This window comes from Sminthopsis crassicaudata, chromosome X, assembly GCF_048593235.1.
Source record: "Sminthopsis crassicaudata isolate SCR6 chromosome X, ASM4859323v1, whole genome shotgun sequence".
Taxonomy (NCBI): Eukaryota; Metazoa; Chordata; class Mammalia; order Dasyuromorphia; family Dasyuridae; genus Sminthopsis; species Sminthopsis crassicaudata.
The window spans coordinates 64,338,818-64,473,003 of record NC_133623.1 but is presented as its reverse complement, the minus strand read 5'-3'; the positions used below and the strand labels follow the sequence as shown (position 1 = coordinate 64,473,003).

General features: G+C 41.7%; 1 protein-coding gene across 1 annotated transcript; it reads right to left on the bottom strand.

The window, feature by feature from the left end:
* Positions 1-12,780: 12,780 nt before the first annotated feature.
* On the bottom strand, positions 12,781-133,498 carry LOC141548663 (maestro heat-like repeat family member 5). Its single transcript, XM_074277686.1, has 30 exons — positions 133,417-133,498; positions 124,550-124,878; positions 123,208-123,353; positions 114,723-114,854; positions 93,501-93,660; positions 90,038-90,090; positions 89,806-89,913; positions 77,192-77,308; positions 72,871-72,990; positions 71,912-72,058; positions 70,717-70,839; positions 64,148-64,227; positions 63,190-63,325; positions 59,575-59,670; positions 56,987-57,091; positions 55,805-55,934; positions 55,536-55,657; positions 51,225-51,374; positions 45,636-45,790; positions 45,214-45,358; positions 42,728-42,912; positions 40,968-41,105; positions 40,325-40,439; positions 39,913-40,056; positions 39,619-39,795; positions 22,910-23,065; positions 20,055-20,177; positions 19,681-19,783; positions 18,080-18,154; positions 12,781-12,981 (listed from the first exon to the last, which is right to left on the bottom strand). The coding sequence occupies exons 1-30, from the start codon at positions 133,431-133,433 to the stop codon at positions 12,887-12,889; spliced, it is 3,882 nt and encodes a 1,293-aa protein (XP_074133787.1). The 5' UTR covers positions 133,434-133,498; the 3' UTR covers positions 12,781-12,886.
* Between the last annotated feature and the right edge of the window lie 688 nt (positions 133,499-134,186).

The window sequence follows — 134,186 nt, the reverse complement described above, 5'->3', positions numbered from 1 at the left end:
TCCTTCCTTCCTTCCTTCCTTCCTTCCTTTCTTTCTTTCTTTCTTTCTTTCTTTCTTTCTTTCTTTCTTTCTTTCTTTCTTTCTTTCTTTCTTTCTTTCTTTCTTTCTTTCTTTCTTTCTTTCTTTCTTTCTTTCTTTCTTTCTTCCTTCCTTCCTTCCTTCCTTCCTTCCTTTCTTCCTTTCTTTCTTTCTTCCTTTCTTCCTTTCTTCCTTTCTTCCTTCCTTTCTTCCTTTCTTTCTTTCTTCCTTTCTTCCCTTTCTTCCTTCCTTCCTTTCTTTCCTAAGGCAATTGGGGTTAAGTGATTTGCTCAGGGTCACACAGCTAGGAAGTATTAAATGTCTGAGATCAAATTTGAACTCAGATCCTCCGACTTCGGAGCTTGGTACTCTATCACTGTATCACCACCTAGCTACCCACTGGATTTTGTTTATTTCACTTTGTTTATGCTATAGTTGGTGGAGTGTGTGTTTTGTTTTTGTTTTTCCCATTCCCTCAGTGACGGACATCTCCTTTGTTTCAAGTTTTTTGCTACCAGGGAGTGTTACTATAAATACTCTGGGACTCATTGGACCTTTGTTTCTCTCTTTGATCTCCTTGGAGTCTATTCCCAGCAATGGAATGGCTCAGTCAAAAGGGTATGGACAGTTTCATTCCTTTTTTTTTTTTTTAACCTAATTCTAAATGGAAATCCAGAACTATCAGAGCTCTTTACAGGTCTGCCAAGAGCAGTGCACAAATGTGCCTGTCTGCCCGCAGCCCCTCCAGCAACGGCCAGCAGCTATGGCGATTGGCTCGGGGGAGGTAAAACTTGGAGTTGTTTGAATTCCCATTTCTCTTATTATCTGTGATCTGGAGAATGTTTTCGCGTGCTCATGTATAGTCTGCAAATCTTCCTTTGAAAACGGTTCCGTCTATCTTTGATCATTTGTCTTCTGGGGAACACCATTACAATTTCCTGGAGAAGAAATGATGTCCACCCTTGATTGATCCATCCCATATGGAGGGCTGGGAGGCAGAACTCCTAGGTTTTCATTCTAGAACATTGACTCACTATAGAATTAGGGGCCGTCCTCATTAGAATTTTTCATCCAAAAGTGGAAGGGGGTCCTAGGTACCTGGCCACCGGCTCCTTCCAAGTGGGCTACTTCCTTCATTGTCATTCAGTCATGTCTGACTCTCTATGCCCCAGTGGACCAAGCATACCAACATGATAGACTTTTCTTGGCAAAGATACTGGAGGACTCGCCATTTCCTTGTCCAGTGCATTGAGACAAGCAGAGGTGAAGTGACTTGTGCAGGGTCACACAATTAATATGGATGTGAGATCAGATTTGAACTCAGGTCTTCCTGACTCTAGGCCCAGGGCCCTACCCACTGAGCTACCTAGCTGCCACTAGGATGTCACCTGGCCCAATTCAAATTAAAAACATTTACTCCAAATGCCCATTTCCCTGGGAAACGGTGACACTATCTTTTTGAAAGGCGTTTGTCTACAATAACCTAGGAAGGCAGAATATGCACATATCATTACTCCATTTACAGATGAACAAAGCTCAGTGACTTGTCAAACAGACCACTGTGTGACTGGATGGACCACACTTCAAATCCAGTCCTCCTGACTCCAAATTCAGGGCCGTCATGCTGTGCCCATCGCGTGCAGACCATTGTGCTGAGCACTGGAGGACTGCAAAAGGAAACAAATATTTATTCAGTGCCCGTCAAGCACTGTAATACACTAAGTTGATCCTCACAACAACCTACCTACTTCCTAGCTCTGGGATCTTGCACGAGTCATTTAACCTCTGTCTCCCTTTGCTTACTTACTATCTGTGTGATCTTGTACAAGTCAGTTAACCTGTCTCCCTTTGCTCCACTGTAAAAGGGGGATAATATTAACACCTCCCTACCTCCCTACTTTCAGCTTTAAAATGGGGATAATAATAGCACTTCACAGCAAATTTACTTAGTAGTAGGTAACAAGATTTGCAAATACTTTGGGATTTTGTATCACTATGTTCCCAGCATCAGAGCACAAGGTTTGATACACAGTAGTTGTTTGAGTTAAGACTCATTAAGTTTTTCCTGAATTGGACTGAGCTCTGTGGGATGGGATACTTGAAGAGAGAGCAGCTTTTCTCTAAGCAGAGGTCTTCAAGCAAAGGGTGGATGAGGCCTTGAAGAGGCTATCGTGAAAGGAGGATGCTTGGTTTTTTCCACTAGTATTTTACTTTTTCCAATTACATGTAAAGCTAATTTTCACCATTTGTTTTTGCAAGATTTCGAGTTCCAAATTTTCATCCTTACTTCTCTTCCCTCTACCCTCCCCAAGACAGCACGTGTACAATCATTTTAAACATATTTCCATATTTGTCATGCTGTGAAAGAAAAATCTGGACAAGAGGGGGAAGACGAGAGAGAAGAAGCAAACAACATAAAAAGGTCTAAATGTGTGCTCTGACCTGTCTGCGGTCTCCATAGCGCTCTCTCTCTGCTTGCTCCGTCTGAGTCTATCAGAATGGTCTTGGATCACTGCATTGCTGAGAAAAGCCAGGACCATGGAATTGGTCATTGTATAATCTTGTTGCCGTGTATAATGATCTCCTGGTCCTGCTCATTTCACTCAGCATCAGTTCCTGTCAGTCTCTCCAGGCCTCCCTGAACTCATCCTGCTGGTCATTTCTTACAGAACAATAATACTCCATAATATACCATAATTTATTCAGCCATTCTCTAATTGGTGGGCATCCCCCTCAGTTTCCAGTTTCTGGCCACTACAAAAAGGGCTCCACAAACATTTTGGCACATGTGGGTCCCTTTCCTTCCTTTAAGATCTCTGGGATATAAGCCCAGTAGAAACACTGCTGGCTCAGGTGTGAGTTTCTATGTATGGGTAGGTGCTTGCGGTCCAATAGAGCAGCTACAACATGTACACAAGAATAATTTGGTTAATGTTCAGTCGTTTAGTTGAGTCGTCCATGACCCCACAGATGCCAATAGGGTTCTCCTGGCAAAGATACTGGAGTGATTTGCCAATTCTTTCTCTAATTTTACAGAAGGGGAAATGGAGGCAAACAGGGTTAAATGACTTGCCTCCAGAGTCACACAGCTAGTTAGTGCCTGAGGTCAGATTTGAATTTAGGTCTTCCTGACTCCAGGCCCAGGGCTCTGTGCATGAAGGTGCCCCGGAGCTGGTACTGCATACACATGACAAGTAATAATACTACCCTATGATACCAATATTAGACTTATATTCCAAAGATGTCCAAAAAAAGAGGAAAAGGGAAGCCGCTGGCAGAATTTGTTTTGTACAAGTGTGTCTATTTGTTACAAGGACTTTTCTTTTTGGTTTTCTTTTTCAGTGAGGGATAACATGGGGTGGAAGTAAAATAGGTCTCTTTATTGGAAAACATTACTTAAAAAAGACAGTAGCTAGCATTTAATAGCATTTTAATGTGTTGTTTGTAAATGCTTTACGGGCGTTATAATGTATCTCATCTGATTCTCATGGTGTTGTGAAATGCTATTTTCATCACCGTTTTAAAGAAGAAGACACTGAGGGCCAGAGAAATGGACTTTACCAAGGTCACTTGATTGAACTGAAACTCAGGTCTTTTTGATTCCAAGTACACTGGGCCACCTAGCTGGATAGGAAAGACAGAAAAAGCCGGGCAAAATGGAGGAGGATAGGAATTGCCTCCTGCTTTGCCTTCATCTGGGCATAGGGCCTGGAACATAGTAGGTGCTTAATGAGCGCACCCATTTGTTGGTGTTTTTTGGAGACAAATTTGAAGCTTAAAGTGGAGTGAGGGGTAGAGAGGGGAGAAGGGAAATTTGGCTGGAGCAAAAGCCCAAAACTAGGAGAGGGTAGGCTAAGGATGGGTAGAATGAGCATTAAGGTTGAGCCCTTCATCGGGCGATCATTAATACATTGAATGCCATGGTAAGGGGTCTGAACGCTGCTCCATCTTGGCTCAGTAGCCCAGCCACAAAGGGAAGGGCAACCCCTAATTGGAGAAAGGGAAAGGGCGGTTACCTGGTGCTTGACTTGAAAGCAAGACTTTGACATCCTATGGACAAGCATCCATGTCTGGGGAAGCTCCCTCCTTGCTCTGCAATCTTTCCCACCTCCTAAGAAGGGCCAGGGTCCAGGTAGTAGAACTGTCTGGCCCAGGTCAGAGTCACTTACCCCAGCTCCAGATTGTCCAGCTGGGGGTTCAGTTTGTATGGAAGCCATCTGGCCCTGAGTTGGCCAAAAAGCCCAAAGCCTGGCCCTAGGGACCCGATGATCTGGCATCCACTGACTCAGACAACCAGTCTAAACGCTCTTTTACCCCCGCATCCAGCTCCCCTGTGTTTGTACAGAGAACAACCCGATGATCCTGTTCCATCATAGGCTAGGCCCCCAGTCAACTGGTTTCCAGAGTCCTGTGGCTAGCCAAGTCTTCTTTTCTCCCCCCATTCCTATCATGAGATGAAAATGACCCTTTCTCCATTACTTTTTTTGCTGAGGCAATTGGGGTTAAGTGACCTGCCCAGGCTCACACAGCTAGGAAGTGTTTTTTTTTGTTTTGTTTTATTCATTTTTCCAACTTTTCCCCTCCCTCCCTCCACTCCCTCCCCCCGATGGCAGGTAATCCATACATTTTACATGTGTTACAATATAACCTAGATACAATATATGTGTGTAAATCCCATTTTCTTGTTGCACATTAATTATTAACAGCTAGGAAGTGTTAAGTGTCTGAGGCCAGATTATTTGAACTCAGGTCCTCCTGACTTCAGGGCTGGCGCTCTATCCATTATACCCCCGCTCTCCATTACTTTTCTCCAAAATCTTATTATCCCTGTGCAGCTGAGCCCTACCCCTCCTCAGCTGCAAATTCCCAACAAGTCCAGCTCAGTTCATTTCATCCTGTATTTGTAAACAACGGCCCATCTTATGTTAGTCAGGGTTTGGTACCATTGCTGGGGGTACCAAGACAAAAATGAGGCAGTCCCTGCCTCCTTGGATACCCTTGTACCCTCCCTCTATTGTTAACAAACTCCACTTTCAGGGGAAACCTCTTCCTCTCACCCTTCTGTCTTCTTACTGAAAAAACAAGCTTCATTGAGTCTTTCTTTTTTACACCCCATGGCTTCTCAGGAATTCTTCCCTTCTTCCCCTCAGAGATTCGTCCCTTGTAACAGAGCCCTGGTGAGTAGAATCAGTGGCTCCACTGGCCACCCCTGCCTCCTTCTGCACCAAGGAGCTTTCTGCTGATAGGCCATTGGCACGATTTCCTATAAATGCTCCCATGTTTGCCCCCATCGGGGCTCCTAAGCGTTTCAATATTGTTTTGGTCCCGGCTGGCTCCAGGTGATACTGGGGAAACATGGCTTGCCTCTCTGTTACTGGCTTCTTTTTTTTCTCCCAACCTATACAGCAGAGAGGAACTGGAGCCATTCCTCGCTGCCTACTGTTTCTTCCAGGCCTTCCCTCTGTTGCCATTGTCTGCCTACATCTACATTTCCTCCATGATCTGGTCCAGATCCTTATCACTACTGGCTTCCAAGCCCCTGCTCCTGTACTCTTTCCCAACCTCCCCTAACCTCTCATACTCAGCCCACCGATCAGTATGTCCCGGGTCATCCTGGTCTCCCAGTTTGTCAATCTCAAGACCCATAACACACTTCTTCACTTGACCTCAGCTGCTCACAGCCAAATCTGAGCTCCACGAGCATGGGCTCACTGGGGGTGCCTTCCCCTCCGCACTTCCCCTCAGCAGTGCTGAAACATCTGTCTCTAAAGGAAGGGCAGATGTTAATGTATCCCCCACTGGGGGGGTGGAGCTGGCAGACACAGGCTTTTATGCTTCTGACCCCCAAATTGCTTCCTCCAAGGTGTTAATCCAATGTAGGCTTTGCTCAGCCCTCAGCCTTCCTGACCCCTGTGTAGTGTTTGATGTTGCTCAGTTTGATGTCGTTCAGTCATTTCAGTCTTGTCTCCATTTGGGGTTTTCCTGGCAGAGATACTGGAGCCATCTGTCATGTCCTTCTTCAGCTCATTTTACAGATGAGGAAACTGAGGCAAACAGGGTAAAATGACTACCCCAGAGATAGACAACTAGTAAATATCTGAGACTGCATATGAAGATGAGTCTTCCTGACTCCAGGTCTGATGCTCTATCACAGCAGCACCTCCCAGCTGCTCTTGTTGCTGACTACTGTCCCTCTAACCTATTAGCCTTGAAATGGACCTTTTCCTGATGAAATGACCCACTCCACGGAGCTCACAGTCCTTTGTTCTGCTCCAGACACAATCTTATCTCTCAACAATTCTGAGCTTTCTTCATGGGGGGTGAGGGGGAGGGGGGTGTCTCAAACCCTTTCCCAAAAATGTGTTTTGGGTTTTCCTGTGTGCTCCCCCGACTCACACAAACTTTCCTTGGGGAACTGCAAACTCACAGGGCTGGATGGAAGAAAAGGATAAATGATAAAGGGGAGAGGAAGAGAAAGAAGATGGGATAAGGGGAGAGAAAATGGCTATGGAGGCAAGGAGCCTCCCATGGGGCATATCCTGCCAGAAAGATCTGTAGACATAGAGCTTGCCCCCTTCTCCACTATGAGAGACATGATTCTTAATAACCAGTGATCTGGGGAGATTCAGAGTTCTGCCGTATTCTAAAGTCCCGAATTCAAAAGTTCCGTCTCTGGAAGGATGAGGTTAGAGTAAGACTCCCCCCAGGTGGGAGCCATTGTGCTCTGCTCAGATCTGGGTGGGAATAAATTCTTTAGGGTTACCCAAGATGGGAGTAACTTTTTTTAAATTAGTTTTTATTTACCAGATATTTGCATGGGTAATTTTAACACATTGACAATTGCCAAACCTTTTGTTCCAATTTTTCCCCTCCTTCCCCTCCCCCGGATGCCAGGTCGACCAATACATGTTAAATATGTTAGAGTATAAATTAAATACAATATATGTACACATGTCCAAACAGTTGTTTTGCTGAACAAAAAGAATCGGACTTTGAAATAGTGTACAATCAGCCTTTGAAGGAAATCAGAAATGCAGGAGGACAAAAATAGAGGGATTGGGAATTCTATGTAGTGGTTCATAATCATCTCCCAGAGTTCTTTCGCTGGGTGTAGCTGGTTCAGTTCATTACTGCTCTATTGGAACTGGTTTTGTTCATCTCATTATTGGAGAGGGCCACGTCCATCAGAATTGATCCTCATACAGTATTGTTGTTGCTGTGTACAATGATCTCCTGGTCCTGCTCATTTCACTCAGCATCAGTTCATGTAAGTCTCTCCAGGCCTCTCTGAAATCCTCCTGCTGGACATTTCTTACAGAACAGTAATATTCCATAATATTCATATACCACAATTTATTCAGCCATTCCCCAATTGATGGTCAGCCACTCAGTTTCCACAGTTTTTGGCCACCACAAAGAGGGCTGCCACAAACATTCTTTCACATGCAGGTGCCTTTCCTTTCTTTAAGATCTCTTTGGGACAACCGTCCAGTAGTAACACTATTGGATCAAAGGGTGTGCACTGTTTGATAACTTTTTTGAGCATAGTTTCAAATTGCTCTCCAGAATGGCTGTATTCTTTCACAACTCCACCAACAGTGCATCAGCGTCCCAGTTTTCCCACATCCCCTCCAACATTCATCACCATCTTTTCCTGTCATTCTAGCCAATCTGAGAGGTGTGTAATGGTATCTCAGAGTTGTCTTAATTTGCATTTCTCTGATTATTAATGATTTGGAGCATCTTTTCCTATGACTAGAAATAGTTTCAGTTTCTTCATCCGAAAATTGTCTGTTCATATCTTTTGACTATTTATCAATTGGAGAATGGCTTGATTTCTTATAGAGTCAATTCTCTGTATATTTTGGAAATGAGGCCTTTATCTGAACCTTTGACTGTAAAAATGTTTTCGATGGGAGTATCTTTGAAGTAAGTGACATAAAGTTCATTTGAATGGCTTCAGCCCCTCATCAGAATATTCATCCTCTCATTAATAATAATTATTAATTTTCTGTAGTATTTTATTTTCCCAAATCCATGCAAAGATAGTGTTCAATATCCACCTTTGCAAAACCTTGAGTTTTCTCTTTCTCTCTTTCCTTTCCCCCCATTCCCACCTCAAAACAGTTAGCAATCTTATAGAGTTAAACATGTGCAATTCTTTTATACGTATTTCCCTATTTGTTATGCTGCACAAGAAAAATCAGATCAAAAGGGGAAAAAACCAAGCAAGTCTGTCATTAATTTTTAATTAGAGTTAATTGCTATCCTGGAACACCCCTCTTCCAATGGGCATATAAGCCGGGATCCTACTGCCATAAAGGTCTAAGAGAAAGAGATGGCCCTTTTTTTTTTTTTTTATTAGAATGCTGGCATTATTTTATATTTTTATTGGTTTTTTGTTTTGTTTTTGTGAGGCGACTGGGGTGAAGTGAGTTGTCAAAAGCCAAAAAGTGTTAAGTGTCTGAGGCTGGATTTGAACTCAGGTTCTCCAGACTCCAAGGCAGGTGCTATTCCCTGCAGTGCCATCTAGCTGCCCCAACATGCTGGCATTATTAATAAAATGATTAAATCACCCAGAAATTATGTCTCTAAAACTTTTTAATTACCACACCAATTAGTGCTGGCATCCTGAAGCATGGAGACTCCAGTTGCACATCTTGAGGCTTCCCCTTCCCTCCCCCCGCCCCCATCTGTCTCCACCAGACCCTTGATATGTTTTGATGACTTCACCCTGGGGAGCAGTAGCTGCAGATCCTGAAGGCTCCCTGACCCAGTAGACAGAGAGGACCCTGATGTTAAGACGGAGACTTTTGTGGTCCCATGGGCCCATTTCTTTTCTTTTTTTAAAAGTTAATTTTATAAGTATAATTTTTTTTGACAGTACATATGCATGGATAATTCTTTTTTTTTTTTTTTTTTTACATTATCCTTTGTATTCACTTTTCCAAATTTTCCCCTCCCCCTCCCTCCCTCTACTCCCTCCCCTAGATGACCGGCAATCCCATACATGTTCAATGTGTTACAGTATACCTAGATACAATATATGTGTGTAAAACCAAGTTTCTCATTGCATGATAAGAATTGGATTCTGAAGGTATAAGTAACCTGGGTAGAAAGACAACAGTGCAGACATTTTACACTCAATTCATGGGCCTATTTCTAAGGCATGGCTTCTTCTGCCCAAGGCCGGATGCTGGGCCGATAGCCCGGGTATGGCTCCAGAATGGGGTAGCTAGGCCTCAGAGCGCTCCATCCCCAAAGTTTGGTTTACTCTGGCCTACAGATAGAGCATTTGCTATTTAATGTACTTTCCTGATGTTTACCCTGCTTTGCTACTTGGGATAAATTGTCCTTTTCCTACCATGATGATTTTTGTCATCTGATTAATATTTGCTAGTCCGGGGGTATGTCATGTAATGACTGGTTGTTGATTCAGAGAACAACAGGGACTCACAGCAAGAACAGGAGTTAGATATGAACCCCAGATAGGTCCAGACAACTGGAGGTCACATAAAGGGGCATTAGATACATACCATGTCATTTCTCTGTTGCCATCTGTAAAACAAGGCCAGTTCTAGACCTAGGACCCTAGGTGTGATCTTGGACAAGTCACTTCTTGAGCCTCAGTTTCCTCTTCTGTAAAATGAGGAGTTCGGACTAGATGGTCCCTCCCAGCTCCACAGCTGGGGTCCCTTGTGATAATGTGGCTTAGAGTTATACCTTGTGACCCATGCTTTATGTCAGGGGTCCCTCCCAGCTCCACAGCTGGGGTCCCCTGTGATAATGTGGCTTAGAGTTATACCTTGTGACCCATGCTTTATGTCAGGGGTCCCTCCCAGCTCCACAGCTGGGGTCCCCTGTGATAATGTGGCTTAGAGTTATACCTTGTGACCCATGCTTTATGTCAGGCGTCCCTCCCAGCTCCACAGCTGGGGTCCCCTGTGATAATATGGCTTAGAGTTGTATGTTGGGATTTTGAGCCCCTCTAGACTGGGAATGCCATTATGGTAGCACCCACGTTTTCTATGCCGCATCTCCCCTGACACTCAGCATAGCCCCTCTATATGCTACAGACATGTAACATATCATTGTGGAAATGAGTAGCTACTCTGCCCCCCAGCAGCACTCGTCTGGGTAACTCACTTGTGCTAACTTGGGCTGCCCTGGGCCCCCTAACTCTAGTGTTTCCTCCCAGAGACTGGGGGGCACTTGGGGCTCTTGGACCGTGGAGAGCTTAGGCCAGATCTTGGCCCGCACTCTGAAAAAGACTCCCCGCGCTTCGCCCCTGGCGCTCGGCCCATGGACCCGGCCACCTTTGGTGGGGCCCGGACGCCCCGATTCCTTGAATGAAAGCAGGCAAGAAGAAGAGAATAGGAAGCGGCTTCTTCGCGGATGAGAGTCCCAGATGTGCTCACGATTCCTGGAATGGCCAGCCCCGGGGGCCCCCCTTCCAAGAATAACACGGGGAGATGACCGTTCGGCCCTGACCCATCCAGAGGAACTGGGCCCCGGCCCGCCTCGGAAGTCCGCATCGGGATGGGACGGCGCACAGGCCGCGGCTCGGGAAGGAAACAGTTGGATCCCAGAGATAGGTGGGGGACCGGCGGGAGAAGCCAACCTTTGGCCCCCCTCCCCGCTGCATTCTGGTGCCTAAAATACAGGCGGTCTTCCCCACCCCCAGCTGACCTACCAAAGACTCTTTGGGCGTCCTGCCAAAAGCCTTCGGCTTCTATTCCCAGGGGGTCTGTCCAGGCCCAAGGCATGCCGGGAAGAGGGCACATTGGCTTCTTGGGGGTGACCACCTTTGGCCGCAGCCCCACCCCCCAGGTGTCTGCCATCTTCTGGTCCAAAAATCTTCCCCGATGTGGGTCAGAGGGAAAGAAGGCCTCGTTTCATGGGAGAGGAGGGGGATGGTTTCCCGGCCGCTGCCAAGATCCAGCCAAGCTCTCCATCCGAGAGAATTCTTGGAAACTCCGGAGAGCCAGGAAGCTCTGTGAGGCTAGCCTAAGCCAGGGCCACCTGCTCGGGCTGCCCTCCCCTCAGCTCGCTCCGGCCTTGGCCGCAGGTTAGCCTGGGTCCCAGCGGCCAGGAGCATGGGCGCGAGCCCTCCCGCTCCCCTCCCGCTCCCCTCCCGCTCCCCTCCCCCTCCCCTCCCCCTCCCCGGGCTGCAGCGCCATCGGGAGCCAGGTTAATGGAAATCAGGCTGCGGCCAATGACAAAAGCAGGCGGGGAGGAGACGAGCGCCCATAACTCTGCTCTGGCTTGGGGCTGCCTGGAATCTGTCAGGGAAGGGGGGGAGGGCTCCGCGTCTGCTGGCTCCGAGCACACACCGGGGTCTCTGGGGGGGGGGAAGCAGGAAAAGGGGGGGCCGGGGCGCGGGGCCCAAAGCCAACGGCTATTTTGTGGGCCGAGGGAGCTTTTGCAGGCGGACGCTTTTGGAAACGACATGCTGTCGGGAGCGCTCGGCCTGGCCCGCCTGGTACCCCGGGAGCCGGGGAGGAAGCGCTCACCCCCTTCCCCTCCCGGGCCGCCCCGCCCCCACCTCCCCCGCCCGGCCCAGCCAGCCCACGGGAACAAACGGGCCGTTGAGCTGCGGCGCCGCGAGCCGCTGACCCCGGGCCTGTTTTCTTAGATATAGAAGGAGAATAACAATCCTTCCACTATCTGCCGCGGGATCGCCGCGGGGGGGCGGGGGGCAGCCGTGGGTGGTCTCCGGCGGGGGCGCTCAGGGAGCCTCTCCAGCCAGCTGCTTCCCAGCCCCCCAGCCCCGGAGCCCGCGTCCCCCCAGGGCAGCCCGGGGTCTTGCTCGGGGGCGAGGCTCCACGGAGCCTGAACCCCCCTGTTTTCCATTCCTCCTCCAACCCTGCCCGGTGCCCCGTGCCCTTCCACTCCCCGAACGCCCGTGGCCGGGCCAGGCTCCCCTGGCACATCCACGCCCCCCCCCCAGTTTAGGGGACGCGCTGTCTAGATCTCCCCGTGTCAGACGGTGCGGGCTGGACCTCAGATAGAGAGCGGCGCCTCGTCTCGGAGCCGCCAGACGAGTCTGGGGTCCCCTGCCCACACCCGGGGCCTGATCAGGTAGAACAGCGGGTGGCGGCAGACACAAGCTGGGCGGAAGGGCAGGCCCCGTCTCCGCCTCGATCTGTGGGCAAGTCTGGCCTTTTCATATGCACAGCGGCGAGGAGACCGGGCCTTACTTTGATGGATCTTCTCAGGGGGCTCCCAAAAGCTGAGTGGGGGATGCAGGCTAAGCTTTGCCCCTCCCCCCTCCCCCCCTCCACTCGCCAGTCATCTACATATCCCTCAGTGTCTCTGTCTCCCTCCTCTCCCCTTTCCTCTCTCTCTCTGTTTCCCTCCCCCCTTGTCTCTCCGCTACACACATTTTAATTTTTTTATAATTCTTTTCAAATTATATGTTTAAAATTTTTTAAAAAAATCTTTGAGTTCCCAATCCTCTCCTTGTCTCCCTTCCCTGAGACAAGCAGCAAGCAGCTCTTGATTACCCATGCTCCCTCTTAGAAGAGCAGGAAATCACAGGAGGAACTTTCTGAAGCGAGCCTGGGGCCTGGCTGGGACGCTAAAGCCAGGCTTGGCTTCTCCCCTCCTGGATGACTCCCCTAAATCAGCCTATGCCCCTCCCCGGTCCGGCCCCCGGCTTTGATCCCGGGAGGCAGGCTAGGCCGCACCCCACTGACCCCACTGAAGAAGAGAAAGAGACTGGAGGGAAGACATCAGCCTTTAATAGTTTCTAAGGGGAGGGATAGTCCAGCTGATGGGGGAGGGAAGAGGTAAAACGTTTGCTCCATGAAAGCCCCAGGGGCTCCTCCTGAGGCTGAAGCATAAGGTCAAGGTCAAAGCCCAAGGCCTACACTAGCCGAACTATCTTCTGCAGACTTCTGAAATGGGACTCTGCCACGTGGCGGATGAATTTCTCTTCATCCTCTTCTAGTTCAGCAAAGACTGAAAGACAAGCAGAAAGGGCTCAGTGAGACAGGAGCGACCCAGGACCCCCTCACTACTGAGCATCAAACCCCTCAGAGCTCAACATGGCTCTCAGGGAGGAAACTGAAGCTGAAAGAGATCAAAACTATAGAACTAGATCATGGAATCGGGGATCTCCTGCTGGGAGGGATCTCAGACACCAGCTCCAACCTCCTCCTTTTACATAGGAGGAAACTGAGGCCGGGGGGAGTGGAAGGGACTGCTTCCAGGTCACGAGGAGGATCCTAGATTTACAGGAAGGGTTCTTGACCTGGGGGCCAACATGGTTCCTTCCTAAAGGATCCACAGATAAGATTTCAAGGGGGCAAGTAGGATGATGGGAAATTGATGTGTAATGAATGTATGGCCCCACGAATGTATGTATATATTTGCACTAAGCCCTCATTGAAGTTAGTGAGGGGAAGCCCCTTATTTAAAAAGTTTATTTTGAGAATGGCGTCCTTCGGCTTATGCTTGCAGGACACGAAGGGCTTAAGAAGCGGGGAGCCTTAGAGGCGGTGTGCTCCATCCCAGGGAGTCAGCGACTTGTCTAAGGGAATGTTAGCAATGTTTGAGGCAATGTCTAAGGCAATGTTTGAACCCAGGGCCCTGACTCCAGGGTCAGTATTTTTTGCACTGTACCACAGCACTCTTCCCACTAATACATGCCCCATAACCAGTTAGAAGCACAAGCAGGATTTCAGCCCAAATCTAGAAGTCTTCACATGCAGGGCTTTACACTTGATTGAACTCAGTAATACTTTCTACCAATTTCTACATGGTCCAAAGGGGCCAGGGAGGAAAGCCAAGTCTGATTGGCCCCATTTTGCAGAAGGGAAAAGTGAGGCTTATTTTATCCCATATGTAAAGCCTGCCCAGCTGACTCTCTTAGATAGGGATAAGTGGAGCAGATTAGTGGTGTCCACCATTAGTATAACCTTACCATTTCCCTCCCTCTGTCCCCTCTGTGAGAAATGATGTTCGGACCCCTACTCTATTTCACTCAGAATCAATCAATTTGATAGAAAGATATCAAAGTTCTGAGTGGCAGATTCTAAGTTCCCTTGCTTAGCTATAGGAAGTTAGCTAACGGCCCTCTACCCTTGCTTTGCCTTGTCATGGTGACCCATCGTGGCAGAGATCACGGCTACATGGAAAGTCCCCCCAAATATTTTTGTAGCCTTGGCTAATCACTTGTTCCCGATCATCTTATGACCACTTAGGTCACTGATTGGGATGGTTTGTACCATTTCCTCCTGCCCAGGTTAAGGAAAAGCCTGTCCAAATATTCCTTGCTTCACCCAACTTGTGACCCTGCTGACATATTGCTTATTCAGGGGGATTATTCTGTATTGGGTATGGCAGTTCCACAATGGCTGGACATCTACCCCTATAAAAATTGCACCTTGGAAGAAGGTGGGATCTTAGATCATGAGGAAGATCTGAGGCCCATTTTATTAGAGGGGACCATGGACCCTTGGCTCAGACATCTGCCTCAGTCTCTCCTATCCTGCTGGGATAACTCTAATCTCCACAATGTTGGTGACCCAGATGGGACAGTGATGCAGGGACCCCAGCCTCTTTTGGCCAGCCCCTGCAAGGAACTCAAAAAGGAAGTGCACAATGGGTTGAATTTTCACTAATGACTCCTCCAGGGACACAGGTTCCTGGGAGGTTGGACACCCCTCGCTGTCTAGACCCAAATTCTCTGAGCTTGAGGTAAGTCTCTTCAAGATTGGTGAGCCTGCCTTGATTTACCCTAAATTCATTTTCACTAAGAAGAGTCCCTGATTGGGCTAAGAGGGACTACTTGAATTTGTGATTAATTTATCTACATTTATAAGCAGTGGAGCACTCATAATATTTTTATAAAATTATATGGCCATAATTGAAACTTTTAAAACAGATTATTATTTCCTTTTTTCCTTCATTTTTCTTCCTTTCATTTGATTAAGACTATAGTTCAATCCTGGTCAAGGACTGACTTGAGCACAATCATCATCTTCTTCTATAAGTGCTCAAAGGGGTACAAGCTAGCAGATTACCAATATAACTTGAAAGGAAAGATTATCAAAAGCTCCACAAGTTGGACAAGTGGCTGTCATGTAAGTTGACATCGGAGTAATTGTCTGAAATAACTTACTCTTGCTTAATTCAATCTATTATCTCAAATGTGATAAAAAAATAATATCTCTTTATGAACTAAAAAGGTTGGATGTTCTGGGAAGGAATGCCTTCCCTTCCTCAATCACTCAGGCCCAAAAGACCCGTTGTATTGTTATTTCTACTTCTAGTTCTACTTCTTCACTATAAGTTCATACACAGTGAATAGTTGGTTCAATGAAAAACATTCAAAGATAAATGAGTTTCCAACTGATCCCAAATGACATCCACTTTACTATTAAAAAATATAATTCTTCACTTTGGATGGAAGAGGATTTAGTTCTTCAAATGGCAGTGCTGTAGTTTCACGATACCCTGTCAGTAGGGCTCATCCCCAGGAATCTCACAGACAAAGATGGCCTAAGACAATTTTAGCATGCTTTTCTCCAAACAGTAAATCATTTACTATTATTCTTTTTGTTGGGGTTTTGGAAATGTAAAAATGAGAAACTAGCAATTCCATTGCTGAATCTCCATGGTCTTAATAAAATGAAAGGAAGAAAAATGGAGGAAAAAAAGAAATAATAATCTGTTTTAAAAGTGTAAATCAAAAAAAAAGTGTAAATCATGGCCATATAATTTTATAAAATTATGTCACCAAGGGACACGATTTCCAAAATTAGATTAAGAATTTTACATGTAGAATATCGTTTGAATCATCTATCGAATGGTATCGAGACAAAGATTCATTTTCCGATTTGGGCACTTACCATGTAACAATTAAAATTCTCTGAAGTTTTATGTGAATTTTGTATTTTTAATATACTAATCCTATAAGGATATAGCTCTATTTGATTAAGTTTGAGTCAAGTCTTGGCACATGAGACCCCAATCTAGAAGGAAGAAGCCCCTTTTGAGTTAATGTAAGAACATGGCCTGTTTTAGAAATGTAAAATTATACCCTGTAATTTTTATCTATATCAAGGATATGTGATCCTTATATTGGAGCACATCTGAGCAATTACAATAAAATACAGGCATAAGGTGTGAGCTAATTAACCCAAAATTTCAATCCTTCCTAAAATTAACGTGAGGACAATTGAGTATTGACAAAACAGTTTATGGGACCCAATTGTTGTTCCATCAATTATTTAGCAGGAACGTATTTAGTTTTGGTTTTAAGTAAAGAGAATGAGAATGACCTAAATGGGGAAAACCAGCTTTATTTGGATTTATTCTTACCCGCTGGAAGTTGAGTATGTCTTGAAAGGCAAACATGTCTATACATCATCTTGAAATTGATTACTCATTGCTTTTATCTATCCTATCCCAGATCTTTTTGCTACAACTGCAATTATTTTGGCAACTTTTAAATGCATTTGGTTGTGTGTCAGGGATCATCATCATTTAAAAAAGTATTCTATTAATAATTTCTTAGCAAAATCTAAGGATATCCTTCCTAGGGAAGGGATGAACAGTTAAAAGAAATTAGCTAGAGTGATAATATTTCAGTTGCTTATATAACAAGATTAGTTACATATGCCCAATACAAATTCGGGGTTGAGAATTAAAAAAAAAATTTCAGTTGTTATTTAAATTTGCCAATCTCAAATTTCAATTAAAAATTTTAAAGATAAAATTGACTAATATGAACATCATATTAGTATGTTAAGGTTTGAGCTGGCTCTCGATACCTGACCTGATCACTGTAATGGCAAATTAGAATTGTATTTAGATCTATTTTGTCAGAAATTTTAACAGAGAAGGGCACCTCTGCAAGTGATGTGAACAGGCAAAGGAAATGCACTAGAAGTTGCACTGAAGCCCCACTCGATCCAGTATTCCTAAAAGCAGAGCTCTCCAGAACACTGCATCAGAGGCCTTACGTCACCATCGTGGAGTGACCATCAAAATTGCTTGAATCTTTATCATAAACTCAGATTTCCAGAACTCATACGCACGCAGGGCAGGCAATGCTTGGATTGCCTTAAGGACTTTCAATTTTCTTATCTTGTAGGGCATGTTTTATTAGGAGGTACCTCTCCCTCATGATTCTTGGTTAATGAGAAATACCTCAGATACTCATTGTATATTTGGTATATTATGAGTTATTGTTTAATCAAATGGAACATAATCAGTACGTCATAAATTGTACCCATTTCCCTCTTCTCTAACGTTACCCTTGCGCCTCAGTAAGGGGATTGCTCCTTTCTGGTTTTGCCTCTCCCATGGAGGACTAGTCTCCATGCATTTAGATTGTAACGATCCATAGAAAGACTAGTGTCCTTCTGTGGATCAAAGGGGGGGATGAGAGAAATAATTCATTTTAGACCCCTGCTCTATTCCAATTAGTATTAATCCATTTGATAGAATCGTATCCAAGTTCTGTGAGCTGCGGATTCCCAATTCACTTGCTTAAATATAGGAAATTAGCTAAATGCCCTCCACCCTTATTTTGTCTTATCATCATGACCAAGCCCCCCATAATATTTTTGTCCCTCTGGAACAATCACTTGTTCATTAGGAGCAGATGACCATCTTATGAGCACTTAGGTCATGACTTGTACCATTTCCTCCTGCTTGAATTAAGGAGAAGCCTGTCCATCTTATATGGAGATAATTACTTCACCCAACTGGTGGCCCTGCCGACATGTTGCTTATTTTAGCTTATCCATCACACATCACTCAGTGCAATTATTCTGTATTTGGTAAAGCGATTCCAAAATGACTGGATATCTAGCCATTTAAAATTAGGGCCCTGGAAGGAGGCGTCTTCTTAAATTGTGAGGAAGATCTGAGGTCCACTTCATTAGAGGGGACCGTGGTCCCTTTAATAAAGTGCCATTGGCTCAGATCTCTGCCTCAGTATCTCTTATTGTAAGTGGGATGGCTTTAATCTCCCCACTTTGGAACCCAAGAGGATCTGTTCGGATTCGGCCTCCCCATCCCACCAAACCCCTGCAGCTTCACTTACCTTCAAATAGGAAAATCAGCCCTTGTTCATCCAGTATCTTGGATACTGCATAAGGCAACATGTTGATGGTGTGTCCTTGAAAGAGACAAAAACAATGGAGGCTTCAGGGCTGGGGGCCATCTCAAATCAGGTCCATGTTTAGGATGGGATGGGAAGGAAGGGGAGGAGAGGAATGGAAGGATGGGGATGGGAGGGGATGGGATAGGAGATGATTCAACTCAATAAACATTTATTAAGGGCCTGGGGATAGACAAAAACCGGTCCAGCCTCTCAGAGTTTAAATTCCACATAAGCAGATCAGTCTCTCCAATTGATTCTGTCAATATCTTGTCAGGACATGGTTGTCTGCCCGCCTCTCTCTTTAGACTGGGAGCTCCTTGAGGGCAGGGGTTAGGGGTTTTTTGGTCAGTTTATGAGCTTTCCTAGTATCCCTCGGAACTTTAGTAGGTGCTTAATAAATGTGTTTTGACTACTAGATGATCTGAGGAGGGAGTGAACATTAACAACTAGGGAGACAGCGGACTACCCATCCAGAAGTTCCCACATGTTCTTTGAGTAGCCAGAGCCCAAGAGAGAGTGGGTTGAATTTGAGATGGGTGAGGAGCCTCGAACATTACAGGTCTTTAAAAGAACCAGAGGATTTAGGACTGGAAGAAACTCATTTTGCCGAGAAAACCAAACCTCAGGTTGGAGAAAGGACTTGCCCAGGCTCACACAGCTAATCAGTAGCAGATCTAATTTTCTGATGACAAATCCAGTGCTTTTCCCCACTCCTCAAGAGACTAAGCCCAGCTGAACAAGTGACAGCTTAAGCTCTCAAAGTAATTTGGGATCCTCCAGAGGGTTGTGTATTTTGTCTTTCATTTTTGAGGACCAATGACATCAGGAGAGTGACTTCTTAACTTGCAACTAGCTGGATTTAAGTGAGGCAGAGCTGTGCAAGGTCAGCAGTCTCACTTTCTCTTCCAGAGGCACTGTAGCCCAGTGGTAAGACTAGGCCAGGATGACTGGAGATCCCCAGGAAGGAGGGGATAAACAAGACAACTGAGGTCCAGGGAGGGGAAGTGACTTGTTGACATTCCACGCTGTATCGATGGCAGAAATGGTCCTAGAACCCAGGTCAAACCGTCTCCATCACTGGACCCCAATATGATAATAAGCACACTGGAGTATCCAGGAACCACCAGGACCCAGCTGAAATCACCCCTACCGGGGCTTCCATCTTTCTGCCCCTCCCCTGACCTTCCCGGGGCCCCCTGCCATATGGCTATCATTGGCAGATGGAGCAAAAGGGCTGGATTTGGACTCGGAAGATGGGGGTTTCCAGCTCAGCTCTTCCATTCCCCTGGCCCCTTGGACAAGTTCATTGATTACATTCATTCTCTCTCTTCTTGCATAAATAGAGGAAGGACTAGGGGCCTCTGAAGCCATTCTCGGATCTTGGGCCTACAATGAACACTAAGAAGAGTCTGTAATAGGGAAGGGGGGCTGGTCACGGTAGCTTCTGGGCAGTGGAGCCAGCCAGGGACTGGAAAGTGACCTTGGCTCGAGCCAGAGGCAGGAAGCAGCTGAGCGAGCAGGGCCTGGTGCTGGGGCAGTACCTATGTAGAGGGCTGCAGCTGTTCGCATGGTCCATTGTTTGCTGTGGATGTATCCAAGAGCCTGGGATAGGAAAAGGTCCACTCTGGAGAACATGTTTTCCATCTAGTGAAGAGAGAAAGCTGAAGGTTATGGGGCCTGGCATACAATAGGAGCCCTGCTGCCTCTGGGCTGGCCCAAGCGCTCCAGTCCCAGCGGTACAGCCCGCCAAGTCCTGGCGCCTAAGGGACACCTGGCATGAGGCCTTAGAGGCCCTGAAGATGGGGCGTAGAGGATAGGGGGATGGAGCCCTGAGCCTTGAGCCCAGGCAGAGAGCAGAAGTCCCCGGATGAATGCCCACTCCTCCCGCTTCTGACCCCTAACTAGACCCACTTACAAAACATTTCCAGATACTGTGCAGTGCCTGCAGGCCTTCCTCCCAGGCAATTCGACGGAAGAGCTTCTCTGGTTCTTCCCAGTTTAGGAAGTTGGCACAACGGAAGAAGGCAAACTTGGCTTTCTGCAACATACAGGAAGCCAAGATCAGGGAAAGCCCCGGGTGGGCCGAGGATTGGAAGAGGGACTCAGCTAGCTCTGTCTCTGTCTCTCTGTCTGTCTCTGTCTCGTTCACTTGCTCGAGTGCTCTTTTCAGCACATCCATCTGGGCTAAGCCCAGTCATCACTATGCTAGGCGCCTCAGAGATCTCCTATGCTCCCGCGCCATCCCAGCTCCCAGGGATCACCCTGAGCTCTCTCTCCATCCTGGCCTCCAGAGCCTCCCTGAGGAAGGACAGCAGCTTGACTAGAGCACAGAGCCTCGATTGTCAAGTCAAGCAAGCTCAGGTTGGCCCTGCAGGGTGGGCCCAGATTATGGGCAGCTTTTAATTGCAGGCTAGCAGCTTGGACTTTTGCCTGCAGGCAGCTGGGTACCGCCGTAGGTTTCTAAGCAGGAGGGCAACATGAGGAAAGTCGGGTTTTAAGTAAGGTAGTATTCAGGGCAGATCAACTGGAGGAGGAGAGGAGACCAGTTGGGAAGTTTTTGCAGCAGGTCAAGGGTCAGGCACAGAGAGCCTGGCTGGGCAGCAACAGTGGCAACGCTGAAAATGTAAGATCTTGAAAGAAGCCACGGCAGAACTTGGTGAAGGGATGGATATGGTGGAGGGAGCAGAAAGCTGAGTGGAAGCTCGCTATGGTTGAGAACCCCGGTGTCCAGTACAGATGGCAAAGCCTAGAGAAGGGGTGATGGTTTGGGAAGGGAATACGACAGAGGAGCCAGCCACAGCCCCCAGTATCCACACACGTATGGTCCGAAGGCACTTGGACCCTGAGGAGTGGAGGGCAAACGAATGTCAGGACCGGCTGTTATAAGACAGCCCTGCTTGAGGAAGCAACATTTACTACGTTTGGACCTTCAAGTACAGTCATGCATTTGAACATATGAAAAGCTCGCCTCCACAGATGCCTGCACACTCTGGCCTTCGATACCTTCCCGGTAAGAAGTAAAAACTGTAACATGAGAAAGAAAAAAAGAAAAGAGGGAAAGAACCAACAAAAGAGAAGGCGAAAATGGAGGAGAAATGAGAAAAGTGTTTCCCAAACCCAATGAACCAGCTCCGGCACGGTGGAGAGGTTCTGCAATGGGCCTCAGATGTCGATGCACAGATGAACAGAGAATGAGTAAGAAGATGATCTTGAGATCTTGAAGGATCTGAGGGCCTGCCATGTGGAGGAAGAATCAAGCCTGGGCAACTCGGTCCCAGAAGGCAAGAGCCAGGGAGGGAGCACATGGGGGGAGCACATGGGCAGATGGCAGCTCGATGCACAAGAATATAGTTGCAGTACTCAGAATTAACCTCCAGCAGAAAGGGCGGCCCTGGGGACGGAAAGCTGCCCTTCGTGGAGGTTTGCCAACAAAGGCCAGAGAACAAATTGTCAGAGTGGGAATTCTCAGTCGAGTTTGGGTCAGACTGGGCAGCCTTTCAAGCCCCTTTGAACTCTGAAGTTTTGTCTGGGCCCCGCACCACATGGGGCTCCCTCGGGGCCTTGTTCTTTCTTGGGAACCTTTGGGGTTTGGTTCAGTCTGATTAGGATCGGAAATTTTCCAAGACACTAAGAAGAGAAGAACTCCAAAGAGGTAAAGCGGCAGCCTAGTTTGCAGAGTCCAGAGGCCTCATCTTGCTGCCACCAAAGGGGACTGGCTCTGGCCCAGCTGCTGCTTGCAGGAAGAAACTTTCCTCCCACTTGCGTTCTCCTTCAAGGGACAAGGAGAAGGAAACAGAGGGCAAGAAGATTGGGCTGGACAGGCGAGGGGGAGGTGGAGGGGGGATTCTGCAACCTCGAGGGCCTCATCATCCTGGCGAGGCTCCGGAGTGGCTGAGGTGGCTGCACCCGCAGTTCTAGCTCAACTTAGAGCTGGGGATGAAGGTGGAAAAAAGGGGCAAGAGAAGGGAAGGGAAGGAAGGAAGAGGGGAGAGGAAAAGGCAGGCCTTAAAAAGATCAGGAAGCAGGCCCAAAGACAAGCCAGAGAAATTCCACCTCTACTTCCCAAGTCCTTTTCCACAGGGGAAGAAGACTTGACTATGTTTGCCCCAGGGGAGGTTCTGGTGGCTGAAAAGCTAAAAGCGGTGTCGTGTATTGGTAAGCACACAGAACTCGGAGTTAGAGGGTTTGCATTTGCAATTTTGCTTGGTCAAATTATTATTGCTTTGTCTGAGTCTCAGTTTCCTCCCTTGTAAAATGAGGTGACATCTGTCCCTTCTAAATTCTGTGAGAAGAGATATGAAGGCAGGGCAAGCAGGGGCCTTCCTAGTAAGAAGGGGACCTCCCAAGAGAATGGAGGGAGAAGAGAAAGAATGATAGTGGGCGGTTTGCTGATCCTTTCCATCCATCCTCGTTGACACAGTCCATCCTTGCTTTGCCCCTATCATGGAGACCAAAGAACCAAGGAGGAGCCGTTGGAAGCCAGAGGTCCACTGGAAGGGGTCTGGATGTGGCTCTGTCTTGACATCTGCTCCCACTATGCTTAGGGAGCTAACCTAACTCTAACCTTAAGTCTATGTGCTATGTTCACATTAAACATATTATTCTAGACAAGAAAACTGAGCTTAAATGATTTGGCCAAGGTCACATGGCCAAGAAAACCCTCCCCTACACCCATGTCTCCTGGCTCTAAGCTTATCCCTCTTTCCACTATACCACACTGCCTCTGGAGAGTGGATGGCTTGGCAGTGAGGTCCAGGGTGGCCAACTCACCATCACCACATCCTCTTCTTGGTCCATAAGGTGGAAAAGCAAAGGGATGAGGCTCCGGCAGACTTGGTCTGTCAGCATGGGTGTCGCCCTGCCTGCCATGTTGCTCACCAGGCTTCCAAAAACATAGATGGCACTACCACGGACAGTTTCTCTCTCCTGGGGACCACAAGGAAAGATTGTATGATGGCGGGGCTCATCAGACAAATCAGTCAGGGACACTGAGGTACAGGGTAGTCTCAGGAGCCACTGATATTCACTGTCTGGATCCACATCCACAATGGCCATGCCATGGGTGGGTACCCCCAAGGTCTCTGCGAGGCATTCCCACTACACAGTCACTCCCCCAGATATAATCACAGTCACATCTGGATAGTGTCAGCATATCTTTCCACAGCCCTTACCCAACCAACCCACAGAGGTCAGGGCCACGTGATGGAAGGAGTCCTGGGGATCCAAAATGAGGTCTGGATCCCAGCCCACCCCCTCCTAGTTGATCCACATTGGTCCAGAGCCTAGATCTGCTTTAGAACTCCCAGTTCTTATTATCTGCTATGACTTGAGAGAACCAGAGGAGTGTAGGTCAAAGGGTGATGTACCAGGCGTGAAGCCTTTCACACCTCTTTGCCTGGTTTCTTTGGGGTTCATGTCCCTTCATTATTTTGCATATCCATCAGCCCTACATGAAGGCACAACTCATACCTAGCCAAGCCATCTGTTTACACCCACAAATCCCCCCACGTGTGCACAGTTATGCAAATAACACATACAATCATCAATGCATTTGCACGCGTGTATACTAACTAGTTGTGTGCCCTAAACCTCAGCATCTCCATCTATAAAAAGAGGAAGTTGAAGTAGATGGTTCCCCCAACCCCTGTCAATGTATTCTAAGGTCCCCCCATCTTCCCAGCTTCTACATTCTCGGTTGTAAGGGCTTTCGGGCTCTGACAATCTCCATTCTGTGTCTTGCTTTCTTTTCCAGGTCTGCCATTTTGTTTCAGTGACCTACTCATCCTGAATATCATAAACCAATCCACATACCATTGTTTGTCTCTCTGTGTGCAAACACGTAAATAACCATATTACGGCCTCTGATGTCTAAGTATACAAATAGACACATAACTTCATTCATCCATATCCCAGGGACATACCCCCACACAACCACAGCCCCACACGGAAGCACACAGAACTGGATGACCGCCAGTGATCGAATCTCTTATCCACGGACATACATAACAACCGGCCTGCACATCCTTAGCCCCCATACACACACTCACGTACAAAACCCCACCATGAGGTACCAACTTAGGGCAGCGACAAAACTAAAATTAAAACATTCACTACCCATACATGCAACAGACGGGGCACTTCACACAACATCCGCTCAGAGAGTACTAACACGCCTATGGGACGTGACACACTGAACCCAGAGGAAACTCCTATGGACACAGAGACTCTTAGGGTACAGATTCAACTCACACAGTCCCAACATAGTGGTAGTCAATCTGACATGGATGCCAGTGCAGGGGTCACTAGACAAGTCTCTAATGATCTTGACAGTCAGCCATACTAGCTCTGGTACAGAACAGAGAGGTCAATCAGTGTCCAGCACCCTAGTCACTAGATTAAGTTACTGGCACAGGTAAACACATCGAGGAGACAAGACTAGAGAGTGCTCATGAGACATGGGCCCTCCGTGTAATTACACATATTTATTGCTGCACAGGTGTAGTAATGCTGATTTTTTACTTTACTGCTACGTTCGTTTGCCTGGTTTCTTTGGGGTTCGTGTCCCTTAATTATTTTGCATATCCATCAACACTTACTGTTTAGCTATAATTTTATACAGGTCCGTTGAGAGTGTTACTCTCGCCACTAGCTAGTTTTAGCTTTGCTTTTGTTAGCTAACCATGCTTTGTTGCTTCTGATTGATTGCTGTATACTATGAATATGGATATACTTTTTAAAAAATTGTATTTATTTATTTTTTTGCAAAAATTTTATGCATAGGTAGTTTTTCATCACTGACAATTGCCAAACCTTTTGTTCCAACTTTTCCCCTCCTTCTCCTCACCCTTTCCCCCAGATGGCAGGTTGACCAATATATATTAAATATGTTAAAGTATAAGTGAAATACAATATATGTATATATGTCCAGTTATTTTGCTGTACAAAAAGAATCGGACTTTGAAACAGTGTACAATTAACCTGTGAAGGACATCAAATACACTATATTATACATGTCCAGTTATTTTGCTGTACAAAAAGAATCAGGCTTTGAAATAGTGTACAATTAGCTGTGAAGGAAATCCAAAATGCAGGTGGACAAAATTAGAGGGATTGGGAGTTCTATGTAGTGGTTCATAGTTGTCTCCCAGAGTTTATGTATATACTTTTGAATTGTGCATGGATCACGTCCCCTAGGCGTGTTGTCACTTTAGTACTCTTTCAATGCATGTTCTGCAAAGTGCCCTGTCTGTTGCATGTATGGTTAGTGAATGTTTTCATTTTAGTTTTCTTGGTACCATAAGTTGGTTCCCTGGTGTGCCAGGAAAATCTTGCTTGTTGTTTCAAAGAGCGGATGCTTGTATATACTGTATCCATATGCTTGTACAGTATATACTGTATAGTTACAATGTAGTTACAGATTTCAAGCTTGCTCCAGCTGATTTTTGCAAGGAACTGCAATAAGTTTCAGCCCAAGGGAGGAATATAACCAATGGCTTGAAGCCATTTGTAGAACATTCTCTTCATTAGTGGAGACTGATTACTTGATGTTCTGTGCCTGTGTGAGGGGCAAAGTCGGCAAGAGCTTGAGAGAGAAGAGAGACCCTGGTCTGCCAGTTTTGGAGAAAGATGCCATGTCATTACGGATTCTCTTCAGGTCCCTGAAGGGAGAGAAAGACTCTGGGAAGAAGCCAACTTTTAGGAGGATCTGGCACCTTGATCATGTCCTGATCCCCGGCTTACACTAGAGAACTTTTTCTCAGGTAGGATTTGGGATCTATCTCTCTTGCTTGTGTGGAGCAATATCACTACCAATGGGAGAGCGCATTCATTCTGTGTATTATTTGCAATATTCTTATCTGTCGTATAACTTCTCTGATTTCTGTTTTTATCAGTTTGGATAAAAGAATTTCTTTGTTATCCACTATATGTGTTCATTGTGGAACTAGAATTTGGTGGGAAGGGAATTAAATCTTAGATATTTAACCTAGGATATTCCTTTACCATTTAGGGAGTGTGATTAAGCACTTAGCTTTTTTTGTTTTTTGTTTGTTTGTTTGTTTGTTTTTTTGTTTTTTAATAGTTTTTATTTACCAGATAGATGCATGGGTAATTTTACAGCATTGACAGTTGCCAAACCTTTTGTTCCAATTTTTCCCCTCCTCCCTCCTACCCCCTCCCTCAGATGGCAGGTTGATCAATACATGTTAAATATGTTAAAGTATAAGTTAAATACAATATATGTATACATGTCCAGTTATTTTGCTGTACAAAAAGAATCAGGCTTTGAAATAGTGTACATTTAGCCTGTGAAGGAAATCCAAAATGCAGGTGGACAAAAACAGAGGGATTGGGAATTCTATGTAGTGGTTCATAGTCATCTCCCAGAGTTCTTTCGCTGGGTGCAGCTGGTTCAGTTCATAACTGCTCTATTGGAACGGATTTGGTTCATCTCATTGTTGGAGAGGGCCACGTCCATCAGAATTGAGTATGTGTGTGTGTATGTATAAAATATATTTGTGCTTAACTTGTAGCCTACTTGGAGGAGATGGGGGAAGGAAAAAGAATAAAGTAAAGAGTATACAGCAGAGTACAACAGTATTGTTGTTGAAGTATATAATGATCTCCTGGTCCTGCTCATTTCACTCAGCATCAGTTCCTGTAAGTCTCTCCAAGGCATTTAGTTTTGATCTAAAAATTTGATCTCCCCTAGACCAAAAATACCTGGAGGGGTCAGATAAAGAAAATTCTCACTGTCTCTGGCTCCAAGCTCCTACTTCCCTTCCTGGAAGTAATCAAAGTCTCCCTTGAAAAAGGATGGGTGAAAGAGATTCTAGAGAGATCTATTCATGTCTCCCCGTGAGTCACATATAGACAGAATCACGTGGACAGATATAATCTATATGGGGGACATAATATACAGCCTTTTCATGTGCATGTTCAGCCTCCCAGACACAAAAGCCACAGAAGAGATGAAAATATACACGGCCTTCTTGTCTTTGCAAAAGTGGAGAACTACAGGTATTAAACACTGAATATGCTGTCATATTTGGTTGATGGATGGATAATTTTGCTAAGTTCCCTTTTCCCCCTCTTCCTTTTTTTATTCCTAATTGCAGAAGCTGGCTCTCTTGACCAGGGAGGGGGATGTATTTGGAAATGAACGTGATGTAAAAACAGAAGATATCAATAATTTGTTTAAACTGCAGTTATTTTAAGGACAAACAAAGTATATAGACACACGCATGGTTAGCCCCTCATATATAACCCATTGAGAAGCAGACATTCCTATTCACATACCTCTACTCCACTCCCTATGTATACACACACCATCTAAATAGAGCTCCTCATTCTACATGCACACTCAGAGATTTATAGTCATTCACAGACAACCACACAAACATTCCCTTGTATAGAAAAACCCATATGACCACAGAGGCGTATTCAACCTATAAGTAGACTGAAAGCCACTGGCACCCGATTCACACTCAACTTCCTTTGTGCACACACATGTATCTGCTTACACATCTTCGGTCCCACATGTCCGTAGACCCAGAATATCACCGGTCCACATAGTTACAAGTCATCCCCTTGGCAGAAACACATGCATCCATACAATGACGCCTTCTCTCCACACTCCGTCCCCTTCCGAAACCACACAAACACTCACACTCATCCTCTATTCACAAATACAGGGATACACACACATGCACACACAATCTCTCAAGGACCACTCTGAACACAACAAGGGTCTCATATTCAGGGCAGCACTTAGAGCAACACGGGCTTACTTTTTGTCTTGTTGAGGCATCTGGGATCTTCTATTCCCCACTATTTTCCACTGTCAAATTCTGCTATAATAATACAGGTAATAATAATACAACCTTCCTTCCACCCCATCCACATGCATACACTTAACCATAGTCACTCACACTATATGCACTTTCACGCACAAACAGAAGAGCACACTTGCTCATCCATTTCAGTATCCACTCTTATCCCTCTAAGCATTCACAGTATACGTATATGAAATCTTGTATGTATACCCATAAACTCACACACAGGAACATAGGTATACTACCCCATCTTCACGTGTGCCCATAACACAGACATGCACAGTCCTATGTGTACTTGTGCATAAGCATACATACACACACTCACATTCATTAATTTCTATATAAGCATATAATGTTACAACCTCAAGCTCACATTTACACACATACCATGCACACTCAGACATATAAGCACTTCCACTCCCAGATACACTTTTATACAGCTTTATACTTATGCAACCTCATCCCCAAGATGGACACACACACAAACTCACAGGCACAAGTAAACAGTATTTCCTCCCACATACAGCTACGTATGGCCATCCAGACACTCATGGGGACATTTGCACACACAAACACACACAGACAAGCGACCTCATGCATCTTCATTTGCATCCCCAATCCTAATCCCAGCTATTCATCAACCTGTGCACCCAAAACACACCCTCAATCCCATAGCCAAAGATACAGAAACATACATGTGCACAATTACATGCAGCCATACACTCATCTGTATTGCCTGCCTGTGCGTACCCATTCCCTTATACCCAACTTTGGGCACATGCGCATACAAATACAGTGGCTGAGCTCCACATTTACACATCTCCTGTGTGTGCATGTGTACACATATACATATATACATACACACACACAATCCATATCCTCACATGTACCATGTAAGAAAGACAGTATGGTAGAAGGGATACCATTGCATCAGTGTGGTCAGTTTACCACTGAGATAATCTTGGAATCAGGAAGTCCTTGGATCAAATCCCACTTTTGACTCATATTGGCTGTCAAACCTTACGCAAGGCACTCACCCTCATAGTGCTTCGGACAACTCCAGAAGCCAGGAAACGTGTATAGAATTGTTCCTTGATGGAAAGTGGAAATTGTTACCAGGGAGCTCACCACTTTATCTTGCTGATGAAATCAGATGCCTAGTCCAAATATACATATATATTTCTATTACCAAGGTCTTTGCCCTGTGTGTGCTAAAGATCACAGTACACCCATCCACAAACACTCATTGGTAAACTCTGTGTGTGTGTGTGTGTGTGTGTGTGTGTATCCATATATATGTTTACATATGTAGATTTATCCACATACCACCACCTATATCATAAAGCACCCTTATCCTCTGTATGGAAAAATATATAGAGGCATTCAAGTATACACCTTTTCCTCCATGTACACATGTATTCAGTGGAATACAAGTATGTCTATTCACAGAATTGGATTCATCAATCAAAGTACCTACTATGTGTTAGGTATCATGCCAGTGCATATGGATGTACAAGGCACATCATATGTGTACAATTATACACACTTACACACATCCTTCTTTGAATCAACATACGCAACTCATCCAAGTACACTCATGTATATGTACATCACCACCATCACACACTTTTGGATGTATATACATCATTACAACACCACACTATCATGTGTACATACACCATTATAAACTACCCCCTACATAGAGTCTGCCTAATTCCTTCTCCCCTCCCACTTCTGAAATTCCCTTATATGGATCTTGTATTTGCTTAATTTCTACGTGTGCATCATCTCGAGTGGAATGCATACCTTTGAAAGGCTGAGTTTGTTCTGACTTTGTCTCTATATCTGAAATACCTTGTACAGTGTCTTGAAGTCTCTTAATGAAGCAAGGAGAGAAGTTTTCTTAAATAAGAGATGTAAAGAAACCGAAGAAAACAATATGATGGAAAAGATAAGACATCTGTCCAAGAAAATCAGAGATAACAAGAGAAAGTCTCATACAAGAAATGAGCATGATAAAAGAAATGGTAGGGACAGACGAGATTAAGAAGAGGTAGCAAGAATACACAAAAGAACTATATAAGAAAGATCTTAACAGCACTGATATCCACAATGGTTCTGTTACTGGTTAGATTTCCTGGAGAATGAAGTCAATTGGGTCTTAGGAAGCATTGGTGACAGAATTGTAGCTGAGCAATTTAAAATCCTAAAAGATAATTCTGTCAAACTCTATTAAAGTGCTATACTCAATATGCCAGCAAATTTAGAAAACAGTGGCTGCTGGACTGGAAAAGATCAATTTACATCTGAATCCAAGAATGTTTTTTAAATAGTTCTTTATTTTTCCACATACATGCAGAGATAGTTTTCAATATTCACCTTTACAAAACCTTGTGTTCCAAAATTTTCTCCCTCTCTCCCCTTTTCCTTCTCCCTGAAGACAGCAAGCAATCCAGTATAGGTTAAACATGTGCTATTCTTCTAAACATATTTCCATATTTGTCAGACTGTACCAGGAAAATCAGATCAAAAGTGAAAAAAACACCAGAAAGGAAAAACAAAACAAAACAAGCAAACAACAAAAAACAATAGTGAAAATACTATGTTTTGATCCACATTCGGTCTTCATTGTTCTTTCTCCGGCTGTAGATGGCAAAGAATGTTCAAATTGCCAAACAACTCATTCATTCCAAATGCCAGCAATATGTTATGCTTAAGTTTCTAGGCTTCAACAGGATACAATCCAAGAATTACTAGAACAGGCTATTTTTCAAAGAGGCACAAGAACTAGAGACCAAATTGCCAATACTTACTGGATTATGGAGAAAGCTAAGGAGTTTAGAAAAAACATCTATTTCTGCTTCATTGATTATACTAAAGACTTTGATTATATGGATCACAACAAAACGTGGCAAATCTTCCAAGAGATGGGAATACCAGATCATCTTACTTGCCTCCTGAGGAAGCTATATGCAGGCTAAGAAGCAAGTTAGAACTAAACATGGAACAACTGATTGGTTTAAGATTAGAAAAGGAGTATGACAAGGCTGTATATTGTCACCTTATTTAACTTATATCCCGAGGACATTATCTGAAATGCCAGGTTGGATAAATCAAAAGCTGGAATTAAGGTTGCCAGGAGAAATATCAACACTAATGGAAGAAAGTGAAGAATTAAACCTCTTGATGAGGGTAAAAGAAGACAGCTGGCTTGAAGTTTAACATAAAAACAACAACAAAGATTTCAACAACTGATTCCATCACTTCTTGGCAAATAGAAAGAGAAGAAATGGAAGCAGTATCAGATTTTCTCCTCTTGGGCTCAAAGATCACTGCAGACAGTGACTGCAGCCATGAAATCAAAAGATGCTTGCTCCTTAGAAGGAAAGCTACGGCAAATCTGGACAGCAGACTAAAAAGCTGAGATATCACCTACTTGACAAAGATCGATATAGTCAAAGCTATCGTTTTTCATAGCTTTCTGTTGCAGTGCATGGCTGTGAAAGTGGGCTATCAGGAAAGCTGAGTAGCACAGAATTGACACTTTTGAATTATGGTACTGGAGAAGAGTTTTGAGAGTTCGTCGGACATCAAGTTGATCACATCACTCAATACTTACATAAATGAATTCAGGCTATGTACTGTAAGATCAAATACCAAAGCTGAAACTTAAATGCTTTGGACACATAATGAAGACAGGACTCATTGGAAAAGACTCTGATGTTGGGAAAGATTGAAAACAACAGGAAAAGGGGATAGTCAAGGATAAGATAGATAGTATCAGAAACAATGAACATGAACTTGGAAAGCTGTCAAGAGATATGTGTTATGAGCCATGGGGTTACAAAGAGTCAGACAAAACCGAAGGAGCAGCAGCAATAGTTCTAAAAGTCTAAGATTTTTTGTCTCATAGACTGTTTCAAAACAGAAAAACATGGTTGTCTGCCCAGTTTCTTCTATGAAGCAATTATTTTTCTGGTCCTGATGCCAAACAAAGACAAAAGTGAAAAAAGAAAACTATAGGTCAACATTACTAATGATTATAGAGGCAAAAAATTGAATTAAATATCCACAAGTAGAATGCAGTAGGACATCAAAATAACCTTGACAAAAAAGTAGAATTCTGATGGACATGGCTCTCTTCAACAATTCAAGCCAGTTCCAATGATCCTTGTGATGAAGAGAACCATCTACATCCAGAGAGAGGACTGTGGGTTCTGAGTGTGGATCACAACATAGTATTTCCACTCTTTTTGTTGTTGTTTGCTTATATTTTGTTTTCTTTCTCATTTTCCTCCCCTTTTGATCTGATTTTTTTTGTGCAGCAAGATAATTGTATAAATATGTATACATATAGTGGATTTAACATATATTTTTTAACATGTTTAACATATAGTGGATTACTTGCTATCTAGGGAAGATGGTGGGGGGGAAGGGAACTTTGGAACACAAGGTTTTTCAAGGGTCAATGTTGAAAAATTATCCCATGCATATGTTTTGAACATAAAAAGCTTTTATCAAAACAAAGAAAGCAACCAGGGAAAGCACCCAATTTAGTAAATCATGTCAACCAGAAGAAAAGATGCAGAGAAAAAGGCTTCAATAGGTAATTTTAATAAGCCATTTTCTAGAATTAGACACATATCATTACAAAATTTACACGGGAATTAGATGAACAAGAATATCCAAGAACTATGAAAATGAAATGGGGAAAGAATGTGTGTGTGTGTGTATCATCAGCAGATTTCAAAATGTCTTAAAAAGAAACAATTATCAAAACTGGTACTGTAAAAGGAACAGAAAAACGAATGGTACAGAACAGAAAATGGAGAATAGGAAATGATAATCACTATTAGATAAAAATTCCTTGGAAAACTGGATAGCTACATGTGTTTTGAGCTGTATGTCAGAGGAATATAATACAATTAACTAATGAAATAGTGATCCAAGTGAATTTTTAATTATTTTTTCTTAAATTAAGAAAAAGGAATAATGTATTGTCTCAACTCTATAAAAGAGGGCCATTTTTATCAAAAAATAGAAGAAATCATCAGAGGCAAATTGGATTTTTGTATAAAAAGTAATAATACTAAAAACAAAAGAAATTGAGAAAACATTTTCTGATTGCGATTGAGAAAAAAATGTGTAGTGAACATATTCAGAATCTGTAAGGAACTGACGCATAGTCACAAGAATATATATATATATATATATATATATATATATATATATATATACACACACAGACACACACACATACAAGGGCAGATCATTCTCAAAGGAAGAAATAAAGACAGTTAATAACCACATGAAAGATACTCAGGTTCCTCAGTAATAAGAGAAACACAAATCAAGACTAGATGGTACCACAATGTACAAGTGTGCCAAGCCTGGAATCAAGATGACCAGAGTTCAAATTCAGCCTCAGTTACTAGCATGTGATCTTAGGCAAATCACTTAATCTCTGTTTTCTTGTTTCCTCAACTGCAAAATGAGGATAAAAATAGCAGCTATCTTCCAGGATTGTTGTGAGTTTCAAATGAGACAATGATTGTAAAGCATTTAGCACAGTGCCAATCACAATAGGCACTATATAAATATTAGTAATATCACTGTTATTATCATGACCCCCTCACATACACTAAGATGACAAAAAGAGTGAAAAATTTCAAAGTTCAATATTGAAATGGGAAAATGGGTGCTCAAATTCACAGCTGGTAGAATTGTAGACTAGTCCAAATATTTTGGAGAACAATCAACCAGGTTCTCCAAGGGGCATAAGATGCTATCATCTATTTTGCTTCGGGGATTCCATTGCTAAAATAGTAAAAGCATAAAAGGATCCATCTTACAAAAATATTCATAACTTTTTGATATGATAATAAGTAACAAAACAAAAGCAGGAATTGCCTCTATTTAGAGAATAACTTAAAATCAGATTCTTTAAGTTCTTTCCTCAGTCTTCTACATGAAAGACTTGGTAAAAAGCTTTACCGAAATCCACTTACACTGTGCTTCCAATGTTCTACCGAGCAAAAAAGGAAATGCTATTAGTCTGGTATGACTTGGTGTTGATAAGATCATGCTGATTCTTAGGTTTCACTGCTTCCATTTCTAAATACTCACAACCTAATTAATATTTGCTAAGAATTTGCTAAGAATTTCTATTCTAAGCTCCAATAATACAGCTCGAAACACATACACAAAATATACCCCATCTCAATCTATTTCCACTCATCGTACACTTCAAGACAGGAAACAGCTCCTCATGTCCACCATCACCCAGTTGCATGGACAAATGTGAATGACTGCATCCCTCCATGCCTTTAGTTCCACAATTAAGTTAAGCCGATTCTTCCTCTTCCGTGTTTCTGATATCTATCCTTTCCTCCCTATCTCCACTGCTACCAGTTTAGTTCAGAACCTAGTACACTATATCCCCCTGCCCTCCCAACCTAGTATCACAATTACAGCCCAATAGGTAGGGACGATGAGGCTCAAATAGCATAATGTATGCAAAGTAAATGTCAGTTTTATTGTTATTATTAATATTAACCGTCAATCACTAGGCTTCCTTTCTGGTAATGGCTTCATCCTGCTTACTCCAAAGGCTGTTTACAGAGTAACATAAGGGATGTGTTGGTGAGTATTTAACATCCAGATTCTGTATAAAAAATTGCTTGCACGCAGTGTAAATTTCATGTGCAGAATTAACGATTATAAAAACAACAACAACAACAACAGCAACAACAACAACAACAACAACAACAACAAAACACAGCAAATCAAGCCCTGATTGGTAGAGTTTGCAGATTTCTGAGTAGGTAATTCCAGTGCTCCTAGAGCTGGCTCCAACAACCCCCTGCCAACAGATCTTTCTACTCCCACTTATCTCCCTCTTACTACACGTCCAAGCAGTGGAGGGGAAAGATTGGAGATGGAAAGAAATTGGGATTTCAGTGGCCCAAGGTCCCATAGTGGTAACAATTCAGGGTAGGCTCCATTGGCCAACTTCCGAGTCCTTTTTACTTAGAGCAAGGGCTGTAAGACTAAAAAAAAAAAAAAAAAAAAGGCACATGGGGCGCTTTGCCCTCTTGGTCTTTGGAGTAGAGTGCAAAGGGCGCCCCCTTCCGCCCTTTTTTAGGTGTGGTAGGCCTGGACCTCCGGGGGTAGGGCCGCGTGGGATGGCGGGAGGGGGAGAACAGAGGAAGCAAAGAGACCAAGAGAGGTGTGTGTATGTGTGTTTGTGTGTGTGTGTGTGTGGGGGGGGGTCGAGGAGGCTCTACCCCGTCCTCACAGTCCCTCAGAGTTAGACATAGACAAGGTAAGGCACGCACTACGCCGGGAAGACGGAGGGATCGTGAGAACTGATCGGTCCAAGGGGCACATGCGCAGTAGCAATGAGCTAGCGCACGCCGCAGCTCAAAGCACCCCCTGGTGGCTGGCGTCCGCCATCGTCCCGACGCTCGGCCTCTCCCCATCCGGGTGCCCCTCCATTTGGAACTGCATAATCACATCTCTGGTTTGGGGGGGGGGGGGCTGGAGGGGGAAGGAAGAATAACCGTTTTTTGGTGTGCAGACACACCAAGACACTGACCCAGGCCTTAGTGTTTTTGACAGACAGGGAAAAGAGCCCTGGATTGGGAGTTAAGAAGTTCTTTTGGGAAGTGATCTGGGCTTCTGGTCACTTCAAATGGCTTCCTCTGTAAAAGGAGAGGATTAAAATGAGTGGTCAAGTCAGTTAACCGCCCAGGGCCTCAGTTTCCTCATTTGTAAAGTGGGGCGGCTCAGAGCCCTTGCCCACCCGAGCATCTTGGGAGTTTAGGACAATCTAAGGGTCTTTCTAGCTCTAAATGGATGAACTCTGGAGCAAGACAAACTGGGATTTGTTTCATTGCTCCCATTCAATAAATTAGAGGTGATCGCCAAGCCCCTTCAGGCTTCCGCTGGCCAAAGCTCCATATGAAAGTCTAGGAATGTAACCAGATTAGTAACCCAGACAAGTACCTTGTTCCCTGGGCTCAGCCTGTCTCTGGCCTTCCCTCCCCCCCCCCCCATCTTCCCATCTATATGGGGAAGGGAAGAAGCATGATATACTAAGCATTTATATAATCCCCACAAGCTGCCAAACAGTGACAAATGTTTCATTTGAACCTCACAACAACCCAGAGGGTGGTTGGACTTCGAAAACAGTTGTTACACTTGAAATATTGAGGAACTCAAAGTTGGATGCTAAATAGCCTTGCCGTGGTTTCGAAGTCTGGCCTTCAAAGACTGAGACCAGGAAGTGTAGGGAATGTTTACCATGACTTAGAAGGAGCTTGCCCATGGAATCTGGGAGCCCAGTGAACAAGGAGTTTAGGCCAAAGAAAAGATCTATTCGACATGAGCTGTCTAGCCAAAATTCGAATGGGAACAAGACAGAGAAAGCTTTGCTGCTCCAAGGCATGAAGTTACTACTTTTCTGTAAGAGTTGTGTAAAAAAAAAAAAAAAAGTATCTGGTTTTAAATTAAAAGAGCATGATGGTACTCACTCTTCTTATGGGGAAATATTTCAGTTGAACCAGAAGCTGGAATAGGAGAGAAATCTTCAAACTAGAAAAAAGCCATTCCTAGTAGTGCCCAATGGAGACATGCTCAACAGAACTGCTCACAGAAGCTTCTTAAACCAAGGCTCGAAATCCCATGTGGGGTCACATCATTGAATGTAGGGGAGTGAAATTATGATTTATTGGACCTTTGGCCCAATATTATTTATTGGACCAATATTATTTGGTCCAATAAATATTTATTTGGTCAGTAGATTTTTTGATTTCAATCCTTGTTTTATATACTTATATACATGGGCTTGGGTAAGAATTTCTTGGGCAAAAAAGGGGTTGTAAGTGGAAAAAGTTTAAGGGGCCCTGATATAGCACAAATGACCAGCAGGAGTAACCACAAAGGATGTTACTGTACCAAAGAGACTTTGTGAAGGGTCAATTGCACCCTGAGGTGACCAGAGCTAGCCTTTGTGGAATCTCTGAGCCCTTCAGCAGGATAGAGGATGGACCGATGGACAGATGAGGCTATGCAGCTCTAACATTTTCAGATTCAAAACACGCTTCAAACAGCCTTGGTACAACTAAATGATTATGAATGAATGGGTGACCCTCTGAAAACTGCTTTTACTGAATGTTCTGATCCCTCCAGAACCATTTCATTTTGGATAGTAATGAGCTTGAATGATCTAGAATGGTCTTGGGAGTGATTGGTCATTGCCAGTCAACTTCAAGACTTTTGGAAGGTGTTCAACCACTTTTCAGTTGTGTCCAACTCTTCACAACTCCATTGCAAATTATTATTATTATTTTTTTTTTGGCAGAGATACTGGGGTGGTTTGCCACTTTGTTCTCCAGTTCATTTTACAGATGAGGAAACTGAGGCAAACAAGGTGAAATGATTTGCCCAGGGTCACACAGCTAGGAAGTATCTGAGGCCACATTTGAACTCAGCAAGATGAGTATTTCCTGACTTCTATGTACTATGGCGCCACTTAGCTGCCCTTCTGGAGGATAGCGGTTTCCAAATTTTTCCAGTGGCCCAACAAGCCCTGGGTACAGTAGCAGAAGATGTGCTTTGCCGGTGTACAGAAATGTAATTGAAGAATGTAATGAACACGGAGTCGTCATCCACACTGATCTGGGGGGTGTTGGAGGATGGACAACTGGACCTGGTATTTTTTTGATGGGGAGCTCCTAGTGAGGATAGTCTGTGTACCAATGCAGATCAGCACCTGTTCTGCAGCTTAGTCACATCGCTGTTGATATTGTATGGGTTGTATGGGTAAAGTGGCACCCCATCAGATGTATTTGCCCACTTTTTAGCATGCATATGTTCATTACGCCTGCACGCTTGTATACAATCCTTCACATCTATATCTTCAACCTCATATCTAAGTATACATACGGACCTAAAGACTCGCAAACATTCTGGCAATCCCGTCTACACCCTCTCACTTATTGCATCTAGTCAGTAGATTTTTCATTTTGTCTTTGTAGCCAGGCACGTGCTATTCATTCACTCAGGTCTGACTCTACGTGACCCCACCACCAATGTCCACAGGGCTTCCTCTCTCTTGAGAGCATTTGGAGCTAAACTCTATGGCAGACCCTTTTTACTGTATGAAACAGTTTGCTATTTGCATGGTGTGCCCCCATTTTACAGATGAGGAACTAGGGCCAAATAGGGTTAAGTGACTTGCTCGGGACCACACAGATACTAAATGTCTGAGGCCACATTTGGACTCAGATCTTTCTGACTCCAAATCCTGTATTCTATCCGCTGCAGTGCCACACTGCTGCCTGGCACATGGTGGGTGCTGTAATAAATACTCATTGGCTTAAATTGTATGGCTAGATGAGTATAGATTAATGTACTCTGACCTCTACATGCATGCATACATACAGGCCTCTTATTATGGTTAGGTGCATAGAAGGCTCCTCAGAACATTGGTTTCAAGTCTTCTATCTGACACATACTGGTTGTGGGGTCAGGGGGCAAGTCTTACACCCTCTCGGTGCCCCTAATGAATTTCTCTAAGACTGAATCGGTGACCTACATTATTAGCAGGGAGGGTTTTTTCCACAAGACAGTTCTCTCCCTTTGCCGGTGACATCATGGGTCTGGTCCACTATGCTGGGTATCGGTGATTCAAAGACAAAATGAAAGGGAGCCTTTCCTCAGATTGCTCACAGATGCCCCTGCTCATGCTCATCTCCCCTCATCCGCGCATACCCAGAAGCAGACACGTCCTCACTTAGAAATGTAAGAGGATGGGCTCAAAGGCCTGCAAGCTACTCCACAGGCCCACCCAGCTATATCCTGTTGTATCCCCAAGCACATCACCACACCCATCCAGTTCGGGCCCTCCCACCTCCAAGCACACACATTTCCACAGATTGGACAATACCAGGATGATCCCCCACTAATCCATCCCCCATGAGCATGTTCCCATAAGCACAGACACACCCTCAGGAACACACACACACACACACACACACACACACACACACACACACACAGCTGGCCATGCTGTGACTGTAGCACTTTGTACTTGTATTAAGATGTTGGATTTAATGATAGTTAGGTCCTTTGAGCCCATCTACTCCAATTTTCTCAATTGACAAAGGGGGAAATGGGATTATCAAGTGATTTGCCCAAGATCCCACAACCAGAATACAGAAAATCTGGGTGTTAGCCTATAGCGCATAGGACATTGGATTTGGCATCAGGAAGACCAAGGTTCAAATTCTGCCTCAGATATTTACTAGTCATATGATTCTGGACAAGTCTAACTATTCTATACCTCATTTTCTTCATCCACAAAATGAGGGATTGCACTCGGTTGCTTTCAAGCTCTAAATCAAGGAGCTGAAGATGCTCCGGACTCTTTCCAGGATGCTGCTTAAGCATTCCTAAGTCTTCTGTTGTCTGCGACCTTTCTCCTCAAATAGACCATATAAGTAAACGGAGGCCAGGGCCCATGACCGGCAGCTACTTTGCTAGAAGTGTCCTAAGCCACCCTCCACCATGTTCCTGTGCAATCAATCACCCACATCCACACAATCACAGGACGCTAACCAATAACCCACACCCAAAGCTCACATCGTCGAAGAACGGTCTCAGGCTGAGTGCGAGATCCAGGCTGAAGGGCCCGATGCTCTGTTTGCCCAGCTGGTAGAGTATGCTGGACACAGCATAGAGGCTGGCCAGGATCGCCTTCTCACTGGGGTCGTAGAATGCGTTTAGGAGGATTGGTAGCTGGGACCGAAGCAGATAATTCTGAAGGAAGGACAGGAAGAACAGTGACTGAGTGAACAGAGCTCATTTGTCCTTTGACCCTGAGGGTCAGCAAGGGGCCACGGCTTCCCAGCTAGCAGGGTAGGGTGGAGCAATTACCTTCTCAGAGGTGTGGATAATGTTGCTGAAGCAATGGAGGCTGACCACTCGCACCACCAAGTTCGAGTCTCTAATACCCTTCTGCAGATAGGCCAAGACCATTTTTTTCGACAGCAGCCTCGATGTCAGAGGGCTCCGCAAGAACTGGAAAATAACCCGGTGGCTCTCTCTCTCTCCCAAAGGGACAAATGCCAGGGAGATTTCTACTTGTCAGGGGGCAGGTGGTTCACTCCCCATGGTGGGGGCGGGGGAAGGAGAGGAGCCTCTCACCCAGCCTGGACTGCACTCACTCTCCATCCCTGACTAATGGTCAGCAGCCTCTGCCTGGAGCCCACTACTCCCTGAGGCAGCTTGTTGTACTTGGGGTCCCTTTGCCCTGGGGAGTGGTTGGAGGGGTTGGAACATTTCTCACCTCTGTGAAGAAAATCATAGCCACTACTCTCTGCCTCTCCTCGTTGTTCTGGAACATGGATACGGAGTAAAGCAAGATCCCGGGGATGTAGGGGCAGCTGTATTCCACCATGGCCCTGGGGCGAGAAAGAGTGAAGAGAAGGAAGCCCACTCCCCCCATGTTAGGGCAGGAGACAGTCTGTCCCCACAGAGTTAATCTTGTGACCATTCTAGGGTCCCCAGGGTAGGGAGAAGTTGCTCTTGGCCTTAGAGGCTTCAGGTTGGGGGAAGAGCCCTCCTTTTGTTCAACAAGGCAGACTGGTCAGTGTGGGAAGACACTGGGGGGTGAAGTTGCCATGTCTGACCCACCCCACGCCCACCTCCAGCTGAATATCCTCCCTCTGAGAGCATTTGGAGCTGAACCGTACGGTGAGCTCTCTTTGGGCAGACCGATCTCTCTCCCTACGTCCCCAGCCTCACTTCCTATTCTTTTCTCCTTGTTCCAGCTCTCCAGACCCACAAACACTTCTCTTACCCCCTCGGCCTTGTTTTCTGGTACCGAACTTCAGGCAAACCCCCTTCTGTGGCAGCTTCCCTTCCTCCCCCCCCCCAACATACTGGGCAGGAAGGTCAGACAGAAGATAGTGGTAGGATACCCACAATACCTGGAGAGCATAGAGACACCCTGGAAGAAGGATCTGGGGGTGGACAGCTGAGTCCAGACATCTTGGAGCTCCAGGAAAGCAAACTCCTGCCAGAAGCCATTCTTGGAGAAGAGACTTTTCACAGCCTCCACTGATGTACTACGGGCCAGAGCAGGACACCTTAGTCAGTCTCAGGCCCCAGCCCTATTCCCCCTGGATGGCTGTCCCCAGACTCAGAGACTGGTTGAGCTAAGGCAGATGATGGGGGACTCAGGCTTCATGACTTCTCAATCTCAAGGGGGTGCTGTTTGCAACCCTTCCCCCAAAGAGCTGGCCTAAGAAAAGCACTTTGGGATCCTTAAATATAACAGAAATACCACTTGGTATTATGACCACTCTATGGAGACTGGAAAATAGGATCAGGGGCTCTTAGAGTCATAAAGTACAGAGTGCTGCCAGCAGAAGGAACCACAGAGATAGGATGGAGTCCAATCCCCTCCACTTCCCAGATAGCAAAACAGACACAAAGTCTCCAAGAAGGGAAAGTGGGCCCTCTCCGAGGTACTTACATTTAGGTAACTTGGTAATCCAAGCTCTGGGCCTGGAGTCTTGAAGAACCAAGTTCAAATTCAGCCTCAGACACTACCTAGCTGTGTGAGGCCGGGTAAGTCACTTAACTGCTCTCTGCCTTCATTTTTGTAAAATGGGGACGACAATAATAGCATCCATCTCCCGGGGTTGTTGTAAGGATCAGATGAGATACTATTTGTGAAGTTCTTTCTAAACCTTTGGGCACTAGCTAATATTGTTTTGTTTGTTTTTTTCCCCCTGAGGCTGGGGTGAAGTGACTTGCCCAGGGTCACACAGCTAGGAAGCGTTAAGTGTCTGAGACCAGATTTGACCTCGGGTCCTCCTGAATTCAAAGGCTGGTGCTCTATCCACTGCGCCCCCTAGCTGCCCCCACTAGCTAATATTGTTATTATTCATAGCATCAAAATAACATTGTTGCTCCTGATTGCACATGTATAACCTAGAGCAGATTGCTCACCACCTTGGGGAGGGGAGAAGGGAGGGAAGGAGGAAGAGAGAAAAATGTGGAACTCAAAATCTTACAGAAAATGAATGGTGAAAACTATCTTTATGTGTAATTGAAAAGAATAAAATATGATTTCTAAAAATTGTTATTAATGGCATTAAAATGCCAGCTATTATTATTATTGTTATCATTATTTTCAGTGAGTAGCAGAGTGGGTTGAGATATGTTCTGACTCTAAACCCAATACTCTTTGCCCTTTTCTGTTTACTGCAGAAGCAGAATCTGGCAAGATAAGTGACTTGCCTAAGGCCACTTAGCAAGTTAGTGTCAGAACCAGAACTAGAATCTTGGTCTCCCCACTCCTTGTCCAGGGCTCTTTCCAATGCACCAGACTGGCATTCCCGCAGGTCATCAGCTAAGTATCAGGGAGCCCAAGGAGACAAATAGAGGACCTCTTTCAGTGAGCCTCAGTTTTCTCATCTGTGAAATAAAAGCTGGGATTATAGAATCTCAGATCCTACAAGATAGTTTCAAGACTAAGTTCTAACAGCTACTACTTGAATGATCATGGGGAAGTCACTTTCTCTTTCCAAACCTCAGTTTCCCAATCTGTAAAAAAGTCCAAGTGACAAAATTAGGCTAGGTGATCCTTCTGTAAGGCCCCCTAACTCTTATGAGGCATGAGGCCTGCCCAAAGGGGGTCCTGCCTCACTGGACCTTTCTGCTATAGCTTGGTCTCACCTACCAATTGGGGCTGGTGTGAAAGGTGGTAAAGTCTTTGTTAACATAGATGCAGTTTTCATCATGCAGATTTAGTTCAAAGATATAATGGATCTGGGTGACCATGGCGAAGAAGAAGTGGGGAAAGGCTGTCTTCAGTGCATTTTGGTATTCAGACGCAAAGATGATCTCATATAGCGTGTTCATGGCCTGGAGAAAGACAGAGAAAGGCAAGGTCTAGTGAAGTCATATCACAGGTAGACTCTTGACTACTGGATTAAGGGCTCACCATTCCACTGTAAGTGGTGGGAAAACTAGAGGGCAATCTGGCAGAAATTCAATTTATAGCAACATTTCCCATCACATATCACAGACAACTTAACCCGGTTTTAGATATAAATTAGGAGGTCACAGAAAGAAGTACCTTTCATAACAACGGAGAAGGGAGGAGTTCTTGACTTCAAAAAGCAATAGAATCTTAGGAGACATAGAATCAAAAAGGTTTTGAACAAACACAATCAATGCAATTAGAAAGGAAACAATTTACTGAGGGTAGATCCTGGATATTGAAGATATATGAGGAATCAAACACACATGAAAGAATAAAAGGCATTTCTAAACGGATAAATGGTCAGACGATAGTTACAGGAGAGTCTCAAAAGAAGAAAGACAAGTTATCGATACACATATGTAAATAATGAACTAAACATGTATTGGTCAACCTGCCATCTGGGGAAGGAGGTGGGGGGAAGGAGGGGAAAAGTTGGAACAAAAGGCTTTGCAATTTTCAATACTAGAAAATTACCCATGCACATATCTTGTAAATAAAAAGCTATAATAAAAAAAGAAAAAAAAATGAACTAAATTGCTCTTAACAGGAGAAATGCACACTAAAACAATTCTGAGGTTCTATACCTTTCCTAGCAGAAATTATAAAGGATAATGACAATTGTTAGAGGGGATATTATGGAAGAACAAGCACACAAATGTACCATTTATAGAACTGTGAAATGGTCCAACCATTCTGGAAAGCAATTTGGAACTGTGCCCCCAAAGTCACTGAATTATGGGTACCCTTTGACTTAGCAATAGTGTTAGGTGTATACCCGTCAAGTTCAAAGAAAGAAGGAAATGACTCATACAAACAAAAATATTTATAGTAGCGTATTTTGTTGTCACAAATACAAAGTGAATGCCCATTAACTGGGGAGTAGCTGAACAAATTATTGTATGTGAATATAATGGAATTTATTGTATTGTCAGAAATGAATAAAGGGAGAGATTCATAAAAACTTTGGAAGATTTGTATTAACTGATGCATCATGAAGTGAGTAGAAGCCAAAGAACAATTTATACACCACCACATTATAAAGGAAAACAATTGTGAAAAGATAAGACTCATGATCAATGTGATGACCAATTGTTATTCCAGAGGACCAATGAATAAAAATGTTACAGAGAGAGAGAGAGAGAGAGAGAGAGAGAGAGAGAGAGAGAGAGAGAGAGAGAGAGAGAGAGAGAGAGAGAGAGAGAGAGAGAGAGAGAGGATGGACTCAAGATATAGAATGAGACACATTTTCAGAAAACAGTCCCATGTGTAGATTTATTTTCTTTGGCTATACTTACCTGTTACAAGGAAGGGCTTTCCCTCATTCCCTTGGGAAAGGAGAGTTATGGGGAATAAAACAGAAAAAAAAAGAAAAAGAAAAAGAAAAAAGAAAAGAGGAAAGTAAAATACACACAAAAAAGCAGGACATTAAGGAAGAGACAAACCCGTAACAATGCTGAAACTACTGAGATAAAATGAATATGTACATTTTGGTTTTATCTTTTTTTGTTGTTACAAAGCAGTTCTTTTATTTTATTTTTTTTTCTGAATGACTCTTTTTATTTTTCTAAATATATGCAAAAGTAGTTTTCATCATTTACTTTTGCAAAACTTTGTGTTCCAAATTGTTCTCCCTTCCTTCCATGCCTCCCCTAGACAACAAGCAATCTGATATAGGTTAAGCACGTGCAATTCTTCCGAACATATCTCCATGAATTTGTATTTTAACAAACGAGCTGTACATAACAGATTCATAGGATCATATAACAATTCTCCTTCTCTGGTCTTTGCTCGCATTTGCTAATGTTTATCAATTCATAAAAAAGAAAAGACAAGAAATAAAACAAAGAAATTATAGGGAGAGAAAGTTCTTAGAGAGAATGAAAACTGGGTTGGGAATTAGGAGAGTGGGTTTCAGTCTCCTCATTTTACAGGTAAGTCCTAGAGAGAGGAAATGACTTGCCTATGGTCACACAGATCACTTATACACTAAGGCTCAGTTACCTTATATGTAAAATTGTAATAAGAATACATATGCCCTCATCACAGGGTTACAGTGAGATGTTAATGGGATGAACAAGTAGGTGCCCTTGCTATTTTTCCCCATTTCTGGCTTCTTCTTCTAAGTCTCAAACCCTGGAAGATAAAATGGAGGCAAAGATGGCCACAGAACAGCAACTCACAGCCAAGGACTCTGAGTAATTTCCTTCTAAGTAGGTCAATTCATCCAAGGAGGGCCTGTGCTCCAGCTTCTGCAACAGCAGGCCCAACACCTTCGGGCAGGTCTGAGGGTCCGATCCCACTGCTTTCCACAGCTCCACAGCATTCCTGTGGGGCAGAAGTGTGATAGGGCCCGGTGAGCTCTTGGCAAAGACTGAGGGCCATGGTGAACCTCAGCACAGTTTACCAGATTGCATAAATAAGTAGTGCTGGACCTCCCTCTCTGAGCAGGGTAGCAATCCCATCTCTCTCCCCCAACGGGAATTATCCCAGGGCCAGTCCATCCTCCCAGCACTGCTCAAACTCTTCAGGGAGCAATCCTGTTGTCCTGAGCTCTTGCCTGTGACCAGGTGTGACTCTCATGGAGTTCAATTCAATTCTATACCTGTTCATGGATAGGGAGAATTCCAAAAAGGTGAAGACAAGCTCCTTAGTGTGGTGTTGGACCAGTGGGGAGATGGCCCACAGGGCAGTCCTCTTGGCAGACACGGTTTGAATAAGACAAAGCTGGAGGTAAGTCTTCTTTCCGATTTCAGTGACCTGGATAGGGACAAAGAGGGCTGAAAAGAGGGCCCCGTTCCCATAGGCAGCCTCCAAACCTTACTTGACAAGTCAGCAGCATTTCCCCCACCTCCCCAAAAGAGCTCTTCCTCCATTGGCTCTTTTAGAAAATAGCTTCTGGGGAAAGGGACCTGTATGTGCAAGAATGTTGGTGGCAGCCCTCTTTGTAGTGGCCAGAAACTGGAAACTGAGTGGATGCCCATCCATTGGAGAATGGCTGAATAAATTGTGGTATATGAAGGTTATGGAATACTATTGCTCTATAAGAAATGACCAACAGGATGATTTCAGAGAGGCCTGGAGAGACTTACATGAACTGATGCTGAGTGAGATGAGCAGAACCAGGAGACCATTATATACTTCAACAACAATACTATAGGATGATCAGTTCTGAAGGACGAGGCCCTCTTCAATAATGAGAGGACCCAAATCAGTTCCAACAGAGCAATAATGAACTGAACCAGCTCCACCCAGAGAAAAAACACTGGGAAATGAGTGTGAACCACTACATAGAATTCCCAATCCCTCTATTTTTGTCCGCCAGATTTCCTTCACAGGCTAATTGTACACTATTTCAATACCCGATTGTTTTTGTACAGCAAAATAACTGTTTGGATATGTATACATATATTGTATTTAATTTATACTTTAACATATTGAACATGTATTGGTCAACCTGCCATCTGAGGCGGGGCAGGAAGGAGGGGAAAAGTTGGAACAAAAGGTTTGGCAATTGTCAGTGCTGTAAAATTACCCATGCATAGATCTTGTAAATAAAAAGCTATAATAAAAAAAAAGAAAGAAAATAACTTCTGATAGAAAACTACAGCTCCATACTTGGCTTTAGAAGCCAACTATCCAACTTACTGATCATGACTGCAAATTTAATTCACGTTTACACCCAGCTATTGAAGTAAAGAATCAAGGAAGAACTTTGACTCCAAAGTCAAATCTTCCATGGCTCCTGTGCCCTCCACTCTCTCAGATGGGAACTTGGCCTCCTATATCACTGAATAATTAGAGTCCATTCACTGAGATTTCCCTCTTTCCCTCCTTCTAGTCCTCATCTCATCACCCTGAGGCTTTTGGTCACTCTCTATCTTCACCCCTGTCTCCCAATGAAGAGGTGACCCTTGTCTTTGCCAAGGCAAGCCTGCTACGTGCCCAAGTGAACCTATTCCATTCTATCCTCTCCAGCAGATTGTCCCCTCTAGTTCCTGCAATTTCACTAATTTTCAGTCTCTTTCTGCTCACTGATTGCTTCCCTACAAGCATGTTTATGTTTCTCTCATCCTCAAAAAAAAAAACCAACCCTCCCTTCATCCATCTCTGACAGGTATAATCCCATCTCTCTCTTTTGTTTCATAGTTAAACTCCCTGAGGATATTTTTATGAAGGCAAATCTTTTGCCTTTAATTACTGAATGGGTGTTGCCTCAGACAAAGTGAGACCTGGGAAAGATCTTAGCTCTCTCCAATATTACCCATGTCAAATTCGTTGTCAAATCCAATAGTCTTTTTTCAGCCTTCACCCTTTTTGACCTCTCTGTACTCCTTCGACACTGTAGATCATTCTCTTCCTTCTAGGTCTGTATGAAACTAATCTATCCTGGTTCTCCTCCTACATATCCAGCCATTCCTTCTCATTTTCCTTTGCTGGATCATTGTCCAGATTGTACACGTTAAGTGTGGCTGTGCCCCAAGACTCTGTCTTGGGTTCTCTGCTCTTCTTCCACTATATTATTTCACTTTGTAACTTCATCAATTCCCATGAATTCAATGATCTCTGCTGCTGATTCTCAGGTCTGCTTTTCCATACCTAACTTCTCAAAACGTACAGCTGCCTATCAGACATCTCTTACACCCCACATTTCTTTCAGCTTACCTGTCACCCTCAAGTTTTTCCTCTCTCATTCCATCTGTTACCAAGTCCTTTTGAGTCTACCTTTATAACATCTTTCCCATGTTTCCCACACATCTCTGACCCTGCCATCACTTCAAGTCTGGATTACTGTAATATCTGCTGGTGGTCTGCCTACCACAAGACTCTCCTACTTCAGTCCATTCTCCATTCAGCCATCAAATTGATCTTCCTAAAGCACAAGTCTGACCATGTCACCCTTCTCTCCCTATTCAATAAACTTCAGTGGCACCCTATTGCCTCTAGATACAAATATACGAGCCTCTGTTTGGTGTTCAAAGCACTTTATAACCAAACCCTTTCCTTCCTTTCCAGTGTTCTTATAACTTATATCTCCATGTCTCATCCCCCAACCACTACACAGAGACAGTGATCCAATAATACTGGTCTCCTTGCTGTTCTTCACAGAGACCCTCCATTTCTCAACTCCAGGAACTTTCACTGGCTGTTTCTCATTCTATCTCGTGCCTGAAATGATCTCTGACCTCACCTTAACTTTCTGGCTTTCCTGCCTTTTTTCAAGTCCTAGTTAAAATCCCATTTTCAGGGAGACAGAGACACAGAGAGAGAGAGACAGAGAGGGAGAGAGAGGGAGAGAGGGAGAGAGAGAGAGAGAGAGAGAGAGAGAGAGAGAGAGAGAGAGAGAGAGAGAGAGAGAGAGAGAGAGAGAAACAGAGAGACAGAGAGAGAGAGAGAGAAACAGAGAGACAGAGACAGAGAGAGAGAGAGAGAGAGAGAGACAGAGAGAGAGACAGAGAGAGACAGAGAGACAGAGAGAAACAGAGAGACAGAGACAGAGAGACAGAGACAGAGACAGAGACAGAGACAGAGAGAGAGAGAGAGAGACAGAGAGAGAGAGACAGAGAGAGAGAGAGAGAGAGAGAGACAGAGAGAGAGAGAGAGACAGAGAGAGAGAGAGAGAGAGAGAGAGACAGAGAGAGACAGAGAGACAGAGAGAAACAGAGAGACAGAGACAGAGAGAGAGACAGAGAGAGAGAGAGAGAGAGAGAGAGAGAGAGAGAGAGAGAGAGAAAGAGAGAGAGAGAGATGTCATGAAAACCTAGAGAGAAGAGAGCATCAACGAGAAGGTGTTTCATAGTGTCAAAGGTTGTAGAGAAATCATGAAGAGTGAAGACTGAAGGAAAGCTATTGGATTTAGCACCTAAGGGATCATTGGTAACTGGAGAGAGCAGACTCAATGCAACGATAGTCTGAAGCTGGATTGAAAGGGGTCAAGAAAAGAAAAAGTGAATTTAGGTCATAGACATATTACAGAGAGAACACTGGAACTGAAAGGGTCCTTAGTGATCAACTGGTCAAACCTTCTCCCTCTTTTTTCAGTGGAGGAAACTGAGACCAGAACCTTATCTAAAGTCTCATGGTTCCTAGGTGAGTGGCAGACCAGAGTCAGTTCTATTCCCTGCTGCTGCTTTCATCTCTTTTTATTCTTTCTCCCCTTAAGCCTTCTGCCTTCTTACATTTCTTTATTACACGGGCAACTCCCTGCGCACCCATATTTCTGCCTTCCGGATCTGCCTCCCCGGCTCACCCAGTCTTGCCGATCTATAAACCAGAGACCTTATATTCCAGCTCCAAGGATGGTCCACACATAGGTAGTTCCCTGATCCCTAGCTCAGGCAATGCTCCCCGCCAGCAGCCCCAATTGCTCTTTCCCAAGATTTAGTGGGTTTCACCACCTCATATGGGGTTGCAAAACTGAATGTGGGGATTGCAAAAAAATTTGACATTCTGCAAAGATTTAATTCTTTATGTAAAAATCGACTAGCACATCCATCCCATTAGCATGCAAATTTGCTTTCCATTTTAATAAATGGCAAAATTATATGTATAGCAGAGAATTGTTTTAAAACAAATTTCTTTATGATTTATTATCAATAAATGTTGCATCTATACGCCTATTTTATATACCTATATATGTGGGGATTCTTTATGTATGTTCCTAGTGGAAAAAGTTTAAGCAGTCCTGAGGTAGATCATGCTTAATTGGTACAAGGACTTTCTGTTTCTTTTCTTTTTTTCCCCCAACGGGGGAGGGGGAGAAAAAAACAAAAGCTTGCTAATTGAAAAAATCAGAACATCAAATCCAATCAATCTTAAACTAAGGAGCAATGTGAGCCTGATTTTGCGGCTGCCTCTGTTTACACAGGTGGAATTTTCCTTTGCAGTCCTCATATTTCCGCTCCACTTGGAGACTCTGGGGAACAGAAGGAAGAGGGGGAGGGGAGGAGTTGAGAAGTAAGGAAAAGTGCAAAGTGATGGGAGGACCATTAAGAGCCACACTGAGGTCAACTGCTTGATGGCATCATCTGTGGTACACCTGGAAGAGAGGCCACTGGGTTGCCCAGCTGGATTTTGCAACTGGATGGGAGATTGCCCTCCCCACCCCCAGCCTCAGCCCCTCTGTGGGTCTTAGGCATCTGGTTGTCAGAAGCCATGACCTGTGGGAGCCCAGATGGGGAAAACTAAGCTGAACAATGGCTGGGGGGGGTGCGGTGGAAGGGCTGAGGGGAGATTTCCATCTGGGATCTGGCTGTCTGCTTAATTAGTTCAGCAGGAAACTAAGGATCAGGGGACAATTTGATCTTCTCTTGCCCTAGAATCTTACCCAGCACCCTGTGGTACTGGTTTTGCCTTGTTGGCCTCTTGTGGGTCAAAATTTCTAGCCCACTAATGTTCAAATGGAAGGGAATGGCTGAAGTGAGTCTAGTTTCTTTCTGATGTGATTGTCCAGCCTGGCTCTCTCTCTCGCACGGTGTGTGTGGTGCAACGTGTGTCATGATCGGAAGCACTGCCCACTCCCCCACCTTCCTCACCCCATTTTTGTGTGAGCTTATTGAGGCTATAGCAAGAGCTGCTGCTGGGGGGGGGAGGTTGAGGAAATGCTGGAGCACTCTAGGAGGAAGAAGTCCATGGCTTCTCCACGCCCCAGCCATCTAACTGGGGATGCGGCCTTCCCAAATGGGTCTAAAATGGAGTCTCCGAGCACCTAATTCAATAATTCGTGATGCTTCCAAAATGCTTGTTGAATGGTTCTCTCCACATGCCCAGCATGTAGTGCAAACAAGGCTGTACACCAGCAGAGAGGCTGAATAAATGTTTGTTGTTCTGTACCTCTGGAGAGAGCATGACCCGGCCATGGGCCTGGAAGCGTGACCCGGCCATGTGTCATTTTAGGGCCTTGCCCAAATGGGCTTCTTGAATTCCAGAGAGTGGAGGCTAGCACTAGTTCCCAGGGAAGAGGTCAGGGCAAATGAGTTCCTGTCCCGTTCAGAACTCTTTGGAGGGGAAGCTCTGCTGGGGTCTCTTTGTATACTTGCTCCACCCCCCAGCTTCCAGTCCATTCCTGGACAGGCACGGGACTGGGGCTGACACATTTGTTGCAGGGTATTTCTTGGCTCCCAACAGTGAAGGCCTGAACTTAACAGGGTCTTGCCTCTCCTCCGTGCCCTAAGGGAACTTGCTCCCTCCTCACCTCCTCGAGTTTGTTCCAGTAGCTTTCACAGCTTTTATGCAGCATCTCGGCAGCCGTCTGGGCTCTGAAGAAGATACTACAATGCAAGCCTTCTATCAGGGTCACCATGAAATCCCGCAGTTCCGAAAGGTCGAAGTGATCCCCAAAGGCCTGCAGCAGATGGAAACATCAGCCAGGAGGGGCATGGCTGGAGCCAGGGCATCCTTATCTCTGGGGGGCATGCATGGATGTGGCAGAGGGAACATTTGGGAAAACCGGGCTCCCAGCTATGGCTACCACTCTAGTGAGATTAGGAGAAGTCGCTGAGATCCCCTCCACTAGGGGATCTGATTGATTGGGAAGGAATTTGAAGCTAAAAGGAAACTGGACTCATAAACCATTACAGGTGGGAAGGCCCTTCTAGATTCTTTAACAGAGAAAAAAAAGACAGACCTAGACAGGGATGCCCAAGGGCAAAGGAGGAACTCAAACACAGAAGCTCTGATGCAAGGATGCAAGAAGAGTGTTCTTTCTACCGCAATGGTTCCCCCTACTCCAGCGAGAAAAGGGAAGGATGGCTCATATGAATATAGATGGAACACTGGAAGGAAACAGGGTCATCTCATACTCTAACCCCCCCCATTTTACAGAAGGGAAAGCTGAGGTCCAGAGAAGTTAAATGAACTCTTACAGTCTGATTGGGAGCTCAGGTCCTGGCTGCTTCCTCTTTCCTCAAGAACGGGCCTATGGGGGATATGCTTGCCAACACTGACTTCCATGAGTTCTCTCTATTCTACACTGTGATTCAGACTTGATTATTACACCCGTTTCTCAAGGTCTTTAAGGACTACAAAACACCATCCTCCCAACAGTCCAGGGTATGGAGAGTACCAAGACTGTGATACTCATTTTACAGATGAAGCCCAGAGCAGAAGATGCATTTGGCTGCCGTCCCACAACAAGAATTAGATAAGATCTGGGGCCTTTGCCACTTATGGCCAACACTTTCTTTCTGGCACCACAGAGTCTCTCCAAATGGTTCTGGAGTGAACCTGGGATTCATATCTTGAAGATGGCCATTGGGTGGGGCTGAGTCAGCGATGCCTGGGCCTGTTTCACTGACCTCAGCACTACTTTGAATCCTCTGCTTCCATGTCTGTGTCCCTTTCCCCACTTCTTTTGGGAGTTTCCTGAGGGCAAGGGCTCTGTCTTTATTGTGTGCCTTTTATTATGGAGGAGGCAGTGGGGTACAACGGAAAGGGCAGGAGCCCCTGTGGTTCTGTGGCTTCAGATCCTACTTCTAACACTTTTATTACCTATGGCCCTTCCCCTTTTTGAGCCTCAATTTCTCTCTCTGTAAAATAAGGGGGTTGGACTAACTGACCTCTGAAGGCTCTTCCAGCTCTAGGATCCTATGTGTGACCCTAGTTATGTCACTTTACTTTCTCAGGACTCAGTTTCCCCTTTCTGCGGAATGTGAGACTTAGATTAAATGATCTCTGAGTTCTCTCTTAGCTTCAACTCTAGGATCCCTACTCCTCACAGCAAAATCAGATATAGAGTTGAGTACACAGTAGGCATCTACTGTGTACTAAGTTCTAAGGATGCAAATATGAGATGCTCAATAAAAAAAGGGGAATTAATTCCATTTCTATCCTGCTTTAAGATTGAAAAATGAAATTTCCCTACAACAGCTCTTTTAGGTAGTTATTGTTGAGTTTGTGTCCAACACTATGTGAATCCGTGAACTTTGCCAATAGGGGTTTCTTGGCAAAGACTGGAGGAGTTTGTCATTTCCTTCTCTGGTGTGCCCCCATTTAATCGATGAGGCAAATGGAGGTGAAGTGAGTTGCCCAGGATCACACAGCTAGTAAGTATCTGAGGTCACATTTGAACTCAGGTCTTCCCAACTCCAGACCTGGTGCTCTATCCACTGCAGCGCCACCTAGCTGCCGTTAGAGAAATAATATAACATGTCTATTACATAGAGGCTTAAGGCCTGTAGTCCCTAGCTCCAGCCCTCAGGAGGATGGAATTGAAGCTCAGCTCCCGATGTTTGGATCCAGAGCTATTCTCAATAGGCCAGGATGCTTTAGAGAAACTGTCCAAATCAGAGGACCTTGGTCCGAAGAAAGTCAGAGCTGGCAAGGATCTTTGAGCATCAGATGTCCAAAGTTGCAAAGAACCTTAGAACATAGAATGATGTGGGAGAAGAGACTTTAGAACATAGAACAGAAAAACATCAAAGCTACAGAGAGCTTAGAACAGAGACAGTCAGGGTTCAAAGGGATCTCATTTTATAGATGAAGCAACAGGGGGCTACAGGAGGGAAATGACAAGGCCACAGTCATCAAATTATGATGTGGCTGAGCTGGAGCTATGCCCCTCTTGCCTGCTAGGCAAAGAACAGGGGAGCTTAGCAGAGGGATCCAGAATCTGAAGCCCCATCTTTGGGCTGTGTGGCCTAGAGCAAGTCACCTAACTTTGCTAAGGCCTCATTTCCTTCATCCATTTTTTTTTTTTCACATGTAACTCACACTAATCTCCCTGCACTAATAAGGAAGGCAGTCCTTCCTCTACCTTGAAGTTCTAGAAAAAGGGAAGTTGTTATTCTTTTTAACTCAGTAATTGACATGAACTTATGCTGAGTGCTGAGCAGACCCAGCGCTGTACACAGTAACAGCGAGACTATGTGTCGATCAGCTGTGACAGAATCAGGTCTTTCAACAGTGCAGTGATTCGAGGCAATTCCAATAGAGCTGGGATGGAAAGAGCTATCTGCATCCAGAAAGAGAACTAGGGATACCGAATGTGGATCGAAGCAGAGGATTATCACTTTTTTTTCTTTCTCTTGTTTTTTTCTCCTTTTGGTCTGATTTTTCTTGCACAATATGACATATATGGAAATATGCTTAAAAGGATAAAAGGATAGCACCTATTTAACCTGTTTGCTGTCTTGGGGAGGGGGGAGGTAAGGGAGAGAGCAAGAAAAATTTGGAACACAAGGTCTTACAAAAATGACTACTGAAAAGTATCTTTACATGCATTTGGAAAAATAAGTAAATATAGAAAATAAAATGTATAATATAAACTATATGTAATATATATATATATATATATATATATAATATAAAAAATAAAATAAAAAAATGAAACAGACAAATAAATAATTGTTGATTTCCCTTTCTTTCATGCCGTCCTGACTGGTGTACCAAGTGGCTTTCATCCTTTTTGGTCAAATTTTTTTACTCCAAAAAATGATTGAGAATCCTCTCCCCAAAGAGCTTCTATTTCTATGGATTCTGTTCAAGGTCTGTTGGTAAATATTTAACTGGCTTCCCCCCATAAATACATTTTATGACACTTTCTAAAGTCTAGAAATCAAGATAATAAGAAATCTAGTCACCTATAATTTGCAATGTTTGCCTGTTTCTGAGATGATGTAAATGTTATCATTGGAAATCTAACAACTGGAGTGGAGAGGGTGGCCCTCTAGCATCCCCCTGATTTTACAGATTGAAATGTATTCTATTAGCTATTAAAGCATCTTGGTATTATTATGAAAATATGTTTGGACTTTGTGGATTCCCTGAAAGGATCTTGGGGGATATTGAAGGTCCTTGGATAATACTTTGAGAACGCCCGATTTAGTGGATAGAATACAATAAGATACTATAAACACCTCATAGAAGAAAAAGAAAAAATTCAGATTTCTTCTTTGGTATGAAGGGAAAGCCAAAAACCTTTTATGCAGATTTTCCAGACTGCAGGGGTGCCACAGTCCTAATCCCTATGATGTGGAAGAGATGATCATAGACTGAAGACACAAGCAAGGGTGAAACTAACACTCAGGTTCCTTAGTAACATTCTTGCCACTCTTTATGTTCCTTTAAGGAAGTTCAAGAGGCAGGGGGATGGCCCTGATAGTCTCTGGAGCTGAATTTTAGTCAAGAAGCCAGGCCACACAACAAAGATTCGAATAGCCCCAACATCACTTCATTCCCATGACCCATCTCTGCCTCTCCCCAAGTCATCCTAGAAAGGGCAACTTATTTCTCTGCTGCTTTTCAGGGAACTCAGATTCAATGAGAAAACAACATTTTAGAGCTCAAAGGGATTTTAGAACTTAAGGCACTGAACATCAGATATGGGCTCAAATCATGAGTCTGATGCCAATTACTTATGTGATCTTGGACAAGTCACTTTGTTCTCTGAGGGGACGTTTGGAGTAGATGACCTCTGACCCTAAAACAGGAGATAGGTTGGGGCCTAAGGAATCCTCCCTGCAGGCTCCAGTATCACTCTCCCACCCGCCTGGCTAAAAGCTGTTACCTTTACAATCTGGGCACTGCTGCTTAAAAAGTTGACGGAGTGTGGAGCACAGCCCCTTTTTGAATGGCCGAAGTGGTAGATCTTCCTCTTCTTCATGTTAGCTTCAGCCTTAGAGCGAAGTCCTGCCAGACACAGTCATGCCCAGGAGCGGGGGTATCATCCCTCCATCTCCTGGCAAAGACCCAATTCTCCCAGAATGTCCCTCCCTGCTCTGGGACCAGCCACCAAGGTTCTGAGGAGGGGCCCGGAGTCTGTGAATGCTGGCCTACCCTTCTGGTGAAGCAGGATGTTATAGAGATGGAACATGCCTTCTATAGCTTGCTGTCTGATATTTTCATCAGGATCACCACAGAGCATTCCCAACATGCCCACCAGGTGTCCTATTCTGGTTAACTTCACCTTAAATCACCAGGAAGAGGAAAGAGTTAGTTGGCTCCTGCTCACGCAGGCCTGGGCCCACCACACTCTTGTGGGCCTCCACCCATTCTGCCTGGGCATCTCATTCACCCTAGCAGGATACTGGTCCCCAGGAAGTCTTCCAGAAACAGGGATGCACCAGAGGGCCATGAATGGGCCTTTATTAATGATTAATTAGTAACTAACAGGGATATTTGTGAGGCAAATGTTGTCGTTAGAAAATCTCGACTTGTGGCTTGTGCTAACATGTGTCTGATTCCATCCCACCCAAAGGATGCCTACTTTCTAAACACGGAGCCCGTTTTCCCCAGTGTCTTGTAATTATGGGTATTCGTGTACCTGTTTCATTTCCCTTTCTCTCCTAGACTTCCTCCTAGTTTCTTCCTTTGTAAAATTAAAGGACTGCCAAAGATGGCCTCTGAAGTCCCTTCTATCACTGGATTTAACATCCTGGGATATGTCTTAATCAAGGTTATACAAGTAGTATGGACACAGGCTAGTGTTTCTGCCATACTGTGTCATTACATGGTGGATAAGAGGGAGGGCTAAGAGGTGAGTGGAGAGATGAGCTCTGTGCCTTTGGAGAATTGTCTATCATTGGCTGCCTACCCTGTTGACCTCTCAGGGCTGTTGGGGGGATCCAATGGAATGAATTTACAAAGTGAAACAGGCTATTTGGGGACAGTAAATTGGTCTCTCCATGTTTGAAGATCTTTAAGAGGAGGCCTGATGATCATGTGTTGAGGATGTTACAGAGGGGGTTCTGAATCACATGCAGGTTGGATTCCATGCTCTCTAAGGATCACCCTTTCCAATGTGGCCTATGACTGGTATTCGACTGGCTGGAAAAAGGCCAGGCACAGGGAAGCAAGCCGATCCAAAGAACATTTGTTCAGGAGCTTAACAGAGACCCCATTAGAAAGTGTAGGGGAATGGAGACTGATTGTCCTCTGCTCTGAGAGGGAAAGACAACTTGGGCATCAAGGGGGACTCAGGGGCTGAGCTATGAGGAGCAAGGCAGGGGCCCAACTCACTTTTAAGTTGAATTGCTCCATGATGAACTTGAGAAACATTGTAATGCTTCTGATTGCCCGCAGGCGTTCATGGGAGCGTTCAGAATCCATCCAGGTGATCACTTTCTAAAGGTGAGGAGAGAACCATGAATGGCGAGTGGTAAAAAAGAGACTCAGCTAGAGCAGGAAGCCTTGCCTTCACTAGGAACCAGATAAACACCATTCCCAGATCCTCCGTAAGGGAATGGGAATTGGATCTGGAAGCAAAGGTCCTGGATTGAATATAGCAGAAGTATGCTGATAAATATTTCACAAATGCTTGGCGCTGTGTGTACATACTTTATCATTTCCTCCTCATTATTAACATTTTCTCCATCACTTTCTTAATTCTAAACAATCAACAAAACACTAGATCAAGCCAATTTCTGACTTTTTAATGCTTACACTGAAAATTTCAACAATCAGCTCCAGCCAGCTGGCTATAATTCTACCCCTATGATCTCAGGCAAATCTCAAGGCCTCAGTTTCTTTGTCCCTGAGATGAGGGGTTGGCCCAACGATCTGGAATTTCTTCAAGCTCAAGATTTATGATTCTATTGTGAAAGCATATTCCAAATTTCTTGCCAAAACTCTTTCCAGACTCCCAGAAAAAGCCCCTTGGTTTAAAAGTAGGTGATAGATAAAGACAAAAGAGGGGAAAAATCCTTTCTCTGGGAAATGGATTAAGGGGGTCCTAAGATTAACACAGGTTTTGTTGTTATTGTTGTTGTTGCTATGAATATTTTCCCCAGCTGCCTGAAGGGATAGGAGTTAGGAGCTGCCTTTTTTGGGTGAGAAAGGAGGAAGAGCTCCAAGAAATGGGGGGAGGTCCTTTAGGAGCTAAAAGCATGCCTTGGGTGGAGGGTTTCCTGATTCCAAGATCCATGCTTTACTGTTTTCTCATCTTGTCCCCTTTTCTTGGTGCCTCTCGTCTCTGGAAAGGATATCCCAACCCACTGCATTCATTTAAGGAAGTCATGGCGGACTATGGATGGATCTCTCTCTCTCTCTCTCTCTCTCTCTCTCTCTCTCTCTCTCTCTCTCTCTCTCTCTCTCTCTCTCTTTCTGTCTCTGTGTCTCTGTCTGTCTGTCTCTCTCTTTCTCTGTCTCTGTGTCTCTCTCTGTCTCTGTGCGTCTCTTTCTGTCTCTCTCTCTTTCTCTCTCTTTCTGTCTCTGTCTCTGTCTGTCTCTCTTTCTCTCTGTGTCTCTCTCTGTCTCTGTGCGTCTCTTGTCTGTCTCTCTCTTTCTGTCTCTCTGTCTCTGTCTGTCTCTCTCTCTCTCTTCTCTCTCTCTGCCCCCCTTCCCTTCCCCAACCCCAAGTTCAAACTGCCTTGGATATAGATGAAATGTTATAGTAAACAATTGTTTCTAGGCAGCCTAGAGCATATAAAACACAAGAGATACAGTGTTACAATAGTAATATGAATGCTCCTTGCTCCTTGGCACAATGAGCCAATCATTGGCCCTGGTTGGTTCTCTATGAACCCCTGAGGGCCAATTTACAGGTTCCTAGGATCCTAGATCAAGAATTGGAAGGGCCCTCAGAGGGAAGGAAGCTGGTCCACCTCCTCATTTCGTAGAGGCCCAGTGGTGTAAAATGACTTGCTCAGGGCCATATAGCTAGAAAGTAGAACAGGATTTGAACCCAGATCTTCCTGATTCTAAGGCCACTATAGCATGTTGCCTCAATTAAAGCTCCTATAATAGATGAGTGATGACAGATGATAGCAGGCCTGGGCCACAGATACGTATGGGGAAAGAGCTAGGGTCTAGAAGAGTCAATTCAATTATTTCTATCAAAATAATGGCTTCTTCACTAGGAATTTTTCCCCATAAAGTCATAGAATCTTCCCCAGGGTGGTCTAGGAAGTGGAACCCAACGGGCCCAGAAACTGAATTAGAGCAAGATTCTAAGTTTCTAGATTAAGAGCTAGAGAGGGGACAGAAAGGGTACTAATCAGACTTCCAAAGTGGCACCCCATAACTGCAGTGTGGGAAGGCCTAGATGAGGAGAGATGAGGGGCTTGCCTAAGGTCTCAGAAATCCTAGGCGACAAGCAGCCTATTCCAGCTCCATTTCAAGGGGCTCTGGTGGTAACTTCCATTTTCACTGGGCATTAGAGATTAGAGAACATCAGAGTTGCCCAGAGAAACTGAGCTCCAGAGTTGAAAGGGGCCTGGGAAGCCATCTGGTCCAATCCCCTCATTTAACATAGGAGGAAACTGATGCACATAGAGTCTATGTGACTTGTCTAAGGTCACACATAGGCTCTAGATTTAGAGCTGGAAGAGGCCATCTGCTCCAACTCCCCCAGATCACTGAGGAATCACATAGCTAGGAAGTAGAAGGCCTAGGACTTGAAGCCATTAGCATTCACCATTCGGGATTTCCCCCTCTCCACTTGTTGCAGGTGGAGGATTTGGCTAACGTTCTCTGAGGTTAAAAGAATCTGTAGCTTCCATGCGATGAGTGATCCTGCCTGTTACTCTGAGACACGGCCATCCTGCCCAGTTCTCTCAGGGAGAGCCCTTGCCCTCTGTCCCCCGATCTCGGGGCGGCGGAGCTCATACCTCTAAAATGTAGAGTACTTCTCCTGGGTCTGGGTTTTCAGACAGGAACCCCTGAAGTACCTGATCCAGAGCTTGCATTGTTTGGCTGAAGAGAACCTGGGAGGGAGAGAAAAAGCAACCCTCAGTGGTGATGTGGGTCTGGGGGCTCCCAGAATGGCCCTCAGAGGGGTAGGAGAAACCCCAAAGGTCATCCACTTCTCCCTGCCCAATCAAGCCAAAGCACACATCCATTCATTGATTCATTCGTTCGTGTATGTTGGGATTGGGCAGAATGCCCAATCCTAGGGGGGAAATACCCAGAGGTCTAAGGCCTCTCAGGAAGCTTCTGGTCTAGTACTCACACATACATATCTAAATGTCAAATCAATACTTCCTGGCAAAGACACGCTGGTCCGTTGCCTTATTTAGTCTTTTCCGAGACCTAGAAGCCCACTCACTGGCCAGGCTTCCTCCATGTGTATTAATACTCTTTGATGGAAGGGACTGTTTGACTTGTTAAAGGTTCTATATCCCCAGCACTCCGCATGGCGTCTAATGACATAGTGGATGCGCAATCCAGGCTTTTTCCTGCCTTCATCTGTGTATACATAAAAATTCAACAGTACATGTGTGTCCTTCTCCCTCTGTGTGCCTTTCCTGGGTGACCTTGTTCTCTGCCAGGGATTCACTTCTTGTCTATGCAGTGGATGCTTATCTCTGTTTCTCCTTCCTAACCTCTCTCCTGACCCTCTATCTAGCTCACAGACATCTTGGGTTCACTATGTTCAAAACAGAGCTCATTATCTTTTGCCGCCAAACCCTCCTTTCTCTCAATCCTCCCTATTATTGTTGGGAGCAGCTCTAGGCTCCAAGTTACCCAGGCTTACCATGTAGGGGGCATCTCTGATTCCTCCCTCCCTTATCATTTTCCATAGATCTGGCTTTCAGAACTTCTTTCCAGTGTGCCATCTTCTCTCCTCTGACACAGCCGCCCCTCTGATCCTCATCTCTTTGCCCCAGGACTACTGCAGTGGATGCTGGGAAAGCTGCCTGCCCTAAGTCTCTCCCTACTCCAGTCCGTCCTTCACTCAGCTGCCAAACCAATCTTCCTAGAGCACCGCCATATTCAACATTCTCCAGGATTCCCTTTACTTCCAGTATAAATTCTCCTTGGCTTTTGTTGTTGTCATATATTTTTCAGGCAATTAAGTTTAAGTGACGTGGCCAGGGTCATACAGCTAGTAAGTGTCTGAGGCCAGATTTCAGCCCCTCTTGTCTGCAGGAGTGTGCCATTGAGCTGCCCCCTGTTTGGCTCTTGAGGTCCTTTAGAACCTGACCTCCTGACTTTCTAGTCTTCTTAAACCTCACTCCTCCCTGTATTTTGACATCCAGATAACACTGGAACTTGGCATTCCTCAAAACAAGACCATTCACCTTTCATCTCTGGGCATTTTCTGTGGATGTGCCCATACCTGGACTGCCACCGTTCCTCACTGCACCTCCTGGCTTCCTTCGGGTCCACCTAAAATCATGCCCTATCCTGGTCCCAGGATATCTAGTCACTGCTCACATCTATATCTAGAACTGGAAGGGGTCTCGGATGCCATTGGGTCTAGCCCTGTCATTTGGCAAAGGAGGAAACTGAGTCCCAGAGAGGGGAAGGGATTTTAAGACCAGCCAGATCCAGTCACCCTGGCCTCCCTTCAGACTCTTTAATTTGATTATTGGATGACATGGGCAAGATGATCCTCCTGAGTCTCAGCTACCTCATATGTAAAATGGGCACCATACTTGCACTACCTCCCTCAGCTTTGAGGAAAGCAGTAGAACAGGGGTTCTCAAACTACAGCTCACAAGCCAAATGCCACCCGTTGAGGACGTTTATGCGGCCCTCCGGGTTATGGCAAATGGGCTGAGGGGCGAGACAGAGTGTGAGGTTTTGTTTTTGCTAAAGTCCGGCCCTCCAACCGTCTGAGGGACAGTGAACTGGCCCCCTAGTTAAAAAGTTTGAGGACCAGTGCAGTAGAAAATGTTACCTAGACCATTATTCCTCAGAATATCACCAGCTTCCCTGCCGAGAAATGAAAACAAATTCCCTTCACCTGGTTATAAAGAAGCTCCAACATAGGGAATACAGGCCTGGCTGTTTCTCTCCCTGGACGTGGCACATAATGGGATGTGGAGTGTAGAACTGGGAAGAATGAATCTGGAGTTGGGAAGACCTCTGGCCTCCAATCCTTCCTAATTGTGGGGTCTCGGAGAAGCCACTTGGCTTTCTCACTGAGCCTTAAGCTTCAACCATCTCCTTATTAGATGAAGGCAATGGGTATGGATTTGTGTGTGTTCATGCACCATATGATACTGGTCCCTTCATACTTGATTAGGGTTTAAAGTCCTTGCCCCAAATTGAGTTCTATTCCCTTTATAATCACGCCCATACACACAGACACAGAGAGACCCAGCAGCACACATATACACACAGACACAGAGAGACCCAGCAGCACACATATACACACAGACACAGAGACACACACAGACACAGATGCACATAGAGGCACAGACACACATGTGTAAAAGAAACACAGATGCCCCCCACATATACACACACAAACGCACCCTCCCCTCCTTCCAAGCCAGGTAGAGTTCTGGGTCTGTTAATATTGACTTGAGAACTAGATACCCTTCAACAAATGATAGCATTGTAGCTTTACAGCTCAACCTCTTGCCATCTGCCCTGTAGAGATGCCCTGTGGAACAGGAACTGTGCTAAGGGAAACTCTGACACTCTTGTCCTGGGACTTTGGTGGCCTGTAGGTCATATCAGGACCATTCTATCTAGCTGGTCGTGGACACACTTCACTTTATACTCCATCTACTTCCCCTTTCCCTTTCCTGTTCTGCCCTTTAAATAAAATCGACCTTGCCTTGTTCCTGGGAGGAGTCGGTTGATGTGTTCACTCCCCTGTTAGTCTCCTAAGCAGCCCTTTGACTTTGCACACTAAAGCCAGCCCTTCCCTTGTAAGTGCTACCTCCCTCCCCACCACGTTAGAATGTAAGCTCCATTAGGGAAGAGATTACCTCACTTTTGGTTTGGTATCCTCAATATCCAGTAAATACGGGCACATACTAAGTGCTGAACGAATGTTTTTCATTCATTCCTTCACTCAATCATATATTTAAATGAATTTCTTTTAGTTAAGAAATAACTACCTGAAATTATGGACAACTCCTTCTCCCAATGTCTTTGAGAACCCTGAAGGAAGCCATGTCACTGGGCAAGAAGTGGAGCCACCTCTCTGGGCCCTCTTTTTGTTGTCTGTCTTGGCACACCCACCACATCCCCTGTCACCCTCGGATAGTGATGCCCTCCCTCCAGGCCATGGCAGTAAAAACCGAGGGACCCTGGTCAAGGCCCCATAGTATAATAGTTAAGGCATGGGACAGTCTGGGGTCTCATTCTGAATCCTATCAGTGGCTCAGAGATCACCCTGAAGCGGCCTTGTCTCTTCAGGCCTCAATATTTTCTTGACTAGAGAGACCGAGAAAGTGACTTGAGAGTTTCTGGCAGGACTAGGAACGGAAACCACATGAGTCTGTGATGTGTGGTCTGTTGGGGGTTGGTGATGTCCCTGTTACCTGAATATCAGGAGGGTTCATGATCAGGCAGGTATGCTTCTTCAGTTTCTCCATCACTGGCAGGGTGAAGACACTCCGGAAGCAGATGTATAAAATTTTCGACTTCTCTTTGAGCCCTAGAGGGGGCTTTAGTTTACTAAGAGAGGAGATACAATGGTGGGAAAAGAAAGAGCTGACAGGGGGAAAAGAAATCCAGGGTAAGGGATGTGGGCGCTAGGGGCCAGAATAGACTTCCCTCAGAGAATAAAAGGGGAAAGAAGAACTCTATGGTTTCAATTCCCAGTTTTACTGGCCTCTGTGGGCACTGAGTCAGCCTCTCCATGAGAGGGCGCCCTACTTCAATGTGTCCTCCAGCTAGGCATCTCTCAAAATTTAGCTTTGGAGGGAACGATCGAGCCCCTTTCATTTTTGATTTCAACTCATGAAGGAAACGGGGAGAAATCACCTATGTGCCACAAAAAAGGTGGATAATACTGGAAAATAATAATAGCAATAACAACAACAATGATGATGATGATAATAGCTTGGAGTTTGCAAAGGGCTTTATAAATATTATCCCATTTGATTCTTACAACAGCTTGGGGAGGAGGGTGTAATTTGTAATATGTTTTTAAAACTTTGAATTCCAGATTCTCCCCCCTCTTTTCTCCCTACCCACCACCATTGAAAAAACAACTCCAATTTCCATTTTACAGTTGGAGCTGAGGCAGGAAGAGGTAACTTGTGACTTGCCCAAGGTCACGCTGTTCTGTGACTGAAGCTGCACTCAAATGTAGGTCTTCCTGTCCCCAGACCCAAGCCTCTAACTTATCTCCCCTGAACTCCTTATGACCCAACCTCCTTTGGCCATAGATTGTCAGATAAGAAAACAGTAGCCCATGGGATGACAAGCATCCCTAGTCTCAGTCCCAGGGCTGAAAAGACTAGAAAGCAAAAAATAGAGTGGGAATAGAGATACCTGAGGCTTGCAATAGCCAGCATAGCCTCCTGTCGGACTGAGGTGCACAGAATGTCCCGAGGTTCCTTATCAATCAGATTCTGTAAAAGATAAGAAAGGTGGCCCAAAGAGGGAGTGGGAAGGGGCCGAGGTCAGAGTGGTCATGTTGCCTAAATGATAGTACAGTGAAGTAGAATTGGAAAAGATCGAATGAGTGAACCTGAGGGCCACTCATTGGTAAGTCAAGGTCCCATTAAAAGATAGTCTTTACAGAGTAGCCTGAAGACGCATCTTTGGCAAAATGTTCACAGTTTTCATCAGTGACTTGAGTCGAGGCACAAAGGGAGTGTAAATGTGACTTGGAACTGAGATGAAGAGCCAAGATCCCTAACTTTAGTCCAAAAAACCTCAAACGATGGGTCAAATCAAACAAGATACGATTTAATAGGGTTCTAGGGTTCTATGCTTGGGCTCCAAATATCAATCTTAAAAATCCAGATGAGGCAACAAGTGCCATGGGAGATGATCTAGAGAATAAAACTACTGAAAGCTTGGAATGAAACAATAGTCTTCCCTCAAAATGTATCAAGAGGGTCTTCCTGCCCCAAAGGAAGCCACTGACCATAAGCTTCCTCTTCTTTTATTCTACATGTCAGAAACTCCTGGTATCATTTCTTTGTTCTCTCCGCCTTTGCCACAATGTCTGCTGAAAGAGGTAGCCTTCTCTTCTCCAAGACCAACCCCTCTACTTGTGCCCTTGATCTCTTTCCTCCTATCTCCAATGGCCCCACTGACCTTCTCCTCCACCTCTATCTTACAAACCTCCCTCCAAATCAGCTCCTTCCCTGTAATCTCCAAATATACCTTAATAAACCCTCACTTGAACCTACCATTCCCTCACGCTCTCCCAACTCCCAACAACCAAACTTTGAGTAAAAGCTATCTACTCCCCTTATCTGTCCTTTCTCACCTCCCACTCAATTTTTAGTGTCTTGTAATCTGACTTCCATTCAAGGATGTTCTTAAGAACTAACTCTCCAAAATGCCTATTAAAACAACTCTAAAGTATCATCTTACACTTTTCACATTGGCTAAAATGACAAATGTCGGAGGAAATGTGGGAAAATTGGGACTATAATGAATTGTTAGTGAAGATGTGAACTGATCCAACCATTCTGGAGAGCAATTTGGAACTATGGCCAAAGGGCTACCACATTACATACCCCTTTTAAAATTTAGTATTTCATTTTCCTCCAGTTACAGGTAAAAACAATTTGTAATATGTTTTTAAAACTTTGAATTCCAGATTCTCCCCCCTCTTTTCTCCCCACCCACCACCATTGAAAAAACAAGCATTTTGATATAGGTGATCGATATATAGTCACTGCACACCCTTTGACCCAAAGAGACAAAAAGGGCGGTAGGATCTATTTGTACAAAAACATTTACAGCAACTTTCTGGGGTGGCAAAGAATTAGAAATTGAGAGAATGTCTGTCAATTAAGGAATGGCTGAACAAGCTGTGAGAAATGAGAAGTGGAATGATTTCAGAAAATCCTGGAAAAGCTTACATGAACTGATACAAAATGAAACAATCATTTTGTTACACTGTAACTATAACTATAATATTGTATAATGGTAAATTGTAACTAACTTACCTGTCCTCAAAAATACAACAATCATTAACTATTCCAAAGACTTATGATGAAAAATGATATTCACCTCCAGAGAAAGAACTGATAGCATATGAATGCAGATTGAAGCATATTTTTTAAGACTTTATTATTCGTGGTTCTTTGGTTGGCTTTTTCCCCAATATGCCTAATATGAAAATATGTTTTGCATGATTGCACATGTATAATCTGTAGCAAATTTCTTGCTTTCTCAAGGAGGGGGAGATTAAGGGAGTTAGAGCGAAGATGGTAGAATAAATGCAGGAACTTGCCTGACCTCTCCCCCAAACTCCTTCAAATATTTTAAAATAATGACTCTAAATAAATTCTAGAGTGTCAGAACCCACAAAGATGGGGTGAAACAATTTTCCAGTTGAAGATAACAAGAATGTGGCACTGCAGTGAGAATGGAGTATAGTCAGTGCAGGCCATACCAGCTCAGCCCAAGCAAACCAGAACAAGGCTTTGGGAGCTCCTGAATCAGCAGTAGCTGCCTCTACAGGAGTCAGCCCACAGACAGTAAGGGGGTGGATCGATTGTTCAGAAGAAGAATATAGAAAAAGCTCTTTGCCACCACTGAGGCGAGAGTCTATTACTTTGCTCATAGTTGGATTCAGGACCCAGTCCTGGCTCACAGTCCCATAGGGAGGAAGAGCACTTGCATACCACAGCTTGCAGCCAGAATGGAGCAGGGGACCCTTCTCACAGTTTTTGAGCAGAGAAGAGTGCTTGTCGTTGCTGACAGACCAGAGCACAGGCCAAGACAGTAGTAGTAAAAACACCTCTCCTTAGACCATACTACCTTGGAAGAACTGAAAGCTTACAGGTCCCTAGAAAAATTCTGAAACTTGGGACAATAAACCCTCCCCCCTGGAAGCAGAGCCCTACTTTAACACAGAGTTAAAAATCAAATAATAGATTGGGAAAATGATCAAACAACAACAACAACAACAAAATGTGACCATAGAAAGTTATTAGGATGATAAAGAAGATCAAAATACACATTCAGAAGAATAGAACAAAGTCAAAGCTTCTACAGCCAAAACCTGCAAGAAAAATAAGAATTGGTCTCAGGTCATGAAATAGCTCAAATGGGATTTTGAAAATCAAATAAGAGAAGTAGAGGAAAAATTTGGAAGAGAAATAAGAGTGATCTAAAAAGAAGTACAAAAAAACCAATGAGGAGAAGAATGTCTTATAAAACAAAATTGGCCAGATAGAAAAAGAAGTACACTGAAGAAAACAAAAGGATGTCCTCATTGAGGAAAATAATTCCTAAAAAGTAAGAACTGAGTATATGAGAAATCAAGAAACAATAAAACAAAACCAAAAGAATGGAAAAAATAGAAAACAGTGTGAAATATCTCATTGAAAAACAACTGACTTAGAAAATAGATCCACGAGAGATAATTTTAACGTTATTAGGCTATATGAAAGTTATGATTTAAAAAAAGAGTCTAGACATCATTTTTCAAGAAATTATCAAGAAAAACCATCCTGATATTCTAGAACCAGAGGGTAACATTGAAACTGAAAGAATCCACTAATCACCTCCTAAAAGCAATCCCCAAATGAACACTTCTAGGAATATTATAGCCAAATTTCCGAACTGTAAAATCAAGGAGAAAATATTGCAAGTATCCACAAAGAAACAATTCAAGCCACACAAGATTTAGCAGCTTCTATATTAAAGGACTGGAGGACATGGAATATAATATTCTAAAGAGCAAAGGTGCTAGGATTACAACCAAGAATTCTTTATCCAGCAAAACTGAGTATATTCCTTCAGAGGAAAAATGGAAATTCAATGAAATAGAAGACTTTCAAGCATTCATGATAATAAGACCAGAGCTGAATAGAAAACTTGACTTTCAAATACAAGACTCAATAGAAGTATAAAAAGGTAATCAGGAAAAGGAAATCATAAGGGACTTATTGAAGTTAATCTGTTTATATACCTACCTAAGAAAATGGTACTTGTTACTCATAAGAACTTTCTCATTATTAAGGTACTTAGATGGAGTATATATAGAGGGCACGTGTGTGAGTTGAATATGAAGAAATATCCTAAAAATAAAATTAAGGCGTGAGAAAGGAATCTATTGGGAGAAAAGGAAAAGGAGAGGTAGACTGGGGTAAATTATCATACATAAAAGAGGCAAGAAAAAGCTTTTACAGTGGAAGCGAGAAAGGGAGTAGATGAGAGGGAGGTCATATTGGGGCAGGGAATAGTCAGAAGCAACATACTTTTGAGGAGGGGCAGAGTCGATAGAATAGAATAAGTGTGAGAACATACAGTTTACAGTAATTGTGAAAAGAATTTTCAAGTAAGTTTCTCTGATAAAAGCCTCATTTCTCAAACATATAGGGAACAGAATCGAATTTATTAAAAATGGTAGCTGTTCCTCAAGTGATTAATGATCAAAAGATACTTTAAATGAATAGACATGTAAAAAAAAGTACTGTAACTCACTATTGATTGGAGAGATGCAAATTGGAACAATTCTAAGGTACTACCTCATTCCTATTAAATTGACTGACAGGCCAGAAAAGGAAAATGACAAAGGTTGGATGGAATGTAGGGAAATTGAAACACTAAATGCATCGTTGGTGGAATTGTGAATTGATCCAATCATTCTGTAGAACAATGTGTAACTATGCCCAAAGGGCTATGGAATTATTCATATTCTTTGACCTAGCAGTACCACTGCTAGGCATGTATCCCAAAAGAGATTAAAAAAAGGAAAAGAAACTATATGTACAAAAATATTTGTAGCAGCTCTTTTTGTGTTGGCAAAGAATTGGAAATTGAGGGGATGCCCATCATTTAGGGAATGGCTAAACAAACTGTGTATGTGATTATGATAGTGATATTGTGCTGTGAGAAATGATGCTCTCAGAAAAACCTGGAAAGATTTGCATGAGCTCATGTACTGTGTTCAAAGTACTAGTAATATTGGAAGATGATCAGTGGTGAATGACTTTGCTATTCTCAGCAATATAATGGGCCAAGACAAATCTGAAGGACTTATGATGAAAAATTCTATCTTTACTCAGAGAAAGAACTGATTTGTTAGAATATTGATTGAAGCACATTTTTTAAAACTTTATTTTTCTTGAGTTTTTTTTTTTTTTTTTTGAGAGGGGAGAGGAAATCTGTTTTCTTTAACAACATGACTTTTATGAAAATGTTTTGTATAATTTCACATGTGCCTTCTGGAACTCAATGTTTTAAAAACAAATGTCAAAAATTATTTTACATGTAACTGGGGAAAAGAAAATATCAAATAATCAAGAAGGGGAGAGTAGGGAGAGGAAAGAAATGAAATTGGAACTTAGAATTTTAAAAAAGCAAAGTTAATTGCTCTTATATGTAATAGAAAAAAATAAATTAAAAACTGACTAAAAAAATAAACACAATGCAGTATTAAGTTTAGTCTGCATTATTGTTATTTTCTCAATCACTTTCTTAAGCCTAGAAAAGCAACACAAAAATAAACCAAACCTTAATATGCCACATCTGCTGATTTAAAAGGCATAAATGCTCAAATTAGAAATTTAACAGTTGATTCTTAGCAGATGGTTTGAGCTGGTTCCAACACATCACTACTTCCATCCCTACCACTCAATTGAAGCTTCTCTCCCGAATTCCTAATGATCACTTAACTGTTAAATTTAATGCCCTTTTCTCAGTTCTCTTCAGACTTCTGACAGCCCCGTATGCTGTAGGCCATTGCCGCAACTGGATCCCCCTCCTCCTGTGGAGTTCATGAAATTGCTGCCTCCTGATTCTCCTCCTATCACTCTTTGTCTCTCTTGTTGGATCTTCCTCCACATCCCTCAAATTTCTGACCTGGGTCCCCTCATGTTCTTTCTCTAAACATCTTTAGGTAATTGAATCAACCCTATAGATTCAGTTATCATCTATATACAGATGATTCTCAGATCTAGACCTTCAGTCTTTCTCCTGAATTCTATTCCTGTGACTTCCAGCAATCCATTGGACATCTCCAACTGGGTGTCTTGTGGAAATCTCAAACTCAAGGTGTCCAATGGGAGCTCATTATGTTTCTCACTCCAGACTCACCCCTTTTTAGAATTTTCCCTTCAAGTTCACCACCATCCATCCAGTCACTCAAGTTGACGATCTCAAAGACATCCTCAATTCTCCATTCTCCCTCACCTTCCCCCCTCCCCCCAGCCACTATACCCTATCAGAAGTCGTCTTGTGAATTCTACCTCAACAATATTTCTCATATTGGTGCTCTTAGCTCCTTTCCCATAGTCACCACCTACCTACCTCATCAGACCTTAGCACCCTTTATCCGGATTACTGCACCAGCTTCCTAATTGGTCTCCTTCCTTTCAATGTCTCCTTTCTCCAATCCATCCTCCATAGGCTGCCAAAATAATCTTCTGAAAGCTCAGGTCTCACCATGTCACTTCCTTGCTCAAGCAACATCACACTGGCTTTCCCTTAGGATAACAAGAACCCTTCAACTTGGCATTTAATGCTCCCCAGCCTACCTTTTCAGGCTTTCTGCAATTCTTTTAGAGTTGGACAGCTGGCTGAATGCAGTTGGCCACTCAAGGTACCATCTTGTAGTTTTAGCTTCATGTTTTCTATAAATCATAGAGCTAGAAAGCACCTGAGAAACCATCTGGTCCAAAATTCTCATTTCACAGAGGAACCAAGGCTCATCAGATTTAAGTGATGTGCTCAAGGTCACACAGACAGTACATTCTAGAGCTGAGATCTGAAGCCAAGTTGTGTGACTCTTGCTGTGTCTCAAAGGCTCCGAAATCCAGTCCTCCCTTAAATATGGCCTCAGGGAAACGGAAGAACAGTGAGTCTCCACCCTCTTTCTACCAATATTCAAAGGTTTAATCCACTCCTCCACCAAACTATGCTCTTACCATTAGACATAGAACAAGCCCGGGCTTCTGGAAGAATTCAAAGTTACTGACTTCTTTGTGGCTTTTGATGGCAGTAATGAGCATCTTCGTGGCTGTCAAAAAACTGTTCTTTATGGGACCATCCTAGAGTTGCCAGGAAGCCAGGAGCAGAAGAGTGGAAATGGGAAAAGAGGAAGGAAATCTAGGAGTGAGATTTCAGAATGGAGCTCACATCCCCCAGCCTTAGATTGGGTTTCTATGTGATGAGGGAAGACAGAATCTAAGGCACAAGGGACTTAGAGTTCCTGTTTAGAGACAGGCTGGTTCTCCCCAGTTTTTCCCTTGGATCAGGTGCTATTTGATGGTTTGGGTCTCTAGTGTGCCTAGCAGAAGGACGGGCTAGGAAAGACCTTTGAGATCATCTTGTTATGTTACAGATAGGCTTCAAATGGGGATCATATCCCGTGATCTGAGATATTATGACATCAGCCTTCTCAACTGTGTTCTCAGCCTGTCGAGATAGTCTAGAAATCTAGCTCTTCTTCCTTCCCCTTAATTCCCCACCCATTGAAATCAAGGGGTTTCCCCCTGAGGACTCAGTAGACTTTGTGTGGATACTTTCCCATATTAGGGAGTAGGAGTTGGAGACCCCAATCCTGGGTCTGCCCTTTGTCCAGCTGTCCTGGCATCAGGAGATCTAGGTTTCTTGGATTCCCTCCCATTTTCCAAGCACTCAACAGGTTTGTAGCTACTCTTGACATTTTTATTTTGTTCTCATAGTCCTAAGTGTTCTAGGACATCTACTTCTCCCCTCCCCATCCCCCGAATGCTTTCCTTGCCCTAAAACCCATCCCAGGTACCAAGTCTGGCAGGACTGAGGATGACAGCTAATGGAATTCTCCCTCCCTTCTGTGTTCTGCTCTACCCTGCCCTGCTTACCTCACTCCCCAATTCTGATCAAAAGTGTTACTGAGTTGATGGTTAGATGCCCAGTTGGCTAGGGAAAGGAAACAAGGCTGATAGCACTCAAACATATCAGTTCTGATCTCCTCTCAGGCATCCTCATGATTGCCCTGCTGATTCAGTCAGGGTGAGCACACCCATTGGTCAGATGCAAAGATGGAGGCACGGAGGAGGGCAAAGGGATTGGAACATGCTTTGTGTGCCATGGCATCTAGGTGGGGAAAGGGTGAGCCCGAGATTTCAATCATCATACCCAATGGCTGCACTGGAAGTAACACACCATCCTGGAGGTGATGCTGTCAGCCAGGGTCAGGATGCTATCTTTTGTGCGGGATGCGATATGTCCATAGCAGAGCAACACGGTACTGCTGGCCCACTTCCAGTGAATATCTTCCAGGTACTGCAGTGGGATCCAGAAAGACCCCTCTCAGGGCACCCCCCTCTTCCCATCTTCCTCCCCGGCTCCCATGGTTCAGGGCCAAGCTTAAGCGGCATATGCACGAGATGGCAAAAGAGATGCTGCCCTCTATTCCCGTTTCTCCAACTTGGTCCTGGCCCTCCAGAGGCAGTAGGGGAAAGGAGACAAGCAGTGTGCCTGATCTCCATTGGAAGTTCAGCTCAGAGAGGATGAGGTAAAAATCAGGGAGCATTGCTCAGTTAAATTTCCAGTGAACCCATTTAGGGGGACAGGATACTTGTGGCACCTAGGCGCCCCAGGCAGAAGGAAGGGCTCTTGCTTTTCCCCTGCCTCCTGGCAGAAAGACCTCAGACCCAGCCCATATTCAGATGCTTATCTGGGCCAGCCTTGAAAATAAGGGCCAGAAATCAACCCAGCCGCCTTGATCCAGGAGTAAACCCAACCTACATTGGAGCTCACCCCTGTTATTCGCTAGTCGTGTGTCTTTGGCAAAGAACTTTCTCTCTCTGGGCCTCTTCCTTGTTTGTAAGATGAGGGGATTGGGCTGCACAATGTCTGGGCTCCCTTAGAACCATTGTGAGTCAAGTGAGAATTGGGAAGGCTTTTCTTGTATCACTGGGATGAAGGCTTGGTAACCTTAATTATCCTTCGAGAGGAACTGCTGACCATTTGCCATGGAGCAGATAGGGGAGTTGTTGGTGTGCCAATCTGGGTGTCAACATCATTCTAGTTCTTCCTTCCCCCCACTGGCTTGAAGGGTCCCGAGAGCATCACTAAGTACCATGCTTACATACCTGGTCAATTCTAGAGATGGGCGCCTTCTCCAAGATAATGGTTTTGCTAAATTCCTCCAGCACGGAACAAGTAACGGTAAGGTGTTGAGTGGCTACAAGACCAATGGTGATGGCCATGCCCTGTGGGAATACCAACAACTGATGGTATCTTCTATCTGACAAAGAGCTTCCTTCCCCACAGAAGCAAGTCATACAGGCATTATTACCCCATTTTATAGACAAGGAATCTGAAGGGCAGCAGAATTAGAATCCTGATTTCAACTCCTTCTTGTACATATATGTGGTTTCTGTGACCATGGGCCTTCCCCAGTCTGGATCCCAGTTTCCTCCCCTGTGAAATGAAGGGGTTGGATTAAATGGCCTTTGAGGTCCCAATCCAGTAAAGGACTAACATGTGAAACAGGTTTAGGAAAATTATTATTAATCAAAATTAAAATTAAAAAAAAATCATCACAAAGTCCTACTTCAATGGCTCACCATGGTATGGATGTCATAGCGACCCTCAATCAAGAACAGGAAGAGATCCTAGGAGGCATCTACCCTCTAATTTTGTAAGGGAGGAAACTGAGGCTCAGGCAGTGAGGTGACTTGTCCAAGGTTTTGAACCCAGGTCTTTCCAAATCCAAGCCCAATGTTCTATCTACACCAATGTGGCTCCAAATTCTTTCTTTCTTTTCTTTCTTTCTTTTTTTTTTTTTTAATAATAGCTTTTTATTTCCAAATCCATGCAAAGATAGTTTTCAACATTCACCCTTGCAAAATCTTGCATTCCAAATTTTTCTCCCTCCCTTCCACCCACTTCCTCCCCTAGACAGCAAGCATTCCAATCTATGTTAAACATGTGCAATTCTTCTAAAAGTATTTCCACAATTATGCTGTGCAAGAATAATCAGATCAAAAGTGAAAAAATTGAGAAAGGAAAAAAAAAGAAAGCAAACAACAATAAGGTGAAAATTCTATGTTGTGATTCATATTCAGTCCCCCCAGTCCTCTCTCTGGATGCAGATGGCTCTTTCCTCTCAAGTCTATTAGAATTGCCTGAATCACCTCATTATTAAAAAGAACCACGTCCATCAGAATTGATCATTGTATAGTCTTGTTGTTGAAGTATGTAATGATCTCTTGGTCCTGCTCATTTCAGTCAGCATCAGTTCATGTCAGTCTCTCCAGGCCTCTCTGTATTCCTCCTGCTGGTCATTTCTTACAGAGCAATAATATTCCATAATATTCATATGCCATAATTTATTCAGCCATTCCCAACTGGTGGGCATCCATTCACTTTCCAGTTTCTCGCTACTACAAAAAGGGCTGCCACAAACATTTTTGCACATACGGGTCCCTTTCCCTCCTTTAAGATCTCTTTGGGATACAGGCCCAGTAGAAATACTGCTGGGTCAAAGGGTATGCACAGTTTGATAGCTCTCTGGGTGTATGGCAAACTCCTCTGTGTAGTGTTTAAATCTCTTCCCATACCGCCCCAACTATGGCTCCAGGCTGATTTATTCCAACCAAACTGGCTGGCCCAGAAAGAATATTTTATCTCAGTGCCTCTGGGCAGACCTGGAATGCTCTATCTCTTTTGCCTTTTCCTCTTGGAATGCCTCCTTTCTCCAAGGTTTAGCCTTGTACCACTTAGCTCAAGTGCTTCTTTCTACCTATGCATAGAAGGGGAAGTTAATATTTATTAAGTGCTTACTCTGTGCCAGGCACAGCATTTTATAATTGTCTCATTTGAGATTACAACAACCATATAGGTGCCATTACTCCCATTTTATATATGAAAAAACTGAGGCAAACAGAGGTTCGAACAGACCTTGTCCAGGGTCATAAGCCGTTAAATATCTGAAGTCAGATTTAAACCCAGGTCTTCCTGATTCTTAGTCCAGTGCTCTATCCACTGCACCATCTCGCTGTCTTGATTGAATGAAAGGTCCTTGAAGTCAGGGACTGTTTCATTTTTGGATTGGTGTTTCCAGAGAAGTCAGTCTTGGAATCAGGAAGTCATGGCATCGAGTCTAGCTTCTGATGTGTACTGGCTGTATAGTTTTTGGTAAGTCACTTAACTTTTCAGCGCTTCAGACAACTCTCTAAATTTCAGAGCAAATCTTGATCTATACTGATAGGAGTTTTCACATTGGGAGAGCCCTACACCAATGAAACCAAAGGTCGCCTCCATCCCCCCTGCCAGAAAATATCTATAGTGTCCAGCACATAGTAGGTGCTTAATCAGTGACTGCTGATTGAACAAGCTTGTTAATTCTCCTGCTTGTTAATGCCCTGACTCCTTCATAAAACTTTCTAGTTATTTCTCTATGTACATACTATTTTTTCCACAATAGAATGTAAATTCCCTGAGGGCAGGGATTATTTTATGGGCTAGAGCTAGCCCATGGCTCAGCTTGTGAATGGAATGGAATGGATTCAAAGTTCTATCTGAATGGGCAAGCTTTGAGTGCAAACAGTGGCAGTTGTCGGAGGACCTTGTGCCCTGAGGCCCAGTCCCAAAGCTGACATGAGACTAGATTGTAAAGCTGGATGAACAGGATTTAGCTATAAAACTAAGAAGCCCACCAAGTGACTCTTGCCTCCATTTCCTTTTCATCTACATTTCATCCAAATGGTGTGCTGGTAAATAATAACTAGCTCTGCCAAACAAATGGATTCAAGACACACTTTTAAGTTTAATCGGCATTATTGACATTTCCCCCCACCACTTTCTTAAGTCTAGGCTGACAACAAACAACAACAAAAATCAAGGCCCGACTTGTACTATTTGCCAATGTCTGAATGCTCACACTGAACATTTAACAAACAGTTCTTGGGAACTGGTTCTAAATGGCTCCAGTACACCCCGACTTCCATATCTACCACTAAAACTCAACAGAGACTTCCAATGTACCAAATTTAATTCCCTTCCCATCTTCCTTGATCTCTCTGAAGTATATGGCAATGTAGTATTTTCTGATATATACCCCATCATTTTCCCAGAATCCTTTCCCCTTGGTAATGTATTATTTATTGCCTTCTAAATACTTTCTGCTCTCTTGGCTTCCCTAAATGTCATCAGTGCTTAATTACCAAATCTAATAGATTTCTTTTTCTTCTAGTTCTACTATTTCACACCTTGTATGGGATTTTCTTATCATTTCTAAGGTCTATCCAGGCACAAAACTAGTTAATGGTGAAAGATATACTGGAAGAAAGAAGAGAATTCAAAAAGACATGGTCTCTAATTACACTTCTGTTACTTACCAACTGTGAGTCTCTTAAATTCTCAGAGTTGCACAATGTATCTTAAACTAATTTCATCTGTCTATAAGCTGGATTTCTAGAGGAGCCTGGAGAATTTTGTATAAGACTTTCCTAATTGGTACAGAGAATGGTAATTCAATGGTGTGTCTGTATGAGATCATGCAAAAGCTTTGAAGAGTAAAGACATTATTTATTCTGAAAGAGAGGTTATGTGTGGCTCCAAACTTCCTTTGAGACTGATTCCAGACACTTGGAGAGAGAAACAGACAGGATTTACAGACACATAGCAAAAGCCAGAGCCTCCACACGCGCCTGCTTACCTCTCTAGAAACTTTAGGAAATGTCCCTTTGGATGAGATTAGAACTCTCTCTTGATTGAAACTCACCAAGATCCTGCCTAAAAAGTGCATTTGCTTTCATATATTTTCTGATATATTCTAATCTGTAGAATTTCTCTGATTTCTGTTTAATATCTACTTGGATAAATGGGTTTATTTGCAATTCACTATTTGTGATTGTGTGTGTGTGTGTGGATTGTGTGTGTGTGTGTGTGTGTGTGTGTGTGTGTGTGTGTGTGTGTGTGTGTGTGTGTAATTAGCATTTGATGGGAAGGAGCTAAATGTATGGGTACAAGCTCAGAGCGGCCAGCTTTGTAGCTCCTTCTGCTTCCCTTCAACAAGGAATCAGTCTCAGGGATGGGCAAGATTTCTGAAATTTCTATTCATAACTACTCTCTGTACATTTCGACATCTCATGAGCATAGAAATTCTCACATGGGCTTCTGATTAGAAGCTATGTGCTCTCTTCCAAATACTGTGGTAAAAGATACAGGTCTTGAGTCTGTCTTTTCATGAACTCACAGGGGCTTAAACTACTCACAAACTAAACTAAAATTCGATTTTTTTTTATATCATTATAAATTCATCTCTATTCCTTGGCCTGATTGGCTAATGAAACAGGAAGTGAAGGAGCTCCACAGATATTTCTTCTAAGATGTAGGAGTCTAACATTTCTAGTCCCACTTGGGAAAGTAGGGCAGTTGGGAAGTAATCTCAAAGCATTTTCTTACCTCTCTCTGGAAGGCACGCTGGTGAGAAGTGCCTAGGAGAGTGCTCAGATGCTCCTTGACCATCTTGGTATTGTCAGATGCCCTCAGGACAACCCCATAGTACATGTACAGGCAGGTCTAAAAGCGAAGAGACATAACTCAGTCCAAAGTTCTACTATAATTCTATACTATATTATTATATTGTATTATATGTAGAATTTTGTAGTATATATATATAGAATTATATAATATTATTTTATACTGTCATAGGCTCATTCAAATAATACATCAAATGTTCCTCCATTTAGGACCATTCTACTCAGTTTCTCATCTGGCATGAGAGCATAATCATAATTTTATAGATTAAGAAACTAAAGCATATACACCGAGCGAAAGAACACTGGGAAATGAGTGTGGACCACAACATAGCATTTCTACTCTGTTGTTGTCTGCTTGCATTTTCGTTTTTCTTCCCAGGTTATTTTTACCTTCTTTCTAATCCGATTTTTCTTATGTAGCAAGACAACTGTATAAATATGTATACATATATTGTATTTAACATAGACTTTAACATGTTTAACATATATTGGACTACCTGCCATCTAGGGGAGAGGGTGGAGGGAAGGAGGGGAAAAGTTGGAACAGAAGTTTCTGCAAGGGTCAATGTTGAAAAATTACCCAGTATAATAAAAAATAAATAAATAAAAGAAAAATGATGAACTGGGGAAAAAAAAAAAAGAAACTGAGGCATACAGAGTTAAGTGATTTGCTCAGGGTCACAAAGCTAATAGGCACTGAGGCTGGATTTGAACTCAGGTCTGTCTGATTCATGGTCCAGCACTCTATCTACTTTAATTGTCATTCAATTTTATTAATCTTTTCTAAGAACCAGCTTTTTACATGATTTGTTTTCTTTAAAAAACAAGAAACAAAACATTTTATTTATGCCATTCTCACTCCCCCCCCCCCATTCCCTGTCATGAATGTTTGCTTGTAACAAAGAAAACCATTTTAGTATAACTAAGCTAAAAAAAATGACTTCCTATGACATATGTAGCTTTTTGGTCCTATAATCAATCTTCTGTCTCTTTCCTGAGAAGATGGGGGTATTTTTCATTAATCTGTTCAATAGGACAGATATTAGTCATTGAAATTAATTTGAGTTGTGCAATGTTTCATAGACTAATCATTTAATTTTATTCTTGTTATAGTTTTCTTTCATATTAATATATTCCTGTAAACAATTATGGGGACATTTATGGGACTTAATGGAGTTTCTCAGAAGAACCAGATGAGCTAATTAGTGCTGAAAGGAACAGGCCCCTTTATTTGTTGTGTTTAAAGAAAGGCTGCTATGTTTATTTGGATATACCTAAGGGAGAACTAAGGGAGGGGTCCCAAGGCAGAAGTCCCAAGGGCAATATCAATTTTGCAAACTAGAGTATCCCTCCAACCCCTCCAGTTATGAGACCATAGTAGACACCACCTTTTTCTGTCTTTTCCCAAGGATAAGGCAGAGGGTATGTCACTAGAATGCTTTGGACACAATGGTCATGGCAGAAAGAGAGAGTTAATGGGGATTTTGTGAACAGCAGATCCTAGGACTTGGTACATCTTTACCCCAAGTTAGGAATATTTGAATGTTTAAAAACCAATTTGAGGTGGCTGATGCATGTACAACCCACTTTTGGTTTAACTTGCCCTATTAATATTCTCTCCATCACTTTTTAAAATCTAGACCAAGGCTTCTTAAACTTTCCACTCACAACTCCTTTTCATCTAAGAAATATTTTCACCTAAGGGGTATATAAATATATAAAATAGGTATACAAATCAAACATTTACTGATAATAAATCATAATTTCATGACCGCTATATCTAGTTACACAATCCTATATGGAGTTGTGAATTATAGTTTAAGAAACTTTCATCTGGACTATCAACTAAACAATAAATCAAATTCTAATTTGGTGGCCATTACCAATTTTCAAGGTGGAAATGATCCTGTGGAAACTGAATATTTGATTCTTGTGAGCCAGTTTGAACTAATGCAAGCACATTTCTACCCCAAATGCTCAGATTTTCTTTCTTCTTTCTTTCTTTCTTTCTTTCTTTCTTTCTTTCTTTCTTTCTTTCTTTCTTTCTTTCTTTCTTCTTTCTTTCTTTCTTTCTTTCTTTCTTTCTTTCTTTCTTTCTTTCTTTCTTTCTTTCTTTCTTTCTTTCTTTCTTTCTTTCTTCCTTTCTTTCTTCCTTCCTTCCTTCCTTCCTTCCTTCCTTCCTTCCTTCCTTCCTTCCTTCCTTCCTTCCTTCCTTCCTTCCTTCCTTCCTTCCTTCCTTTCTCTTTCTTTCTTTCTTTCTTTCTTTCTTTCTTTCTTTCTTTCTTTCTTTCTTTCTTTCTTTCTTTCTTTCTTTCTTTCTTTCTTTCTTTCTTTCTTTCTTTCTTTCTTTCTTCCTTCCTTCCTTCCTTCCTTCCTTCCTTCCTTCCTTCCTTCCTTCCTTCCTTCCTCTTCCTTCCTTCCTTCCTTCCTTCCTTCCTTCCTTTCTTTCTTTCTTTCTTTCTTTCTTTCTTTCTTTCTTTCTTTCTTTCTTTCTTTCTTTCTTTCTTTCTTTCTTTCTTTCTTCTTTCTTTCTTTCTTCTTTCTTTCTTCTTTTTTTTCTTTCTTTCTTTCTTCTCTTTTCTTTCTTTCTTTCTTTCTTTCTTTCTTTCTTTCTTTCTTTCTTTCTTTCTTTCTTTCTTTCTTTCTTTCTCTTTTCTTTCTTTTCTTTCTTTCTTTCTTTCTTTCTTTCTTTCTTTCTTTCTTTCTTTCTTTCTTTCTTTCTTTCTTTCTTTCTTTCTTTTTTAAGACAAACTAGTGTAAAATTTTACACTTATACCTATCTATGTACATTATGCAACCACAGAACTGTTAATCAATACTTCAGAAATTAAACCATCGGTTTCATTCTTGCAGAGGAGCAAGCTGGGAAAGCATGCTCCAAGTTCTTACCAGTTTAATGGGTTGGATTTCTTAATCCATCTCTATATATCAGGGCAACTCAGGGATCAGGGCAGTTCAGGGAAGCTGAAAATGGCCATGTGTTTTATAGGAAGAGGTGAAGTCCCACTCAAATACATTTAATCATTTCACTAAGTCTGATGTTTGTGGCATGGAGGCGCCAGTAATCTAGGAAAGTTACTCTGGAAAGCTCTGTGCATGGAAGATCCCAAGTATGAAGTGAGAGGGAAAGGGATATCAAGCAGGAAGAAGCTTTGGCCTTGACAGACCATCAGATGGGACAAGACTCTAAGGGTACACCTCTGGACTGACTAAACACATTTGCAGATTTTGTTTCTTGATTCTTTTATTTTTCTTTTAATTCAGTGGCATTCCACAGTAAGCCAGTGGCTTGATCACTAGATCTGAAGAAGATTGGTGCTCAAGTTCTGTCTTTTACTTACTACCTATGTGACCTTAGGCAAGTAACTTCACTTCTCGGATCTCAGTTTCCTCAGCTGTAAGATGAGGGGATTGGATTCAATAGTTTCTAAGGTCCCTTTCACCCTACACTTACAATCCTTTTATCATTAGAAGAAATCAACTTGACCTGTTTTCTTTTCTTTTTCTTTTCATTGTTCTTCCTATTTCCTGATCAGAGGGTTATCTTAAACTTCTAGCTATATTTTATAGGAAAAACAGTGTTGTATTTTTTATTTTTAGATAATCATTTCTTATACTTCTCTGGGAATTAACCCTCCTTTTATTATATATTGTAGAATTTTCCCTTTGGAAATGCTAGTTCCTTTTCCTTTTCCGCATTCTTTTTAAAAATCATTTTTGTTTCCTGTTTCCATTAAATGCCCTTTTATTAACAAAAATAGATATATTTGAAAATTATTCATCTCTTTGTGCCAATCATAGCCAGGAGTAAACTCCAACTGACTTCAGAGCTAATTGTTATTTTCAGTGTAAACACTGTAAACACTGAAGAGATTGGCAAGGGATAAATTGTTCTGGTGATTGTTTAGATTTAAGAAAGTGATGGAGAAAATGATAACATTGCAGATTCAAATGAAAAATGTTTCCTGTATACATTTTTTCAGACAGCTAGTTGTTAAATATTTACCAGCATACCATGTCATTTACTACGATTAATAACATACTTTTTATCTGAAATCCTAATTTGACGAGTTCTATATCAGAAGAGATTCTAACTTTATTTTTACATCTTTCTGTGTTAAATCTTTTTTTTTTTCCTTTTCTTTTCTGAGGCTGGGGTTAAATGACTTGTCCAGGGTCAAACAGCTAGGAAGTGTTAAGTGTCTGAGACCAGATTTGAACTGGGGTCTTCCTGAATTCAAGGCTGGTGCTCTATCCACTGCGCCACCTAGCTGCCCTCTGTGTTAAATCTTGAGGAAGCTAGGTGGCGCTACAGTAGATAGAGCCTGAGACCTGGAGTCAGGAAGACTCATCTTCCTGGATTCAAATCTGGCCTCAGACATTTACTAGCTGTGTGACCCTGGGCCAGTCAATTAACTCTCTTTGCCTCAGTTCCTCATCTGAAAAATGAGCTGGAAAAGGAAATGGAAAACCACTTCAGTACTTCTGCCAAGAAAACCCCAAAGGTGTCATGAAGAGTTGCACATCAGTGAAACAACTTAGCAACAATATATTACATCTTCTCTAGAAACAGTAACAGGCTTAACATATATTCTTATTTTGTTAATCACTTATTAAGTCAGTGTAGATTTCTTCCTACCCTACTTGTAGGTAAGTAATAAACAAACCAATAAATTTTCCCTAGTCTTGTTTGTCTTTTTAGTGAAATCTGCTTTCAAAGTCATATGATCATATCTGCAAGGTGTGTCACTTTGGGGAGTGAACTCCAGATTTTGAAACTTATGTTATTAAAAAAAGAATGAGAAAAATAGGAGTTTTCACACAATAAAAGGCATGAAGCTTAAGCCAAAAGCCTACATAATACACAATGGAGAACCATTTGAAACATTCCCACAAAGAATAGAAACAAAACAAGGACACCCAATTTCATTGCTTTTATTTGACGAAATTCTAGCAATCGGAATAAGACAGGAAAAAGATTAAAAGGATGGCCACAGAAACAATCCAAATATCATCATTTGCAGATGACACGACAGTGTCTCTAGAAAAATCTATTCAATGAAAAAATTAATGGAGACAAGAAATGAGTCACGGAATATAAAATTAAACCACAAAAATGATTTGCATTCTTATAAGCAATAAAGATCAGGAAGAAATCATAAAAAAGAAATCTCATTTACAATAACAACAAAGCCCATTACATATTTGGGAACTAGTCTTCACAGAAAAACAGGACTTGTATAAAGACAATTATATATAATTATAATGACTAGAATAAAAGAAGACGTATAATTGAAGGAACATTCATTGTTCTTCCAATAGATTGGATTGGATTAATACAGTAAAAAATGACAATACCTAACAAATTAGTCTTCATATTTAGTAAAACATCAGTCAAAATACAAAAGGATTTCTTTAAAGAACTGGGTAAAATCCTAAATGAAATTTATGTAGAAAAACAAAACAATAATATCAAAGGATGTATTGACCAAAACAGAGTTGATCAAAGCCATATGGTGCTCTCATTTAAATGTATACTGCAAGGGGATTATTATGAAAACTATTGGATGCTGGACAAAAAATAAAGCAAAATAAATCAATGGCATATAATGGATTATATACCAGCTAAATCTCAAAGATAAATGTTTGATCAGTTTATTGTTTCAGTTGTGTATGACTCTTTTTTAAAATTTCTTTTGAGGCTGGGGTTAAGTGACTTGCCCAGGGTTACACAGCTAGGAAGTGTTAAGTGTCTGAGACCAGATTTGAACTGGGGTCCTCCTGAATTCAAGGCTGGTGCTCTATCCACTGGGCCACCTAGCTGCCCCTGTGTATGACTCTTTATAACCCCATTTAGGTTTTTTTTGACAAAGATCTTAGAGTGGTTTGTCAATTCCTTCTCCAGCTCATTTTACAGATGAGGAAACTGAGGCAAACAGAATTAAATGACTTGCCCAGGATTGCATAATGAGTAAGTATCTGAGGTTGAATTTGAAGTTAGCCTTTCTTGACTCCAGTTCTGAGAGTCTATCCACTGTATTACCTAGCTGCTTGGTAAATTTAGAGAAAATTTTTGCCATATTTAGAAAAAAATGGGTAACAATTTGGCAGGAAATAAATTTAAGACCTGTATCTTATATCATATACCTTGGTGACTTTCATCTGGTTATTAGACATAAACACTTAAAAAAAACTATTAAAAAGATCAACCCAACAGAATGACAGAAGGGTGAACACAACTGGGAGAAGGAAAAAGATGCGGTGGCATAGCGCCAGCTGCAGTGAAAGAGATCTAGGATCTTAGCTTGGGTCAGTCCTCTCCTGGTGGAATATCAGCTGCGCTTTGATACCCACCAACAGAATAGCTTTAAATGCCTGAATGGGAAATGCTGTGGAAATTAATACAAGAAAACTTCCCCAAAGGCTCAAAATCAGCAAAACAAATGGAATAGAATGTTCTCAAAGCAAAGGTGCTTGAGCTGCAAACCGAAACAACATGTCCTGTGAGCTGACTATAATTATAGATAAAAAAGAGGGGCCTTCAGTAAGAGAGAAGTATTTAAGTTAATTCCTCCAAAAAGTGAGGAGAGTATAATATTGGATGTGCAATACTCTAAACAAGGGCAAGAAAAGAAAGGTACATAAGTATAATTATGAACAGAACAGTGAAATACCATTTTCTCCTGTTCATAGGCTATTGCTAAAAAGTATAAAGGAAGAAAGAAGTGAGGGAGAAAAGAAGGAAAGAAAGGAAAGAGAGACACACAGCGAGAAACAGAGACAAAGAGAGACAGAAAAAGAGAGAAAGAGAGAGACAGAGAAAGAGAAGAGGAGAAGAGAGAGAAATGGAGGGAGGGAGGGAGATTGGAATGAAGTGTAAAGGAAAGAACAAGAAGAAGGCAACATCAAAGGACATAAAGACTGAATATTTCAAGGGACCAAGAATTGGAGACAATTTAGATGCCCAATGATTGTTGCTGTTCAGTCATTTCAATTGTGTCCAACTCTTTGTAACCCCATTTGGGTTTTTGCGGCAAAGATAGTGGAGTGGTTTGTCATTTCCTTTTCCAGTGCATCCATTTTGTTAGGCAATCAAAAGTTAAATGACTTGCCCAGAGTCACATAGCTAGGAAATGTCTGAGGTTGAATTTAAACTTAGATCTTCCTGACTCCAGGCCCAGTGATCCACCCACTGAGCCAGCAGCTGCCTCTTGTTCAGCCCATTGTTTGGAGAATGGCTAAAGAAATTTTGGATACATGGTTATCAAGACTAAATGAGTTTACAGAAGCCATCCCAGGTAGGCTGCATCTGGAGTTCCCTTGGAAACGTACAGGGACTCCAAGAACAAAACCATTCACTGCTTGTGCCTTTGGGAATGATGTCACACACAAAAAATCTCAACCTCCTGGTTTCTCTTGCAATGTGCCTCAGGATTTTTTGGCAATTTAGAATGATTTGATAAACAGCAGAAAGAACAGGGGGCTACATCTGCTAAAAGAAGAAACTTCCAACTGGCTGCCCACCTTACCTGTAGTTTTCTAGGTGATAAGATCTGATTTCAGTGAGTAGAGCAGGATGATCCTTTTTTACTCTGATAGGTGGGGGTTCACTGTGTAGAGCCTGGACTCAATAACTTGGTTTATATGTGGTCTTTCTGGCTGCCTTTTGTCTCTTGTATGTTCCCCTTCTTTTGCATTGAGCTTGTGAGCATTAAAAGGTCCTGAAAGGCCAGCAGGGTCTGGTGAAAAGTAGCTGGATTTCTCCAGGACAATTGTGTTTGCAGCAGCAACAGCAGGAGTAATAGGCTGGTGCCAAGGGAAGACTCAGTATGGGGGCACTGGGAAGATGGTCATTCTTGTCATTTAACCAGGTTGTGCTCTGGGGAGGTGATACGTCATGGGTAATTGACAACACCACCCAAACTGTTTAGGTCCCAACTAGGCTTGAATAATTAGCCACTAATTGATTGTACTAATACTAATAATAAGTTATTGTATTCTGTTCTAATCATTCTATCTTACACACTGTGCTTTTAAAAAATATTTATCACTCCCTTTTCTGAATATGAACAAAGCTATTCACATAACTTTATGTTTGCCACCGCCATCACTTTTGGGGGGTAACTCTAAGACTAGAGACATGGTAAGGACAGTAATTAGCAACTTTACTCAGGGAGCTGAGGTGGCTGTGATAAGCCAATGAATGCAAAACCTGGGGAGCCTATTTTCTCTTTTAGAAAATTAGGCCTCCCCCCAGAGCCAACTCCTGGGCAAACCATTAAAGTAGATTTCAAAAATAGGGATTAATACAGGTGACCGACTCTGTGGCCTTAATAGAGTAGTACACTTAATAGAGTAGGATTGTTGGTGGGGTGAGGGCAAGGAGGAGGCCTTTGTATTTACCCATAGGAGAGAGTCTCCATCCTGGACTCTTGATATTGGATCTGTTTTTCAGGGATCCACTAGGAGAAAATCAATCTTTTTTTTTTCCTATTTTGTCTTGGATTCTAATGGAACAGTCTGCTTTCCAGGATGCTTTCTTTTAAAATCAAATTGGTTTCTGGGAGATAGCTTTTGCTTGTGTGAAGGCCTTAATTTTTGTGTATTAGTCCTATCATGTAACTTTATCTGTTGTTAATTTTGCTTAGTTTTCTATTAGTTATGTGCATCTAGTTTAGCTATTTTGTTAATTTTGTTATTTAGGAGAGTTATGTTTTAAGTTGGTTGTTTCATTTTTATTGATTTGTATGTAGTGATGGGCTTTGTGTACATATGATATCCTGTATATAATTTAGAGTTTGGTCAGAAGCAAGTAATGCTAAAGAGCCCAAGGTCATTGTCAAGATCTTCAGGAAAGTGATAGAGTTCTGCTAAATAATTTCAAGATCCACGCAGCACACAAGAGAAGACTGAAGAAAGCCAGTCTTGACATAGTCATTGAAATACTGGGCAACTTGCTTGTGTACAAAACAGCTCCAAAGAATTGTTGGGGCCACATAGAAGCGATACATCAGAATCACTTGTTGCTTGCTTAGCAGGAAGAAAGGAGCAATGAACAATAAACCAAGGGAACTCTGAGAAGAATACTCTCTCCAGTTGCAGTCACTCAACAAGATCACAAGGACTTAATAATGGGGAAATGGGACAAAAGAGAAAAATGACAAATGTTGGAAGGGCTGTGGGCAAACAGGTACATTAACACTGTTGGTGGTGATGTGAATTGGTCTAGCCATTCTGGAAAGCAATTTGTAACTATGACCAAAAAGTCACTAAATTTTGACCCAGTGATACCACTACTAGGCTTCCACCCCAAAAGAGATCAAAGAAAGAAGAAAAGGACTCATATGTATAAGGATATTTATCATAGATGTTTTTATGGTAGTCCCAAACTAAATTAAGGGAATGGTCACATAATGGGAAATGGCTAAATAAATTGTGGTATATTAACATAATGGTGGTACAATGGGATAGAGCACTGAGCCTGAAGTCAGAAAGAATCATCTTCCTGAATTCAAATATGGCCTTAGACAATTACTAGCTATATGACTCTGGGTAAGCCAATTAATTCTGTTTGCCTCAGTTTCCTCATCTAGAAAATAAGCTGGAGAAGGAAATGGAGAATTTTTCTGGTATCTTTGCCAAGAAAACCCTATATGGAGTCACAAAGGGTCATTGTTTCAACAATGTAATGGAACAATATTGTGTCATAAAAATTATAAAATGAATAGTTTCAGAAGAAACTGGAAAACCTGTATATAAATTGGTACAGAGTGCAGAGAGAAACCAGGAGAACAACTGAGACAATAACAGTAACATTATGAAGAAAAATAATTTGATGAGTGCCATGACAAACTCTAGAGTCTGGAGGACTAGCAATGAAAGAACAAAGCAGGGCACTTACCTCTTGCCGGGGATGTGTTGAACTTAAAATGAAGAATGAGACATTCATTTTTGAACATGAGCCATGCAAAAATTTCTTTTCCTGCACTATGTGTACTTTTTTATAAGGGTTTTTTTTTATTGTTTAATTAGAAGAGACGTTGAGGGAGAGGGAATAAAAAATGCTTATAAAAATAAGTGAACGAATAAATTTTTTAAAGATAATAACTCAGAGGATTCTGATTCAAACAAGGAATGATATCAGTGTTGGTACTCTCCAGAAGGTTGGAGAAGTTTGGCCCCATCTCAAGAGAATTCTATTTGGAGAAAGATGGAGGTCTGAACCCAGAGGCAGTCTCTTTCGAGCCTGATACTCCTGCTGTGGAGACAGCTAAAGAACAGAGGGAACTATCCCAAAACCCTGTGACAGTGATGGACAGTCTGGACCGTCCACAAAGTTACAGGGTTAGGGTTGAAGAGCCAACAGTGACCAAGCTGGAGAACTAATAGTGACTACTATGTAGTCAAACAATGTTTATCGTAAGAATAAATATGATATATGCCTTATACATAATTGTTGCATCTGGCTTTGAGCTCCATTTGAAGAAGGAAGAATATTACGAAGTCACCCAGAGTCACCTCAGCCTCAATTCTTGAGTCTCACTATTTGATGATGATGTCCCAGCATTTGTCCCTCTTGCCAATTCCAGGGACAGTCACATTCTGCCACTGCTTTGTTTAACCTTTCACCCCACTAGGCTGATAAAGATAGTGGACACAGTTGGTAACACCAATACAGGAGCACAAGTATACTTTTTGACGGTGAATAGCAGGACAAAGGAGCATGAGGCTGAGACAGAACCAAGTAGGATTTTTCCTCCAATCTTTTATGTATTCTAAGGTTTTAATTATCAGGCAGCACCACCTACAGAAGTGTGCTAACAAGGTGCTGGTGGTGGGGGCTGGGTTTGAAGGGAGCAAAGGGCCTGAGCAGGCCATTCTGGACTTTCAAGGAGAGAACTAAGCAATCCTAGAATCCTGTGCTTCCCCAGAACTCCCTCTTACTTCTAGGGTCAGACATCAACTCTTCTGTTTGGCATTCAAAGCCCTCCACAATTTGGCTCTCATTTACCTTACTAGACTGATTACATATTACTCCCCTTCCCATACTCTTTGGTCTATATCCCACTTCTGGTATTATCTCCTTTCTCATCTCCATTTCTTAGAATCAAAGTCCAGATGAATGTTACCTTCTATAGGAGGTCTTTCCTGATCGATCCCCTCCCTCTGTGCAACTCCTCCCCTCCCCTCCTCTCATGAAATTATTCTGCATATACCTTATAAAAAGAATGCAAACTCCTTGAATGTAGGGACTCTGTCATTTTTACTTTTGTATCCAGCATTTGGCATATGATTGCCATTTAATAAATACTTGCTGATCCACTGATTCCTAAAATGTCATGCAAATCACCGAGAGCTTGCACAGAACTTTCCAGTCTCAGTACGAAAATCAGTCAGCTCGACTCTGTGAATTCTATTTCCTTTCACAGAGCGACAGGAAGTTCAAAGTAAGGTTTAGGAAGACCTCCATGAACTGATACCAAATGAAATGAGCAGAATCAGGAAAATCATTTACACAATGATCACAATAAAGTAAAGGAAAGCAACAAGGACAATTCTCTATCACTCTAATCAATTGTAACTTCAGCAGACAATAAAACCTATCTCTTTTCCTGTAGGCAGAGGTGGGGGACTGCAGGTACAGAATGAGGCATGCATTTCAGACAATATGTGGATTTGCTTTTTGAAAGTATATTTCTTTGTACCATTAGAAGGTACATATGTAAGGATGGGGATGGGGTGGGGCAGATGTTATTTGGAAGTTATAGCATTATTTGTTTTAAAACCCCCAAAGCACCAATACAACAAAATGGGAAGTTGTCTGGACAGACTATAACTTTACTTCTTTTGTAACAGGATTACTAGATCAGAGATTACTAGCTATCAGGGTTACTAGCAAAGGTTGCTTAGATTTTAGATAAAGTCTCTCAAACAAGTCTTGTGGACAAGATGGAAAGAGGTGGGTTAGATAATGGGATAGCCAGGCAGATTCAGAAGAGGGTGAGTGATTGGAGGTTAATGTCAGTTTGGAAGATAGGTATCTGTTCCAGGTATCTGGGCTTGGCCGAGATTAACGTTTTTATCCGTGATTTAGAGCAAGGTTCATTAGATTTGCAAATGACACAAAGCTATGAGAGAGCAATCAGGATCTAAAAAGATGGCATCAGCATTGAATATTAAACTGAACTAAATATGATGAATTTTAATAGGAATACATGTGAAGTTTTAGGCTCAAATTCAAAAAATAATCAAGCCAAGGCTAGAGAAGTCCATTTGTTTGGGTATGGGTTAGACTAGATAGTCACTAAAGGCCCTTGAGGTCCTAGAATTCTGGGATAGTATATTCAAGTGCAGCTTCCATTCTTTTGAGAGGTGAATAAAACTTTCTTAAACATTGAATCTAGTGGATTCTTAAAATCTTTATTTGCCCCTTACTTAATTTCTTTGGAAGCCTCGCTTTATTTTTTTGAGTTTCTGAGCCTGGGATTGCTGACTAAAGTCAGATGTAAGTATTAGCCACTGATGCTGAAGACTAACCTTCTCTGACGATTGTCCAGGGTAGCAGCCTTCATATTTGTTGATCTCATGATTAAGTTCTTCTTTCCAGGATTTCTTTGTGAGTGCGGGGGCAGACATTTCTCCAATCTGGAGAAAGAACACACTCACTCAGATGGGGAATGGAGAATGGGAGGGGTGCATAGCTCAGGAATCTATCTCTGTCCCACTCCCACCTTTCCCGACCTGCTTCCTATTCTTCAATCATTCTTACCTGGAATAACTGGGATTCTAAGTCATCATATTCTGTAGTAACTGAAGTTGAATCTGAGAAGGAGAGAGAGAGAGAGACCAGTCTACATTTGGGGATTTTCATAGTATTCCCTGAGAAAAGTAATTCAGAAGTGGGGATTCCCTGAGGGCCTAGGATGGGGATGGGAAGAGAGGCATTTCAGTGACAACAATTTAATCCATCTCTTTTCACCTATTTAGGTAGCCCAAGATCATGCAATAATATGATCTTCTTAAGAAGACACAAGGAAGAATGAATTTTTATCCTAAAAATAATATAATATCCCTTTTATTCAAGTGTACAAGTGAGAAGAGAACAGAGAAATATGCAATATACACAGGTTAATGGGGATGAGATGTAACAACAGTCAAATTGGGAGGGACAAGAACTGCAGTCACTTCATATCCACCAGTTGGTCGGGCAGGATTGGTATTCACAAGATGGCAGCAGTGCAAATCTGTATTCTAATTCATACCTCCCCCTGAGTTGTTTTTTTTGTTTTGTTTTATTTTGTTTTAGATTGATAAAGGAAGTTTATTATGGGGTTTGGAAGCAAAGTTAAAGTCTAATTAGTAAAAGGTGAAGGTAGAGATAAGAGGGCACCGGAAATAGGATTCCAATGGGCAGAGAGTCTTTGGTACCAGGCATGGTACTGGCATGTTTAGACCTTCTGCCCCCCCTGAGTTTTTAGATGCATTTGCTTGCAGGAGTGAGTGTTCCAAGAGCACACATTCTTTTTCATCATGATAATCCTTCAAATAACTGAAGATATTTTAGAAGGAATACTGTGGGTGAGAGAATCAGGAACCTTTTGGGCTTTACAGGCTAGAATCTAGAGCTGAATCTAGTGAAGGTGACAATTAGTAGGGTTAAATGTGAAGATCTCTATATGAGTCAAAAAAAGCAATTTCACTAGTACAAATTTATGTGCAAAATATCAGGGAGACTTAGGGGATGGATTTGAATATGATATTGAAACCAAAAAATGCTAATTAATATGTTCATTGGATTTGTTAGGAGAAGCATAATATTCAGAATGAAGAAGTGATAGTCTCCTGTACTCCGTCTAACTACAACTACATTTGGAATATTATATTCTGAGAGAAATTGTGACTTGCAGTAGTAGATCAAGAACTGGCTTCAAAGTAAAAAACAAAACAAAACAAAACAAAACCCTGAGTTCATGTCCTGCCTCTGACCCATATTGGCTGTGAGACCCTGGGCAAGTCACTTGATCTCTCCAGTATTCCCAGGAGACTTCCTATGACAATATGTTGTAGAGAAGGTACCGATCTGCATCAGTAGAAGTTTTCTCATGCATGAATATCCTATAATAATGAAATCACAGATCCCATCCTTATTCCTATCTGGATACTATATCTTGGGAAGGACTTTTGACACCCTTTGAAGTGTACTCTGGGGAAGCCTACCAGAGTTATGAGGGCATTCGATACTACGTTATAAAAGTGAATAAAAATTGGTGATATCAACTGGAATAGGGACTTGAAAAGCTGTTTTCAAGTATCTGATGAGCTGTCATGTGGGAAAGGATGAGACTTGTTCTGCTTGGCACCAGGCAGAACCAGAAGAGATTGGGGGGTTGGAGGAAATAGGAAGGATATAGGAGAGTGAGGAAGATGCAGAGATTTAGGTTCTAGGTAGGGAGAAACTTCTTTTTAGTCTGTCCCCAGAGTAGAATGGGCTTCCTTAGGATGTTACAGTTTTCTCATCAGCAAATGTCTTCAGGAGAGGCTCTAATCATCTAGCCTACTTGCCAGGTATGTTGCTGTGGCAATTCCTATTCAGGAATTCTTTTCTTTTTCTTTCTTTCTTTTTGTATGTGTGCCTAGGATTTGAATTCAGGTCCTCCTAACTCCAGGTCTGGTACTCTAGCCACTGCACTATCTAGGTGCCCCTACCCCTGTTCAGCAATTCTTGTTCAGGTGCACTGGATGGTACTTGGTGTCTCTTACAGTTCTGAGATTCTAAAGCTTCAAATATAAGAAGAATGGCTCACTGCTACTTCTTGTGTTCATTACCCTTCCTAAGATGGTTCTTTGACTACTCTTTTCTTTACTGGAACCCCAAGAGGAAAAGCCAATGAACATCATCTTCTGGTTGCTTTCTGTTTCAGATCAAAGAAAACTAGAGTGAGGGCAAGCAATATCTACGTGCTCACAACTGAACCAACAACTCCCGGTTTCCCAAGTGAGAATGCTCAAAGAAAAAGAGACAGCAGCCTGAAGAGATCTCTCAATGGCTACTATGCAGAAATATGCTGGAGCCAGCTCACACCAACTATTAAATTTTGAGTGTGAGCATTTACATCTCAGAAATATACAAATCCTATAGTATAGAGCTTGTTTTGTCGATACCCTAGACTCAAGAAAGTGATGGAAAAATGATAATCACACAGGTTAAACTTAAAGTGTCATCATGCTTTCTGGAGAGTCAATTGTCAATCGTTTTTCAACACACCACTGGTACCACTGATACAGAATTCTACATGTTTTTATTATATGGTTTTCAAAGGTGAAAATAGGGGTTTTGGGCATCATAATTGGTGAAGGCTGGGGATAGCGGTAAGGAGTGGGGAGAGAAGGATCTGGAAAGAAAGCAAATGCTGCATTACAGATTGCCAAGGCAATAATCACTTTATAAAATATCATATGGGGTTGAGCAAAAGCTTAGGAAGAAACCAAAACATGGTATTCTAACAGCAGAGCAATGTAAAGGGCTCCTCAAAGAAAACCCTTCTTGCTTCTCACCTGGGTGACCTTGAATAAATCATTTCCCATGCCCAGCCTTAGTTTCTTTATCTCTGAAATAATGGGGTTGAGCTCACTAGCTTTTAAGGTCACTTCCAGCTCTGATATTTTGTGTTTTAAGTTCTATTCTAAGTTCTACATGCTATGATCTTATAAAGTACTTCTCTTCTCTGGGGCTTAATTTCCCCCTCTTGCAAAACTGGACTAGGCGACCTCTTAAAATTCCTTCTAGCTCTAACACTCTAGGATTCTATGAACCTCTAAACCAAATTGCCACACAAATTCCCATGATGCCACATTGCTCAATGGAGCTTCTGATGGGCTGAGACTTTCAGGGAAATAAACTGGTTTGGGAATACAGACTGGCTTCCAACATTTCTATATATTTCACCTCCCATTCATTTCTCTGACTGGAAGGACAAATTGCCAAAGGTTCTCTAGGGTCATTTAATAGGTCTTAAAGCTCAGAGCAGGAAAAGACCTTAGAGATCAAGTCCAAGCTCCTTATTTTACATATGGAGAAAGTGGGGTCCAGAGATGTGTAATAATCTTGCCCTGTGTCACACGCCTATAAGGAAGCAGAGTTGGAATTCCAGTCTAGATACCCTGTTCACATCACTCTATTTCTCATGATTTACCCCTTCCTCTCCACCTTTTTCCCTGCTGGTGTCACATACCGTTGGACATGATCTTTCCCATGGCATAGAGGACACTCCGATGAGGGAATTCTCCAGTCCAGAACATGCTGACCAGCTTGGGCATGACATACGAGGTTGAATGCATCCACAGTGCCACCAGGAGGTCACTAGCTGCATTCTGGTAAGCCTCCTCCAACTCCTGAGCAGAGACAAAGAGAGGTCAGAGGGCGACTGGCTGGGCTTGAGCTTGAGTTTTGGTGGTCTTTTTTAGAGGACCTTTAGCCCTCTCACTTCCTTTCAGTGGGTTTTTGTTTGTTGACTCCTCTCATTCCTCTAGTCACAGTCACAAATCTAGGCATATCATGTTATCATCTCTTTCTGTTTGAGTCACAACCCACACTGTAACACACTGTTACAAACTACCTGGTCCAAAACCTTCCATTCTGGTCTTTTCTCCTACTCATTCCTCTGTAGTCTCTGCTCCAATAAATTGTTCTACTCACTGATTTGTATCCAATTAAGTTCTGGGCTTTTCTTACTTTGGTCTTTATTTACACTGTCCTCTCTCCCTCTTTACCTATTACATTCTGACACATTGTTTATAGCCCAATTCAAAAAGCACTTTTTTTAAAAGTTTTTTTTAAAGAATGTTCAATAGTATTTTATTTTCCAAATACATGTAAAGATAGTTTTCACAATTCATTTTTTTAATTATAGCTTTTTATTGACATAACATATGCATGGGTAATTTTTACAACATTGTCCCTTGCACTGATTTCTGTTCCAACTATTCCATTTCCACCCTCCACCCCTTCCCCTAGATAGCAGGCAATCTCATAGATGTTAAATATGTTAAAATATATCTTAAATACAATATATCTGTACACATCCATACAGTTATCTTGTTGTACAAGAAACATCAGATTCAGAAGGCTAAAAACAACCTGGGAAGAAAAACAAAAATGCAAGTAATCCACACTCATTTCTCAGTGTTCTTTCTCTGGCTGTAGCTGATTCTGTCCATCATTGATCAATTGGAACTGAATTAGATCTTCTTTCTGTCGAAGATATCCATTTCCATCAGATTACATCCTCATACAGTATTGTTGTTAAAGTGCATAATGATCTCCTGATTCTGCTCATTTCACTCAGTGACAGTTCATGTAAGTCTCTCCAAGCCTCTGTGTATTCATCTTGCTGGTCATTTCTTACAGAACAATAATATTCCATAACCTTCATATACCATAATTTACCCAACCATTCTCCAATGGATGGGCATCCATTCATTTTCCAGCTTCTAGCCCCTACAAAAAGGGCTGCCACAAACATTTTGGCACATACAGGTCCCTTTCCCTTCTTTAGTATTTCTTTGGGATATAAGTCCAGTAGTAGCACTGCTGGATCAAAGGGTATGCACAGCTTGATAACTTTTTGAGCATAGTTTCAAATTGTTCTCTAGAATGGCTGGATCCGTTCCCAGTTCTAGCAACAATGTATCAGTGTCCCAGTTTTCCCACATCCCCTCTAACATTCATCACTATCTTTCCCTGTCATCATAGCCAATCTGACAGGTGTGTGTAGTGGTATTTAAGAGTTGTCTGAATTTACATTTCTCTGATCAACAGTGATTTGGAACACCCTTTCATATGAGTGGAAATAGTTTTAATTTCATCATCTGAAAATTGTCTGTTCATATCCTTTGACTATTTATCAATTGGAGAATGGCTTGATTTCTTATAGAGTCAATTCTCTGTATATTTTGGAAATGAGGCCTTTATCAGAACCTTTAACTGTAAAAATGTTTTCCCAGCTTATTGCTTCCCTTCTAAGCTGGTCTGCATTAGTTTCGTTTGTACAAAAGCTTTTTAATTTGATGTAATCAAAATTTTCTATTTTGTGATCCATAATGATCTCTAGTTCTTCTTTGGTCATAAATTCCTTTCTCCTCCACAAGTCTGAGAGGTAAACTATCCTATGTTCCTCTAATTTATTTATAATCTCATTCTTTATGCCTAAATCATGAACTCATTTTGATCTTATCTTCATGTACAATGTGAAGTGTGGATCCATGCCTAATATCTGCCATACTAATTTCCAGTTTTCCCAGCAGTTTTTGTCAAATAGTGAATTCTTATCCCAAAAGTTGGGATCTTTGGGTTTGTCAAACACTAGACTGCTATAGTTATTGACTATTTTGTCCTGTGAACCTAACCTATTCCACTGATCAACTAGTCTATTTCTTAGTCAATACCAAATAATTTTGGTGACTGCTGCTTTATAATATAGTTTTAGATGAGGTACAGCTAGACCACCTTCATTTATTTTTTTTTATTGGTTCCCTTGAACTTCTTGACCTTTTGTTCTTCCATATGAATTCTGTTGTTATTTTTCCTAGGTCATTAAAATAATTTCTTGGGAGTCTCATTGGTATAGCACTAAATAAATAGATTAGTTTAGGGAGTATTGCCATCTTTATTATATTCACTCAGCCTGTCCAAGAGGACTTAATATTTTTCCAATTATTTAAATCTGACTTTATTTTTGTGGAAAGTGTTTTGTATTTTGATCATATAATTCCTGACTTTCCTTTGGTAGATAGATTTCCAAATATTTTATGCTATTGACAGTTATTTTGAATGGAATTTCTCTTTGTATCTCTTGGTGTTGGATTTTGCTGGTGATGTATAAAAATGCTGAGGATTTATGTGGATTTATTTTGTATCCTGCATCTTTGCTAAAGTTGTGGATTATTTCTAATGCCTTTTTAGTAGAATCTCTGGGGTTCTCTAAGTATACCATCATATCACCTGCAAAGAGTGATCATTTGGTTTCCTTATTACCTACTCTAATTCCTTTAATCTCTTTCTCCACTCTTATTGCCGATGCTAGCATTTCTTATACAATATTGGATAGTAATGGTGATAGTGGGCAACCTTTTTTCACTCCTGATCTTACTGGGAAAGGTTCCAGTTTATTGCCATCACATATGATGTTTACTGACAGTTTTATATATATGCTCCTGATTATTTTAAGGAATAGTCCATTTATTCCTATACTCTCAAGTGTTTTAAGTAGGAATGGATGTTGGATTTTGTCAAATGCTTTTTCTGCATCTATTGAGATGATCATATGGTTTTTGTTTATTTGGTTATTGATATAGTTGATTATGCTAATAGTTTTCCTAATATTGAACTAGTCCTGCATTACTGGTATAAATCCTACTTGGTCATGGTGTATTATCCTGGGGATGATTTTTTATAGTCTTGTTGCTAATATTTGATTTAAGATTTTTTCATCAATATTCATTAGGGAGATTGGTCTATAATTTTCTTTCTCTGTTTTCAACCTATCTGGTTTAGGTATCAGTATCCTGTCTGTGTCATAAAAGGAATTTGGTAGGACTCCTTCAATCCCTACTTTTTCAAATAGTTTATATAGCATTTGAGTTAATTGTTCTTTAAATGTTTGGCAGAATTCACATGTAAATCCATCTGGTCCTATGGATTTTTTCTTAGGGAGTTGATTAATAGCTTGTTCTATTTCTTTTTCTAAAATGGGACTGTTTAACCAATTTACTTCTTCCTCTGTTAATCTGGACAAGCTATATTTTTGAAAGTATTCTTCCATTTCATTTAAGTTATCAAATTTATTTGGCACAAAGTTGTGCAAAGTAACTCCTAATTATTGCTCTAATTTCCTCTTCATTAGTGACAAGTTCTCCCTTTTCATTTTTAAGACTAACAATTTGATTTTGCTCTTTCCTTTTTAAAATCAGATTTATTAAGAGTTTATCTATTTTGTTGGTTTTTTCATAAAACCAACTCTTAGTTTTATTTATTAATTTACTTTCAATTTTATTTTTAGACGTTCAAGTTTAGTATTTGACTGGGGTTTTTAATTTGTTCCTTTCCTAGCTTTTGTAGTTGTAAGCCCAATTCACTGACCTTCTGTTTCTCTATTTTATGCAAGTATGCCTCCAGAGATATAAAATTTCCCCTTATTACCACTTTGGCTACAATCCGCACATTTTGGCATGACATCTCATTATTGTCATTTTCTTGGTGAAGTTTTTAATCATGTCTATGATTTGCTGTTTCACCCAATCATTCTTTAGGATGAGATTATTTAGTTTCCAATTTTTTTTGGTCTAATTTCCCCTGGCTTTTTATTGAATGTAATTTTCATTGCATCATGATCTGAAAAGTATGCAGTTACTATTTCTGCCTTTCTGCATTTTAATTTGAGGTTTTTATGTCCTAATATATGGTCAATTTTTGTATAGGTTCCATGAACTGCTGAGAAGAAAGTATACTCCTTTCTGTCTTCATTTAGTTTTCTCCAAAGATCTACCATACATAACTGTTCTAGTATTCTATTTACCTCTTTAACTTCTTTCTTGTTTTGTAGTTTGATTTATATAATTTTGGGAGTGCAAGGTTGAGCTCTCCGACTATTATAGTTTTGCTGTCTATTTCTTCTTGCAGCTCTCTTAATTTCTCTTTAAAAAATTTAGATGCTACAGCAGTTGGTGCATATATGTTTAATCTTGATATTGCTTCATTATCTATGCTGCCCTTTAGCAAGATATAGTACCCTTCCTTATCTCTTTTAATTAGATAAAGTTTTGCTTTTGCTAAATCTGAGATCAGGATGGCTATCCCTGCTTTTTAAACTTCACTTGAAGCATACTAAATTCTGCTCCAGCCTTTTACCTTTACGCTGTATGTAACACCCTGCTTCAAGTGTGTTTCCTGTAAAAAACATATTGTAGAAGTCTGGCATTTAATCCATTCTGCTATCTGCTTCTGCTTTATGGGGGAGTTTACTCCATTCACATTTATGGCTAAAATTACTAATTCTGTATTACTTGCTATCTTGTTAACCCCTGCTTATGCTTTTTTTCCTTTCCTTCCCCTTACCCCCCCCATTATTAAGCTTGTGAGCACCACTTGCCTCTCACAGCCCTCCCTTTTTAGGATTCCTCCCTCTACCTTAGAGTTCCTCCTCTTTTCTCACCCCCTTTCCTCACAATTTCTGTATTCCTTTTTTACTTTTCCCCTCCCACTTTTCAATGAGGTGGGAGAAGTTTCTCTGTAAATCTAATATGTCTAATATTTTTCTCTTTAAGCCAATGATGAGAGTAAGATACACATTATGTTCATCCCCCTCCCTTCTTTCCTTCAGATATAATAGGTTTCCTTTGCCTCTTCATGAGATGCAGTACCCCCACTTTACACTTTTTCTGGTACAATTTCCTTTCCACCTCTAGTTTCTTTTTTATATTATAACTTTAAAACCAAATTATACATGTGTTCTTTATGTATATTTATAGCAGAAATATAGTTCCCAAGATTTCTTTTTATCTTTTTATGTTTCCTTGAGTCCTATATTTGGAGATCAAACGTTTTGTTTGGTTCCGGTTTTTTCATCAGAAATAGATGAAATTCACTTATTTAATTGAAAGTCCATCTTCTTTTCTGAAAAAAAGCTCATTTTGGCTAGATAAGCTATTCTTGGCTGCATACCAAGTTCCTTAGCCTTTCAGAATATCAGATTTCAGGGCCTTTGATCCTTTAATGTGGACACTGCTAGATCCTGAGTAATCCTTATTGTGGCTCCTCTATATTTGAATTGTTTTTTTCTAGCTGTTTGTAGTATTTTTACCTTGGCCTGATAGTTCTGGAATTTAGCCACAATATTTCTTGGAGTTTTGATTTTGGGGTCTCTTTAAGTAGGTGAATAATGAATTCTTTCAATGTCTATTTTACCCTCTGTTTCTATAACATCTATAACATTTTGATAATTTTCTGGAAAATAGTGTTTGGCTCTTTTTTCATCATATTTTCAGGAAGTCCAATAATTCTCAGATTATCTCTCCTATATCTATTTTCCAGGTGTGTTGTTTTCCCAAGTAGATATTTGACATTTTTTTCCATTTTTTTTTTTTTTTTGGTTTTGCTTGACTGATTCTTGATGTCTCCTCAAATCATTCATTTCCACTTGTTCATTTCTGATTTTTAATGAATTATTTTCTTCATTTACTTTTTTATTTCTTTTTGTAATTGTCCAATTGGGTTTTTAAGTGAGTTGTTTTGTTCTATGGAATTTTTTTCCATTTTGCCAATTTTATTTTTTAGAGAGCTTTTTTCTTTTTCCAATTCACTAATTCTGTTTTTCATGGATTTGATTTCTTTATCCACTCTATTTTTTAATGAGTGGGATGACTTATCTAGACCCTCTTGCTAAGCTTCCCTTTCCTTTCCCCATTTTTCTTCTAGCTCTCTTGTGAGAGCCTTTTTAATGTCTTTTATGAGAGTCTTATGTGTTAGGGATAGATCATATCCCCCTTTGGGGATTCATCTGGAGACACTCTTTTTTAGTCTCCTCAGCATTTGAAATTTGCTCTCTATCCATAAAGAAGCTATCTATAGTTAGAGCACTTTAATTTTTTGCTCATTTTGTCAAAGAAGAATCAAAGAAAACAAACAACAAAAGCAAATGTGGTCTGCTTTTTTTGGGCCATATGATATTGCCGAGCTTTTACCAAGCTTCCTCTACAGACTGCAGGAGGTAGCAGTGAGGTAGCAGCAAGACAGCAGTGACTGTGCTGCGTCTGTACTCTGAGATTCTGAAAGCCTGCTGAGTCACTCTGGGTGTTGGGTGGGTGTGGCCAGGTCCCAAGAGACTCTAGTGTTTTGGGGTCACAGTCTTTACCCCCTGTGTTTATAGCTTCTCTGCTGATCTACTGGCTTGCTGCCAGGGCAAAGTAGCCACACTGTGGTAAAGTTCTCCCTGTAGATTTTCTGCTGGCTGAGATCACACCCCACCCCACTCTGGTCTGCTAAGTGTGAGTTGCCTTCTGTGCTCCTGCTGCCTGCCTGTAGTCTGTGCCTGCTCTAACCATCCCTGCCCACAAGCAAAAACAGAATGACCTTTTCTGGCAAATTTCAAGGGTATCTTCTGTTGGTAATGTATTTGTGGATTTTTTTCAGTCAAGCAGTAATTCCAAGGCCATATCATTTTAAAAAGTATTCTGAGGGACAGAAAGAGCTTAGATAGATATGTGTATCCTCTCCACCTTCTTGGCTGGAAGTCCAAAATTCATTTTTGTAAGACTTTGTGTTCCAGATTTTTCCCCTTTCCTCCTTTATCTCCCCCTTTTCTAAGACAGCAAGTATCTAATATAGGTTAAATATGTGCAATTCTTTAAAACCTATTTTCTTATTTGTCATGTTGTATAAGAAAAAAATTGGACCAAAAGGAAAAACCACAAGAAAGAAAGAAACAAACAAACACACAAAAAGGTGAAAATACTATTCTTCAAGCCACATTCATTCTCCATAGTTCTCTCTCTGGATATGGAGGGAATTTTCTATCCAGAATTTGTCAGGACTGCCTTGAATCAGCACACTGTTGAGAAGAGCCATGTTGATCATCACATAATCTTGTTATTGTACACAATATCCTCTTGGTTCTGCTCATTTCACTCAGCATCAGTTCATGTAAGTTTTTCCAGGCTTTTCTGAAATCAGCCTGCCCATCATTTCTTATAGAACAATAATATTTCATTACATACATTCATATACTATAACTTATTCAGCTATTCCCCAATTGGCACTCAATTTCCAGTTTCTTGACACAACAAAAAGGGCTACTACAAATATTTTTCCACATGTGGGTCCTTTTCTCTCTTTTATGATCTTTTTGGGATAAAGACCCAGTATGGAGGCTGCTGGATGAAAAGGTATTTATGCAAAGGATTATAGGCAATTCCAAAAGACTTGGAATGGGAAATTTCAATCATAACCAGAGAGAGAACTATGGAGACTGAATGTGGATTGAAGCATAGTATTTTCACCTTTTTACTTGTTTTGTTTGTGTTTTTTTTCCCTTTTGGTCTGATTTTTCTTGTACAACATGGCAAATATTGAAATATATTTAAAAGGATTGCACATATTTAACCTATATCAGATTGCTGTCTTGGGGACAGCTAAAGTAAGGTAGGGAGGCAAAAAAATTTAGAACACAAAATTTTGCAAAAATGAATGTTGAAAATTATCTTTACATGAATTTGGAAAAATGATTTTTTAAATGAGAATTTTGCCAGGAGTCAAAAGCACATTTAATTCATATTCAATTTATTCCATTTTTTGAAAATTAAAGCATCTGTCCTTCTTCAATCCTGTGATAGATCTCTTATTTTCCATGGTATTTCAAATATCACTGGAAGATTTGGCCCTAGTGGCTGCCTGAGTGGGAGGCAGACTATCTATCTCCTATGTAACTACCTACTCCAAATTTGGTACCAGGCCAAATAATGATCAAGAAATATAATAATAAATTAAGAGAGACTTCTTCCACAGCAGAACTACAGATAAAGTCAGCCAGAAGCCCAAGGGCAATAAGAAAGGGGACTAGCAGCAAAGCCAGTGCCATTACAGGGTAACTCTGAAGACAACCACAGATGAGCCAGTGATATAGGTATAACTAAAGATCTGTATCTGGAGGCAATAAGAACACACGGTTTCACCTGAGAAAGCCCCAGGGTGGTCAAAAAGAACCAGAGTAGAACTTCAGAAGTACAAGGAGCAGCAACAGGCCAAGGGGTTGTAAGGTCCATAACACTCTATCATTAAATTCCAGAGAAGGCTTTAAAGACCTAACGCTCTCAATCTTAAAGATCTAATGGGGGCCTTATCACTAGAAGCTGAACAAGAACCCAAAGAACCCAGAGCAAAGCAAGCAGGGCCAACCAAGTCCCCAAAAGAAGAGGCTGACCTTGGTACAAAGTCCCATTTGAGGAACTAAAGCTGAGTAGATGTGTATACTAAAGAAAATGTAGACTTGTGTCAAAAATTATTGTAATTCTAGTGATTCCCCCAAAAGTAAAGAATAATTTGATAATAGCTACAAGCAGATGCAAATAGAAATGGATTTTTCACAAGAATTACATTAATATTTTAAAAGAAAAAAATTAAGGAAAAGATATTTTTAATGACAAAATTAAAAATGTGAAGAAATAGAAGAAAATATAAGCTATTGATTTCTGCTGTATAGTACTTTACTGTACTGTATAACTTTTACTGTTCTATACTATAGCATGCATGTTATCTCTCTGCTACTTCCCTTAGCAACAAGATAGAGAATTAGACATTTTTTCTGATCCCTATGACCTTATGCTCCAAAGAGAAAACACTTCAACTTTCTTCATGGTCTAATATATACCAAGAAAGAAAGTTAAAAAATATTTGAAGCTCTCTTACCCTAAGCACCCTTTCCCCATCTTTCATGCTACCAGCAAAGGGGTTGTACTAGCAGGTCCAAGGACAAAACACATGTCAAAACCCAGTCCCACATCCCTGATCCTCCCCTCCTTTTTCTGGTGCCATGGAGACTCTGACAAAAGGTTATAAAATTGGCTCTGCTTATGAGAGTCAGCAAAGCCACAACTCTTCATGAGTAAAAACCTACTAGGGGATGTAACCCCACAGCACCAGCACTGCAAAGCTCCCAGTGCCAGTTCCAGGCCAAAAGACTAAGAAACAGAGAGAGCTGGACAGGAGTACAGGAAAAAATACTATGTATAAGAGGGTGGGAATGGGGGACTGTGTCTCACTCTACTAAGTCTGAGGGAAAGAAAACAGATCTAGCTGGGGCCAGTTCTGACCAACCAAAATTCACTTTAGGATAGACATCTAGGCTGGTGATCAGTGAATCACTTGGTGTAAGAGGAGGCTGATACTTTGAGATCCATCCCCCAAGGAATCCACAATCAGAGGAGAAGGAGTCAGAGAATAAAACAATAGGGGAGAAAATGTCAGGGGGCAAGGGGAAGGACTGAAGATAGTAAAGATCTTAGGAAGAAGAAAATTCAGAACTTGAACATAGGCAAATAAATGAACAAGGAAAACATGAACAACAGAAAGAAATATGGCCTCTGGGTCTAGTAAATGAGTTTAGGCATCTATAATTAAATACTGTAAAACAAAGGAAAATGATCCAACACTTGATAAAACAGAGGATCCTGTGGAATTGAAGAATACGGAACAGTAACATGTTGTTCTTAAGTGGTTTAAAAGAGAAATGAGAATTATGAGGGAAGAATTTACAGCCTGCACAGTAAAAATAATAGGCAGAATAGAAAAACTGGAATCTGTCAGAGCAAATCTTGCCAAAGAGAAAAGGATGGATTGGGAATACAAATACACAAAAAAAAAAGAATAGTCTGGAAGAAAAGAAACAAAAAAGAAATAACCCTAAAAGAAAACATACAGAGAGAGCAAAATAGATGGATCTTGAAGACAGGATGCATAGAGACAAAGTAAAAAATAAGAGATCTCCCAGAAGAATACTACAGGACAAAAAACCTTAACACCACAATGAAGGAAACAATAAAAGAGAACTTCTCAAAATAGATATTAGAATACCAATGGGAAAAATTTACAGATAACTTCCAAAAAAAACCACAACAACAATGACACTGCAGACTCTAGGTTATATAATGGTTAAATTTAAGAATTCAATTCAGAAACATTAATTCTGCAAACCTGATGGAGAAAGATCAAATACAAAGGAAAAAAATTCATATAATTGAAGATTGTTCTGTACCCATTAGAAAACGTAGGAGGGAATGGAATAATGTGTTCTAAAGAGCAATGGAGCTTAGGATACAGCACGAGGTGACCTATCTTGCAAATCTGAGCTTAATCATACATGAAAAATAACAAACATTGAAACATAAAAATATATTCCAAATATTTGTAGAAAGAAAACATAAAAGAAAGATGTTACAGATAGCTCTTTCTTTATGTAAATTTGTAAATTCATTTTAGGCAAATTAAACTTTAAGAAGTTCTGAAAGAATTTTCTGAAAGAAAAACTGAAAGAAATCTGCATTCAAACCCCCTTTCCCACCTATATTAACTTTACTGTGCTGTACTATAGCATGCATGTTATCTCTCTGCTACTGTCCCTCAGTTTGGGGCCTCCCACCCCCATTCCACTTTCCACCAAAACAATAAATAAACAAAAAAACTATAAAATAAATTCTCTAAGTGAAAGCAGAAGAATGGACATGCAGAGAGACCATCACTGGGCCACTGCTGGATTGAGGATTTGTATTGAAACCTCTAGAATCAACAAAGGGAGCATTTGCCCTGCTCTGCCCACCCACTTGTGTATCTATCCAGTATCTGTCTTCTGTCAGTTGGCCCTTGGGTACTAGTAACATGTATTTGTATTGGGCCCTGTACATCACCTGACTTCTCTTGTGTCCATGTCTGGCCCCAACTACCCTCCCCTGTGCTGTTTTCTGTCCCCTGACCCCATGTGTCCCCTTGTTATAGAACCCCTCCTGCTATGGTGAGTGGTCCCCTTCTTTTATCCTTCCCTTCCTCCTTCCTCTATATTTAGGCAAATTCACATTACATTTTTATATGGGGGTTTGCAGAACAGTCCACTTACATAAAGTAAGAACTGTTTGTATTTGCTTCTTGAACACTCCAAATTGCAGATAGAAGGGGTGAATGTATTCAGCAGTCAAGGACAGCAGCAGGAACAGAGTGACAGCAGAGAGACCAAAGAGACTCTTTCTAAACATACACAAAGAGGCAGAGATGGAGGTGGAAAATGAAGTGAAAAGGGGGCCAAGAAGCATTATGGACAGAACCTGGTGATAGCCTGCCTACAGAGGAATCAATGTATGGTTTTGTTTTGTTTTGAAGGATTACATTAAAACATGGGGCAGCATATGAAAGGCAATGGGACAGAAAGGAATGTATGATGTGCCAGGGTCAAAATAAAGGTGGTTACTGAGGGGAAAGTGACCCCTGTGGTCTCAGAAAGAGAAAAGCCTATAGGAGGCTGGGTGAGGAGGAAGGGCAATGACTGAAAAGGGGGAAGGAAGGAAGGTGGAAGGGGATTCCACTGATAAATGCTTCTGTGGGTGAAGAGAGATGGTCTGTGAAGTGAGAGATATATTTTATGAAAGACTATTCATGCTACCTAGGGAGGGAAGGAGATAGAACACCTGAGGGCAACTGGCACAGGAAGGGGGGTGGGGAGTGAAGCAGCCCAGACTGAGGGAAGAGAGATCTTGAGGCAAATGGGGAGAGAAAAGTAGGGGAGGATATATAATCAGAGATTAGTGAGGAAGAGACTATATCATGGGGAAATATTCTCTCTGACACTTGGTAAAATTGACATTATTTTGGGAGAGACACAAAATGGGTAAGGGGAATACTCCAGGAAAGCCCCTGGAGAGATAGTGGGCCCAGAGGAGAGAGGCTTTGACTCCATAAGTAATACAGAAAAAAAGAAAGAAAATGAGGGTCTAGAGTAGACAGAAAGAGAAGATGGATAGATGAGAGTGAGATAAAAAGCTTTTAGAAGGTTGTACAAAAAGTAGAATTTTAAAACAACTTAATTAACAAGATTAATTGAAGGAGAAGAGAGACAAGGGGAATCTACTTGATCAAGAAGAAAAGAAAGGTGGGAAGAATTATATAGTCAGATAAAATCAAGAAAGAAAAAAAGTAACAAATAAGCAAAACCCTAAAGTTCCCTAACAAACAAGAAGAGGGGATAAGTGATGAGAAGAAGAGAGCCAATGAGAACAAGGTTTCCTTTTAAAATAGATTAAAGTTAATGTGGTTGATGGAGACACTGGATGATGGCAGGTGCCAAATGTTGGGGTTTGGTCATGTGAAGAATTCTCTTTGGCAAAAGGTAGGTTTATATAGGGGAAGAGATTATAGACAAAATAAGAGGTACAATAGACGCCAGGAATGGTAAATATGAAATAGGGTTTGGAGAGCATAGAATGGGGTTTTAAAGGGCAAGTTCCCTAGTGCACCTTGCCATTTACCAGGAGAAAGGAAACACTCCATGAGGTTGGGGCATGCCTTTGGCTGGCAGGCTAAACCCTGAAAGGGACTTATCATCCTAAAAGAGTTAGTTAGCTAACTAACTAAAAGTTAGTTAGCTAAAAGGAGAAGTAGTGTCAAGAGAGGAAAGAAATCATAAGACATGGTAGGGTTAGATTTATCATGTGGCATGGGGGAAGAGTAAGAGAAAGACACCATGAGGCAGAGTGCTGTGGCAGATTGACCCAAAGGAGGACTGTGTTGAAGACATGGGCCACAAGCAGATTTACAGGGAAAATTTAACCATATGTATTGGAACAAAATTCTGACTGGATTACATTTCCAGAGAGTAGGATCATGGAACTAAACTGATCTCTATTGGAGACTTCTTTCTTTCACCCACCATTTAGGACTTTATCAAAGTAACTGAAGGAACGTAGGACTATGTTTATAGCAGAACAGGGAGAAAATCATAACTTGAAAAAAAATATTAGAGACAGATGGAGAAAAATACGAATGTAACTCTGATTATTTTAAATGTGAATGAATTAAGCCATTCAATAAAACAAAAAATGACAGATTGAATAAGAAAACAAAATCCTACAATCTGTTGCTTATAAAAACACATTTAAAAACAATTATACACAAAATAAAAATGAGGGGATGGGAAAAACTTTGCTATGCATCAAGCAAATCCAAAAAAGCCAAAGTTGCACATATGCTATATGACAAAGCAAAAGCAAACATTAAAAAATAGAAAAGGGATGAATAAGGAAATGCTATGCTAAAAGGAACCATAGAAAACAAATAAATGTCAATAATAAACTTGTACATTTCAAATGTCTTAGGATCCAAAGGAATAAAAGAAACATTATTTGAGCTTCAAGAAGACAGACAGTAATACAATAATTACAGGAGACTCCAATATCCCTCTTTCAGTTTTGGATTAGTCTAAAAGGAAGATAAACAAAAGAGAAAGTGTAGAACTGAATGAACTGCTGAAGAAACAAAAGTTAAGAAACTTATAGCATCTTCTTGCTATAATGGGATGGCATACAGGTGTGTGTGTGTGTGTACATAAATATATGTATATTTCTCAGCACTACATGGAACTTTTACAAAAACTGACTGTACTAGGGTGCAGAAATATTGCAAACTAATGTAAAAAGGCAGAAATTTTACTACAGCCTTTATAGATTATAACACCATAAAAATAGTGATTCAGGGACCACAAGCAAAAAACATAGGCCCCATATGGAAACTTTACAATGAAATCCTAATTAATAAGTGGAATCAAAGAACAAATGATAGAAACGATAACTATGTAAAAGAAAATGATAATGATGAAACAACATTCCAAAGCTTCTGGGATGCAACTAAAGTAATCCTCAAAGGGAAAATCTTATCCTTACAAACATTTATTAACAAAATAGAATATTGCATATGCATTATGGAATATGCATTAAAAAGCCAACACACCTAAAATAAACACAAAGAGGATATATTAAAAATCAGAGGGGAAAATGAGACAAATCCAAGACAAAACATACATTAAAATGATAAATTCCAGCTCCAATAGCATATATCAAAGTTGCTGCAGTTTAAAAGCTCATAGCTAGATCTTGGAATAGAAGTAGCAATCCACCAAGAGACAAGCTGCCTTCTGTCCCAGAAGCTGCCTTTTGACATCCCCTTCATGATCTTAGCTGAGTGTACTAAAAAGCATCTGGACCATGGACCATGGACCAAAAGCATTTGTTTTGAAAAAATTCTTGTTCAAAGAAGGTGCAAGTTATCTGGACCCCGTTTCTACTTTGTTGGTTTTCAGATTTGGCTCTCTCTAGAGCATTTGTACTGTGCTTAAAAACTTGTTCTTAGAAAATACTCATAAAATTGAGTGGAGTGGTAGATAAGTGGCTCAGTAGATAAAGCAGTAAGCTTTGAATCAGGAAGACCTCCAGTCTCTGATACTCACTCGCTGTATGAACCTAGGCAAGTTAGTTAACCCTGTTTGCCTAATTTTCCTCAGCTGTAAAATAAGCTTCTCCTGGATAAGGAAATCACAAACCACTCCAGAATCTTTGCCAAGAAAACCACCCCACATGGGATCAGGAAGTTTCGAACACAACTAAAATGACTGAAAACTAACAAAAAATAAAATTGATAAACCCTTAGCTAATTTGATTAAAGAGAACAGAAAATTAAATCAATAAAACAGCAAAGGGGCAAAAACAGAATAAAGAGAATAATCAGACTTATACAATTATATGCTAATATAACTGAGAACACACACACACAAAATCGAGGAATGCCTTCAAAAATATATAATACTCTAACTGAAGACCAAGCAGAAATCTTAAATAATCTAATCTCAAAAGAACAACTAGAACTAACTGTAAAAGAACTACTAAAGATAAACAAAATGAAACAAAACAAAAACATAACTTCTAACCTGATGGATTCACAGGATAATTCTATGAAACTTTTAAGTTAGTATTTATGCTTCACAACTTATTCTCCAAAATTAAAGCTCAACAAAAGCCAGCAACAACACCACTTTTGCATGTAAATTTAGTTGAATCAATACTACAAAGAATGGAGTTAAATTTCAAGCCGAATCCCTGACCCCATTCCTACCCCCAACCCTGAGGTCTTGGTGATGTAGGGGGATTATGTCCTTAGGGTACTGAGGAAAATGCTCATATGGAGTAATTTTTTCTTTGTAAAAGCTAATCTGATGGTATGAGATAAAATAGAACTGTGGACCCCCCCCAAATGGGGACAACACAGCTAGTGAAGGACTTGAGCCAGTGATGACAGTAGAAAAAAACACTTTCACCAAACTCTTAGAGTACCAGGGAGCTTTGAGAAGAAAATGTCATTTGTTCCTCAAGGAAGAAGACCAGAGCAAATCTTACTACATAAGGAATCTCTGTCAGGATCACAAAAAATCTGGCAGCTTCAACTAAAAATGAGAGAAGAACTTGGAATGCAACATTCTAAAAAGTAAAAAATATTGGCTTACAGCAAAGATTAATTTACTGTGCCAAGTGGAGGATGATATTTCAAAAATAAACTGGATCTTTAATGATTCCTAATAAAAAGACCAAAACTGAATAGGAGTTTTGAAATTCAAACATTAAAAGCCAAGAGAAACCTAGAAAGATTAATTTATTTAAACAGCTGGAAGGGACTATATTATGATGTAGTGTCAACATCTTAATGGAGGGAAAGAAATAAGAATCCCTTTACAACTTTAATCTCTTCAATCTTGGGTATTAAGGGAGTTAAAGATATTTTTTTTAAGGATCTAGGGTGAGCTGTCTCTTTTCTGAGAGTCGGAAGAGGGAAAACATAAAGGACAATAAAACGAGAAACAATTTCCCCAGCCATTCTTTCCCGCATTCCCTAACCAAGGAGGGTTTTACGCTAGTATCTGGGCATCCCCTCCACAGTCTGGAGTATAAATATATTAAACTAAATAAGGAAACAAAAAGCTATAAAGAAGGGACAGGGTGTTAAGATGAAGGCTAATATAGAAGGACAAACTTCTTGATACTTGAAAACAGATTAAGAGAGAGTACCAAAAAGTAGTGATTTAGAAGAGATTGTCTATTGAGTGGGCAATGGCTGAGCAAACTTTCATATGCAATGGCATATTGTTATGCCGTAAAAAATTATGAAAGAGGCAATTTCAGAAAATCTTAGGATGATGTTATTCTACATAAGTAAAGTGAAATGAGAGCAATTGAAGCAAAGACAGCGACACTATAAAGAAAACCAACCTCAGGAGACTTCAGAACGTTGATCTAAAATATCCTTAAAGGATCCATGATGTGGTAGTTACCTACCTCCTGACAGAAAGATGAGGGACTCAAGGAACAGAAAAAGAGACATATTTTGGGGCACAACCATTGGGTGGGTTTGTTTTGCTAAATTATGTTTTGTTGTTTTCTTTCTCTTGGTTTTTAATTGGGGGAGTATGTTGTGGAGAAAGAGGAGCACTTGGCAATAATGATGCCAAAAAAGAGAGAGCCATTGAAATATTTATTTTAATGCACAGAAAGGAAGTGATGGAAATTCAGAAGCAACACAGATAAGAGGGTTATTTTGAAAGCAATGTGTGCTGACTTGGGGAGATGGGGAGAGGGAGAAACAGTGAAGATTGAATACTCCATAGAAGGGATAATGAAACTTCTCTCTTCCCTCCAGACTAGGAGGTATAGAAAAGAAGTGATTAAATAGCAAATGCACGTCAGAAAGCAATTCTGTATCAGATGGTTTTGCTTAATTGTTCTTCTTTGTCACAAGAGAAGGCTCAATTAGAAAGGGGAGGGATGGGAAATGAATAAAAGACAAAAGGCATAAAAAATGTGGTTTTCAAAGAGAATAAAGAAGTTTAAAAGCAAAAGAAGAAAATGGTGTACTCATGTGAGAAAATCATGGACAGGAAGAAAGAATGGATGAGAAATTCACAAAGCAGATCACACACTTGGCAGAAAGGCATGATACAGGGATGGGACTTTCAATTAAGCGAGCTCAGCAGGAGTTCCTTTCTTCTCCCCAAAGCAGTGTTGCTAATAACTTTTTCACTTACCTTAATGATCAATTCATGCTTCAAAAGATGAAGAAACTAACTTGGGGAAATTCTAGTCTGAATCTGATTCTCATTAAGACATTAAGAATTGGTTGCTGGGATGGAAATAATGGGAACTTTGGGGAGGTGGGAGCAAATACTGGCTCTTGGAGTTTGTGAGAGAGAGAGAAAAAAAGGCAGGCCCATCTGCTACACAGTCTAGATTTGAGGAAAACAGGTTTCAAAAGAGTTCAGAGAAAGGCTAGATATACAGGCTATGAATGTCTATGGGTGACAAGATGGCTCAGTGGATAGATTTCCCATGGCCTCAAGTCAGGAAGACTCCCCTCCCATAATTGAATTCCGACCTCAGACACTGACTAGCTGGGTGACCCTGGACAAGTCACTTTATCCTGTGTACCTCAGTTTCCTCATCTGTAAAATGAGCTGGAGAAGGAAATGACAAAGCATTTCAGTATCTCTGCCAAGAAAACCCAAATGGGGTCACAAGGAATTGGACAGGACTGAACAACAACATATGTTGATGTTCCCAGGATTTATTTAGCATAACATCTAATATACAGTGGTTGCATAATTAATGTTTATTGAATTTTTACATACAATATTATCTTCCTCCCCTTTTCATGATCCTATTCTTTTTGGATAAGGTGTACACAGTCAGAGTCATATTTCAGGCTTGTGTTTATTCCTGCCAAGTCTCAGGACTACTACTTCTACTACTACTACTACTACTACTACTACTACTACTACTACTACTACTACTACTACTACTACTAGGAGGGTGAATTTGCCTCTTGGCATTAGAGAATCTTCTCCTGTTGCTTAAATTTGGGCTATTTGTTCAAAAACCACTTTCACAAGTACAAGGAAGAGGGGGTCCATGGGAAGATAGCAGGTTTTTGGAAAAGTATCTGTGGGCTTTTGTGTACAGTAAACTCAAAAGGAGTCATGGGTTTGATGTGGTAGAGAAAAAACACTAATGCTCTCTTGAACTGCATTGAAAGGCCATGTCTAGAGTAGCATGATTATTTAGGGTACCACCATTTAAGAGGTTGAAGAGGAATGTAAGTAGGATAGGGAAGGATCTCTGGCCATGTCATGGGAGGACCAGTTGAAAGGACTGGGGATGTTTAGTCTGGAAGATTCAGGAGGTGACTTTGTTCAAGTATTTGAGGAGATGTCATGCTGAAGAGGAACCAGGGTTCTTTCTGTATAGCTTCAAGGGGAAGAAGTGGGAGTAATGGATAGAAGTTATAATGGGTCGAGGTAAAGTTTGATGTCAGGAAAAGTATTCTTGATATTAGAGCTGTCCAAAATGTCTCAGGTTATGGGATCCATCTCATTGGAGCCAGATGGTGGTCATGCAATTCATTTGGGGCATGGGTTAGACTCCTTGGTTACTAAAGTCTTTTGATGGTATGATTTTGCTGTCAAGAGACCGAGACTTTCACAGACCAAAACACAGTCCAAAACTTTTTGCTACTTTGCTTTGCTATTGAGAGATATTCACAATAAAGACAGGAGTTGGGGCTTGTTAGATAGGAAACACAGACCTTGTCTCCCTCACCACCTTCTTTCTTTGGTTCAAATTCATTAGAAGCTAAGCCAAAGAGGATCTTGGGAAGATTAAGAGTATTAGAACCCTAACTTACCTAACTTATTTGTAAATAAAGGTTTGATATCTAGGGAGACATAAAGGTCAAAAAAGAAAGACCTAATCTTAACTACCTAACTTTATTATATCCCCAGAATCCAGAATATTGTCTAGCACATAGGGGGCTCTTAAAAATCCTTGTGTGCAGTGGGTCCCCCAGCTGAGACACTTCTCCCAAGTGAATCATCATGACTGAAAGTGGAACCTCAGGTAAGAAATCATTCCTGAGTAGGGAGATAGTAAGAAAATACCCAGTTTTCCTTAACTAAGTCAAATACCTCAGCCCAGATTCCCACATACTCAAAGGATTGAGCTCTTCAAAAGACCCTGGAGAATGGAAGAGGTGCCATAGGACTAAAGAAGGGTAGAAGGCCTTCTTGCTTTTCCAAAAAGGGAAGAGAGTGAAGTGAACTTTGATTCCTAACAAAATACTAGTACAGTGCTCACAGAATACCCAAGATGGCTTGATCAAGGACAAATTATACCAGAAAAGGTCAGGAGAATACTAGAGTTGAGCAAAGATTTTGACAGTCTTTCATACTATCCTTGTGAACTATATGGAAAGATATGGACTGCATGATTCTACATATTCTGGATTCAAAATGCCCTGAACCCAGAGAGTTCCCAGTAATGGTCTGACATTATGATGTCTCTCCATCATAAGTATTATAGGGTGGTCCAAGAATTTATTCCAAACCCTGTATTGCTCAACATTTTTATCAATTGACTTGAATAAAGGCATAGATAGTATTCTTGTCAAATATAAAGACTGACACAAATGGGGAGAGGTGGAGAAGAAGGGATTTTTGAAAGGACATTCACTCACACTCAGAGTGGCAAGGGACTTGAGAAGATTGGCAGCAGCTGCTGTAATTAATCCTGCCAAGGGTACCAGGTTCTCTCTCACATTCTGAAACTCCATTTGTCAGCTTTTAAAAGTAGAGCAGTAGCTTCTAGGTTCATGCTCCCTAAATTGGCCCATATTCCAGAGATGTATAAAGTTGAAGGTGTTATAAGGAAGAAGTAAAGCTATTCCAGTGTGGGTCTGTATTTATGTTTATATAAGTTTCTCTGGAGAAATCCTTCTATACTGGGTTGTACTTTGAGCTGCCTGAAGTCTTAGGTACAGAGTATATACCAAAGGGCTGAGTAGGGATGATTCTTTCCCAGAAGCTCAATGACAGTCACATTCTCTACAGTAATGAATTTACCATTAGTCAAAGGTTTTGAAACCCTGAGAAAATCAACTACGGGCATACCTCATTAATTTATTATGCTTTGCAGATAGTGAAATTTTTTTATTTAAACAAATTAAAGCTTTTTGACAACCCTACATGAAGAAATCTATTGGTGCCATTTTTTTTCTAGAGACAATTGGCTTACATTGTATCTCTGTCACATTTTGGTAATTCTCATAATATTTGATTTTTTTCATTATTATTATATCTTTTTTTCCCCTTTTTATCTGATTTTTCTTGTGCAGCATGATAAATATGGGAAAATGTACGGAAGAATTGCACATGTTTTACATATATTAAATTACTTACCACCTAGGGGAGGGAATGGGAGAAGGGAGGAAGAAAAATTTGAAACACAATATTTTATAAGTGTGAATGTTGAGAATTATGTATATATTTTGAAAATAACAACAACAACAAAAACAACTCCAAAAAAACTTCAAGGCAAGACCCTCCACCAGCAGAAAGATTGGCTTATTGAAGTCTCAGATGATGGTTAGTATTTTTTTTTTACAATAAAGTATTTTTAATTAAGGTATACATATTTTTTAGTTGCACACTTAATAGACTACAATATAGTATAAAGTTAACTTTTATATGCACTGGGAAAGTCAAAAATATATGACTTATTTTATTGAGAGATATATTGAGATGTTCACTTTATGGCAGTGGTCTGGAACCAATTTTACATCTCCAAGGTATGTCTGTATTTCATATCATATATCATCAGAAACCAATCATCTTACTTCTTTATTTCTTCAACTGACATCTTCAACCAACTGTCCCACATCCTTAGGTAACCCAAGGCTCTGAGGATATATATAGGCTCAGGGAATATCCTATAATAACTATGAGTACCGTCACTAGATCTGTCTCTGGAAGCAGAGGGCTCCTCAACTTAGCGCTTACCGTGACCTGAAACATGTGCTGCAGAGCCAAGCTGGTGAAGATTTGGATCCAGTGTTCACTGAGGAAAGGGCCCGAGGTGATAATAGACACCAGCACTTGTAATATACGAAATTTGTGCCTGGCTTCCAGTTGCTATGGGAAAAGAAGAAAGGTAATTCAATCCCCCAAATGTTTTAGTCTCTGCTATGCACTTGGCCGGGTGTCTTAGCACTGAGTTTGCAAGATAATTAAGACACAGTCTTTCACAGTAGGTTTAAATTGCATATGTGACTTTAATATTAAAGATCTTGGCATATTAAAAAAAGGTAGCAGAGAAATAGATTGTACATCTCTTGCAACAATGGATAGATGTATTCTTAGCCAACTGAAGAACAGAAGCAATTACAAAAAAAATAGATACCTTTGATTACATAAAATCAAAAAGCTTTTGCACAAACAAAATTAATATATCTCAGATAAGAAAGGAAGTGGTTGGGAAGGGGGAAACTTTCTTCCATCAAATTTCTCAGATAAGCCTTGGTATTCAATATATATAGTCAACTAACAGATATCTAGATAGATTTATAGATCCAACTATTTATTTATAACATATATATATATATATATATATATTTATAACATTGATGGGGTTCTAATGGCATTAGAGAGTTGCGGAAATCCCCTTTTGGTCAAGTCAGGTCCTTTGTGAAAGAATTCACAAACCCAGAGAGTTCCAAAAATGGAAGCTTATTCTTGGATGAGAAGTCAGCTTTGCTAAGGACTGACTTCCTCAGTGGCAAAGTCCTATTAGGGAAATGGAGACTGGCACTGAGAAGAGAATATCTTCTCAGTGGGCAGGGTCCTGGTAGCTGAACTAAAGAGGCAGAGCATGCTACTTTTGACATTCTGCAAAGAAATGAGTAAATAGAAGCCTATTATATGAGGAGACCTTAGCCAGGGCTGGAGCAGTTTGAGCTGATCAGACCAGGATCTCCTAAATGAAATTGCTTTGAAGGCTTTTTCAGCCTGAATTTGAATGGAGATCTGGCTAACAGTGGAGGTGATTTGCCTTAGAAATGCCACAGACTGAGAAGCTCTCTCATAGACTCCATGGAACTTGGGAGGGTCAGGAATCAAAGGGGACAGAATTTCAGAGTATTAATTTCAAAAGGGAACACAGTTTCACACCCTCATCATCATGATCATATATATATATATATATATATATATATATATATATATAACTATATATATGTATGTATAATACCCCAAAGCCACAACCCAATAGATAAGTGGTCAAAGGATATGAAAATATCTTTTAAAAATTGAAAACTATTAATAGCCACATGAAGAATGCTCCAAATAACAAATAATAAGAAAAATGCAAATGAAAACAGATTTTATACCCTGCAAATTGGCAAAAATGACAAAAAAACAGAGTAGCCAGTATTGGGATGTATATGAGAAGATGGGTACACTAGTACATTGTTAGTGGAACTGTGAATCAGTACAACCATTCTGGAAAGCAATTTGGAATTATGCATATAAAATGCTAGATAGTGGGTCTCAACTGAACATTGTATTCTAATCATTCTGAGAGACATTTGCAGAAAATACCTTTATAGCCTGTGAAAGAATTGGGTTTTGGGGAACTATCTGGCTATATGGGACAAAATGTAAGCTTAAAGTTTCCTTAGGAAGTTGTTGGGGCCCACGGGAAGGAGGCCAAGGGCTCGATTACCAATGCACTAGAATATTAGCTTTGTATCTACTACATGAAATAGAAATTCTTCTGCTTGGTTTTTGAGATCTTTCATAACCTGGTTCCAATCTCTCTTTCCAGCCTCAGGGGTCATCCTCCCCTTCTTGTATTCTGCTACCCAGCCATAATCCTCACCCACGACACATAATCCTCCATTTCTTTGTTTTTGCCCTGGTAATTCCCCATGTCTGCAAAGCACTCACCTCCACCTCATAGAATCTCTGTCTTCCTTCAGGGTTCAGCTGAAGCCCTACCTTTCACAAGAAAACTTTCCTAACCCCCCCCCCCAGCTGCTAGTGCTCTCCTCATAAATGCCTATTATTTTGCCTATATTTGTATTTATTTACTTTATATTATGCTTACAAACATGTATTTATTATATACATACATACACATGTTTGTTTGTTGTTTCCTTTATTAGCATGTAAATTCCTTGTGAGTAGTGATTGATTGATTCTTCTTTGTATTTGTACTTCTACCACCTGGCCTAGGGTTGCTTATATAGGAAGTGCTTAATATGCAAACACTTTGCCTCTCTGGACCTTGATGAGGATAGCCTAGGACTCTGAATTCAAGAGCCTTAATAGCATGCTTCCCTGCAGCCTTGCTTCTAACCCATCATTCAGGGGTAATTTCCTGTGGAGAAGAGATCTACCTTCCTCTCCACTATCAAGACCAGCTGCTGTTCAAGTGCCATGGATGAACAGGTAAACCAAGAGCCCCAGGAATGGTAGCACTCCCTGACCACTGGTCCTACTTCTCAAATCTCACAGCTATCATCCCAGGAGGCACCCCACCACCCATCTGACTTGGTAGCTGCTTCTGCTGGAGCTCAAAGTATAATAACTGAAGACACAGAAATGAAAGTTCTCCTACTAGTAATGGGTAGGCTTGACTTGGGTTGTTCCTCTGCTAGTTTAGCTAGCTTTTGCCCAGTGGTTAGAGCACTAGGCTTAGAATCAGGAAGATTCATTTTCATGAATTCAAATCTGGCCTCAGACACTTCCTAGGCAAGTCACTTCACCCTCTTTGCCTCAGTTTTTTCCTCTTGTCAAATGAGTTGGAGAAAGAAATGGCAAACCGCTCAACTAAGTCTGCCAAGAAAATCCCAAATGAGGTCCCAAAGAGTCAGAAGTGACTGAAGTGAGTGAACAGTAACAACAACTGGAGCAAACCGAGATGAGCCCAGGTCATTTGACATTTAACAAAATAAGGGTTACTTAGCCGTGGCATGGAAAAGAGATGGCAGAGATGCTACAACACTTAGTTTGAATAGGTATGGGCCTCCTTTGCCTCCATATGGACACATCTATCTAGTCAGCAGAGTAGAGTTTGGTGATTCCCATCACTATACCACTATCACCTTAGGAATCTGCCAAATCTGACTGGCCCCGACCCTATGTGGGGCATCTTTTTATGCTCTTAGTTTAATTTACCAGGAATCTGGCCAATTAAGGGAGGTTAGCTTAAACCTTAGCCCCTGGAGCAATCAAATCTCTTATACAACTTTGTTACTTTTCAGGGAAAAACTAGGCTAACCTTTAGTGTGTGCAGTGGAGAATGTGGTTAGATGATGGCTCTATCATACTACCAAAGTCCTGGGAACTGCCAAATGTTTCCCCATCAGAAACCTATATCATTTCGCCCGGAAAAAAGACATTCAGGAAGAGTCATTACCATCAGCTTTGCTGCTATACCCTAAGGAAACTGAGGGAGGGCAGGGAGCTTTCTCTCTGATCATGTGTTTTCTCACCCATGTGAGCTCCTTGAGAGCAGGTATGATGTACAAAAAGTTAGAGAAACATAGTTTCTGGGTAACTAGTCATGTTATTAAATTGCTAGGACATTATTGATAAAAGGATGGTCATTTGGTCATCTCTCTTTGACCAAAAGATCAATCATGGAACCCACTCAATACTTATGTGCCTTTGGAAGACTAGGTGCTCCTGAGGTGGAGAATCAACTTTAATTGGTTAACAATTCATGAGAGAATCACTATTATAATGACAGGGAGACGTATTCTACTGAGAGTCTGTATATGTAACTGATCACTCAGTTTTGGTCAAAAGAGACTTATCTTTAATCATCTCACCAATCTGACAAAAGGGAGAATTCACATTTTCCCAGACCTGGACAGGACTCTATCTATTAAAAATCTACAGCTGGGCCCAGAAAGCTGGGGAACTACCCCTCTTCTCTTTTCACTAAGGAGCCAATTGGTTCTGAATCAAGTAGGTCTTGGTGTAATTGGGGCAGTCAGGCCTTCCTGACTACACATGCAGAACTCTATCCCTTGCACCACCAATAAACATTTATATAGCACCTACTATGTGCCCTGTCCTGTGCTAAGCATTTTACAATAATTATCTCATTTGATCTGAACAACCACCTTGGGAAATAGGTGCTGTTATTATTCTCATTTTACAGATGAAGGAAATGGAGCAAACAGAGGTTGTTGGTTTTTAAAAATGATTAACCCAGGGCCATACAGCTAGTAAGTGCCTGAGGCCCTGATTGGCTCAGAATGAATGTAAATAGTAATTGTTTCTGTTTTAGTTAGAAATCCTGAGGATCTTCCCTTCTTAGATTGCTTTTTTTTTTTTTTGACTAGGTAAAAGAGGCCATTTTCTCCCTCATTTCTTACCTAACCTTAAACACTGAATGGATGTTGCCTCAGACAAATTGAGACCTGTTAAATATCTTAGCTCAAAAAGGCCAAGGTCTCCCACTGCATCCAGGCCATTTCCAGTCATACTCATCTCTGTCTTGCCACTGGATTCATATGGCTCCAGAGGAGAAAATGAGACTGGTTATTTTGTACCACCCTGTCTCGCTTCAATCCAATTCACTTATATGGCATCACCTCCTTGATGTTATGGTCCTCTTTGAGAACAAAGGACAAACAACAAGTCTGAGGCTTGTTCTGAACTCAGGCCTTCCTAAGAACAGGCCCGACCACTTGCTCCATCGTACCACCTAGCTGCCTCTAGGAGGGAAACACTAGAAAATGGGATGCAACCAAAGCTATAAGTCATTTGTCCCTCGGGTGCTCAAGTTGGGAGGCAATTAGCCAAAGAATGTAAGTGCTGGTAATAATATATTTTCCCACTCTTTCAAATCAAAACAAAAGGGTTTCAAATTTTTAAAAGAGAGAAAAAGGAAGCTCACATGAATCCTTTAAGGGAGTTAGCTAGTACAATTAGAGCAAGAAAAAAGGACAAATAATCCACAAGAGACAACATTCAAAAAGAGAGCCCCAAATTAAACTCATATGGCTTCAAAAGTACATACGCAAATGGGAATAAGATCCTTAATGAACTGGGTGCCCTGGAGACCTTCATGCAAGTAAGGAAATGTCTCCTAGGTATCACCACTAGGAATGTGGGGAGATGAGACCCATAACTGGGATATATCCAAAAATACGGTCAGTAGGGAGGGGAGTAGGAATTTGAACTGAATTGGGAAGAAGAGGTTATATAGTAAGAAGCTAGGATCTTGAGAAAATCCAGGAAGCAAAGAGAAGAAGCAGGGTAGGGAAGGCATGGGCATGAGAATCAGTGGCAGAAGAAGTAGCCATATTGTTTGGTGTGCTAGAGCAGTAATGAAGAGGGGTTTCAACTAGCTTAAAGTCTCCTGGAACCTTTCTTTGCCCAGACCAGTACAGTAGACTTTATCAACTATTTTCATCTTCAAAGGGAAGAGGAAGACCCCAAAGGGACTATTTATCTGGATCGGATTCACTCCAACCATTGCACCATTGCACTGATTCTAGAGGTCTTCAAGCAGATGCTGGTACTACTGTAGAGGGGTTTTGGTCAGGCAGGAGTTAGACTACATGGCCTTGGGAATCCATTAACTCTTTAAATCTTTGACACTAAATGTGGCCTTGGTCAAGCCCTTTCACATCCTTGGGCCTCAATTTCCTTCTCTGTAAAATGACTCCCTTCCCAGAGAGCTGTCCCTTATCTTGAAGATTTTTTTAAAAGAAAGGAAAAAAAAGAGGAAAAAAATCAGCATGACTGATCAAGTCATAAAAACCAGCTGCAATTGACGTCTTTTTTTCATCTCTGTGAATGTCCCACCCTAGTCTCTGCAGAGAAGTAGGAAGGTACCTTCTCATCCCTCTACTCTGGCCCCAAGCTTGTTCTTTGAAATTTTGTAACATTCATTTTCAATTGTTTCATGACTGTCCTTTCCATTCACAGTATGGTAGTCATTGCGTATATTGTTTTGACCACATTTGTTCCTATCCCAGTTCTGGGAATGGTTCTTCTTTGATTTTATTCAACCCTAATCTAATTCAATAGGTTTTAATTAAATTTCTACCATATGGGAGGCCTAGGGTTGGGTCCTGGATATACAAAGACAATTATCATAGGTCTTGGTCTCCATGAGCAAAATCTAATAGGGGAAAATACATGTATATGTAATCTGAGTTGCAAGACTGGAGTAACATACACAAGTGAGAACACTGTAAAGGTGGATTAAGACAGAGTATGATGGGAAACGTAAGGAGGGTGAGGCAACTTTCATCTAGAGGGGTCAGGTACAGAAAGCTTCACAGAGACTTTGAATGAAAGGAGCAACTCTAACACTCTAATAGCTAAAGACAGCAGTGGGGAGCAATCACAAAGATGGAGGCTGTGCCTTAGATGAGAAAAGAGGTCCAATTAAGTCATCCTCTGTTAGGTTTTTACTAAGTGGTAAGTTGGTACTTGGCAATTCTCTAGCTCAGAGTTCACACTTTTAGTTCAAACCTTTACACTTTTAAACTTCTGAAAAGGAGTTTACGCACCTTTAAAAAGGAACAAATTCATTGGTTGTAAGTAGTTCCCACAAGCCCCTGGAGTACCCACAAGCCCATTCTCTGGGAGGATAAAAGGAGAAGTTAGAGTCTGGAAATTTAATTCTGGATTGGGTCAAGGAGAAGATGTCTTGTGGATTTGCAAGTCCAGCAATCCTACACTTTTGGAGAGGAAGAAGAGGATTCGAGATTCTACCTTTGCTCTGGCTGGAGGCTCCAGAAGCCTCCCAAGAAACCTGCTCACAGAGGAAAAGATTATACAGAAAAGAAACCTCCTCCCAGAGAAGGATTACAATTGAGAGATGACAGAACATTACAATTTGGCGCCCAATGTGGGGCAAAGACTTTTGCTTATCCTGACAAGGACTTATTCTGAGCCCTTCAGAGGAGCTAGCCTGGACTTGACAATCCTCATAGAGTGAGGAGCCAGAATACAGAGGACCTAATTGCCAGAGTCAGAAGTTTATCATTTGTCCAGTGAATGATGGGAAGCCATTTTTAGAAAGGTGACATAATAAATCTAAATCCTATTTGCAAAGTATTTTCCTTCTGAGACCCTGTCACATGGGCAGTACAAATACAGTACTACTTTCTAGATGAGGAAAATGAGGCTCTCAGAGTTGTCATTTATCCATGTTCACACAGCCGGTAGAGAAGTAGGTCTCAAACTCTCGTGTACAACATGGTGTGGTGATCAGAGTGCTCTACCAGAATGATGTCAGGCTGAGTAGAAGATGAATTGGAGAGGAAGAGAATGGACATGGGGGACCAATTAAGAAGCTATTACAGTCATCTGGTCAGGGATGATGAAGGTCTGGTAAAGAGAAGAATATGAATGGAAAAGATTCATAGATAAGATCAACAAGCCTTGATAATTAATTAGATATTCAGGAGTGAGGGAGAGAGAAGGGCCAAAGATGATTCCAAAGTGCACAGACTGAAAGATAGAGAAATTTGGAGAGGCAGATTCAGGGATAAGTTCCATTTGGAATAAAATGAGTTTCCTTTTCCCAGTGTGGGTGTTCAGTTAGGTCTGATTCTTTGTGATCCCATTTGGATTTTCTTGGCAAAAATACTGGAATGATTTGCCATTTCTTTCTCCAGTTCATTCTACAGATGAGGAAACTGAGGCAAGCAGGGTAAAGCAACTGGGCCAGACTCACATAGCTAAAAAGTGTCTGAGGCTGTATTTGAACTCAGGAAGAGACCTAGTGTTCTATCCACTACAGCGCCACCTAGCTGCCCTCCTTTCCCCAATATTACAGAAAGTAAAATAGAAGCTCTCGGAGGAGAAATGACTCATTCAGAGTCACTCAGATCATTTGGAAAGGAGCTAGGATAGAAATGTAGGTGTCCATATTGACTCTCCCTGCAGTAAAAGTCAAGAAGAAAGCATCTTATCCACATGGATGAGTGTGAATGTAGACACATACACGGCCCAGCTTCCATGTGGCCACGAAGTATCAACTTGGCTGTTATGATGCTAACTCAGATTTTGACAGTCCTTTGGGGGTTTCCTCTTACCCCAATAACTTCCCTCCCACCTCATGAACTATTACCCCCATTTTATAGAAGAAGAAATGATTTACCATGGGTTATACAGCTGATAAGTAGCCAGGATTTATGCTCTAACTTGATCTCTCTAAATCCTCTTATACACTGCCACCCAACCTTCTTCAGACTCCTTCTCCACATCCCTAGGTCTAGTCCTCTAGGCTCTCTGTGGGAAAGACTTTGCCTCACTTTGACCCCTCTTCAGTTCCTTGTCCAAGCTCTGAGAGGTTGGGGCCTATGCTCTGCTGGCTTACTGAGTAATGGGGACAATTTCTTCCCTTCTTATTCCTCCCAGGACATTGCTTGAGGATACAGATCAGACTGTTTGTCCCACCAGAGCCCAGTACTCTATGGGACCTGGCTGTCTAGGGGCAGAAGGACAGTACCTCTTCATTATCTTGGAAATATTGTTGGATAGTTGTTAGCACGGTACCCTGATGACGCTGTGCCATTTCACAAAGGTTTACGATTGAGGTTTTTGCATGGTGATATTTCTTCACTCCCAGAGATTTGAGGATTTTGAAACAGATGGCTAAAGGAAGGGAGAGAAAAGAAAGTATATAGAATTTTAAAATGACAGTATATCTTCCAGAACAACCCTCTTTTATGGATAGGGAAGGTGAGGACCAGAGAGCAGTTAATCAATAAACATTTAGTAAGCACCTTCTATGTGCTAGGCACTGTACAAAGTGTTGGGGATACAAAAAAGGCCAAAGACCTTTCCTGATCCCAGTGGCTCTCAGTCATACCTATAGTTAATGGCTGAGCGGAGGCCTGGATCTAAGTTTGAGCCTTGGCTCACAATATAGGATAGTACAGAGGAGTTAGAAGCCTGGCATTTAAATGCTGCTTTTGCCACCTCCTACCAATTTAGCCTTATACAGATCACTGTCTTATTCTGTGCCTCAGTTTTCTCCTGTGTAAAATAAGGGGATTGGACTAGATAGTCTCTCATAGTTCTAAAATCCTATGATTTAGAAGTGGCCAAAACTATTAAATCAGAAAATGTCAGAGCTGGGAAAGACCGGAGAGACTATCTCATTCAATATCCCCATTGGACAGATGGGAAAACTGAGGCCCAGATAGGAGAGATGACTATAGAAAGTGGGCAATAAAGGAGGGACTAGAAGCCGGATCTCCTGCCTAGTGTTCCTACTACCCCTTCCGGGATCTTGATGGACCTCTTCCCCCTCCCACATACTCATATCTATTCTGTGTTCATTCCTGAAGGACTTTGGCCTCCGCCAAATAATCCCTGCTAAAGTGTTACTAGTTGATACTGGATTATGCTCTCCCTGTTCCCAGGAACATTTCCCTAGGAGACTCCAGAAGACTGAAGTGCCTTCACAATCCAGTGGAATGAAATTCAAATGATAGGTTGTTTCAGGCACCACCAAGCTCAGTGGCAAGATTTTGGGGAGCAAAGGGCCATTCCTGACAACTCTCCATCCCCAAATCACATTATAGAGGTGACTGCTGACTGCCTACCCATAAGGCTTTGAGATCAAATTGCCTCTAACTAACACTAGCCAGCAGACTAGCAGTTGAAAAGCTCAGGACTCCACATATGAGGGAGAGGGGAAGTGGAAGAGAACCTTTCTAGGCAGAGAGTAGCTGCTGGATCATTCCTCAGAGTCTCTACCCACCTATGACTCTGGGATTCTGTCAGCAGGGCACCCCCGACTTTGCCAAGCACCCACCCACTCTCCGTTGGGGGCTCCCTCTCACCTGCATTCCTGGTTTCTTCAGTAAAAATCCCTACATTCACCCGCTCTGGTTCTATTCGGGATTGATAGGTTTTTCGGAAAAAGACGGTCCAGTTGCGTCTAAACTTAGGGGTGATGGAGCCAGAGTTTTTGGAACCGCCTTTGACTGTCTTCTTGGGTTTATCATGATAATAAGAAAAGACCTTGTGTGCCCAGTAGTGGGAAAGGCTAGACACAGTCCTGCTCCCTGTGGACAGGTCTGTCTGTCTGAAGAGAGGGCTTTCAATTTCCTGGTCAGTGGCTGTATCAAAGTTTTGCAGGGAGGGATGTCTAAGGTAAGAGACTGAGGACCTGTAATAATAATAATAATAATGATAATAATAACAATAATAAAATTCACATTTCTGTAGAGTTTTAAGGTTCACAAAGCACTTTCTAACAACCCTGGGAAGTAGGGAGTAGCAAAGTCCCCGTTTTACAGATAGGAAAACTGAGGCTTGGAAAGGGGGTGGTTGTCGTTTTTATTACAAATACTATTACCATTATCTAGTCAATGTTTGATCAGAAATAGATGGGTGTCAATCATGTATCAAAAGCAAAGGAAAGAAATGGACAGAGAAGGGGCCATGTTGGTCCTGGCAGGTTAAAGATTCCAAAGACTTCAATTGGTTCAATCCCCTGTGGAGTATTCAACAGCCTTGTAAATCTAGAGCCTGAAGGAAGGGACCCTAGAGGCCATCAAATCCCAAACCTTCACTTTAAAGGTGAGGAAACCAAGGCCCACAGAGAAGTACAATGCCTTGGCCAAGGTCCAGCAGTTCATATCTGAGGATAAGATGTACGTGGTTTGCCATCTTTATCATTGCAGAGTTAGAGAGTCAATAAATATGGCAGGTATGAGGACATTTGTTCTTTCCCATGTCAGCAAATAGGGCTACGTGTCCATCCCAAGGGCTACACGTGGCCCTAGGCATGGACAGTCATGGTGAGGAGTGGGGTTGCTGGACAGGGAAGAAACTGAAGATTGTGGGAAGAGCAGAGGCTTGGGTGTTGGGAAGTGGGCAGGGACCGGTAACTAGAAGAGAAAATAAAGTCTTTGCCTTTGTGGCATTGGGGAGGTGACATCAGAAGAATGGAGGATTGTACAGAGACTTCCTGGCCTCACGTGAGAAGGTCCATCCTAGTCCTAGGAGGCATGAAGATCAGCAGGGAGCTGGAGGAAGAGGAGAAAAAGAGGTGGGAATAGGGAAGAGAGAAAGGGAAGGGAAGGGAAAGAGGAGTGAGAGAAGGGAGAGAGAGGAAAGGAAGTCGAAAATGGAGAGGGAGAGAGGTAGAATTACAGAGAGACAGAGACACATACATAGAGACAGAGACAGAGGAAAGAGAGAGAGAGAGAGAGAGAGAGAGAGAGAGAGAGAGAGAGAGAGAGAGAGAGAGAGAGAGAGAGAGAGAGAGACTGAGACTACCATCACAACCCATCCCCCCTTCAAGTGGAGACAGGCCAAGCCAAGACTTGAGGGAAGTGGGGTGGAAGCACAAAGGAGTCCTCAGATTCAAGACTGTGACTCAGTATTTAGAGGCTTTTTGGGCATGAATGTTTGCTCAAGCTCAGATTTCTGTTTGGTTTTTCTACTTTTAATAAAAATCTTTCTATGTAAAATTGTGACATATAGACTTAGCAGTGGAAAGTAAAGTTTCCAAAGCGGGGGCCAAGGGAGTGAGGACATTCTTCAAAGTACATCTGGGCCCTGTGTGTGTCTGATATGTGGGTAGCAGCGGCATCATTCCCATTTCCATATTTTAAGGTATATAAAGTATTTCTTTACAACAATGCTATATCAGATGACCTAGTTATTATTCCCCAATTTACAGATAAGAAAACTGAGTCTTAGAGAGATTAGTAGTTATAGCAAATGCTATTACTAAGAGTGCATATTATTGTACTTCATGGTTTTTAAAAAGCTTTCTTTTTAGAAGGGAAGGGGTGTGTGTGTGTGTGTGTGTGTGTGTGTGTGTGTGTGTGTGTGTGTGTGTTTGCAGATAAGGAAACTGAGTTCGGAAGAGGAAAATGACTTGTCCACTTGTCCATAGACACATAATAACCAACTAATAACTAATTAGCACATCCAGGTCTGCTGCACTTTTCACTAAACCACAGCTGCCTTAACACTAGTCAGATGCCTACTTAATAAATGCTAATTGATAGTTCATTAACAAATAACACATATGTCTTACTTTTTACTTTGCAAAGAATAAATATACATAATCTCATTTGAGTTTCACAACATTCCTGTATGGTAGGGAGGGCAAGGATGCTTCCCATTTTGCAGATGGGAAAACTGAGGCTTATAGAGGGGAAGAGACTTGTCCTTAGCTGGGTGAAAGGGGAAGAGGCATATCCAGAGCCAGGTTCTGGAGGTGGGGGAGGCTCAGGATTATCAGCTTAACTGGGGAGCCTAGGATTTGTTGCTACAAATTCAGGGCTAAGGAGTCCAAATCAGCGGTTCAACAAACCATGGGGAGCAGGAGAATTTTGAAAGTCCCAAATTCAATAAGAGATTATTCATCCCTCCTCCCTTCAACTACCCTGTCTTCCCTGAGGAACTTTACCCCATCTTCCATCTCTGTTCTACCTAGAAACAGCCTCTCTCCAACCCATGTCCAGAAGATGAGCTTGCCACTCTGTACTGCAGTCAGAAGGCAGACACTTAGGGCTCTCTCCAGGGCTTAACCCTAGCAAACGAACGGAATGAAAGCCCTCTTCCCCTTTAATCCCTCAAAAACAACAAGACAAGCAACAAAAGGAGTTCAAAAATAAAGAAAAAGGAAATAAAACTCAACAAGGAAAAAAGAATTTCAGAAAGACAATCAAAATTTTACAACCCTAAAAAGTGAATGAGTATTATAAGATGAAGAAAAGGAAGGCAACAGCTCCAGAACATGGGGACAATATTACCAATAATGACAATTCAACTCCAAGGAATGATGATAGAATGTCTGTAAGAAATCCCAGAGCAGTTTAGGAACTCTTTGTTGAAGAAACAAAGAAAAGAAGAAATAAAAACAGGGGGAAAAGAGTGAAGTGAAAACTTCATGAAGAATTTACAAAAACAAATGAAAGGGAAAGAATTGACTCTATTGAATGAAAGAAAGCTCATTAAGACAGATGGCAATCTAAAAAAGAGACTGATAGTTTTGGATTCTGAACTCAAAAATTAAGATGGAAGAAAGAATCCTCCTCCTGCCCCTCAGTGACTTGGAATATATGCCCTAAGAACCTACCTGAGACTCAGGAACTTGAAGGGAGTCATATAGCTAATAAGTGTTGGATCTGGGATTTGAACCCGACACCAAGCCCAGACCTTTATCTGTTTGCCCACTCTGCCCTTCTAGAGGAAAAAAAATACATAAAAGTAAAATCAAAAGACAACAAAATTGGAGGAATGCTTCCGGTCCTCTACAAATCAAAACCTTGAAGACAGACCATAGCAAGCTAACTCAAGGAATGTTGGTCTCCCAGAAACACAAATGATGAGCCAAAACACTGCATAATCCACTCCAGAAAATCATCCTAGAAACTTCCTAGGAGTTTTGGAAACATAGGGCAAAGAAGAGATCAATCGAATCCACAGGATGTTGGCTAAGGACTCCACGCTCACCTCACCCAGAAATGTAGTTTCCAAAATCCAGAGCTTTAAGATTAAAGAAAAAATCTTGCAAATAAGCAGAAGAAAACTTTTTACAAATGAAGGAAAAAAACCAGTCCAAACCATGCAAGACAATTTGGCAACTGAAATAAATTAAAGATTGGTATATGATACTTCAAAAAAGCAAAGGAAATCAGCAAAATAATATTTCCTAAGCCATTCGAATATAATATAGTCTAATAAAGCTAAGCTAAACCATAAATGAAAAAAGACAGTTTCATCTGGCATAAGGCATTTGAACTTCACTGCCCCTCCTATCCCGCAATCAACTTAAAACTGCACGGATACCCTTTCTCTTTTTCTTTCTTTCTTTCTTTCTTTTTTTTCTTTTGAGGGCCTCTGTCTGACTCTTTGTTCTCATTACAGAAACTGGGCACATCATCAAAGTTCAGTGTTCTAAGTGAGTCTCTATGATGATAAGTTGCAGAGAAGGTGCCAGTCTGTATTAGGAGAAAGAACCAGTCACAGGTCCAGTCCTTAGCCTGATGGTTCTTTGTCTTCTTTGTGTTACAGCAATCAAGCTGGTGAAGCCTAGGGATTCCTTCTCAGAAGCATGCTTTTAAATGCACAAAATAAAATACAGAGAATTACAGAGGAAACTGATGGCATTGAAATAGTTATTTAACAAATATATACAAAATAAATAAAAATACAATACAATGTAGATGATGTGAATTTGTGGGTTTCTAAGTCTCTCTGCATCTATTTGAGTTTGACATTACTGGTATAAACCCCAGCCTCTTAAACTGTGGTTCCATCTTATAACTGGATTTTCGGGCCACAAAATTATGGTTTATTATCCACATTTGATTTGTATACCTATTTTATATACCTATATGTCTGAGTTCACATAAAATTATTGGGCAAAAAGGGGTCATGAATGGAAAAAATTGAAGAAATCCTGGTAGAGAAGCTAGGGGATTGGACCTGAAGTCAGGAAAAACAGCCTTCAAATCCCACCTCTGACACTCCCCAGTGTTATGAAGACTTAACATATATTTGTAGGCAAGGTCTACAATTGTGCCATAGCATGTTGAGATCACATAAGATTCGTTTATAGATACCACCAAGAGACAATCATAACTAATGGTCAGGAAGTTATAAAACATGGAGGCAGCTGCTTGCCAAAGGAGCCCACCAGGGTCATGAATTATGTCCCTCAGACTCCAAATAGAAGAGAGCTTCCCTAGAAGTCCAACTTCTTCCCTAGTACCAAGGAAGGGCCAAAAATTCTGACATTTTCCAGGTGCCTGCGATGTGGAAGGAATAACAGTACATTAGTTCCTAGTACTACACCTAGTATTTAGACATTGGCTCCACCACTAACAGACTTCCCCTCTCAGACTTGAATCCTTCCTATCTCCAGGACTTTGCTCCCCTGCAACTGTACCCTCCCCTCCAAATTTAATTCTTTCATGGCTCCTAAAAGGTAGGCTTGGGTTTCCATGCCTTCAGTAGCAGTTAACTTTTTACCTCTGGAGCACAATCCATTTGTTCTCTAGTATTTTGCTGCCCATATCTCCAAAAGGTAAATTCCTCCTCTCAAGAGCCCATTAGCCCTGCTCCATCTCCAGGACTTCACGTCTTATTTCCAAAACATAAGCCTTGTCCCCAATACCTAAGCCTCTCTCTTGGTACCCTTTCATTTGCAGTGTTAGCCCTCAATACTTTTAGCATTGAACCCCCATTTCTACAACTCAGCCCTCCTTTTCTAGTACTAATTACTCAACTTTCAAGAAGTAGCATCAGCATTTGAAGAACTTAGATCTCCATATCCACTTCTGATATATATTATCTCTATGACTTTGGACAAGTCCCTTCCCCTTCCTGGAACCCAGTTTCCTCCTCTGTAAAATGAGGGGACTGCATTGGATGGCCTCTGAACTTCCTTTCTGCTCAAAATTTATGAGCCTATGACACCAAAGAAAATGCAGACTTTTTTTTTTTAAGTCCAATGGATTGGATGACTAAGAGATCATCCATTGGTCAGGCTATGGCACAATTGTAGACCTTGCCTACAAATATATGCTAACTCTTCATAACACTGGGGAGTGTTAGAAGTGGGATTTGAAGGCTATTTTTCCTGACTTCAGGTCCAGTCCTCTAGCTTCTCTATGAGGGTTTCTTAAATTTTTTCCACTCATGACCCCTTTTTGCCCAATAATTGTATGTGAACCCAGGCATATAGGTATACAAATCAAATGTGGATAATAAATCATAATTTTGTGGCCCCAAAATTCAGTTATAAGATGGAACCACAGTTTAAGAAGCTGGGATTTATACCAGTAATGTCAAACTCAAATAAATGCAGAGGGACTTAGAAACCACAAATTATCACACATTATCTACATTGTATTGTATTTTTATTTATTTTGTTAAACATTCCCAATGACATCAGAATCTTGTTGGGGCCTCACTGGGGAATTTTACTCGCCATGAGTTTGAAAACTTCTTCCCTACTCATGTAGCTTCAACAGCTACTTGATAAGCCAGAGGGTTTCCTAGGCTTAGAGGAACATGCTCCAACCAAAAACATTCTGGGCCTATCATTTGAGACCAGAGACCAAGACAATGCCCCTCAGATATCCTTTAATAAATCTGGCTTCAGATTCATAAAAATAAAAGAAAAGGAAAAAAGGAGGAGCGGGAGAAGAGAGAGAAAAAGAGAGAGACAGAGACAGAGACAGAGAGATAGAAGAGACAAAGAAAGAGATGAGGAGAGAAGCAGAGATAAGAAAGGAGAGAGAAATAGGAAGACAGAGATAGAAGAGAGAGAAAGAGAAATGGAGAGGAAAGCCAGAAACAGATAAACAAGATCATTGGTAAACACTGATGAAAAAACTAGATTTACAAAAGGTTGAGGAAAATAGTACATTGTGAGGAAATGGAGGGAAAAAGCAGGGTTCCTATCTTTTTCAAAAACTTGAGCAATGGAGAAAACAATTATGAAATAGGCCTTGTCCTCAAGGAGCTTGCATTCTATGGAGGAACAATAGGTTCCCCCCCCCCCCCAAGTATACACAAAATAAATAAATAAAAGGAATTTGATGCAGGAAGGACATTAGCAGTTACAAGTAGGAAGAAGCATCAGTTTAGAATTGGAAAAGATCTTAAAGGTTAACAAATCCAACCCCCTCATTTTACAGATGAGAAAACTGAGGTAAAGACACAATAAATTGGCCCAGGGTTACACAGCTAATAAGTGTCTAAGGTGGGATTTGAACCCAGGTCTTTCCCATCCTGAACATCCTGAATCCAGTGTTCTATTGACAATGATACAAATCTTTCTGAGGACTATTCAAGGTTTCATGTACAAGGAAGGTAGTGCTTGTAATCACCAAGACTTCAACTTTCCCCATCTGAAGTACCTAGCATCCCTTGTCACTAATATCATAACCAACAACAGTTGGCTTCTCGTTTCCAGGATTTCATTTATCATCTCTGGTATTTAGTTCCCTCGTTCCCCAAAACTAAGTAGTACTTAGCTTCCTCTATTCCCAGGAAAAATCCCAACTTTTTGAGAAGTGAGGGAGCCAGAAGGACATAGATGCCAGGCCTGGGTTGACCTCTGCCCATACTGTCTTTGTGTCTCTGAACAAGGCACTTCCTTTCTCAGTACTCCAGACGAAACCCTAAAAACATCAGACACAGAGGAGATGCCAGCCTGAATTGGGAGAGGGATTTTCTTCATCAAGAGTTCCATAGACCAATGAACTCAAAGTGTCAGCTCCAGAAAACCTTTTGACATTTCTATAGCTTTCAAGTCTGCAGTATATTTTACATATATTATCTTATTGGGGACCATAACAATATTATTAGATAGGTACTACCGGCAACTGACATTATTGTCCCCATTGTAGAATTATTGAAATTGAAGCTCAGGAAAGTTGCCCTGGATCACACACCTAGTTAGTGTCAGAGATCGAAGGCAAATTCAAGCCTTGCTGGCCCTAAGACTAGCGCGTTGTCTTCTACACTACACCAGGCATTTGGAAATGCTTTCATCTATAGAATGCAGGGGGGCAGCAGAAAGCTGTGCAGGTCCACCAAGTGGGCATCTGCAGCACTGCATTTAGCGGGTGGCCATGACCGCACCAGCAACATCCTCCAAAAGGAGCATGGCATTTGAAAAGATCAACGATTCAGCAAATGTCCTTCCTTTGCCTCCTTTCTCCAGGAACACTGTCAACATTGAACCTACTCCCAATCCCAATCTAGTCCCCTTCATACACTTCCCACTCATTGGCCATGGGGCAATATGAATGACTGGAGAATTGGGAAAGAGGTCCTATGTAGAAAGGTAAAAGGAGTTAGGATTAGTCAGGAGAAGGGGAAGACTGAGTTTGGGACTCAATAATTTAGGGAATACTGAGAGCCAGTGGAAAAAGCACAAGACTGCCAGCTAAGAGACCAACGATCTAGTCTTGGCTCTGTCACTGCTTTTCTGTGTGATCTTAGTCAAATAATTTCCCCTCTTTGCATCTTACTTTAGACAATAACCTTCAAGGTTCCTTCCAGATCTAAATTAAAAGACATTGAAAAGTGTTGTACAAATGAAATCAATGCAACAGAGTAGGAAGGAAAGCTGTCGAATGTCCCCTCCCTCATGTCTCCATCAAAAATCTCTAACAAACGTCTGAAATCCAAGATAAATAGGAAACACAAATATTTAAAGCAAAGTCAATAAGGCAACTTCCTTTGACTTGCTATTGAGACAGGACAGATTAAGCTTACACGCAACTAAATGGTCTCTGAAAACTGTTGGATAGATGATGAAGGGGTGGGGCTGGACTCTTTTCCCATGAGTATCTTGAAGAAGAACATAGATTCCCCTTTGGTTCAGACATAATTTAATTTAGATTTGCTAATCATCTTGGAAAGCAAGAGATTGAACTAGAACAAAACTTCTTAAACAGTGTGTCACAACTCCATATGGGGTTGTGTAACTGAATGTGGGGGTTGCAAAATTATGATTTATCATCACTAAATATTTGACTTGTAAGTCTATTTTATATAATTATATACCAGGGTTGCCTAAAAAGTTTTCAGGAAAAAGGGGTCGGGAATGGAAAAAGTTTAAGAAGCCCCAGCCAAGAAGACCTTGGGAGCTCTTGTCATCTCTAAAGATTATATAGTCCTAGAATGAAACCCTTCAACACAAACAGCAAAAAGTGAGAATTACCTGTGGGGCTGAGTCATCTTGACTGGGAACCACACTTGGTCTCTGTATAAAAGGAAAATAAGGACCTCAGGCAGCTGTCTCCTTCCTGTTAAGAATCAAGCTAAATCTGCTCACTCTGTAGGTTCTTTGGACTGTTCTAATTCTGACATCACGAGTGATGTCATAAATTCCCTCGGGACAGAAGGGAATCTAGAAGCAAGAGGATCAGCTCATTGGCTGGCCAGCACTAGGAGTTTCCAGACTCCCCAGAACTTACTACTTTGTGGAAGGAGACAGAAAAGGTCCAACATAGGTGACTACATTGTCATCTCATTCCTGTAGTCAAAACACCTCCAGGGTCTAGCTCTGTATACAGAAAGTACTTAATCAATGTTTGTTGAATTGTACTGACATTCAACTGAACTCATTTTTTCTAAGCTTTTTAATATTTACCACAGTCTTTCTTTGAAACAAGATAGAGAGGCAAAGGACAAACATATTTAGGTCTTTGGGTCAAAAAGGGAAAGAGGGCCAAGGTCTGTGATCAACAGAGACAGAATTCCTGGTGAGGCCTAATTACTCCACGGCCCCAATTCCTGCCCCCTGCCTCACACTGCTGTCCCCCAAGAGTCTGAGTTCTGAGATGGCTTCTCAAAGCTTTGGAGGGAGCCAGGAAGCCTGTCGGCGTAGGTTGACCTCACACACAGGCACATCTGGTAGAGTCTGAGGCTTGCCTGGAATGTTCTACCATGGCCAGCCCCATTTCTCCCTTACTGATGTCTAAAAGTCTA

Excerpts from the sequence above, each read along its gene's own strand:
- LOC141548663 (XM_074277686.1), bottom strand. Across the intron at positions 77,309-89,805 it reads CTGGACAATCGTCAGAGAAG|ACCTGCCTGTACATGTACTA; the intron begins GTTAGTCTTCAG and ends CTTCGCTTTTAG. Across the intron at positions 72,059-72,870 it reads CCATCTCTAGAATTGACCAG|TACCTGGAAGATATTCACTG; the intron begins GTATGTAAGCAT and ends ATCCCACTGCAG.